Raw genomic sequence first — 144,179 nt, forward strand, 5'->3', positions numbered from 1 at the left:
GACTTCAGCCTGACAAATGTGTAGAAAATACCTCTTTTAACTTTCACGTATTTACAAAAAAGGAGACTTTGGAACTTCTTCTATTAATGGTGTATCACCTGAGTCAGTATTACCCTGTAATAGAACAAGCATGCATCTGTTCATAAAGTTACTGCTTCTTGACAGTAGTAACCACCAGTTTGGAGAACTTCCTTCTCCTTGCTTCTTAAGTTTCAAATAAGCTCTGGTCACTAAAACCTGTAAGAATTTCCTGCTAGCTGAAGGAAGTACTTGCTCTCTTCTCTTTTTTTAAGATTGTACTTTTAAAAACAATCAAAAAATACTTAAAGAAATCACACATATGTAGCATAACTTCTGTTAATTTCTAGCTCTGTGGCTGGTAAACTGGAAAGGAGAATAATGCAGTAGGTTCAACCTTACTTTGTTTCTCAGGGGATGAGTTTAGAGACTAATGAACAGCTACTGATCTCAATCTCCTATTGTCAGAGCAGAACTTCCTCTTTCATTGTGACTATATACTTTAAACAATTTCTAGGAAGTACTGAAGTTACATTTGCTACACCCAAGGCTTATTTTACAGTAATGAAACACAGCTGCTTACTTTTTGCATCAGGAAAGATTGCTGCTATAAAATTAAAATACTGTGAGAAATTTATCTTGTTAAGACAGAAGCTCTGTTTGCCCAATAATCTAGACCACGGGTGTCCAACCTTTCAGCTTGCCTGGGCTGCACTGACTGAAGAGAAATTGCCTCGGGGTGCATATAAAATATATAATAAATTTAATGTATACAGGAAACAATAATTATGAAATAATAATAAAAAAAATTGCATTAAAACATAAAAAGGAGAGCAACAAAGATGTAAAACTAGTGGGATATTTGACCTTGTTTTTGTGAAACTAATGCATCAGTCTGGTTTGATGGAAGCAATTGCAGTTCCTAGAGATTTGTCAAAGTGTTCATCACAGGTTTCTTATCTAATTTTACTCTTCCTTTCTTCTCAGAAAGAGTGGTGATGAATTAGGCTGTTCAGGAAAGTGGAGGAGTCACCATCCCTGGAGGTTTTCAATAAAAGGGCACTGAGGGATGTGGTTTAGTGGACATGGTGGTGACGGGTTGATGGCTGGAATAGATTACCTTCTTGGTCTTTTCCAACTTCAATAATTCTATGATTCATGATGTGCAGTGCACTTAGGTTACCCCAAAAGTAATGCCTCCTAGCTATTGCAATGGAAACTACAGGAGATACAAAGAGCACAATAGAACTATTTAATAGAGCGAAGTCCTAGCTACAAAACATGATTTTTCAATAGTTGCAAACACCACCTATGCATTTTCACCAGCCACAAACAAAAACCTGCATGTAGCACTTGAATAAAACTGCACCAGTAAAGGTGTCCATCACCACTCTCACTGTTGCCACAGCTATAAAGCACCACACGCTGCCTCACTGTGCTCACATCCACTGTTTGGACCCCAAAAACGTTAGGCAAATATCAATGAATGTCAGTGGTTACCACTTCTTCTGCATGGAGGAATTCAATGACACACCTTTGCTTTATATGCACTTCCATGTCAGATGCCAGTTTGTTAGACTGCTTCTCTGCTGCCATCTGTCATACAGCAACAACTGTAGTATTGGTGGGAAGGTTCAGTCTCTACTGCCATATCAATCAACCTGCACCTCTGGCACTGTAGACAAACATCACAGAATCACAGAATTGTAGGGGCTGGAAGGGACCTCAAGAGATCATGGAGTCTAAACCCTTGCTAAAGCAGGTAACATACAATAGGTTGCACAGGTAGGCATCCAAATGGGTCTTGAACATCTCCATGGAAAGGGACTATACAGCCTCTCTGGTCAACATATTCCAGTGCTCCATCACTCTTACTGTAAAGAATTTCTTCTGCATGTCTGTTTGGAACTTCCCATGTTCAAGTTTTAAACCTCTTCTCTTTGTCCTATTGCTATACACCACCAAGAGGAGCCTGGCCTTACCCATTTGCCTCCCACCTTCCTTTAGATATTTATGAACATTAATCAAATCCCCCCTGTCTTCTTTTCCCCAGGCTGAACAGACCCAGGTTACTCAGCCTTTCCTCATAAGGGAGATGCTCCATCTTTGTGGCCCTCTGCTGGACTCTTTCTAGGAGACCCCTTTATTTTTTGAACTGGGGAGCTCAGAACTGGACACAGTATCCTAAATGTGGCCTCACCAGGGCAAAGTAGAGGGGGAGGATTGCCCCTCTCGGCTCACTGGCCATACCCTTTTTAATGCATTCCAGGATACCGCTAGTCTTGGCCATAAGGGCACACTGCTGGCTCATGGCCAACATTTGTTCTACTTGAACACCTAGGTTCCTCTTCTTCTCTAATAAAATAGGAGGCATTACTTCCTTACAGTTTGTAGTTAAGACTAGATGATCTTTGAAGATCCCTGCCAGTTGAACATCTGTTTTATACTCTTATTCTAAACCTTTCTGGCCTGAAGAAGTCATAATCCTTAAGTACAATCATTAGTTTCAACAGAATCCTGAAGAAATCCTGGTATAAGCCTGCCAGTTTTGATGTAACTCTGGAGACTGGAGATGTGGTTTAAAAAATCTTTCTACCTGAAAAAGAACACCAAGTTATAACTCTAAATTTGAAAGTGGGTGTCTCATTAATTTCTAACAAAATAATGTATATTATCTTCTCTGTCAACAGCCCACTGTTTCTACATAATTCATGTTCATAAGGTTTCAGACACTGGCCTGAAGGTAGCTAGAGATGCCTATCTATCTATGTCATGCACTAAAATACATAGGTTTCAAAAATAAGTGAGATTTCAGACTTGCCCATGTGTTTGATATTGCCTTACTTCTGTAAAACCCAACAATGGACAGTAAAACTCAGTACAGTCCTCTTTATGAATGCCAGGACTATGCCTTACCAGAGTGACCCAACCATGAAGATAAAACCATCACAGGGTTTCAGACCACAAAAACAAATTATTCACATGAAAGTGCAAGTGGAGTGCTGTGATTTAGATTATGGGCCTCAGTAGTACTTTTGAAACAAAGAGTTACAGTTATCTACAGAAAACGGAATCCCTGCAGGCATCTGGTTTGCAACAACCATTAAAAAGCTAGCAATGTGTTGCTCGTTAGAGAGGATTGCTGAAAACTCATAATTTGTCTTAAAATCACACAGTTAAAAAATAAAAAAGCAGTAATTACAAGAGTTGAAGTTCCTGCACTACTGAAATATTTTTCTCATTGGTCGTTTGTTTGTTTTTTAACTCTGTGCAATAAAGCATACAATGGCATCATGACCAGGCTCACATTCCCATAAAAGCAAATTTCTTTTCCAGATCATGAAGATTAAATGAAAACCTGGACAGTGTTCTGTATTTAAATGTTGTTTTTGAACTAACTTAACAAAATAAAAGAAATGTAAGTGGAGTGTGTGTATGCATCATGAAAAGAGGGGAGAAACAAAAATTTATGGTAAAGTACATAATTTGTTACAGAGCTCAAAGATACGTTGTTGGCATAATAAGTAAGTAAATAAGCAAGCAGAAAATCAAAATCACATTGCAAGAGAAAACTCAGAATCAGGATTTAAATGTATTTTCTTTGTAGGAAGCTGAATCAAAGGAAGTTGAAGTAGCACAGGAAGTGATGGAAAAAGGAGAGGTTAATGGAAAATAAATAAATAAAGTGAAACATACCAGATAAATTTACTTTTTCTTGTTCTAAAATCTTCACATGTGCAAACTATTCGCATTTGAGATGCCTGTATTACTATGATGCAGCAGCTTTGATGAAGACAATCTCTACAAACTTAGGATGAATATTGGAAAAAAAAAATGCCCTGAGAAAATGCAGAAAAGAAAAGCAGTGTGACTGAGGATATCAGATACTTTAAATCTGCTAAGTAGGAAAAGAAGATTATTTTGATAAGAATATAGATCGCGTACTAATTTTGTTCGAGGATGTTGACAGATACTGCAAGATAAATTAAGAAAACGTAAAATGTTCTGGAGAGAAGAAATTTAGAACAGAACATAAAAGGCTTTTTCCACAATGTTTCCTACCAACATTAATTAAACTAGCACAAGCTGCAAAACAAAAATTTTATGAAGATCCTTTTGTACAGTAGAAAAGGATTCCTGGCACATTTGTTACCTTTAGTTAATACAGATGGAGCAGAAACATGGGCATTCTCCAAGAATATCAAGTATCTGCTAAAAGCTGAGCTGTAAAACATGAAAAGATTTATGCACAGAGTATTGCTGGAACGATACCAAATCCTACAACATCTTAGTTCTGGTACTTGAAAAAGGAGCCCTTGAATATATCAGACATAATAAAAACAAGACTATAGTCCCAGAAGTTTTGCCAAGTAAATTCTAACATGGTCGTAGAATCAGATTGGAAAAAATGGAGACTATGAAAATGAACAACAGAGTAATCAAGGTGAAAGACATCTTGGAAACTGTGAATAAGCAAGTGTAAGAAAAAAGTTTAAATGTAAATATCACTAATCCACAGTACAGTGTATACTATCACAGATGATAATAAGAGCTTTCAATGATAAATCTTCACTTATGAGTTATATGCACAAGCTCTGCACCATTTTCCAAGCAGTGCATAATATCCTGTAAAAACAACAGTGAACACTGCAGAAACACATTACATCTCTCTTACATTCACCGATTCTGTCATACTATTCCTTTAATGGAAGTTAAGCATACTTTTGGCTATATGAAGTCAAAAGTCATTGCTCTCTTGTGCTACAGATTACTGTCTTTCACCTAAAAATCAAAACAAAGGAAAATGGTGGAACAGTTTCAACAGAAAATCAATTCTGTGTATATTAGAGTTGCATCACTTAGAGAAGAGTCTACCACTAAAACCATTTCTAAAGCTTTGGTTCCCATTCCTTCATCTCTCACCTTTGGAACAGAAAGCATTTTTACTGTTTTTCACAGAAATGACACCCCTTAGAAGTATGTCTTCCTGACTTTTTTTCCCCCCCTGTTTTTTCATAGTCAAATTCTTCAAAGCCTTTAAATTAATCTTAATCTATTAATTAAATTAAATATTTCTGTCAAATTCAATGGAACTGCTACTGCACTCAGTTATGCATTAACATATTTATCAGTGACATAGGCAGCGTGACCAAGCGCACCTTCATCAGCTTTACAGACAACACCAACCTAAGTGGCGCAGCTGATTTAATAGAAGGAAGGGGTGATATCCACAGGGACCTGTACAGGCTCACATAATGAGATTCAGTAAAGCCAAGTGCAAGTTGGAGCCATCCCAGATGAGTGTACAGACTGGAAGAAGAACCTGAGAGCAGTACTGCCAGAGAAGGACTTGGCAGTCCAGGTGAATAAAGGTTGGATATGAGCCAGCAGTGTGCATTTGCAGCCTGGAAGGTCAACAGTATCCCAAGCTATATCAAGAGGGGTGGCTAGCAGGGCAAGGAAAGTGGTTGCCCCCTCTACTCTGTCCCTCTAAGGCCATATCTGGAGTATGGCGTCCAGGCCTGAGGTCCCCAGCACAAGATGGAAGTGGAGCTGTTGGAGTGGGTCCAAAGGACCACGGAGAGGCTAGAGAACCTCTTCTATGAAAACAGGTTGTGAAAAGCCTAGCTTGTTCAGTCTGGAGGAGAGTTCAGGGTAGACTTCATTACAGTCTCCCAGTACTTAAAGGAAGCTTATAATCAGGAAGGATACCAACATTGTGCAAGGTCTGACAAGGGGAAATGGTTTTAAACTAAAAGAGGGGAAAATCATATTGGATTTTACACAGAAAATTTTCACTCAAAAGTGTGGTGAGGCACTGGAACAGGCTGCCTAGAAGAGCAACCCTTTTATAAAACTTAGAACTCAGAGTATCTACAAAATGCACTCAACAAATGCACTCAAGTAAAAAAATATATAATCTGAACAGTGGCAGTAGCTATTTTACAAGCAATAAGAGTTTGTTTCATTCTGAATTAGTTGGTATTGAAAAATATAATGACCTATAATGAAATTTACTTTTCTGAATATGTTCCAGGTAGTAAGAAATTCTACCTCACTCCAACAGTTCATCTCTTCTATTGCCTTCCTTTTTGACATTGTCTAATGCAAGATGTATATGAGAAAATGAAATACAAAAACTGAAAAAGAATTTAGAAGGATTTACATGCATTCTAACATCAGGAATGTTTGCTTTTAATCTCAAGAAGTCTTACCCTCCACCATTCTTTATATATGTACATTCCCTACATATGTACCAACTGTCAATTACAGGTAGTTCAAACAGGATTGAACTGAATATTTTAATCCATGGTGCAAGCACTTAGGATCCCTGTTTGTCCACTGGAGTAGCTGACAGCATTGCTGGCAGAAATCCTTCACAGTAATTTGAAGCAAGCTCAACTTCTCCACATGCATTTAGTTGACGTATAGTGATACAGAGGGAATACAAATATTTGTTTTCAAAATTACAATGCAATATATTACTTCTTGAAACTAGTCTAAAACTAGAAGTAGTAATATAACTCAATTTTTTTAAAAAATTGAAATTACAGGTTTTTTTCCATTTTGTTTGAATTCCACTTTGGTTTCCTTTTGTTTTAGGCCTAAAAACTTCAACTAGAAAAACATGTTTACTTCCTTAAATTGAGGCCAACAGATATAACGTCTTCATTCAGCAAAAGTTACACAGGTGCTTAATTTCATTGACTCTGAGTAGTCCCACTGTGGAAACTAGATATATGATTTGTAAAGGCAAGCATATGCATAAATTGTTCCAGAACTGAGACCCTAGCTCTTAAATCCAGCTTTGAAACTGTGCAGTTTTTTCTAAAATCTGCATTTCCACAGACTACAAACAAAAGTGCACTCAGTGTGTTCTCATAAAACGTAAGACAGAAGTTGGAAGACATATTTAACTATTGTAATGATTATGAACAGCTGTAGTTTATGAGTCTCAGAGGAACTTAGAAAAATTCCGCAACCTTCCACTTATTCACCAAACTCTTTGTTCTCTGATATTTCTAGTAGCATCAAGCTCCCCAGGTCCTCAGAGTATTTTGACTTCTCTTTCACTTGATTGAGGGACCTTGGCTCCTCTTGTTCTATGAGCAATTAAGTCAATTTTGAGTAGGTCCAATGTAAGAACTCACACAGCGAATAAGGGATGTCAATTCAACTGAGCATAATTTGGTAAATATGAAAATAAAGTTCTACTAAATACCTACTAAAAGTTGTATTTTACTGAGTGATTATTGAACCCTGAAAACTCACAGGCTGAAACCTGGCTGATTATGATCTTTATAATTTTTTAGTGAAGTCATTCAAGTAGCAGAGAAGGGAGGAGAATTGGACACAGCACTCTAAGTGAGTTCCCACGAGAACAGAGGATATAGAAGGGCAGAATCACCTCCCTCAATCTGCTGATCATATTTCTCCTGATACAACCCAGGATATGGTTGGCCTTCTGAGCTACAAACACACACTGCTGGCTCATGTTTAGTCTTCCACCTGCCAACACTCCCAAATTCTTCTCCTCAGAGCTGCTCTCAAGCCACTCTCTGTCCAGCATGTATCTATGTTTGGCATTGCCCCAACTTAGGTGCAGGACCTTGCACTTGGCCTTGTTTCAACTTTATGAGGTTGATATGGGCCCACATCTCAAGCCTGTCCAGCTTAGCTTAGTGTCATCTATGAACTTGCTGAGGGTGCACTCAATTCCACATTCCATGTCACCTACAAAGATGACAAATAACACCACTTTAAACTCTGATCTTTGAGGTACACCACTTGTCACCAGTCTCCATTTGGACACTGAGCCACTGACCACAACTCTCTGAGTGTGACCATCCAGCCAATTCCTTATCCAGTGAGTGGTCCATTCATCAAATCCATTTTTCTCCAGTTTGGAGACAAGGATGTTATGTAGGGCAGTGTCAAATGTTTTGCATGAGCCCATGTAGAAAACATCACTTGCTGTTCCATTACCCACTGATGACGTAACTCCATCAAAAAGGGTCACCAGCTTTCTCAATCATGACTCGACCTTGGTGAAGCCATGCTGGATATCACCAATCATCTCATCTTTATTTTCCATGTACCTTAGCATGCCCTTCAGGAGGATCTGCTCCATGATCTCATCAGGCACAGAGATGAGGCTGACTGGCCTGTAGTTCCCTGGATTTTCTTTTTTTCTTCTTGAAAATGGGGGTTATGTTTCCTCTCTTCCAATCAGTTAGAACTTCACCAGACTGTCACGACTCTCCAAATGTGGATTGCGGCTTGGCAACTTCAGCTGCCAGTTTCCTCAGAACCTGTGGATGGACCTTTTTGGGTCCCATGGACTTGTGCACCTTCAGATTCTTTAAATGGTCTCAAACCTGATCTTTACATAGAGTGGGTAGATATTCCTTCTCCACATTCTTAACATTGCTTTCTGCAACTTGGGTGATGTGGCTAGAGCCTTTACTACTGAAGTCTGATGCAATGCAATGCCATTCAAAAGTCCAGTAGACAAGGGCAAAGGCAGCTGCCTGGTATTTCCCTGCTGCATAGTATAGAGAGGAATAAAGATTTGGGAAAACAGTCCTCTGAAGAGTTATTGCATATCCAGAGCTGTAGAGAATGGGGAGGGGGTGGTTGGCTTCCTCTTGTACTCAAAAAGCCAAACCTAAGGGGCATTTTTAAGGAGGGCTGTAAGAAAAATTAAACTTGACCAGCTGAACACAACCTGTACATCAATAGTGCTTTTCTTCTGCTGAGCAGGGGTAGAGAGGTGACAGTGAAGCATGCCCAGGTCTCTCCTGCCCTACTGAGAGTGGGTTGGCTATTGGGAGGCATTATTAATTAATTACAAGCTGGCAGATGCCCCTTTAAGGTCTGCTCTGCTCTCCAGCGGCTGTAGCTGGAGGCTTAGAAGGGATAGGGTTGGCTTTATTTGTACATCTTAGCGCTGGGTTAAGCGAAGGGGGGTGGTTTCCAACGCCCAGAGGTCTTTGGTGGCTTAGGTGGGAGGAAAGTTGTGCGTAGCGCTGGTGGGGGGAGAAGTAAAATTCCTCTTGATGTGAAGGAAAAAAAAAAAAACAAAAACGTAAAGACTGAATAACAAACAGGAAATGCCTAACTCGGCTGCGAGGCGGACGGGAGGCGCAGAGCGCTGAACTCCACTCGCAGCACAGCCACTGCCGGGCGTGCCGGTTGCAAGATCGCTCCCGTCGATCGCTCCTACCACGGCCCCGGGCTCCCGGCCCCAGGCTCGCAGGAGCCCAGGCATGGCTGCCTCCTACTGGATGCTGACAGGTGAGAAAAGCCCCTCTATTACTTTGAAAACCCTGGTCCGGACAGTAGTCCTCCTTTCTTCGGGAGGGGGAAGAAAATATGGGGTTTTGGCACTCCAGAGATCGAGCTCCCCCTGCTCCCCGTCCTTCGGTTTTTCCCTGCCTTCCTACCCCGGGAATGCTCTGCTTCATCCAGCCCTCCTGCAGGACTTCGTGAGGTACTACTTCGGGCTTTTTCTCTGGGAACTTTGATTCCTAAAACAATCATGCAGACATGTGGGGAAAAGTGCTGCTAGATGAAGATGAATGGGTGTGAAGAAATAGTGTAATTGGCACTGCCTTGGTAAAAGAAATGCACCCTGAAACTTGTTCTATTTTATTTTATTTTGTTATTTTTTTGAGTAGCTTTTCTGTTTTCCTCCGATTAAATTCAAAGATATCATGTGTGGTAAAGGGGAAGGAGAGGAAACAGTTAACTGTCCAGTTAACTTGAGGAAAAATGAGTTCATCCGGAACTGAAATATGTAATATCGCCTTTTAGGGTTTCATTTATTGTTAAGGATTTACTTTCTTTTTTAGTAAAACAAGTATGACAAGAAAGGATTCTTCCCCTCCTCCCCACCCCCCAGTAATTATGTCTGTAGTAATGCTTTGGAACTGAAATCAGGGAAATCAAAGGAGTGGGAAACAGTCTAAGGCAATACTGGGACTCATGTGCATACAAACTTTGACACAGAACTCCCCAGCAGCTCTTGAGCTAGCAACTAGAACACAGTGAACCTGAGTCAGTACAGAGGAAGAAATCCATTTCATAAGAATAATCAAAATGCAGGCAGCAGCAAGTGGGGAAAAGGCAAGACAAGGTTTTTTTCCTCTTTACTGTGCTTATTGTGCAAGAAATAACTGGTATGTGAACATGTGGGAAACTGAATGTCGTTCTGCACTGTGCGATATTTAGCTCTCGTTCATAGATGTCATTACTAGTACTACAAAACAATATTCACCAAAGTATGTTTGTCATTCTTTAAAGAGGTCTGCTTTATTCACTAGCAACAATTTAGTGTGCCACTTCTTTTTCAGATTTTCAAAGTTGCCTCTGGTAGTACCAATAGATAATTTACAAGTAAAGATTAAAAAAAAAAGAGGTGCATTGTCAGATGGGAGTTCAACTCAAGGATGGGTCCTGTCCAAAGCTGTTAGAAGCTGTTGTGAAAGGGAATACACTTATAAAAAAGGAGAAGGCATTACAGGTATGAGGAACAGGATTCAAAGTGTCTCAGGTAAATAAGAGAGAACATCATATATAAATGAAACAATGTCAGAGAAATGTGGACAAGGAGATTATAGTAGAATAATAAGAAATACAAATTAATTACATGTTATTTCTTAGAAGGGGAAAAATAAAGCAAATGATATCATAGAATCATTGAATGATCTGACTTGGAAGGAACATTTAAGATTACCTAGTACCAACTGCCTGCTATAGGCAGGGACACCTCCCACTACACCAGGTTGCTCAAAGCCCCATCCAGCCTGGCCTTGAATGCTTTCAGGGAGGGGGCATCCACAGCCTTGCCTGTTTCTGTGTCTCACCACCTTCACAATAAAGAATTTCTTCCTAATATCTACCCTCTTACAGTTTAAAGCCATTTTTCCGTCCTGTTACTACCTACCCTTTTAAATGGCCCTCCCCAGCTTTCCTGTGGGCCCTTTCCTGGTACTTGAAAGCCACTATAAGGTCTCCTTGGAGCCTTCTCTTTTCTAGGCTGAAGAGTCCAGCTCTCTAAGCCTGTCCTCACAGGGGAGGTGCGCCAGGCTGCTGATCATCATTCCTATGGTCTTCCTATGGACCTGTTCCAATAACTTGAGGTCTTGCTTGTGCTGGGGGCTCCAGAGCTGGACACAGCGCTCTAAGTGAGGTCCCACGAGAACAGAGGATATAGAAGGGCAGAATCACCTCCCTCAATCTGCTGATCATATTTCTCCTGATACAATCCAGGGTATGGTTGGCTTTCTGAGTTACAAGCACACACTGCTGGCTTATGTTTAGTCTTTCATCAGCCAACACCCCAAATCCTTCTCCTCAGAGCTGCTCTCAAGCCATTCTCTGTCCAACCTGTACCTGTGTTTGGGATTGCCCCAACTCAGGTGCAGGACCTTGCACTTGGCCTTGTTTCAGCTTCATGAGTTTGGTATGGGCCCACATCTAAAGCCTGTCGAGATCCCTCTGGATGGCACTCTTTCCCTCATGTGTGTGAACTGCACCACTCAGCTCGGTGTTGTCTACAAACTTGTTGAGGGTGCACCCAATTCCACTGTCCATGTCACGTACAAAGATGACAAATAACACAACTTTGAACTCTGATCCTTGAGGTACGTCACTTGTCACAGGTCTCCACTTGGGCACTAAGCCATTGACAACAATTCACTGAAAGCCAACATCCAAGCCAATTCCTTTTGCATCCACTAGTAGCCAAAACCATGCTAGAATAAAGGAAAAGTATAAAAGTGTATGTTTGTGTATTCATACTGACTTTGTTGTTAGTTAACTCAGTATTGCCCAGTGCTCTAAAAAACCAGAGGAAAAGGAAGTCAGAGAAATGAAAATAAACAGGCACAAGCCTGACCTGGATGAGAAGAAAGACAGAAACCTCAGCAAGTATGATGATGATGTGGAGCTAGGAGGAGTGGCTAACACACCAGAAGGTTATGTTGCCATTCAGCAAGAGCTGGACAGGCTAGAAAGTTGGGTGGAGATGAACTTTACAAGGTTCAACAAGGGGAAGTTCTCTACCTGGGGTGGCATACTGGTGCGTATCTGAACAAGTTTCAGGACAACCTGCTGGAAAGGAACTCTATAGAGAAGGACTTGGGAATCCTGGTAGACAACAGCTTGACCATGAGCTAGCAATGCGTCCTTGTGGCCAATAAGGCCAATGGCATCCCTAGGGTATTTAAAAGAGCATGGTCAGCATGGTGAGGTAGTTTTCCACCCCGTCCCACCTCCCCCTACTCTGCCCTTATGATGCTACATGTGGAATACTGTGTCTAGATCTGAGCTTCAAAAAAGACAAAAAACTTACAGAAAGAGTCAAATGAAGGGCCGCAAAAATGATCAGGGGCCTGGAGTAACTCCACCCTTACATGGATAGGATGTGAAACCTGGGACTGTTGAGAGTGGAAAAGACTGATGGGAAATGTGATTAATCCTTATAGAGTAGAGAGTGAGTGTCAAGCAGGTAGTGCCAGGCTCTTTCCAGTGGTGCTCAGTGGCAGGACCTGGGGCAGTGGGCACAAACTGGAACACAGGAAGTTCCATACAAACATGAGGAAAAACTTGTTTATTTTGGTCATTATACTTGGTCATTAAAACACTGGAACCGGCTGCCCAGAGAGACTGTGACATCTCTTTCTCTGAAGATATTCAAAACCCACCTGGGCTCTTTCCTACGTACAGAATCTGCTTTAGCATGGAACTGGAGTAAGTGATCACCAGAGGTCCCTTCCAGTCCCTATAGTTCTGTGATAAGAATTGAGGAAATGCAATCAATGAAGAAAGACTGAACAAATTAGGCTCATTTATGCAGGAGAGAGAAAAGGACAAGCTGCTGAGTGTTTCAAATCTATGTTTTTTGTAGAGTACTACTATATAAGAATATTTTTCCAAATGTCAGTGTTTCTTTTCTTTTGTGAGAGCAGTCACTCTATAAACCAACATATCCAATATATAAAAACTAATATAAAGCTTTTATGCAGTTGGTTTTCTATGTCCAACATACAACAAGGTAACCTATTGGGTTAAAAAACCAATTAATTAATTTATTAAAAAATAAATAAATAAGGGAACATTCAGAAGAATTTTAGCACTCATCAGGTATTGACAGAATTGCTAAAGTAGGCTACTTAAAAAACACCTCCATAATCTCCTTCACTGCAAGTACTGTTGAAGTTGGACTAACACTTGTCAGGGTTGATTAAGGTTTTTTTCACCGGGCTTCAGTGTATGTGGTTTCAGTAGGGAACTGCTGCAATTTCCATGAGCTCTGATCAAAAGAAGATGAAGGAAGAAGCCTAGCCAAAGGAGTTCCATTACTTTTGATACTTCTTCAGTTATGCTTATCTTGCTATCTGCTCACTGGTGATAATCATGTTGTTGGTATTAAGTAAGAGGACTATGCTTGCCTTTCTTATTCAAAAGACCAGTACACAACTGTAGAACTTCATTTCCACAGAAAAGGAAGGAGTCCTAAAACTGCATAAGCAGGACATTGTATGAGGGAAAAGAACGAAAACTGATTTTTACCAGTTTTACTCTCTACATTCATCTTCATTTGCTCTTACAGTAGCATCCATAAATCCCTCAGCAGAGTTTCCCCTGAACTGGATAACCTTTGTCACTTTTTCTTTTTGTCCTTTTGACTTTAATGTTTTTGCATGATTCTGCCTATAATGAAAAGTGGTGGGGGCAGGTGGTAAATTGGGCTGGGTGGCATAGGAACATTGTGTGTCATTGACTAAAATACTTCTTCATAAGGTAGATGATCAAAACTTGAAGATACAGGACTGTGTGTCTCAAATGTTTTCAGTGCCTTATAATACCTGTAAAAGTATTTGCTTGCCACCATTCTTGTTTCGCATTGCACTCAGAAAGGCAGTTAAAATGGATGACAAATTGCTGCAATTACTAGTATGCGTTATTGCTTTTTTAAAGTGATAAACAGAAAGAACTCGGACATGACATCAAGACTTAGCTTTTTACCAAGACTGGAAAAACACCATAAAATTTAAAACTTGACTCCAGGGAGGTTAACTTCATAGCTCTCTGTAATATGAACAAGATTAGTATGCACTTTAAAACCTAGTTATATGTTATTAAAATTTTGGAGATGTTGTTTTTCTTCTGCTGCTTTTTCTCTAGTACTCAAACAAATAACAGTATTCAGTAATTACTTTTCACCAGAGTAGGCAAAGCATATTCATTTAATAAATGTTTTCCTTTCTGAGTGACAATGGGCTTGCTCATTTTGGAGAGCACCATTTAAGTTTATAGTTGCTACTAAATACTTGTGGAACATTGTTTCCAACTGTATAAAATCACATCATTTGTTTGAGAAGGTAGTTCAGCTCATCTCAAAATGCCTCTACAGCAAAAAATCAATATGCTGAGAGGTAACTTTATTGTCTGTTTATTGGTTTGGTTGTTACTATTATGCAGGATTTGTGCTTGACAATAAGTCACCTGCTACCATGATCTGAACACTTACTTTTTATAGGTACTAAGTTCCAACTTACAAACTCTGAAATGTGTGGCATTTCTAAGGATGTAAGGATGCTAGAGAAAATTAAATGAGAACCAACAAGTGGAAAAAAGTTTGTAAAAACAAGGCGGCAAAGGAAGAAAAATAAATACCAATGTGGAATGCTAGTATACATTATAGATATTTTTACTGAAAGAATTGCATGAGGTCTACCCTTGCTTTTTCCTAACTACAAAGAATGTAAATAAAACTCACCATAAGTATAGCATTTACAGAGACAAATGAAATGAATTCCTGAGGAGAAGCTAAATGCAGTCTCCACCTAAGCCACAAAATGTTAATACAAATTATGTGTATGCACAAGCCCAAATTAAACAAATAGTTATGTGTGTGCTTATGTTTTATTCCCTTGGGTGGTCCAGTTTCCTTCTGTGAAAGTACTCATGCTAACAGTTCGGCATGTGTACTCATAGGAAGAGAGTCTGAGGTCTCATAAATAAATCCTGTTATGTAATATCTGATAAAGTTGTTTTTACATCAGCATCAAGATTAGAAACACTGAATACATGTCACCGGGCCAGATATGAGTTCAGTGTCCTGTTCTAATTAGTGACCAGTGCCAGACACTTTAGGGAAATTCATATTATTCACATGAATTTCACCACAATAGGAGATATCACTTGCTAACACAAATCTTGTATTTCATTAAATCCTTCAGTCAAATTATTTTCCTTGTTAGAAACATTTTCTTAAGAAACTACAGGAAACCATAAAGTTCTTCTTAACCAAGGGGAAGGCAGAAAGTTTAAAACTGTCAAGAGGATATTTCTTGCTTTTCAGTTATGGCTGAGGTATATCAAAACTCACTTTATTTGCTCCAGTTGCCCTGATAAACTTAGAAAGCAAAGTAACTTCTCTCTTTTATGAAGTATTTTCACTTTCCAATCTCTTTGTCATACAAACACATCCTTTTAGTCTCCATCCTTCTCAGTTTCCCCTCATTTTTAACAAATCTGCAACATTCCTTCTGAAAACAGCATTCAGCATCACGACACTGTTTCAAAATTGTCAGAATTCCAAAATTGTCAGAATTTGCACGACTGTATCACAGGTTTTTATATTATTTCTGGTTTGTTAAATTCATCCAAGATGCAAACTGAGTTGTCAACATCAGAACACGGAGCTTTTTATACTGCATGTCTGATGGTTCTCACAGCTGTCTCATTCTGACCACAAACAGGAGATTCAGGAAGGAGCTCAAGTTTTTGGGTGTGTTTGAGTACAACTGAAGGTAGGCTGTATTAAAAAAATATTAGTAACAGTTTAACCAAAACCTTTAAGCTGTTTTTAAGAGTAAAGTCAAACTAACAGTCACGGCTTCGTGTTACTTTGGACTCGTTTTCATTGTGGTCTGTAAATACCATCTCTCTAGTCACCTCTTTCATGCCCTAGCACGTTAGATATCATAGCCTGTTCGATGTGATTCTGAAGTATCACAGAATTCACTTATCTCAGCAAGGAAATCTGCTATTTAGCTGTACTTTTCTCATCTCCTTTATCTGTATCCATGACTTTCCATACCTACATGCGTGTGGAACTTAGTGCAACTACCCCCACTCTCGCTTCAGCTTTTCCACCACAGAACAGAGGCTCCGCCGTACGCATGCGCCAGCTCCTAATGGCTGAGTTGGCGGCGTGTGGAGGGCGTTGCGCATGCGTGCCGTGCGGAAGGGCTGCCGGCCGCTGCTGGCTCCCCGTCGGACGGGTTCGGTGCATGCGCCTGGGGAGGAGGCTGTGAGGCGGAGGGGCGGCTGAGCGGCCTACAGGAGCCTACAGGAGCCTACAGGAGTCGGGTTCCCGGAGCTCTGGTTTCGCGGCCGGGCCGCGTCTCGTCCGCGGTCGGGGATCGGCCCCTGGCTGATCGGCCGGCAGTACGTTCCGCTTGGCCCCGCCGCCACCAGGGCTCACGGGGTGAGTAGACAGGCTGGGCCGCTGCTGAAGAGAAGGTGGGGACGGCGCCGGCAGGATGAAGCTGGTCAGGAAGGACCTGGAGAAGGATAATGCGGGACAGGTGACGCTGATCCCCGAGGAGCCCGAGGACATGTGGCACACCTACAACCTGCTGCAGGTGGGTGACAGCCTGCGGGCCTCCACCATTCGCAAAGTGCAGACCGAGTCGTCCACGGGCAGCGTGGGCAGCAACCGCATCCGCACCACCCTTACCCTCTGCGTGGAGGCCATCGATTTCGACACGCAGGCCTGCCAGCTGCGGGTCAAAGGCACCAACATCCAGGAGAATGAGTACGTCAAGATGGGGGCCTACCACACCATCGAGCTGGAGCCCAACCGGCAGTTCACGCTGGCAAAGAAACAGTGGGACAGTGTGGTGCTGGAGCGCATCGAGCAAGCCTGTGACCCGGCATGGAGCGCTGATGTGGCAGCCGTGGTCATGCAGGAGGGGTTGGCTCATGTCTGCCTGGTTACCCCCAGCATGACACTCACTCGTGCCAAGGTGGAAGTGAATATCCCTCGCAAACGGAAAGGAAACTGCAGCCAGCATGACCGGGCCCTAGAGAGGTTTTATGAACAGGTGGTGCAGGCCATACAGCGGCACATCAACTTTGAGGTGGTGAAGTGTGTACTGGTGGCCAGCCCAGGCTTTGTTCGAGAGCAGTTCTGTGATTACATGTTCCAGCAGGCAGTTAAAACTGACAACAAGCTTTTACTGGAGAACAGATCCAAGTTTTTACAGGTAAGGGGATACATTGTTTTTTACAAAGTTTAAAAAGTGGATTAAGAGGTGCCTTCCATGTTAATAGAAAAGAAATACAAGGAGGATGGGGAAATAATACCATTACTGGAGAAATTAACTTTCTACTACAGCTTCATAGGGGATGCTGTAATAGAAAGGCATATTCTCATGCCTCTCAAGTTATAAAGTAGTTAGGCAACACTCGGGGATTTTTCTTTCCTTGGATAATTTGGCATGAAGTAGAGAAAATATTGGCTTTAAATAACTATTTAATGTACTATTAAAAGTGAAATATTAATTGAAAAGCAGTTCAATTGTAGTGTTAAACAGCCATGCTATATAATATGTACGTTTAGTAGCAGCTTTCTGAAGGTTTTAATAGAGGAAGGGAAGTGGTATAGTTTAGTTAATGTTGCTGCTAGTTATAGATTGTGTAGACCATAACAGTTCTTCTTATTCTTGATTCTAATAATTGGTTGGGGTTTTTTATTATGTTTGTCTGTTCATTTTTGCCTTCCATTGAAATAGGCAAAGACAAATTGAAAAGTAAGTTTTCCTTTTCATAAGGATGCTTTTGTCACTTTAGAATTGTTGCAGGCCTAATCTGTGCTTTCAGAATGGAGACGGTCCAATTCTTAGTGGTCATAAAATTTGGTAGTCTTAAATTACACTAAGAAGCCTGCTCTTGCATATACAGGAAAATGATAATGTGTGAAAGCAAGCATAGAAATATGCAGTTAGACTAGACTTAATGCTTTTGTGCTGTATGACTTCAATCATAAAGGGTCATATTCTTCTTGTATGTTGTAAAATAAAGAGGGTTAAGTTTTCTTAAGTTTTCTTAGTAGCTTGAGATGCTTCTGCCTTTGGTGCTGTTAATAACAGCTTGTTTTTTTAGGGTTGTTTCTAAAGAAAATAATTTTTTTAATAAGCTTAAAATATAGTTTGTAGATTTAGGTTGAGGTTTGTATTGTAGGAGAAGTTAAGGAGGAAGAGTTAAGAAAAGACTTGAAGGAAGAGATAAATTGATTATTATCAAGGTAAATATGTATTGTGGAAGCTATTTGTGATTGGCTAATCAAGACAATTGTACTTTGTATTAAAGAAGGAATCTCTGATTTTGTTTACTCCAGGTACATTCATCATCAGGACATAAGTACGCACTGAAGGAGGCACTTTGTGACCCAGCTGTAACTAGCCGTCTCTCTGACACTAAGGCTGCTGGTGAGGTCAAAGCCTTAGATGACTTCTACAAAATGTTGCAGCATGAGCCTGACCGAGCTTTTTATGGCCTAAAACATGTGGAAAAGGCCAATGAAGCCATGGCCATTGATACTTTGTTGATCAGTGATGAGCTTTTCCGGCACCAAGATGTGGCTACACGTGCCCGATACGTTAAATTGGTAGATAGTGTACGGGAGAACATGGGCACAGTGCGCATTTTCTCCAGCCTTCATGTATCTGGTGAGCAGCTTGGCCAGCTGACAGGGGTAGCAGCCATCCTGCGCTTCCCTGTTGCTGAGCTCTCCGACCAGGAGGATGAATCTAGCTCTGAAGAAGATTGACAACAGTGGCTTCATTTCACAGTATCCCTTCCAAGTGACATCAAAATGACATGAATGGAATGCTGAGATTTAGAGCTGACTGGTTTTGCAAGTTACACCCTGGACCTCCAGCAGTACCAGAAACAGTTCTCAGTCCCTGAAGCTGCTTATTCTTTATGCTTATTCTATATGCTAAGGCAGATTGTCAGCTTAATGTTCTGTAATGTGTACAAAAAGCTAATAAAATAAGCAGAAAACTATGTCAGACTCTTTATTTTTGCTCAAATGTTTGAAAACAGTATTACAGATAGAAAATCCTCCATGCAAGACAGCCAAACTATACTTGGTCTTCTTAGGTACTCATTTACTATGCCTTAAAAAGAAGGGTTGAGAAATGGGGTCATCTATTAGAGGCTTTCTGTGAAATGTTTGAAACAATCTTTCAGAAACTTGACTCCTTAGAGTAACAGTTTTCTCTCTAATGTGACAGTAGATGCCTGACAGATTGTGAAGCTTAGTGCGTCTGTTTCAGTTGTCTTTCCAAATGCTCTTTGGGAAATTGTGGATTTGGGGGGTGGGGGAAAGAAGATGGGATGGGTGACAAGGTATGTGTCTTGCCAATGACTGTTCTGATGAATTAGCATGGAAACTATTTCAGTTCTTAGGAGCCATATGAATATATGAGTAAGGTTTATAAAACAAAGTGCCTAGTTTTCATTTGAATTTTTTTGACAACAAACAATAGAAGTGATTCAATAATCTGGTGTCTGTTACCTGTTTAAGAACATGCATTACAATATGGAGATAAAAGTTACAGACATAAATAGAATTTTAAGACAGTGACCACAGTAAAAGTAAAACCACTTCTCCCATTATTTGATTTGTTCAATGAAAGCCACGTTTTTATTTTTTCACATGAACAATGGGATATTGGGCTATTTTTAGCTACTGCTATCCATGTTATTAACTTTCTAAAAGACTTAGTTGTCCAAAGTATGGAAGGGTGGGATTTCTTGTTTTATAAGCATTTTTATAGTAAAATAAATATACATGCACTCTGTAGACAACTGCATCCTGTTTCAGGAAACAGTCTAATGGCTTAGTTTTGAAAGTAGGCTATATTCAGTAGTGCAGATGCTTAACCTGGCACAGTTCCAGAGATGTTAGTATCTTTTAAAATTAAAAGTATTTTAAATAGCTGGAAGGTCTATATTGACAAAGATTTTTGTTTAACAAACACTTTAAGGTCTGCGTCTAGATAACACTTAGTAGATGCATGTTATCTGCAGATATTATTTTCCTGCTCTTTTAGCACTTACTCAAGTCTTTTCTTTTGAACTAAATATGCATGAAAACCAGCCCACAATGTGTAAATTATTGTTGTTTTTTAACACCGTAATTTATTAATTTCAGCACTATCCCAGGTTGATTTTATATTGTGTTGAGACATAAATTTTTGAGCTAGTAGCTTGCTTTATCTTCCAGTTTTTTGATTTTCAAAATAGGTGATTACACATTGCAGAACTTTTAATACTGTGTTTGCTGGTAAGAAGACTTTAAAGTATATCATGAAATTGTCTTGATAATGAACATATTTATTTACTTCATAGAGTATTTTTTAGAAACTAGCTGGGATCAGGCCCCAATTTATTAATTTTGTAACCTTTGGCATTTTTGTCCAGTTATATCAATTTTGGGCATTGCTTGTTGGATAAAGTCTGTTAGTCCTAGTTATTAAGTTAAATAAAAGATAAATGTTTTTAAAAATTACACCCCACTTAATAGTATTTGGCCCAGGGAGCTCTCATGCATTCACCACTGCACACTCTTTGAGCTGAGAACTGGATATACATGAGCTTGTGACTATTTTCTTATTGTCCTAATCATAACAGCCAGGTAGTGCTTCAGCTCAATATGTGATGTAACTTCATTAAAGCTTTAATGTACATGTAATAATCTGAGGTAACTTTCATCATTTTATATTATTTTTGCAAATATTAAGTACCCCCGAATGTAAAAAAACTTTCCCTTTCAAAATTTCTTAATTTATCTTCTCAGCTGCGGACACTTCTTTGCATTTATCTATGAAAGTGTATTATAGCCACTTTCTCTGACTTATGTATAAGTTAAGCTTCTTTAATTGATGTATGGGTGCTGTGTCATCCATCCAGAAAATGTGCTGTTTTATAAAGATAAGGTGGGATCGTGGTGGAATTTTGTGTGTTTGATTTTTTTTTATAGGGTTTTGGTTGTTTTTGTTTTGTCTTGGCAGATCACATTTCTTATTTTACAGAACAAAAGATGTTCCGAAGATGTTCACTGTTGTTCTATCTGAAGCCATATCTGTCCAATGTGTGGTCTATTTCTTCTACAGATCATCAAAGAAAGCAGTTTTAGTGACATGAAACAACAATTAGAGGGTCAGCAAATAGGAATCATTGTTATAACTCAGAATTTGATTTCCTTCATGTTGTATCATAAAGAAAGGAAGGAATTTCTTCAGAAATCTACTTTCTTTTTAAATACAGCAAAACTTCAGACTTGATATTTTTTCTTGATCTCTGATGTTTTTATGTTTCCCTTTTTCAAGATACAGTTAAAATTTTTATTTTGGAATGGCGGTATTAATGCTGAGCTAGGTGCTGTTGAGGTGGCTCGGATGGATGACTATTAACATTTCTTCTGCCATAAATTGTGCTAATGTGGAGAATGGCAGAGCTGTGGGTGTTCTGTTCCATCTCAGTTCCTGTAAAATGCCTGCAAGTTATTAAAAAGCTAAATGTTAGGATAAGTGCTTCAGTGCTGTTGGGATTTAGGATTTTTCTGTTTGCTTTAAGATGATAGGTATAAAAGAGAAATGAAGTTGTTGCAGTAGTTGATTATGCTGTGTCTTTGGTATTCTTTTAACAGCCACATTTAGAGGATTTAGAAACCACTGTGTTAAAGTTTATTCTAGGAGAATATTTTACAAGCTTATTATATTCCTAGTTTAGAGTTAAGAAAATGCCTACCCTTTTAGATCTTGTGGTTTTTGTTACAGTTCTTAATTCAGACTCTGACATGGGTCAAGCCTGGGCTTTTTCAGCAGAGGAAAGAGTAAACATTGGCTGTGTAGCTTCTTGTGACAGTTGCCCTAAGAATTGCTTAATAAGCATAATACTTAGTCTTACCGCATTTTTTATACTTGACTAATGCAGGGCATTGACTTTGATTTGTGAATAACTGCTGTGATCCAGAATACAAAGTTTAGAGTATATTCTCTGTAAGCTTATGAACTTGGAATTAGAAATGCAGAATAGTTTTTGTCAAAAGTTGTCATGTTTTAACCAAAAATGGAGCGTGAGGAAAAGTTCTCTGAAACGATACTTGATTGTTTTCTGAAAATAATCAGTGTCTTCTGGGAAATGCAACATGAAGCAGGACTTTTAAATGCTGCCAGCTTTTGTCAGGCTTTGCTGCAGCAGTCTCTAATTTATTGCCTTCTGTTTGTGAAATGCTGTATTCATAGCTAATGTAATTACTTTCATATTGCTTTATTAGTTACTCAGAGTCAAATTAGAGATGAACAGGAATTCTCTGGCAAAGTAGCTTTTCCATTAGAGAATATTAATTGTTTGAAGCCAGTCCTTTTTTTCAGGAATGAGCATACCAGACTTTATGGAAGCTTTTTTTCCCCTGGTCCTAAATGCAATTCCTAATCAAAGACAAGCCTAGAATAGTGAGGAAAGAGTCTAAGGGTTAAGGAGTAATACAGAACCGAAGGTATGAACTTAAGATTCTTTTCTGATAAGTTGTTGGTCTAGGCTAAAAGTGCTTCCTCTTTTGTAAACATCTCTGGGAAGCTCTGTTCCATATGTTGAAGCAGTGTTACACACTTACTCAGGTGCTGAATCTCTTGGCATGTAGGGGATGATAGGAAGGAAAACTGATTTAAAGCTGGGACTGTAGCTGCATAACATGCTACAACCAGAGTCTCTGTGATTCAGAAAATAGTCCTGAATAAAGTTTGGTTTTCCAATAAAAGAAAAAAAAATAAATAAAAATTTAGCTATCTCACGGCAGTCAAACAAATCTTGCTTTTGAAGACAATTCCTCATAAAGCTTTGTAACAAATCCTTAGTTTTCTAAGCACAAGTGATTGAAGTTGTCTTTTTACTTATAAGACTTCAAAAGAAGGATTGAAACACTGGCAGTGTATGAAGGCAGGTAGCTGTATGTGTGAAAATGTGGTATCCTCAAAGAATGTACTATCTTGATGATCTTTGAGGTCCCTTCCAACCCAAGCCATTCTGTGAGTCTATCTCCATGACAAAGATAATGTCTTAGCTTATAGTTGTGTTTTGTAGCTAATACTGACTTAACCACAAAGGCTTGAACCTTATCTTCAGATCTCAAAATTACAGTTACAGTTGCTAGGTAACAAGTGCTGCATTTAAGATGTCTGATGGTTGTTTATCAACTGCTCACAAACTTTTCCTTTACAATCTTCTGAAGTTCTGAAACTTGCAACAGGTTCTGCTGAAGATAATTACCTTTTTTGTTGACCTGAGCATTCAGCCTGGTGACTTCAAGTATTTAATGCTGGTATAAGTGTTCAGATTTGTGTGTATGAAAAATTGATTATTGTTTGTCATTTGTCTTACTCAAATAGCTGCTGTGAAACCACTTCTGTCCCTTCTGTAAAGATGAGTATTTTATCCATGTATAATTTTTTCCTCTCCTGAATCAAAATTGCTGTACTGCTATGGGGTAGGTAAGAGGCGAAGAGCTTATGCAGATATATATCTATTTACTGTTACTAGGAGAACAACTGCTATCTGACAGAAATGCCAGACCTGGGGGCAGCAGCAGCTGTCTTTGCTCTCAGCTGGTACTTCAGGGCAGTGGTAGTAAAAGGCAGAAAAGGAGCAGCTGCATGATGAGGGAGTATTCCCAAATACCAGCGCAGTGAGAAGAATGAAAAGTTACAGTATAACAGAAGTGTGAGATGCTGTGTTGGGTAAGGTTCTTCATCCTTGAGAACAGCAGCAGTGGATGTTAGAAACATCTGTATTTTCTTCCAACTGAATTATTCTATTCTAAGACTAAGTTAATATGGTCAATCTTGTATCCAAGGGAGAAGAGCCTTGAGCCTGGGACTAGGAATTGTGATACTGAGAGCTCAAGAGAACTTGTTCATCCTTTCATTATCTACTCAGTACAATTTCTGATGGGATGGCTGGAGAAATGTCACATATGGAGTGACAAGTACAAAAGCAGTATTTCTTGTTTTGTGAAAGACAAAGGCATTCAGCATGGTCTGTAGTCAAAAGTCAGAAAAGTTACTATATTGAAAGGTGTTTTTATTGAGTATTTCTACTTATGCTTCAATGGAAACATTGTGTTTTATTAACCAGACCATTACATTATGTCGACTAAATTGCAAGACTTTGTGCTTTTTCACTTATATCTCAGACATTAGTTATTACAAATATAATAATATGCAATCACTTATTTGCCTAGTCAAGTGTAAAAACCTCTCGATTAAGAGATTTATGGTTGCTTAAGCAATTGCAAGCTGTCTACATGTTTCATGCAAATCTATTTGCGTGATCCTGTATTATTTCTATTTTGACACAAAAATCCCATTAAGAGTTCAGAAATGACAAAATAAATGTTGATTAGTGTATACTGGCAACTATAAGTCCAACCTTTCCTAACTGTAAAGATATGCTGTAGACCAAATAGGTTGTAAAGAAAGCTCTCTCTTACTGCGATTTTTAGCTGCAGTTCGTTCTACTCCCGCTAGGGTCTAGCTTTAATGTTTTTTTGAAGGGACACAAACCTTCCTCTTAAAATCTCTGAATGGCTAATTCCAAATTTTCTTGATTTATTTCTTGACCAGTAAAAAAAGAACATTTGCAGTAAAAAGAGCTAGCATTAATTCTGTGACGCTTTCAGCTGGCTTGCTAATGAAATCCCTACACCAGTAACACAGCAAAATGTACTGCATTCTACAGACTGTATTAATCTTTAAAAATAGCAGAAATTATTTATGAGACACTTATTATGCATCAAGTATTCACAATGTTGATACTCAATTTTATAAATCCATGGCAGTTTTTGTGGCCATTTCTTCACTGGAAAGTAATTTATGATCATGGGTGGTTGGACTTAAGTACTACTGTGGGTCATTTGCTTGGATTTCTCAGTTAAAATTAAAAATCTATGGTAACATTGGTTTATATTCTTAAAACTACTCAGTGCAAGGGAAGATTTCTTACTTAGCTAGGATAAGTAAACATACTGGCTTTGGTTTATCTTCCCTTTCACCAATGAGCAGTAGTAAGGTTTGAACCAAAAAAATCTTGACTAGGATATTTAACTTAGTAAAAGTGTTTTCTTCATTGGGCTGTCATAGCATCAACCTGTGCAGGTTGAATGGAGTTTAGAGTTATAAAAATTGTCTTGTTTTTCATTTTGCTACTGCAACTCATAGTTAGCTGCCCTTGATACAGCAACATTGTCTGAAAAAAATGATGTGAAAGTCCTTTTGCTAAGGACTCTTAAGAGTTTTCAGTTCTCTGCTGAAGTAAATATTTTGAACAGGGTAAAATGGAATTATTATCTTTAAGCAGTCATAATATAGGAAACTGGAGCAACATAGTAGTTCCCTCTGCTAGAAAATGATGCAAGTGAAGAAAATGAGTGTGCTAGGTATTCCAGTGAAAATTATCACAGGTGGCTTATTATCAGAAATATAAGAAAGGTGTTCTCTACCACTTCACAGTAGTTTGCAAGTACTTTTCTTTTAATAGTACACATCTGAAATTTACTCTGAAGTATTTCCCCACCTGGATGGTGGATTCATAAGAAACTTATAAATACAGATAATTACATTTGTCATTTACATTTGAATACTAACAGTTAGTAATTTACTCCAACTTTATGTTGTTGACCAGTAAATCATACTCACTGCTTTGTCTTTCCTTGATCCTATAGTAAACTGTATATTAGTATGATGAATTATGAAAGATAATGAGCATGTTGCAGTTAAGTCATCACTCTATCAAAATGAACCATTTTTGGGTGGAGAATAGACATAATGCTAGCAGTTGAACACACATGAACATCTCTGCCTCAGAATTTCTGGTATGTATCTAAGGTCTTTCATGTGAGCTTCAGCTCTGATGTGTTGTAAAGCAATTCTCTGGTTCAAAAATGTATGCTGATAATTGACCATAACCATAACCATTTCTTGAAGCAGTTGTTGTACAGTCTGGCTATATCTTCAGATTGAGTCGTAAGTACAATGTTGTAAGCATAATCTGTTACTTGAAGTGATTTTTGTGATATCATAAGTTATAAAAGATATTGGAGCTCCTTGTTTGAGTTGAAAAATTGAGTTTGCTTCCTCCTGCCAAACATGTTATAAATGTTAATATTGTTAGAAATCTGGAAAGAATATTTAGAAATATTTAGAAAATATTTAGCATGATAATAGTAATAAGGCTCTGGGTACTCAAAAGCTCTATACTTGTATGAAAGAAAGTGAAATATTCTTACTGAATCTACTTGGGTTTTTAATTAGCATAACAGAAAAAAAGAAGTCTGGAAATAAGCCTATTAGAAGTTCAGTTAACAATATGAAGACAGGTGAAAAATCACTCAGGATTTTACTTTTGCTAAAGATTTTAGCATGTGTTTCCTGGATCAACAGCTGTACCTGACTTCTCGTGCTGGTCTCTGTAAGGCTACACAGCTTTCTTATACGAAGCAGGACATCAGCTGGCAAAACTAAGGTCTAGCATAAATAGATATATAGGAAAGTCAAAGAAAATCAATTGAAACATCACATTTGATCCTTCCTATCAATCTAGAGAAATTTTGCACTGAAGAAAATGTGCAGATTCTGAGTAGTTTTAGAGAGTGTTGTGCAGAACATGTTCTTGTGTTTTTTTGGTTGTTTTTTTTTTTTCTAGTATAAGAAATCCTTGTTTATTCAGTTATATTTTTTGCACAAAATTAATATTTTGCTTGTGTTTAAACTTCTGATTTTCATTCCAGAAAATAACATGCATGACCTTTTAACCGTGCTTTTGTCTGAAATTTGAACTGCTTGCAAATGACTATAAATAGCATTAATCTTAAAAGTTCAGTAGATAGGTAGTTGGAAGTTAAGAAGCAGATGTGGTGGGAAGAAATGGTCTTTGACAACAAAAAAGAATGTGGCTAGAGGCAGACACACGAACTTTAGTTTCTTGAACATTGTTAAGTATTATTGGAAGATGAATATCCAAAAGCCTGTATACTAGTAGCTGACCTCACATTTTTTTTGTAAGTGACTGCATATTTCTAAGACTTTTTCTCCCTTCTGTGAGAAACTGTAAAATGCTAAGAAATGTTCCAGTGAGAGGCATGATTTTAAAGGTTCCACGCTTTGGACAAAATGGTTTTATTCTGATGGCTGCTGAGCGGAGCAGATATTCTTGGTTTCTACTGTTGTATGCACTCAAGTTTTAACTGTTGCATTGAGTTACTCATCTGGGATCACGTTACAAAGCTTCGATTCATTACATTTTCAGGCTTGACACCACAATTTAAAGCTATTTTCCAGTACAAGTTATTCGGTATGAAAGCTGGCAGAGGAAGCTTTATTTAATGAGTTTGAAATTTGGCTTTGAAAAGCTCATGGCTACTGAACCTGGAACCATTTATGAACATGCATTTCTTTGTCTTTTCTTTTTTTTTTTATATTTATCTACATTTAATGATAAGTCCTTTTTTAATAATATGGGCTTACTCCAGAAAGTAAGTCCTTTGCTTTTCAAAGGTTAAAGATTAAAGAAAAGGCCGGAGGCAAAATTAAACAAAGGTTTCTTTGTAGCCTTGAAAAATAAAAAGCTCTATTTAAGCTCCACTGAAAAATTTCCAGAAGTTAAACTTTTCTCCATTCTATTCTTCTTAATCTACAGCTTTATTTGAAATACAATGATAGTTAGTCAGCCAGAACTGAATGCAGTACAGGCTTCTGCCACAGCCTCTGTAGCCTTCAGCATTAAGGCCAAAGCACTTTGGCCTTCCAGATCACAGATGATGATTGTACCACATAGACTTTTATTCCACTTGGGATGTCAGTGACTGAATCCCTATTTCATAAGTTGTATATAGTGCTGCAGTGACATTATTACACATAAAGTAAAATGTAAAATGTGAGGATTCTCCTCCAGTGCACCTGCATATAATCTGCTTTTGTATACTAGAGCCATCATATTGCAAACGTGTGTGTATATTTATTTATTTATTTATATTTGCTAACAAATGCATGTTTAATCCTCTCTTTCTAACAGTCAGGAGTAGTCTAATTGTGAAGAATTATATTATTTTCAATTGTTTTCATATTACGTTTTCATGGGAGGCCAAGGCAATTCCCAGTCCTGCTTCCCTGGCTAATTGGCATGCATCCCAGCAACTTCCATCTAGGCTGCTCTCTCCATATGCTTTATCAGAGTACTGTAGAGACAGGTAGACTTGTGAACTATTAGCATAAAATACTGTAATGGGGCAGTCAGTTGTTGCCTTATAAGTTTGGTCATCCTTCCTAATGTCACCTAGGTTTCATAACAGTTTTATCAAACATATTGCTCCACATTGCAGTCTTATATTGCTTGTAGATCTTTAAAATACCATTCTGATATCATTACAAGACACCAAAGCAGTATTTTCCTTTTTTCTGCTGTTGTTGTTGTTGTTGTATGTTTTTGTAAGAGAAGTCCATAAGATATTTCAGTGTTATTTTAATTTTCGTCTTAAACTTCTCATTTATTGAAGGGTGGATGCAGACTGCTCCTCTCTTACAGACTTTCCTTTTTTGGACTTTCCCACTATCTTCCAGTTGTGCATCTTTCCCATGATATTTCTACTTTTTCTTCCATGGCTGCATTCAGACTTGCTTTATTTAAAGCTCTCCTAGAAAATTACAGAGGAATGAACAAGGGCATTTGAAATGCTATAGCAGGAAATGCTTGACTACCTGAGTGACTCTGGCCACATTCTGATGTAGAGAAGTGGTGTGCAACCAACATGGTAAGCCCTGTTGACTGTAATGTACAAGCTTGTCCTTTCCAAGAAAAACCTCTGATTATAGATGGTGCAATTTTTATTAGCTGCAGACAATACAAAGTCAAAATGCCCAAACTGAAGCTGGTCTCTTCTCTTGGGTTGGTTAGTTTCCATGGCGTCATCTAGTGTGGATGATTTGTGGTAATGTGTTTTTTTTAGCAGTCAAGAGCCAGGTGTTAAGGTTTGCACTGCCATTCTGGTTATGTTTACTTTCATCTATTCTGAGAAAATATGGGTGCCTATTCTGCAGTCGTCTGCAGATGTTAGAGGTCCAGGCAGTAGACAAACAGACGAGTGCCGGGAAAATCTATTTTAAGCATTTTTGTCTAGTTTAACAGAACAACCAGGCAGACAGCATGAAAGTCTGGTTAAAACTTCTGTTAAGTAAAACAGAAGGAAGGAAAAAACTTATTAGTGGCTACTGGACAAGTATGAGCTACTACTCTAGGTTTGCAGTACTTTATTACAATAATATTTGGCTTGTTGTCTTGGTGACTGTGTGTTAACCTTTCGTGCATAGGTACAGACTGTACTCAACTATGAATACCATGTGCTCTAGCAAGTGTACGTACTCTGTTCAAATTAGCAGTGAGATGGTCCCTGTCTCGGTTCTTCTGCAGTGCCTCATTTGTTATAAAATGAGAACATAAAGCTTAAACTTCAGTTTTATCCTTTGATAAACATTTATGTTGCGCGTTTGTGGTCTGTACTTTGACCTGCCATTTAGTCATTCTATTAACACGTCACAGAATCGTTCAGAATCTTAATTTGCGTACACTGATTATGACTATGTATGTAGCCAAGTACGATATGTCTCAAAAACATGCAGGTTTGGTTTTGTTGTTTTGTTTGGTTTTTTTTTCTCCTTCCATGTAGCTTTCAAGATTCTCTCCAACTTCACTGTAGTTTTGTTTTTCCACTGCTTCTGCCAGTACTCTTTTCACTTTTACAACACCAATTTTCTTGAATCAGGTGAGAGTGCATAAAACCTAGAGGGAAATTACAAACCTGGAAGAATACACGCTAAATATTGTTATATGAGTATTTGCATTATGTAATACTTATAAAGCATCATTTTCACAGTCTCAATTTCAGTTTTGTAGAGCTGTGAATTGCCAGTTTCTTACAACATTATACTAAAAAATGAAACAAACCTTGAAAACCATTGAAATGAAGTTGTTCTTAGTTGGCAGTGTAACACCGATCACTTCAAACTCTACCCTTCAGTTTGCCATCTGTGCACTTTCACTATTATTCAATACACTCGTGATATATTATGATGAACATGAAAGCCACAGGAGGTTGCGTAGTGTGTTTGTATAGGAAGATAGCCCACACAATACATGCACAAAATCAAACTTCAGAACATCTGATTTCTAGCTAAACTGAAGTTGGAAGTTGAGGAAAATGGTAGCCTTACTGGGTCAAATCAGGTCTTTAGGGTAGCATTTTATCTTCAAGTGTAAATGCAAGTTGATACACAGAAAGAAAAGATAGCTGTTCCTCCTTTGTGTTCTTCCAGCCTTTTAATATTTCTACATTTTTTGAACCAGATGCTCTTCCTATATGGTTTGTGAATTATAGTTTGATCTTCCATTAACCTAGTTATCCACTGAATATATACCGTTTAGCATACAAAACACAGTTTGTCATTGAGGTCTACAGGCCGGTTCCCTACTCATTGGAGTTTTCTCCTTTTTATTTCTGACCAGTCTGACCCCTCCTAGCTACTTTTAATTTTTCTAACTCTACATCTTATATATTCTACATATTATTAGTATTTCTAGTTCTCAATTGACCTCTCTGAGAATTAGGAGACTTTGGGGAATGAGTAGCAAATAGTTGACGTTTTCTTCTTGTCTTCTACTTTGTTTAGCATTTCACATTTTCAGTCCTTGTTATATTGGAATATAGAAAAAGGAATATATGCTCTTTAAAATTAAAAATGTTGAGTGGACCACATCTCAGACTCAGAAAACTTCAGGGACCGTATGTATATCGAATACATTGCAAAAGTCACGGTAGTTTTCTGAGTTGTATAGTTGTGAAGAAACTCCTCTGTCAGCAGAATGAAGGGAAGGTATGTGAAGGGATAAAAAGTGATTCTATTTATTCTCAAAACGCTATTAAAAATATTTAATAATTCACTATTTTTTAAAGGGATATTTTATTGATTTAGTTACATTTTGATTACCAAGAGAGAGGGAGGAAAATTTCCCTTGCACATAAGGAGAAACAGCAGCATTTTTTTAACTATACTTTAATGGTTAGAGAAGACAGAAGATGTGTGAGTTACTTTTCTTGCAATTTTTTTTTCCCATTAGACTGTCAGCCATTAATTTTTTTCTTAATGCTTATAATTAATCTTTTCATAAGAATAAAAGTAAGATTTGTTTTAGTGTGTTCCCTGTTTTGTATTTCCTGGCTCTAAGTGAAGGAAATAAAACTGAAATAACACAGAATAAACTTTTCCTTTTTTTGCTGTCCAGTGAAACCGGAAATACCTACTAAGTGATAAATAGTCTTTTGTGATATTTTACTGCATTAAGCAGGAAATAAAATGCTGAGAGAGACAGATTAGTATTCACCATTTGGGAACTTAATTATAGTAACAAGCATTCTGTGAGAACATCATCATCTCAGTAATGAGTAACAGAAGTATTTCAGTAACTGGACATTATTAGGATGGTTTGACATGCAGAAAGCATTATGGAGTTTGATATTTTTAATTAACTACTAAATTTCAGCAGATGATTGTGACATGCCTATTTCAGATGAAATCTCTGTATAACTGTGTTCAACTAATCTTAATGCTCTATAAATCTAAGTTTTGATTCTTCTGTAATAAAGGCGTCACTGCAGATGAATTAATGATTTGAAATTGACTTCAGCATAACAAGGATGGAAGAAATCACTGCTAGAATTTAAGAATATAGAAAAGTGAAAAAGCCTTATTTTTATGTACATGTGGGAATGTTGACTAGTAATTCAGTAATTTTGACTTTCCAAAATAATATATAGGTTTTGGCTGCAGAAGTCTGTCTCTAAATATATATCTCTGTATGTATGTGTGAGAAAGTACATTCTAAGTCTCTTAGTAGCTATGGTAAACATGCTTAAAATGCCATTTTCAACCCTCAGTAACCAAACCCTGTTATCTTAAAGTCTTGGTTTTCATGCATATAGCTACTTTTATTTTATTTTATTTTATTTTTTTTTCCCTTAAGCTCTCTTTCACCTCATCAGCGCATCCAATGTTGATGTGAAAAATGCAATGACCTTCAGTGGGTCTCTTGAAGACATGTTTGGATACACTGTTCAACAGTATGAAAATGAGGAAGGAAAATGGTAAGCTGCTTTTCTTAAGTTTAAACCTCAAATTATCAGATATTGAGTGACTCAAGTTTTATAGTCTGGTTTCTCGTTAAGCCCAGTATTTAATCAGGATCTCTTTCTGTCAGTCTTAGATTTCTTAATGTGATGAACCATCATAAAGAAGCATTCAGAGTTTCTGATAGGACTGGAGAGAAAGTTTATCTGTCAAAATGTTTAGCTATACAATTCTTAGCTTCTCTTGGGATGCCTAATTGTGTCTCTCAGTTGGTAATATATTGTCATTTGGGACATCTTCACCTACCATTTCCTTATCATAACTCTCCCAAATTATAAATTTGATTTTGGTGTGCTTATTGTTATTATTACTTGTCAGTCTTTTGATAAGCAGCTTATGCTCTTCCCTCATAAGAACTAACATTACAAGAAAATCATGGGATTGGAGGACTGAAATAGCAATTGAATGGTGAAAGGTTTGGGAACCCTGAGGTCTGCATTGTTGTTAGCTGATATCTCTGTTTTTCCACAAGCTTTGCCAGCAATCTGACATTCTTGATAAACCCCAGGGACTCCTGCTGGCAGCTTGGGACGAAGGACATGTGGCTGTTTGACAGCCAGGCCACTCTGATCCACAGTGCCTCTGTGGTTCCTTTCTTCAGGCATCAGGCCTGCTTGGTTCTTAGAGTCTGCCCAGCATGGGAAGTGCTCACTAAAACGGAATCACAAAGCCTACTTTTGAAAGTGCTAGTTCTGCACTGTCTTTGTTGCAGAATGTTTAAATACCCATCTGTATTCAGAAAATGAAATATAAATAGCAACCTATTTTTGAGCTAATTTAGACCTTTAGGAAATGGTGTTCATTCTGGGAGCAGGTATTTTATGCAGTAAGTAATATTGCTATAGACTGTCCTGAAACCCTGTACATGCAAAAGCTATGTGAACCAGAAGTTACTACTATCCCCTTGGCTGAAGGAGGACCACAGTATAAGCCAGTGAGTGTCCGCACCTCTGAAAATTAAACTCCCAAGTTGTTGCTAAATTTTCAAGCTTTCAGCTTCCTGCTGTGTAACAACATGCTAAGCAAGAAAGCTGCAGGCTGGTATTTTAAATATACAAAGCTTTTGTGGTGCATTGTCAACTGCTGTAACACTACCTAGATACCACAGGTAGAATTTTTCAACAGAAACAGATGTTCTTAAAACCTGATTGCACTTGTTTCTCAAAGAAAAAGTAGAGTCCACTGGGCCAACAGATAAAGTGGCTTTTCAAACCACTTACCTCAGTTCACAGGGCTCCTCTTTGTTTTCTGAAAAAAACACTATGTGTGGGCATAGTTCTACTGAGATTGATCACCTCTTGTGCAATGTCAAGAACACTCAGCTTTTCTGCAGTTAAATGGAAGTCAAAGGTGCACAAGAGATTGTTGTGCATGCTTCTAAGTTTTGGCGTATGCTGTAATGTGCTTTTTACTGCTTTAAAGATCAGTCAGATATTGTATGTGCTCAGACCATTTAATTTGCTTTTCAATATTAAGAGATATTGCTGGATCACAATGAGATGTTTCAGTACATTTGGAAGCTGGATTGTGTACTGGGTTTAAATTCTCCTTTCAGCTTCTTTTTAAAATCCTTTGATGACATCTCACCTGTATTTGGAAATTGGTTCAGATATCTTCTGCCTGAAATCATTAATTTATGTTTAAGGGTAAAACTAGTTCTGACAGTAGTTATTCATAATCACCTAAGTGTCCAGGAACAAATCTTACGTAATTGTTACTCTTAATGTCATGGTTTCTGTTTCCATCATGTGCTATGAATTCCATTTTAACTTGACATCTTCCTTTTACTTAATGGAGTTAGACATTCACTGGGTAGTGTGGCTGATAAAGATGTGAGAATAAAAACAGTGTCCATCTATAAAAAGTATTTCCTGTTGAAAAAATGAAGTGAATGTTAACTTTTAGTGCCTACAAAATACTATGAAAGAGATTTTTGATCGTATAATCTTTTTTTTTTCAATTACATAAAAAGCCATCTGCGATATATTTTGAGCTGCTGACTCACATTCTGCTTGGTGCTTGTGAGCCTCTCTTTTTGAATTTGATCCCTGCTCAGTAATGAATTTTTACTCTAAAATACATTAACAATCAAGAATGAGACAAATAAAACATATCTTCCCTTCCAAACTGTTCACAAGGTGTTTTGTCCACCCACTGATACTATTTATTTATGCATTTGGTATATAAGAATATTTCCTTTCCATGTCCCTTTGTACAGAGGAGACAGAATAGTGTCTGAATGAGGAATATTAGTTACTTCTCTTATTTTCAATCCTGTACTCTTTGTGAAGAGCTTGCTGCAGGTGTGTTATGTACATACATTTTATTTAACAATTTTCTTGCTTTTAGTGGAAGATGAAATTTCATATAACATATTTCATTTGCAGGGTACTTATTGGTTCTCCATTAGTTGGCCAACCTGAGAAAAGAACAGGAGATGTCTACAAATGCCCTGTAGGAAGGGACAGCCAATCCCCCTGCATAAAGCTGAACTTACCAGGTATGAAAGCAAATGAAGCTGATATGTGGAGGTTCAAATCTTAAAAGATTTTTATTTAAGAAGTAAATGTAATTTTTATAGAGAAAATTTACTTTTGACTCCAGAAGTAAATGCAAAGGAAGTTCTGTTTGCAACATCAAAAACATTTTTATTTTAAAGCTTCTTGTTGGCCTTTGGAAAACATGCAGATACTTTTAAAATGGGAACCGGCTGTGTTATCCAAATATTGTTATGGCTGGCACTGATTGACTGTGGTTTCGCAGTTCTGGCAGAAAGACTGAGGAGCATTGATTCGTGGGCCACCCTTTCCAAAGCTCTCTGGAGCCAACGAGAGCCTTCCTATTGCCTAGTCAGTAGGATTTTGATAATCACGTAACTAGCAAGAGCCATACTGAAGTACATAAACAAGGTGAAGAAATATTCATCTGTTTCTTTGTCTTGTGTCATGAGATACTCATTGCAGATTGAAAGAGATTTCCCCTTGGTAAGAATTCTCCTAAATATGCCTGTCACCTTGGGTTTTTGTTTTTTGTTTTTTTTTTTAATTCTTTTCCATTGAAAATTTTGATGTCAGTAATAAAAAAAAATAATTAAAAAAAGAATTAAAACGTTGCAAACATAAAAGCTATAATTCATTTATAGCAAGACAACATTAAAAAAAAATGTTTGTGTTCTATTTGACAAAACTGTGTGAACAATAATATTTTGCTTTCATAGCGTTGTTATTTTTACTTTATTATTTTTGTAGTTAAAGAAAACTATTTGAGACAGTAACACAGACAAATTTTCTGGGATAAAGGCCAGTCTCAGAATTTTTTTCTTGTTCATTGCAACTGAAAAAGGAGGATGAAGGGGTGCTAAAATGTTTCATGGAATCAGTGTCAGTCTGTTTTATTTTAGAAGCTGGAAGCCCTATGGTAGCAGATATATACTTTAACATTTTGTTTTCACATTCTCAAATACTTAACATTTTAATCTATTTATAGACTCTACTTCAGTGCCTAACGTCATGGAAGTAAAAGAAAACATGACTCTTGGAACAACCTTAGTCACTAACCCGAAAGGAGGCTTTCTGGTAAGAAAGAACTTTTTGCCAATTTCAAAAGAAGTCTGTGTTTTTCTTAGGTACTGTACCAAATATTTCACTTTTTTTCATCTTTTAAAGGCATGTGGACCGCTCTATGCTTATAAATGTGGGCGTTTGCATTACACAACTGGAGTCTGCTCCAATGTCAGCTCCACTTTTGAAACTGTGAGAGCAATTGCTCCATCTGTACAAGGTATGCATGCCACAGGAATTCTCTTGTGTGTCTGAAAATACAAAGTGCCAAACAAGATGAATGTATACACACTGGCATACCAAAAAGTACAAACTCCTTTCCTTAGCTAGTAGCATTACCAAGTTAAGTAAATGTTTTCACTGTCAGTATATAACCTAAATTCTTGCTAATTTTGGAGTTTATCTTCGTATAAACAATTATTAAAGGGCTACGTAACATCCAAACACAATTACTAAAAATAGTTGCTTGTGTTTTTTACTTAAGGCCAAAAAACTCTTGTTAAACAATGACAGCATGTTGTTAAGACTTAATACAATCCCAGTTTAGTAATATAAAAATCTTAAAGGCCTGGTCCCTTGACATATCAGAAAGGAAATGGCATTTAATAAGGAAGGCTCACCAGTAAATATTCCAGTTATGTGATCTTCTGATCCCATTCCTAAACATCAGTTTGCAAGAAAGTGCTTTGCTATTCAAAGGAATACCAAACCACATGAACTACCATGGAAAAGTTGTTGAGTTACAGCTTGCATCAAGCATGTCAGACTGACTATAGAGGGATATATGTTTATTAGTATATCATAAAAATAATTATAGCTGCAATTACATATTTTCACCTTATTTAAGTCAATTGTTATGTGGCTATCTGTGTTGCAGAATGTAAAACCCAGTTGGACATAGTCATAGTCCTTGATGGGTCCAATAGCATTTATCCATGGGAGAGTGTCACAGCCTTCCTTAACAGTCTCCTGAGAAACATGGATATAGGACCTCAGCAAACACAGGTAAAATAATAGGCATTTTATTGTTATTTAACTTGCAGGACAAAGTAAAGAATTCACAGGAAATAAGAGCATCGTCTATGGAATCCTCTGTAATTATAACACCATATTCTAATGAAGTGCAAGAAGAAAGCAGCTGAAAAGAGCAACTAAGTCTGTCTCTGCTGCAAAGTAGTGATGTCAGGGAGGCTGTCTCTTCCTTCACTATTTTCAGGCTGCCTCAGTTTTCTAATTGAGTGACAAGAAGTTACATGTTTTAAGTGAGGCAGTTTGAGATTTGTCCTTTCCTACTTCCTTCCTTTTCACAGTCACTTCTTTATAGCACAAAGGACATTTCTGCTTCTCTAAGACAGGCCTTCTTAGTTCAGACCGTTGGTTGTAAGATTTCTGGAGCAGTGTTCAAAATTTTGTGCTATGGAGCACCAAGAGTATACGTTTGAAATCCACATAACAGATGGCTTTAAAGCTGCGTGTTATTAATGGCAGAAGTTTCATCACTTCCTAAACAGACCCTAATTCCCTGCTGCAGTAAATCAGAACATTTTCATCAGAATTCATGAAGCTAAAACCAATACCACAGTTGAGGACATGATGTGTTTCACAGTCTTTTCAACAGCGTATGCAAACAGCAGTTTGACCATACCACAAGGAAGGGGCAAACATATTTTAACACAGAAAGTTTGATTGACAAGAATCTCCTGTCACTTGACCCACTCCCTCCTCCCAGTGTGAAGGAGTTTTTAGTATCCTTTATGGTATTTGACATGCTGTAGAACAAAAATCAGACTTTTTACTACTTCTGATCAGCTCCTGCAGATGTCAAGGATACAACTGTCCATAGAGAGTATCTCTGTCATTTTCCAAGTTAACAGGATTAACATCCAGGTTCCCCGTTGGCTGGGCTGAATGCTAGCTGGTAAATTGTTGTGTATAAACTGTCACCTTTACATTTGTGTCCTGTTATCTTATATGTGCTATTTTCCCAGATAGTGTGAGGAAGAGGGAAAAACACTTTTAGATTTAACAGAAGGGGAAAAAAAATGTTCGTGGTCCTTAAAGTGGTGATTACTCAAGCACACATAGTGTCTTGGGAGAATACTTAAAGCTAGACTTCCCTTTGATGATCAAAAGCTGTATGGAAATCATTACTACCTTGTGTCCAAAGGGCTTCATGGGAAAAATACATAGGGCAATCAATGATACTGCACCCTCGCCCTGTTCCTCACCCTGAGATACTTAATTTTTTGCCACACCTATTCTACTTCATTTTTGATTCCTGCTTTGTCCTGCACAAAATTTCCCCTTGCTGATCTCCTGCTCATGTTCCAGCAGCCAGCTGTCTCCACCTGCAAAATCCATTCTTTCCAAGTTTTGGCATAGCTACCCTTTCTTCTCACACGTATGCTTATTCACTCAAGAATGTCAGCTTTGGCATCTGATTACTAAAGAGCTGAAACATTTGAGAGGCAGATAAGAAGAGGAAAAGGGAGAGAAAGATTGGAAGGGGGGGTAGGGGGGGGGGAAAGGAAATGGAAGGCAAATATTTAAGGAATTTTGGGAGAACCTGTTACATTTCCCCTCCCTTCCTCCTTATAATTTTATCCTAGGTAGCCCTGTTCTTTCCCCCCTGCTTCCTACCTAAGACCTCACTCATAACCACAGGCAGTAGGAGGCTTATTCTGCTTCTTCCACCCATGCTGTCTCTTTTCTCAGAAGCTGCATTTAAACTAGTGTTGACTAAGGAGGAGAAACAGCAGAGCGGGCTGGTTTGTTTTACTTCATCTAGGAACACAAAATAGAAATAAATGAGCAGTTGTTTACTTTCTGTTTTAACCATTTTTTCCCATGTTCATTTTCTCAGGATTTTTGAGCTCGTTGAAATCCGGTGTACTTTCACTGACTTCAGATTGTTTTCTTCTCATTCAGGAAAGGAATGAAGTGATTACAGAATAACTTCTTAGCTTGGGTGTGACTTGTTCAAAACTATGTTTTGATTACCAACTTAGAAGAATTATTTTCCACTCTCGTTTACCCCATGCATGAACAATAGCCATTAGGATTGTGGCAAGTCAGAACAGAAATTCCTCAGTATCCCATTTGGCATATTTGAAAGTGAAAGCTAAAAGATTCAGATAAAAAAGACTAAATTTACTATAATATTTTTCAGAAATACTTCTTTCCTCTTTCCCTTCTCTAAAAAATAATGCCTTACTGATATTTAAGCTACATATCCCAAGCTTAGGGATAGAGGCTGTAAAGAAAAAATGACAGCAGAGAAGAGGAAATGGAATATGGATTAAATGTGAAAAATAGCATGAAGACAGAAGTATTTCTCTCTGCCTTATACCATATCTTAATGCTACTGCAGAGAAATACTTTTTTCTCCTTTAAATTCTATGGAGACAACATTTATTTATTTTTTTAATATATATATGAGAATATGTGTTTTGGTTTTTTTTTCAATCCTTTTTATATGAGCAGCCTTCTCATAGAAGAAATTAAAAACAAAACAAAACAACTTTGATATGCTCAGTTTCAAATTCATAGCACTATTGTGATGGCTTTCAGAAATTTTAAAACATGTTTTTTCTCTCTATTAATACATGAGATAGACAACCATAGGTATTTGGCCTGAATCTTATTATATCCACAGGGGCTGTATCAGTGGACTAGTAAATCATGTTGTGTCATATCTTAACATCCACAAGAACAGAAGTGTTTTAAAGAAACATTAAAAAAAAAAAAAAAAGAATAATACTGTAGAAAGAAACCTTCAGTGGCTTAAAAAGTAATTTGTGTCTGACTCCTTATGAGTATTTTAGACCAAACAAATTGTAGCTGGATTTGGCTGCACTTCCCACATCCCGCTGATGTGAATCCCATCACATAATTTCTATGTACTACATGGTTTAATAATTGATTAGGAAAGCCAGAATATTCTCTCCAAAAGAGAGTCTGCATTCACTAACAGAGAGAACAACAGTAAGTTATTGTCATTTAGAACATTTTGTCCCAAAGTAGAAGAGTCTTTTACTTGCCTGTTCTCTCTTGCAGCACCTTTTTCATAGGAACTGGGGACAACTAAAGAATTATTCCCTTGTATAGCATAAAATTTGTAGTATGCTAGGGTAGAAAACTTAGGAATTAAAAAGATTTTCAGTAGATTATGGGCAATAATGCTGGGAAAAATGCAGGTTTTTCTGGAGTGGAGCAGAATTAATATTCATCAGCATAACACTATTGTATTTTCTGAAGTTGTACAGTTTAAAGATGTTTATTATCACATAACGATGGTGTTTCTTCAGTGGTTTTCTGTTAGATTCAAACCTTCATTACCATCTCATGAAATAAAATTCTAATTTTAAAAATTGAACTATAATTTAAGGTCCTGCAGGAGACCAGGTCATGCAGCCTAAAACTGTGTGTGGATTCTGAGAAGTCAGGTTACATTTTGTGAGGTGCGGCTCATTACTGGTGCTATGAAATGCGTAAAACTTGATGACTGGTTTTTTCAATGTTACCGCTAAGGAAGGGTCTCACAGAACAATTGTATCCCACAAGATAACCACATGCCCCTTTTCCTTCCTGATTTTCAAGCTACGCAACACAGTGCAGTTCTCCAGACTCAGATGTTCTTCCTATTCACTTCCTGAGAAGGAAATGCTCAAAATGTTTATTTGCTGTGATCATGGACAGTGCTTCCTCTCAAGTAGGAAATGAGACAAGCCAGTGTCTTTTTTTAGGAAAAAGACAACATTAGCATGGATCTTTAGAACAGTGAAAGATAGGCAGATCCTTATTACCCTGATCTTGGCAGAAGTCAGTGGTCAGTTTAACCCTTAATGTCAATAAAATCCTCAGTGCAGAAGTCTAAATCTACAGAAGCAGTCTCACTGGCAAACAGAAGTCTCTGGCTGCGTTTCTTGTGCATGGTCCTAAAATAACTGAGGCATTCCTCCTGATCCAAAAGGCCAAACATAATCAAAAGCTGTTGTTTTTCATCAGTCAATAGTAATCTTAAAATCGTAATTTTAAATGATCAGCAGCATCCCTTTGAGATTAGGTTATATGAAGGAGACAAATAACTTGCTAATAATCATTAGCAAAATAAAATAATTATTAGAAAGAGTTTATTGGCTGCTTACACATACACACACATGCACAAATAAATAAAAGGAGGAGAAGAAAGAAAACTCACTCATGAACGTAGTATTATCTACAGAACAGAAACAATTACAGCATTTTCTCATTGTCACTCTCACAGATAGATGCTGCAAAGCATCTTAGAGAGAAAAGCACCTTAGAGAAAAAAGGTTAAAATGTTTGTATTTAGCATCAGATATGTAAGATTCTGCATCTGGAGCCATAAGATTGCTTTTAGCTGTAATACATTGTATGCCCAACCAACTGTGGAAGCCCTCTGCAGAATTAATGCCCTGCTGCCCAGGAGAAGCTGCAGGGTAGATATGTAGATAATGTTTCATAATGTTTGTGATATCTATGTCTAGTACCAAATATTTGACAAAATCTCCTTTTTATTTAGATATGAGCAACGAATGCCAGCAATCAAACACAGTCAGAGAGGCTATGAAAGTACCTCAGAAAACACTTTCAAAGCAATTGCAAAGGACATACTAAGCCACCTCTAAAATAATGGTGCTTAGTATCTACATGCTAGAGTGCTTTTAAAAATAGATGAGTGAGACATAAATGTGCCATGTAATACTGCATTATCCTAAATAATACCTATAAATAGCCATATGTAACATAAAATTGAAATATGCTAATGGAACATTGTGTGGGTTCTTCCCAGTAAAAGCTGTCAAGTACCTGCCAAAACATTAAAAGTGACAGAAATGAATGAGGGAAATTAATTAGTATTTAAGGATATTGCTTATCTTTTCATTTTACATTTTGTTTTTGCAGCAGGTTCCCTCGAGCATTTGTGTTTGATTTCAGTGAAAGGTTGTTGGATTTATTTTATTTTTTTTTTGAGTCTTTGCATCATTCCACCATTTCAGGAGCCACCATTTTGTATTCTTTCCTCTGGCACTTGTCAAGGTTATTACTTTGGCTTACTTCCTCTTGTAATAATGCTTATGCACTTTTGTCTTCATAAAGATACAGGTACTTAGGTCTTCCTTTCTGCCCCAAAGGCCTAAATATCAGTAGAGTGTTGTTTCTAGGCTGCGTGAAGAGTAAATAGTCTATTGATTTATCATCGTCATCATAGTATCATAGTCTCATGCAGGTTGGAAGGGACCTTAGAGATCATCGAGTCCAACCCCCTGGGATTCGAGCCTCCTGTGTAGCAGAGCGGCACTTCTACCACTTACGTCACAGGGGGGATTCGAACCCAGGCCACCAGTGTTGCAACGTGGCATTCCTACCACTGCGCAACTGGGAGCTATTTATGGAGCTTTATGTTTTGATAGAATTAGGAGTTGTACATGAAATTCAGCCTCATATTCTTTAAGGAAATCTCTATGAAAACTTATGACTGCTTCCTAGGGCACTGGGTGCCTTGTCCTAGAAGTGAGCAGGTCTGCATCTCAGACGACTCTGTGTCAGGAAGAAAAAAGAGCTGAGCATGCATTTTACTTTGTTCATGTTTTTAATAAAGAAACAACTTAGAAACTTGAAAAAAAATAATAAAATTGACATTAACTGTTTTCCACTTTGTCTTGCTTAAATGCTTATAGCTGATTCATATTTGGGGTAAAGACATGGAGTTTAGGTTTTGTTTTGTTTTGTTTTGTTTTTCCTGACTTCAACTATGGATGAGCATTTACCTCACTGCAAGAGATGCAGCTACTTTCTTTAATGGTGGTTGATTTTTAGTATGAATGGTGTATTTCAGGTTGGAATTGTTCAGTATGGGCAAACTGTAGTCCATGAATTTTACCTGAATTCCTACTCAACAACAGAAGAAGTGATGGCTGCAGCCCTAAGAATACGTCAGAGGGGTGGCACACAAACTATGACAGCCCTTGGAATAGATACAGCAAGGTAAGTTCACAAAATATTTTCCTAGACATGACTGGAACAAGTTTAACAACTATCAAAAATAAGATGTGGCTGACTTAATTTTAGCTTTTTAAATGAGATTTAAGGAGAGGATGGATAAAAAGGCCTCAATGACAGTTACTTGTGGCAGTAACTATTTATTGAATGGAGGAAATGGGAAAGAGAAAATACATGGAATAAGTTTGTAGTCCTAAGCAAAGGCAACTGAAGAACTTGGATGTCCACATTAGGTTAGGTAGGAACTGTGTATGCAGAGGGATAGATGAAATCAAGTTTTTCAGGGGAAATGATGGAATTTTTAGTATTAATTTCTTTCTTCTGAGTTTAAGATTATTGTGGGATTAAAGTCCACATTTGTCAGCAAGTCTAGAAATTTTAGGTCAGAAGTCTTTATATGTTCTAGAGCACTGGGAAATTAAAAATTCAGTGAAGCTTAGAATGATTTGGGGTCTTTAAAGACTATCTAATTCCAACATCCTTGCCTTGGTCAGGGGTGCCTTTCTCTAGATCATGTTGTCCAAAGCTAAATTCAGCCTGGCCTTCAATACTTCTAGTGGTGAGGCATCAAAGCTTCTCTGGGCAGCCTGTTCCATCCAGCAGTTCACCACTCACAGTGAAGAATTACTTCCAAACATTTAATCAAAATTTGTCCTTTTTTGGTTTAAAACCGTTCTACCCTGTCCTACTACTATACTCTCTGATAAATAAAATAAAATAAAATAAAATAAAATAAAATAAAATAAAATAAAATAATATCCCTCTGGAGCCTTCTGCTCTCAAGACTGAAGAATTCCAACTGCTTCAGCCTGTCTTCTCAGGAGGGGTATTCCAGCCCACTGATCATCCTTGTGATCCTCCTCTGGTCCTGCTTTAATCCCCTAGGTGGGTCACCTGGTCATAGAAAGAGACTGAGTCGGCCAAGCAGGACCAACTTTGTATGATTCCATGCTGACTAGGCCTGACACCCTGGTTGTCCCGCACATGCCGTGTGATCAGACTCTGAGATGGCTCTTCTGATTTAAATCTGCAACATCTTCCTGATTAACTATTTATCTCATTGTTGATACTATGTCTTAAACTCAACAACATTGTTACTTTTTCAGGAGTAATATTAGAGAAATACTCAGTTGCAAGTACGGAATGAATGGAACCCAAGAAAGTTCATGCAGTATCAATTAGCAAATATTGAGAAACTGTGGTTTATAAAGTCCCTGTGTACCAGAAACAATTGCAGGCTTGTTTATACAGGAAGTATCAACAACTTTCCTCAGCTCTTACGGTCCCTCCTAACTTACATTTTTGGTTGTCATCCAAGATGAATCTTAGCCTTTATTCTTGTGGACAGTCTTTAAATTTGATGATATTTTCCTAAAAAGAGGAAGCCTTGCTTCCTTCCATCCTCTCTAGAAACCTCATCCACCCCTTACTTTTATGGTTACATGCAGAACCATGTCATGCCCAGCCTGCATGAACACCTCTTGAAACCTCAGTGTCCCTTTCCCCATCTGTGGTATTCATTGAGTCACCCATGCCTGCCATCACTCACTGGTAGCCTACTTCTGCAAAACATCTAAAAAAATCTACAACATCCTGTCTTGCTGTGGATGTATGCTGGCAACTGAAGAAATACTTCTGGCCACTCAAAGTGCGCTTGTAGTGTGGAAACAGATTTTTTCAGTTGTAGGTTTTGGGGGAAGAATGTTGATTGATGTTATGTTTTTTGTTGTTGTTGTTTGGTTGGTTTTTTGTGCTGCCAAAACTGCGTTAAGGTGACAGTTTAGTCAGTTAGGAAATTAATTATTCACCAACCAACACTGTGCTTTTCTTCTGGCACAGTTGAAAGAATCCTTGTGAAACTCTGACTGCAAACTGTCATCTAAATTCCAATTGGTCTTGTTTGTATTTATTCCTGGTTAATTTTTATTTCTTTTTTTTTTTTTCCACTGTTCTAGTTAATGTAAAGTATTTTATATCAGAGTTGACTAAACAAAAATGGTGCATGTGCTAAATGTTGATTTCACCTTTTTCCAAACCCTCTAGGGAAGAGGCATTTACTGAGGCTCACGGTGCACGAAGAGGAGTACAAAAAGTAATGGTTATTGTGACTGATGGGGAATCACATGACAACTATAGATTACAAGAAGTGATTGATAAGTGTGAAGATGAAAACATTCAGAGATTTGCAATTGCTGTAAGTGGGAAAAAAAAAAAGTAGGAGTCTGAAAAACGTTCAGACATTTCAAACATCTGTCTAAAAAGTTCATGTCACAGAATCTTGATGGAAATATTATTATTTCAGAGATTTAAAAAATAAAAATTAAAAAAAGAAAGAAAGAAGAAGCTAAAATAACATTTTACATTTGTTTTCTGATTTTAAAGCATGTAGGGAAAAAAAAAACAAAAACTATGTGACAGGGTTTGGTTTGGTTGTTTCTTTTTTTAATGTTGTTTTGGCTTGGGTTTTCTGTGAAGATAAAAGAGAGAGTTTGAGGGGCAGTATAAAATATAATCTTTCTTCTTAAAAGTGAACAGAGTGGATTAGTTCCAGTCTCAGAACAGTTTGTGTAGACACGCTATCCACTTAGAAACAAAAACCAAGAGCAAAGGTGTGTTATGGCTGCACTGTGTTCTGGGGTACTAAAGTTATCATTTTCACATTGAGCAATCTCAGTAGCTGGATGAGAGAATGAATATGATAGAAGCTACCTCATGAAGGGTGGTGCAGAAAAATTAATGATAAATTTGGTGTAACCTCTGCTATAGTGTGTATTCTATACTGGAATCATCTGTTTTTTCTTATTAACTTTTAAGATACTTTGAGTTGTCTCTGTCCCTGACTCTCATTTATTTTTATTTTCTTAGTAAGAACAACCTTTCTTATAATACTTTCTGGTTCTGAGTACTGACTAAATGATCTGAAATATTGAAAACTGATGAAGTGCAGATTTTTCATTTCTTCATATCTTAAAGAATGACCAGTAGATGCATTGGTACCGTATGACAAAAAGCATTTATAAAGCTAGAGAGCACTGAAGAAAAATGTCCTTGCTGATTATGCAGTAATTTTCAGCTAAAATCCCTGTCTAAAACCAAATTTGAATTTCTTCGATGTCCAGGAATGCTAGAACATTGAAATGTGTTTGGGGTTACCCTCTCAAAGCTAGAAAGTGTACAGATATATATATATGCATATATATATATTTCTCCCATGAAAAATAAGCACTGGTCAGGGAATTGGAAAAATGAGCCCTTTTTTTCTGAGGCATCCTAAGTTTTTACAGCAGCAGTACTGAAACTATTAGCCAAATCTGAAGTCTTGTACCATTATACTGAAAGCAACTAGTCATGACGTACTTACAGGACAAAGTTATATGTGACAAAAAAACCAACAACTATCCTGTGCCTAAATAAGTATCTCCTTAATTGCTTGTATATGTGTTGGGGCACAAACTGGTGGTACATATTTAGAAATCAGTTCAATTATATATTCTGCCTGAGACAGGGTGTTTGTTTGTTTGTTTTCTAAATCAAGGTCTAGTTTGACAAATTCTAATAATTTTGTGAAGAAAGTATGAAAGCAGCAGTTGAGGATAATAAATATTACAGCATACAGTTGCTTTGCTTACTATTATGATGCTTGCATATAAAAAGAAAAAAAGTGGGCTCTCATACAGTTCTGTTCAAAATAATGGCTTTTAATCAATGAAGGCTATAAATCTGAGGGAGGTTTTAATAGAACAATGAGGGTTAGATATGATTTTCCAATACTTTCTGACAACCTTCATCAAAGGTGCCTTTTAAAAATAGGATTTAAAACATAACCTTGACTCTTTTTTGTTATTGTTGTTGTTGTTTTAATTCTCTTTAGATTCTTGGCAGCTACAGCAGAGGGAATTTAAGTACTGAGAAATTTGTAGAGGAAATAAAATCAATTGCCAGTAAGCCTACTGAAAAGCATTTCTTCAATGTCTCAGATGAATTGGCTCTTGTAACTATTGTTGAAGCACTTGGAGAGAGAATATTTGCCCTTGAAGGTAGGACATTATTTAAAATTTTACTTTATGCCTGCATTTCTGCTGAAGCAAACATAAGACCACTTGCTTTTATCGTCCTTTGCAGTGTACTATGCTGCATAAAATACATTATGCAACTGTTTTTTTAGCTGATCATAAAGATATTTTACAGTACACATCAAAAACATAGATAATAGTTTGAATTATGTTCAGATGGATAAGAGCAGATGGAGACAGTAGCCTAAAAGGGTAAGAAGGGTCACTATAGTTACCATTACCATTTTACCCCTGGCTGAACTTGAACTTGCTTTCCCTTATGTAAAAGTGTTGCAAGAGCATGTCCTAGACTGCCCCAAGATCATGTGTTTGTCTGCCTTTGCCTTTAAATTCTCTTTATGGTTAGTTATTAACTACAGTGTATTAGTTTGCTGTACAAGTTAATGTGAATTTGGTGTATAAAGTTGGCAAGATATATTTTTTTCCTTTTGATATGTTTGTGATTGTCAGATTTTAGCAGAGAAAATTCACCTCCTAATGTCTCCTCACGTTCTCCATCCAAATTAGGCAACACCAGCCAACTATGTTTCAAGTACAGTTATTTATTAGTTATAAATTTATTTGATATAAACTACAGTGACCAACTCGGAAGGGCTTAGTGTCATGCAAAAACAACATCCATCTGTTTGGGCTTATTTTTTTCAACATTCCGGTTTTCAAGTAGCTAGAATTTGTGTAGTTTATAGCTGGAACAAAAGATAATATTGAGTTGAATGTCAAGAAAAAAATACAAATATGAGAGATTATTTTAAAGCTCTTTGAGCTAATGTTTCTTAGACATTTAAGTATTTTTTTAGTGTATTGTTTAGTGTGAGTTAAGCATTTCTTTCTTCAGTTGATTGCTACTAAATATTTTTTTTTCCATTTTGTATATTCCTATCTTTTCACTTTCTGAAGGATTTTATTTCCTCACTTATAAAACCCATTTACTTGAGGCAAATTTAATCTCTTTGAAGATGTAAGTTTAGCTTACTGAAATTTACTAAGTACTTTAAAGTTCAGGGAATAGGAGCTCTTTTGTTAAGTTTACGTTTGATAGGAAGAATACACTTTCAGTTACAAAACAGATTTTCAAAGGGAAGCTGAAAACTTCTCCATGAGTTTTTGAGACATGAGAAAAAACAATGTATCTAATTATTAGAATGAAATCTGTTAATCACCCCTATCATATATGATGAAGTTTTAATGAAAAATGTAATAAACTGCTTTTATTAGCCCATGGCAGGATGAAGGATATAAGATGCAAGAACACACGAAGTACTGGACATCAGTACATTTTGAGTACTAAGATTCAAGGATTCACAGTATAATACAACCCTCTGAACAACCAGATGTAACCAGAAGAGACAGTGTCATTTTGTTGTGCTCCACCTAGTCCTGTTCAGCAGTCAGTAGCCATTAGGTAGTGCCTGGCTACCACACAGAACCCCAGACAATGCAAAGAGCAGAATTAACTGTGCTGGCCTCAACTTTCTGCTGATGAGAGAAGGCTTTCTTTATCAGGCTCTAGCCCCTCCACTGGCATTAGTAATTAAATTAGTAATTCATTTATAATAATTATATTTAATAAATTGTAAAATATTTATATTTTTATATTAAAAAAAATTTTTAAAAATTATATTTTTATATGTTTATATGGTAAATAGATCTTCTTTGGTAACGTGACAATTTCAGCATATTACACCTCTTCTAGGTATCAGCAAGTTCTGCAGTACTCCTTGAATTCAGTTTTAATCTTCTGCAAAATATGCAGAGGCAAATATCTGTTTCTTGAATATTACAACATTGTATTCAGGATAAACTTACAAACTATTAGTATTCTTGTGTTTTGATATATTTTTACATTATTTTCAAATTTTGTTTCAGATGGACTTGGCTGTATCCAAAAAAAAAAAAAAAAAAAAGGTTGAAAAAATTATTTCTTATTTCTTTCAACCTGTAAGAGTTCTAGATAACTTCACCACACCCAAAGTACTCCTTGAATTCCAAATCTTCACTATAACTTCAGTCTGTTCCAAGATTTCCATATAAGGCCCCAGTGAAATGAAACTTCCTCTACCTGTGGAACATTCAAAAATTGCTTCCACTGTCTTCAAGGCAAATTAGGGTGAAAACTGAAATGAGATAATAGCTTTATACAAAAATGTGATGGAGAGTCAGTCATTAAGAGTTTCTATGAGTTAGTAAGACTAAGGCATGTTGATAGTTTAGGCATGGTTTCTCACTTTGTAGAGTATTGCAGGAACTATTCTGGATTTGCAAATCTGTCTATGGATTCATTGTGGTGGAAGGGAAGAAAAGCAGATTAATTCTTTCCCTCACAACAGATTAATTCTTTCCCTCACAGCTTCCTTGGGACAATGTAGTTCACTGGGTGTGTGCATTATGGAAATTGAATTAACCCTATACAGTGTAGCTGAATTTATTTTTGTACATAATGTGGAGGTTAGAGGAAACTTGATTCATGAAATTCTGTATCTGAAAGTGCTGAAAGTCTTAATCTAAACAGCCTTCAACTGATGTAGAAGTACATTTGATATTTTTCCTCTTGTAGATTTCTTATTTTCATTTTGTTTTCTTTGTCTTTAAAAATACTGCAGAGGAAAATTTGGAAAGAGTTGTGTAAGGAAATCCAACAAAAACTCACACTTGACAGCCAGTGGACTTTTACACATAATCTTTTTCATATGCCTCTGTGTCTCATGGCATGTACTTCTCATTTTAACAGCATTTTTATGTTTTATCCAATCTGTAGGCAGGCACAAATGTTTTTTCACAAAACATCCTTTATTAGATGCTTGGCAGTTTGAAACACAGTGGAAAGTTAGAGTGGGGGCCATTATCTAAGCAAAATTCAGAAGTGCACTTACTGACAGTACTGGTATTGTCTTCTGCCTGAAGCTATGAGTCCTGTCTTTCTCAGCCCATTAATGAGCATCCTTTGTTGCATGATTAGTGCTGTCACTTGAAAATTTTTTTTTATCAAAAAGAACCAAATTATTCTCAGACTTAGCAAAGCAGCTACATCTTGTGAAACATGCTGGCCCATGTTTGTATGCTGAACATTTTGTGTTTGAGATCACGTCTGCTTACTGTGGCTAGTCATAAATCCCAGCAATTAGCAAAGACATACACAAGTGAGCAGTCTTTGTGGTTTAGCTGCTGAGTAGCAGAAGTTCAGTATTATTTAGTAGTCCTGATGCCTGAAATTTGTGCAGCCATAGCTAGCTATGTCTCAGTCTCATTCACTCTGTTTGAGGTTTGCCTCAGTGCTCAGCTGGTAGCAAATTATCAGTTCTTCCTGGACAAGCCTCAAAACACAGATCATAGTTCCTTTCTGATGCCTGTAGCCATGTCATGCTCTCAAGGAGGAATCAATATGCAGAATATAGTTAACTTACTTGTGATGCTTATGTACCTGAGCATATAGCACCCTGCTGAAGGCCCACCAGTTTAGTGCGTAGCATGTGATTACCTGAAAAGATGTTGACAGTACTACTAAATCACGAGAGCTTTTTTACTCGGTCACTGAAGAGAAATAGAAACATTTTCATTTGAATTTCTGGGAAGGATTATTGTTCCCAAGCCTTTCCCTAACACTTATGAATCTTGGATGGTTGAGATTTTCCTATGTTGTTTTTAACAAAGGTTCATACAAACATCAAATGTTTTTCATTTAAAGTTCCACCAGCTGCCTACAATTTTTTAGTTGCTTGGATATGGAGCTGAGGTTACATGGATGTGTTTTATTGTTCACTTAGCTCAAGTGGAAAATGGCTTAAGCATATTAATCAAACATTCCAAACATATTTAACATCAACTTGAGGTCAAATCTCAGTTTTAGACCAGAAGTCTTAGTTGGACAAGATCTGAAACATGATCTTAAAATAGAAGTAGTTTCTTTCACTTAATGGTAGCATTTAATGCAAATCTTAATTTCTGTATTTATTGTAAAAATCTGTTGCAAACTATATTTACAAAATAGTCTTGTTAATTATGTTATCCTTTGCTATCATGCAAGCATCTGCATTACACGTCTTTTTTTTTTTGTTTGTTTGTTTGTTTAATAGCAACAACAGATCAGCAAGCAGCCTCATTTGAAATGGAAATGTCACAGGCTGGTTTCAGTGCTCATTACTCGCAGGTAAACAAGCTGTCTGGAAAGAGAAGTTAGTTTACAAAGTAGATTTTTGTTGGTAATGTCACAAATTTTGAATGAGCTTCCAGAATTCTTTCTGCAGCCCTGTTACTTGTTTGGTGTCAGATATTTCCACATTTCCTATAATCGAGTATTTTGTAAAATGTACATGAAGAAGGACTTTAAACAGTGGGGGAAAATAAGTGTCTTATTCACACTAATTCTAAATGTAATGCTCCCATAGTATTTTTTCTACCAGGGAAATATTCTATTATATGTTAAATGTAAAACTGTTCTCTATAAATATTAATATGCAAATTGTTATTGTATGGTACTGATGAAATTTAGACCGAAGATACATATGTAATGAATATTTCTGTAACTGACATGGTCTGAATAATTAATAACATAACACATCATTAGCTCACTAATATTTTGAATACCTCAATTCTCAAGGGGTAAATATTTATGAAATGGAATGTCAAAATCTGTGGGAATATTTATTAGTAGAAGAAATCACTTCCTTCATATGTTATTTATTTTTTAAAATCAGAAAATACCCATGCTTGATGTACACAAATTAAATGGAAGTTTAACATGAGATCAAAGGAACTGGAAAGAGTTGCACTTTAAAGATGTGAAAAAGTAGTGATAGTTGAAAAGTACACAAAATGAAAGAGATTTAACTGAGCAGATTTTGAGTGACCCAAGACAAACTGACCTACATAGGAAAACCTTCTATACAGCTCCGTTTACAACCCAGGTATCACTTGTAAAACAAAGAATATCAGACCTTCATCAGGATTTAACATAAATACTTCATTGCAGAAATACTCTGTGTTCATTTTCATTCTGTGTGCTATGTAATTGTACATTATCCTTCAAATGCTGTAGTTCACCTTACATGCAGGTATTATCCTTATAGAGAGCCTAGGGAAGATTTATAAGGTTGTCTATTTGGTAGACCGTATGATCGAAGTTACCATAAAACTGAACTGCTGTCATCAGAGCCTTACTTCAGTAATGGGTCCTCAGTTCTTGTTGTGTTGACAGACTCAGTGCATCTGATGTCTCTTTTATGAAGAAGATGGCATTCATACCTTCAGGCAAAGCATTTGTCCTTGACAAAAGGAGCTTTTTAAATGCAAGTTCAGCAGAGAACATTTCAACTTTCTGAAAGTTCATCTGTGGACTGCATTTAGCTGTACTTTCTGACTAGTCTTGCTAAATTTCTTTCATCTTTCTGTCTTGTGTATCATGACGGGCTAAACTTGTAGGAGCTATATTTCAATCTGTTACTTTTCTTGAATGATCAATGTGTTTTTAATTGCCTGTATTTTTATCAAGAAGTGTGAGATGTCCTCTAATTTGGAGGCCAGAGTATTTTAAGAAAAGCAGGGCTAAATCTGATGCACATACAGAAAGCATTTCTCAGCTAAGCACTGTGATGAATGATAGTCTATAAAAGATTCACATGGAGAATGGGCTTTTTGTTTTTCTCTACACAAGGACTGGGTTATGCTTGGAGCGGTTGGAGCATATGACTGGAATGGCACAGTGGTCATGGTGAAGGACAGTGATATTTCAATACCAAGTAATGACACTTTTCGTGACAGACATTCAGAAAAAATTGAACCTCTGGCGGCCTATCTAGGTAAGAAAATTAGCCCATATTGTAACATTTTTAATAAACACTCTCACAAGTCTCATTTACAAATATTCTCTATTATCTTACATTCTAAGAGTCTGTGAAATTGTATAATTTATAGACATGTCAATTCTATGATTTTTTTTGTTTGTTTTTGTTTTTTGTTTTTTGTTTTTTTTAAAGCAATCAACCAAAAAGTTAGTCTGAATCCTTGTAGCCCTAATTGTATCTGGACTTTTCTCTAATAGAGATCTCTAACATGTTCAGAGATCTCAAAGATTCCCTTTGCACTCTTCTCAAGCTTTTCTCTGCCTTCATAAAAAGCTTTGTATAATTTCCATCTGAATTTTTGCTTAAAATTAAGCTGTTTTCCTTCACATGGTGGACAATATCAAGAGCTTACCACCATCCTCCTTATAATAATGTATTGTATATTGACAAGCTATTGTTTTTCCTTCAGACATTTCTACCAAAAGGTATCTCCATTGCCTTGTTCACTCCTCTGGGTTCTTCTTTCTGCACCTCCTGTTTCTTCTTGCTCTCTTGCCTTCTTTCATTTCATCTAAAACTTCAGTAATGAAAAGTCACCAAAAGAATCATTTGATCTTTTCTCCTAAACATATTTTTTCCTTATTTGCAGATTTCCATTATTTTTTTATTATTATTTTTTTTTAATAATTCCAATTCAGGCCTATTCACCAGAATACTTGCAGTTTTACTACAATTTTTATTTATCCAAAAATTTTATTAGTCTTCACTCAAGTTGTTAAACTGTCATGAATACTAAACAGAGGTAGGTTCAAAATGGTTTCAAAATCAGACCAGGACACTATCATTTTGACAGCCAGTGATTACTGTTCTTTTCAACCAGCTATTGTGATCAGTGGTTTTATGCCTGGGTGGAGGCCTGTCACAAGTGGTGTCCCTCAGTGGTCAGTGTTCAACATCTTTATCAGTGACATTGACTATGGCATTGAATGCACTCTCAGCAAGTTTGGAGATGACACCAAGCAGAGTGGTGTAGTTTATACACTGGAGGGACAGGAAGCCATCCAGAGGGACCTGGACAGGCTGGGGAAGTGGGCCCATGAAAACCTAATGAGATTCAACAAGGCCAAATGCAAGGTGCTGCACTTGGGCTGGGGCAATCTCAGGTATTAATACAGACTGGGGGAAGATCTTCTTGAGAGCAGCCCTGCAGAAAAGGACTTGGGGGTCCTGGTGGATGAGAAGCTGGACATGAGCCAGCAGTGTGTGCTTGCAGCCCAGAAGGCTAACAGTATCCTGGGCTGCATTAAAAAAGGAGTGGCCAGCAGAAAAAGGGAGGTGATTGTCGACCTCTACTCAGCTGTTGTGAAGCCTCATCTTTTTTTGCTAGAAAGATGGACTAGATCCCCATCCAGGCCTGGGGTCCCTAGCACAAGAAGATACAGAGCTCTTGGAATGGGTCCAAAGAAGGGCCACTGAGATTATCAGAGTGCTGGAGCACCTCTGGTGCTGGGTAGATAGCTATAAGACAAGGGGGAATGGTTTTAAACTATGATCGATCTGGGAAATTTATGTTAGATATTTGGCGGAAGTTTTTCACACAGAGTGTGGTGACGCACTGGTACAGGCTGCCCAGGGAAGTTGTGGATGCCCCATCCCTGGACGCATTCGAGGCCAGGCTGGATGAGGCTCTGGGCAGCCTGGGCTGGTGGTCAGTGACCCTAAACATAGCAGGGGTGTTGAAACTAGATGTTCTCTGTGGTCCTTTTCAACACAGGCCATACTATGATTCTATTATAATAATTCAATTTGCAGGTTATTTCCCTTGTACCATCATCTTCTTATACTACCTGAGGATAGCAAACCACATTATAAAAATTCTGCGGAATTTAGACTACCAGCCTGTGAACAAGTTTGATGACACGCTGGTGCTCATGACTCTGAGCCTGTAGACAAATTCACCTTCAGCCCTTTGATTTGACTCTGGTGTTGTTCTTTAGTATAATTAAGAGGAAACATCTGCTTGTAGAGCTAGGTCTTTGAAAACCTCTGAATCACAGCAAGTATTTCTGATGCATTCTGTGTCTATTGCATCATGAATTCCTTTCTGCTTTGTAGGCTATACTGTAAATTCAGCATTGACACCTGGAGGTGTGCTGTACATAGCAGGGCAGCCACGATACAATCATACTGGTCAAGTCATCATTTATAAAATGGAAGGAAGAGAGGTGCAAGTACTTCAGAGGTTAAAAGGAGAACAAGTAAGTATGCATTCGTGATTAATATATGAGATGAAGATAGCAGGACAAAAGGGAATAATGATTTCAGATGAGAAAACTCGGTTGCAGAAGAACCAAATAGAACTGTAAGTTATAATCAGAAAGATTACAAGATCAGAAACAGAAGTTAGGTAAATGCTTCAATCTATTGTGTAGCAGACCCTTCAAAATCTACTGTATATGGGATAAACCTTTGCTGATGTAAAAGTAATTATAGCTATCTCTGGACTGCCGATTTTTTATCCACTTCCTGGAAAAGATGTTATTGTCAAGAAACAGATGTGATAAGCAATATTCTGTGAGGGAGATTCAGTTGGTATAGCACAGAATATATCATAGTTTATCATTATATTGAGTAGCAGCTCTTCCTCCAGGAAAAAAAATAACATGTAAGTATGTAATTAGAGAAGGTAGCATGCTTAAACAAGTTGAAAGACCTGCTGACTCTAGTCTCTCTAGGCTACAGTACAATTTTTGATCAGGACAAATCAGGTTATTTGATTTTCATCTTCTGCAGCTGGCATCTGCATCTCAGCTAATCAGTCTTGGAGACTTTTAAAGTCAATGAAGAACAGCAGGTATTTTTAAGGTTTGAGTGATATGGCCCATCTGAGGCCAATATCTACAGGGTGTCTAGCTTAGCTATAATGTTAGATTCATCCCACAACTTGTGCCTGGTCTTCATAGTTGGAAGTGACACATTCATACATATCACTTTGGAAATAGGTAGAAGGGAGGAGAATGGTTTTAAAGTAGAGAGGAGATTAAATTAGATATTGGGAGGAGCTTTTTGACTCAGAAGGTGATGAGGCACTGAAATAAGCTGCATTCAGGAGACAAAGACAATTTGGATGGTTTCCTCGGCAATCTGATCTCATGGGTGGCACTCCTGCTCACAGCTGGAGGTTGGAACTGTGTGATCTTTAAGGTCCTCTGCAATCCAAATCATTCTGTGATCCCACTTTTTTCCCTTGTCAAGCCTAAGACCATCAGTTTCCCTCTTTCTATTTACTACTGTTGTGACTAGCTTCCCCAGGACAGTTTTATTCAAACTCGCTCTCTGAAAGCTGCCAGTCTTCTTAGCAAATAAGAGGCTCCATCTGTCCATTTCAAGCCCAGCAGTTTGGGGTGAATAATAAAAAATCTAACAAGGAACATTAAAGCAGAAAACAAGCTTCTCAGGCAAACTGACCAAAAGGGTCTTCTAGATAGTAAAGAAAATGTCTTCATAATGGTGACGTATAGCTTTGTTGTAAACAGCTGTATAATAGGTTTTGGAATTGGAGTTGTTGCAGGATGCTGCTTACTGTAACTCTCATTTATAACTTTATGTTCCTGCAGATTGGCTCATACTTTGGTGGTGTTATTACCACAATTGATATTAACAGAGACTCATTTACAGACCTTCTCCTTGTTGGAGCTCCTACATATATGGGAACTGAAAAAGAGGAACAAGGGAAAGTGTATGTGTATGCTCTGAACAAGGTAAGGATTATATTTGTTGACCAGGAATAGACTGTGTTCCTTTCTGTTTTCATTTTCTAGCTAAAGAAATATGTTAACTTGAACTGGGAAGAACAGTGTGTTGAAAAACAGAGAAACACGCTGATAACAGAGAGTGTACTACTGTTTTTAAATACCTTCTTCTTAAACTTTTGTTTTTCACTTTTGCTCTAGTAGAGTATTTTGTATAGATAAACAGTATCCTCTAAACTGCAACAAGACATAGATAGAAATTTATGAGGTTAATTTTCCCTTCATATTTTCTTTCTTCTGTCACACATTAGGGAGAAGTAGAGCTTATCCATCCTAAAAGTGTCTGTACCGATGCTTTTGTGACTCCTCAACCTACATCTAATTCTCACACTTGCAAGAGATTCTTAACGCATCACAACTAGATTAAGGAGTACCTCAGATACACTTAATTTTATTCAATTGATTAATCCCTCCTTCCCAGTTTCTATGTATAACTGGGATGTTTAGTCCAACATTACTGCATATTGTTATAAAAGATACCACAATAGGTCCTAGAAATAATGATCTCCTAAAATGCCATGGCAGGAAAGGGGCCTGAATAGACTGGATCTATTTTAATGAATAGCTCTTCCAGTTTCTACGTGTACTGCCAACAAAACATTGATGGTGAATAACATTGGCTAGAAAACAAGAATTCAGTGTCCTCTGATTGTGAGTGTTAGAAATTTGTTTTTCCCATTGTTACTTTTATCCATCTTCAGACAAAGGAGGTGCAGCAACAGTTTGTTTTTAGTCATCATTAAGCTCTTAAAGCTAATCTCTTGAGAAGACTGGATACATATCATGCTGTATGTGTGGTTTTGGTCTAGGATTCATGCACACGGGGCCCCGTTGGCCAGAAATGTACATGTGTGAGGGCACAGAGTTTGTGTGTGCTGGGGACAGAATTCAATCTATGTTGGAGAAATGCATTATTTTGTTTTGGAATAATAGTATTGCCATCTGTGATTCCTCTGAAACTTGGCTTATTTCTCAAATTAAGAGACTGACTTGGAAAGAAATCTTTCTGCTATGTTGAGAATCAAGTTGAATACTTACAGTAACATCCAAACACTGCTATGAAGCTGTGTTTTCCTGAAAATCTGTAATTAAGGCATAAGCATAAGTTTAGTGGAAGCAGATGCAGAAATGAGGGAGTGCGATTTTCTTTCACATGCCCTGTTTAAAGACAAAGTTATAGTTACAGAATCAGTTTCTACATTGCACTTAATTATTATAAATGGTATATTAATGTTTCATTTAACTCACCAGTTTATCTTACGTACAGGAGCGGTCTAAAACCTGCATCACTAAAATGTTTGTGGAAATCCACTAACTCTAAATCTGTCCATTCACAGACAAAGTTTGAGTATCAGATGAGTCTTGAACCTATAAAACAAACATGCTGCTCACCATTAAAACATGACACCTGCAAAGTTCTTAAGAATGAACCTTGTGGAGCACGCTTTGGGACTGCAATTGCTGCAGTGAAGGACCTCAACCTTGATGGATATAATGACATTGTAATAGGATCTCCCTTAGAGGATGATCATCGGGGAGCTGTTTATATTTATCATGGCCGTGGCAACACAATCAGTAAAAAATATACACAGGTATGAGATAAAACTTCACCGGTTGGCACCTTCTGTAAGTCTGTGTAGGACAATTCTCATTTCTGCAAGACTTCCAACACAGAATCAAATTATGACTTCACCTGTCACAGTAATTTCTTTTTTAAAATGTTCGGTACTTTTAAACTTAGTCTGATTTAACCAAATTTGACTCTAATATTGTTAGAAGATATATTTGCATATTTTTATTTGAAAACTCCTGGTATATTCTATACAGCCAGAAAAGTAGATATTTGTAATTTTGAATATTTATAGCAGATTTGTCACCATGGTAACCTTTTTAGGAGTATTGTAAAGAAAATTTAATAGATTTAAAGGGTTTAAAAGCCATCTAACTGCCAACAAATGTGTGTTGCATGTTCCTAAGAAATCCATCAATCTGCACTATATAAATCTCTTAATGCTTTTCACAGCGTATTGCATCCGGTGGAGATGGGGAGAAAGTGAAATTTTTTGGTCAGTCTGTGCATGGAGAAATGGATTTAAATGATGACGGTCTGATTGATGTCACTATTGGAGGCCTTGGTGGGGCTGCCCTCTTCTGGTACGGATATTCACAGCAGCTTCTCAGGCTAGAAAATAGACATTTGTCTTGCAATACCTACATAACTTGGTTGCACTACAGTTTGTACTGTTTTGAGAATATTGATTTTGTACTGGTTTTATCTCATACTTTACACTGGATGTGACTCTTCATATTTTCATTTGTCTCTGGAAGTATTATAAAGCATTCTAGATAATAGTAATGGATATAAGAATGTTCTAGGGTCTTCACATTTGGTGATTGCTATCCTCATGGATCATATTCATAATAGAAACAGATTCCCCTTGTGGAAGAAAGTAAATAAGGGGGATGGGAGAAAGCATTTTCTTTTACACTGTATATTGTTTTATTAGCAATTTGAAGGATAGGTTCAGATGTAGGGGAATTGCTAAGATGGTGCAACTCGGTTGACCTCATACTAATTAAACTCCAGTTTGACTCCCTACAAACGAAACTTAAAATAAATAATAAAAAAAATTTAAAAAAAAAATTAAAAGAAAAGAAAACCTATCAGGTGAATAATGAACTTGTTTCTTTGATGAAAGATCACAATTCCAACAGAATAATGAGCAATGTATATTGAAGAAAGAAGATAAAATGCCAGTGATATAAATAAATGAGATAATATTTAAAGCTATTTTACAATTTTCTCTCTGGCAAGGGAATTCCTAGGCCAGCTCCCTGTCCTGTTGCCATTCTGATGTACCATCTGGTTTGTCAGATCTTGCTTACCATCCTCAAACTGCCAGATTTCCTCGCATTCATCTGCTGACTTGTCTTTATAAAAGCTCCATGTGTCACTAGGCTGCACCTTTGCTGGCTTTCTTGGCTATTTCTTCTAGCAAAACTGTGTTAAACATTGGAGTGTAACACAAATCACTTGAAAGCTATAGATTTTCTGAGAATTTATTTCATTTTGCAGCTTACAGAAGGCTCCCTCGCAAAGTCATTTTTCTGCTTCTGTTTTCCTGACTTCTAACTTTTGCAACCTAACACAGGAGAATATCACAGAAGCTTTTAATCCTCTTTAAACACATTCAGTTATACTATTCCTCCTCTGACTTTTTCCATGTTGTATTGTCTTCCCTCAGTGTTCTTCAAAGTTAATAGGACAACATTCAGTACAGAAAAGAGTGCATCAAAATCTTTGTAGTATCAGGATTCTATTACTAGTATTAATATAGCTTACGACTTTAGGAGTTATGATTTGCCTTACCCCACAAAGAACAAAATAAGAAGTTATACTTAATATCATAACATTTCATGATTAATATTTTCTGTTTTCAATTTTGGTGACATTTTCCAGCTTTTATCTAGGATAATGTCTGCTAAGTTCTTTGTTCTTATAAAAGCTGGAATCTTCCATAACCAGTGTTTTCTACAGTAGAACACAGAATACCCAGTATTCACATTATGACAGTAAAGATTTGTCCCAGGGAGAACTGCTATGTTCTGTAAGTTTGTCACCATTTTGTTGCAACACATAATCTAATCTATTTTAGGTCTTGATAGTATCAAAAGAATCTTTCTGTCTTCCAGTTCAGTCTTCAATGCTTACAGAAGCTTTTGTTTATTTATATTAGTGTAATTTATTGTTCTGTCAGCTCTGGATTGAATTCAGCAGTTTATGTGTGGGAGCATCAAAAGACTGTTTTCCAAAGGTTCCTTGAAATGTGTTTTTGATGAACAGGGATGCCACATAAATTCCACTTATTCTCTGTGAGTTGTATAGTCTAGGGTGATAAATGCTCCGTGGACAGGTCAGCAGTGCTAAGCCAGTTCTTATAATCATCATAAGTGTGAGTTAAACTAAAATTTTTCTTAAAACTCTTTCATGTAAATTTCAATTAATACTGTTGCTAGATATGAGAGTATGCATGGGAGGCTACTAGCATACTTCTTCATATGGAAGAGTTTGGCTTTCTCTTTGGGCTGGAGTAGCACTGGCTCAGCAGTCCCACTGCTCACGGCTCTCCTCCCAGATGTTTGTGCAGCCGTGCAGTGAACTAGCCCAGGATCTCATCCAACTGGAACAAAACTCACCCGGTCCCCTCTCACCCTTTATTTTCCTAGTTCATTTTTTAACTTTGACCTGCTTCTCAGTCTGGTCACCATGCAGCTGCATCAAAGCTTTTGTTGTTTTAAGTGACCCAGGGTGCATGCAGGATGGGGAAGAGGAAAGGCAGAGCTTGTCTAGCAAGGGAAGACCATGAGGAGGAAGTAAGAGCAAGAGCTGCCCACGCTGCTCTTCCCAGGACCTGCGACCTGCAGGCTGGTGGCCATACCTCCTACCCTTTTCCTTCCTGCCATCTAACCCTTTCGTATAACTCTTGTCATCCCTATATTTTCTGGGCATGGGGTTCACCTGCTTCTTCACTGTCATGTCAAATCACAAATCTGGGGAAGGAAAAAAAAAAAAGCTATTCTGCCATTTTCTCCTGATTTACTGTACCGGCGTATTCCATCTTGAGGCCAAGAATGAACAGATAAAGAGCAAAGGTAGAAGCATTGCAAGGGAGTGGGGCAAGAGGGTCTTAAAAGTGGGGGAAAAAAATGGTAGTAAACCCCAGCCTATTTATCTATTCACAAATTGAAAAATGACAAGGCTACCCTCTTGTTTTTGTATAATAATTTGTTTGCCTGAGTTTGCCCTTAAGAATCTGTTTGGGTCTTCAGTCTCTTTTGAAGTGCAGTCAGCTCTTTAGAGTTGCTTAAATGTTTGGGGTTTTTTTGAGATGTTTCTTTTCATCTGGTATCCAGTCTGAAACAAGTACAGGCAACACTATGGAGAAACCCTGTGACTATTTTTTCTTTAATATGTTGCTTATTGTCAATATGTAGTAAGAGAATAGTTACAAATCTCATATGTTCATTCTAAACAATTATAAAAAATAATGTTGCTGATATTATCTTCAAGGCGTTTCTCTAACATTTTTTTGTTGTTGTTTTATTTTTCTTAAGGTCTCGTGATGTGGCTGAAGTAAATGTTTCTATGCAGTTTATGCCCAAAAGTATCAATATCCAACAGCAAAACTGTCAGATAAACAAAAGAAAAACAATATGCATAAACGCCACCATTTGTTTCAAGACCAGACTAAAGTCAAAGGAAGATATATTTGAATCCAGTAAGTAGGAAAGCTCTGAGATATGTTACAAAAATGTTAAAAAACACATTAGTTCATTTCTGGAAAAAAAAAAAATTGAATGCAACTCTCTTTTTTTTTAAAAAAAGAGAGTGTAAAAAAAGGATGTCTGAAGGTCAAATCATAGAGAGTATTAATCTCTAATTCCTTTGCAGGTCTACAGTACTGGATTACTCTTGATGCCCAAAGACAAATATCTCGAAGCTTGTTCACAGAAACTCATGAGAGGAAAATGCAAAAAAATATAACTATCAAAGGGTCAGAATGTATTAAACATAACTTCTACATGTTGGCAAGTAAATCATTTAAAGTGGCTATGTTTTTCTCTAGTTGATACTGTAGTAAACCTGATGTATTACATTAGTTGTAAACTGGACCAAAATTAACCCTAAAACTGTGCAAGAAGTGCATTTACTGTTTAGATATCTGTATATGCACGTAGATGCAAACTATTTACTTTTTAAATGCTCTGTTTGCATTTGTCTCTGCTGTGGCTCTGTCTTAGAAAAGAGCATGACACATTTAAGTTGAAACAGGCAACTGTTGTAGTTTTGGCACATTCAAAACTGTAGGAGCACGTGGGCTGCAAGTTTAATTTGATTACTGGTGCAATTTCTTCTAATAAAACTGTAATCAAAAACTCCCAAATTAGGTTTGGGAATAGAGAATACTAATTGACTGTAAAAGCCAAAATGTAATTAGCGACTATGAGAATGAAATTGACCAGATTATATCTAATGTGCAGAGTGAACTGAGTGTTTATTGCAAGCTCCCCACATTTTAAATGTTTAGCAACTTCACAGCTGTAGCATAATTCAAAACTAATGATAAATAGCTGCTAATATTTGCTTGAGTATGCAGTATATTTCTTAACAGCAACCTCACTTTGACTTCAGCGAAGATGATACCAGTGTTGTTTGTCTCACCAATCCTTTACACAACTGAAATGGAAAGTCTACCAGCTTATGTTTCTGAGATATCCTTTTCCTTTTAGGACAATGACATACACAGAAGTATTAGTTGTTATTTAGAAGGATTGACTAGCATATTAAATGCATTATTGTCAATTGCAAGCATTCAAATATTTCTCTAGCAAGGATGGTGACAGTGTAACTGAAAAATATTACCTCAGCCTTCTTTTTTTACTTTTATTTCTTCTTAACTAGCTCAGGTGTCAAAGTGAGTGTCTGTCATGGTTTCATGATTTTTGGTTACTGGTATTACACATCATAACATCATGTAGTGCACTGAGAGTTAAAGTGTTAATGCTCCGTAAACGGTTGACAATGTCCATAACAGCAGTTTAATTTTCTTTATCTTGTAGGACAAGCCTGATTTTCAGGACTCTGTAAAGGTTTTGCTGGAGTTCAATTTCTCTGATCCAGAGAGTGGGCCTGTTCTTGACAGTAACCTGCCAAATTCAATATCTGAATATGTAAGTCAGCAAGATTCTGTATTAATAAGCAAAATATTTGAGGTAAAACTCATATCCCACAGAAGACATGAAAGAGAAATTGTTTAAGCCCATCCAGTAGTTGTGTCCTTTAAATAAGTTTAAATGTGGAGAACTCAGTTCAGTGTGTTTGGGAACCAATCTAGGAATCCCTAGCTTTAAAGCTGTTGAGAGGTAAATGAAGATAGAGAATAATTGTAATGTCTTTTTTGTTTTGTTTTCTTTTGTTTTTTCTTTGGCAGGGAAATACTAGTTTTATATCTTAGTGGTTCTTGGCATCATTTGTGCTTTTCCTTTTGCTTATTTTTCTAACTTAGATGAATCACCTAGATTTCCTCATCATGCCCTTATATGTTTCACCCAACACTTCAAAGACTCATCACAGATTCAAAGAATGGCTTGGGTTGGAGGAAATCTTTAAGATCATCTAGATCCAATCCCCCTGCTCAAAGCAGAGCTGCCCCCACCAACTAAGGCCGCCTAGGGCCCCATCCAGCCTGGCCTTGAGCACCACCAGGGATGGGGCACCCACAGCTTCTCTCAGCAGCCTGTTCCAGTGCTTCACCTGCTCACAGTGAAGAATTTCTTCCTAACATATAAAATAGATTTACTTCTTTTAGTTTAAAGCCATTTCCCCTGGTCTTATCACTATCAGATCACCTTAAAAGTTGATTCCCTTCCTGTTTATTAGCTCCCTTCATGTACTGGAATGCTGCAATGAAGTCTCCCCAGAGCCTTCTCTTCTCCAAGCATGTTAAACTGTTCAATATTAGGGAATACTTTTTTGAATGTCTGACAGGAGATCTTATATAAAATTAGATGAAGATTTAAAATGCAAGTATTTGATTTTAATAATCATTATAATAAAATTGAGAATAAAAATACTATTGTTGCAGATTCCTTTCACAAAAGATTGTGGAGCCAAAAATAAATGCATTTCAGATCTTGTTCTGAATGTAAAAGCAAGCATAGCTGGAGACAGGTAACTACACTGGGTTTATTGTATTATTTGATAACTGTACAAAATTTGAATGTATAATATAAAATCTTTAGTATGATAAGTTAATGCTGTGCCATGATTTCCGGAACAGAAACAATATATAGTAAAAAATATTTATTTTTATTCTTTAGAATATTCAAAAGTTAAGATGTCCAACAATCATACTTTATTTTACAGCTCTTCTCCATTCATTGTCAAGTCACGCAATGACAGGTTCACCATCCAACTCTCTATCAAGAACAAAAAAGACAGTGCCTATAATACCAGAGCTTTGGTTCAGTATTCTCCAAATATTATTTTTGCTGGCATTGAGGTAGGAATTTTTCACGTTTATCTTATTTATCATAACTTATATTGCTACAGAGATCTAAAGAAGCCTTTGTATTAAGACTTAATTTCACTGCTCTAACATCATCTTGATTGATTGGAAAAGATTCACTGGAAATACTACCCTTGCTTATACTTCTGTAGGGATGTATTTATTTTGGTTTTAACTGGCTTTGCTTTACCATCTGCAATTGGCTGACAGGTTTCACAGTACCAATTTGATAGTAAGCAGACACATCCCAGATAAATGCCAGAACCATCAATCACCACATCATATCTATCTGAATACGTAGGTAATATATGTATAATATATACCTATCTATGCAGAAATGCCTCATTATTTGTCAGAATGTCTCCTGTCACTCCAGTATACTCCTTTGGCTTAGAAGCACTCTCTTTGTAGTTTAGCATATTAGTGCCTTCCTTAATACAGCCTCAGATAGCATCTCCAAAGCAGATGTGTTTCTGCATGCCCCTCTGCTGCCATTTGTCACACAGCAACAAAATGCAATGGAATATTGGCAGGAAAGTTCAAACTCTACTTCCATCCCACCCACACACTATGGGCCAACATAATAAAATAAGAACCTTTAATTTTGGAGCAGCCCTTGAAAACATATGCTTAGTCAGAATTTAAAGAGTTTGTGCATGATAATGATTTCACTTTCTCCTTTATTTAGGATATACAGAAAGATAGTTGTGAGTCTAATCACAACATCACCTGTAAAGTGGGATACCCATTTTTAAAACCTGAAGAAGAGGTAAATATACTGATAGAAAGTACACTGATAAGATGTCATAGAATCATCATAGAATGGTTTGGGTTGGAAGGGATTTTTCAGATCATCTAGTTCCAATCCCCCCGCTCTAAGCAGAGCTGCCCCCCACCAGTTCAGGCTGCCTTGGGCCCCATCCAGCCTGGCCTCAAGCACCTCCAGGGATGGGACACCCGCAGCTTCTCTTGGCAACCTGCTCCATTGCCTCACCAACTCATTGTGAAGAATTTCTTCCTAGTATACAACCTAGTTTTACCTATTTTACTTTAAAGCAATTCCTCCTGGTCCTATCACTATCAGATGATGTAAAAGTAGGTCCCCCTCCTATATATAGGCACATTTCAAGTACTGGAAGGCCACACTGAGGTCTCCCCAGAGCTTTCTCCTTTCCAAGTTAAACAATCCCAGCTCCCCCAACCTTTCTTCATTGGTGAGATGCTCCATCCCTCTGGTCATCTTCGTGGCCCTCCACTGGACCTGCTCCAACAGCTCTACATCCTTATTGTGCTTGTGGTGCCAGACCTAGGCACCATACTCCAGACGAGTCCTTACAAGGACAGAATAGAGGGAAACAGTCACCTCCCTCTCCCTACTGGCCACCTCTCTTCTGATGCAGCCCAGGATACTGTTGGCATTCCAGTCTGCAAGCACGCTCTGCTGGCTTACATCCAGCTTTTTGTCCACCACAGCCCCCAAGTCTTTCTCTGCAGGGGTGCTCTCAATGAGTTACTCTCCCAGTCTGTACTCATACCTGGGATGACCCCTACTCAAGTCCAGCACCTTACCCTTGGCCTTGTTGGACATTATTCTGTTCACATACACCCACTTTTCAAGACTGTCCAGGTCTCTTACTCTGAGAAAGGTTTCCTTAAAGAACTGCCAGCTCTGTTCTGTTCCTTGGTCCCTAAGGACACTTTCACAGAGGATATCATCCAGTAATTCCCTAGGAAGACAGAAGTTCACTATTCTGAAGTTTCTATGTTTTTCTAATACACTAAGGGATAAGATGGACTGAGGCTTCTTGGCTCTGAAAATTTTGAGGCTATTGTTTATTAAGTGATAACTTTTAGATTTCTCTCTGTTTTGGAGGAAAATTTAAAAAAAAAATAAATTAAATCCTTCTTAGAAAAAGGTTAAGGTATGAATAAAGATCCCATTTCTAAAAGCAACATAATTTTACTCATTTTTCTTCAGCCCAAACATTATTAGTGTGCTCTTCTTTCCTTTCCTTTTCTTTTTTTTTTTTTTTTTCTTTAAATATGCACACTGTATTTCTCCAAACAGATCTCCTTCAAAATATCATTCCAATTCAATGCATCATATCTCCTGGAAAATGCCACTGTTGACGTATATGCTACAAGGTTAGTTGCAATCTTTGCTTGTTTACAGTGTGATTTTTTTCAGAATGCTCTACAACTGTTTTCATGGAAAAACTACTTGTGAGCCACACAAGTAGTTTTACTTTCAGAAAAGGTTTATTCTCTTACAAACTTACCATATGTGTTATCATAAATTGCAGTTAATAAAAGATGTCTTGTCCTCAAGGAGCAAGGAAACTGAGGATGCCCTCAGTGTTTGCTCTCCCTGCAAAATACAGAGATGATGTGAAAATAATGGTCCTTGCTTGTTCAATTTCCATCCAGTCAACAATTTGTAATTTCAACATAGATGCATCTCTGAGCTGTGTCTAGTTCGGGATTTAACTTTATTTACTCGAAATAGTCTTCTGAACTTTATTTAGAAGACAGTAATTGACTAGAAATGGTTGGTAGGTTTTTGTAACAAGAACTGTGTGTATTTCAGTTTCTTGGTACTCCTTGCCCCATAGTAGCCCTCTTACATGTGCAGGCGATATCAGATTCTGACATGAGTGACATATGTTTTATTTTAGTGACAGCGAAGAACCACCTGAGACCTTGAGAGACAACAGAGGACAAGTTACAATTCCCGTAAAATATGAAGTAGGATTAATATTTGTGAGGTATTCATGCTTCATTATGCTTCTGTTTATTAGTATAGTAAATAACAGGTGTTCACACAGAATATAACATTGTTTTGTTTTTGAGCTGTGCTCTGTATCTTCAAATGGCAACTACCAGAAAATGAAGCACAGGCTTCACTGAAAGGAGCAGTCATGTGAAGTGATAAGTGACAGTAACTACTACATGTTGCTGTATCTTCTCAATTTAAATTTGATTTGCAGTTTGCAAGTACAGCTGCAGCTTTTGGTGATTCTTGTTCTTGCCCTATTCGTTCAAAGGCATTTCAGATACAAAAGAAAGGAAACAAGGACAGACACATATCATATCACTGTAATATTGTGAGGTGCAGTGTTTGATTTCCAGCTTCAAAAATTAGCTTTAATTTTATATTTACAGGGATTTGTTTTTCTCACTTCTAAGATAATCTTTAATGCAGATTTTATACTGTACTTTTACAAACAGATGTAATTCAATTAAATTCCATCCCTGAAAAACATCATCAGTATTTTCAGTAGAATACAGGGCCTGGTGAACTTGTGAAAACAATTAAATTATTCATTTGTTGTGCATTTCAAGTGTTCAAATCCATCCTTCTATAGACAAATTTAAACAATGTTTTGTTATCTCATTTTTAAATAAATGCTGCCTGTTTCACGTGGCAGTACTCCTTCACAATAAGGAATTGTACAGCTAATATTTGTTCACTTCATTGCTTTTACTGAGCATAACATTTGGTATGTATATGGCAACAAAAGAGCACTACTCAGAAAAGGAAGAGTTGTTTTCTGTGGAGGCAGCATTACTCTCTTATTTGCAAGACTAGCCCTGTAGGATTCACAAATTAATGACAATACCTACATGATTATCTCACTTAGAGTTTTTATGAAGTTTTTGTTATTCCTGTTTGTCTGTTTTTGCTTTCTAATCTGCAGTGTTTTCAAAGAGCACCATGTTATAATTGCTGCAAATGAAACTATTCCTACTGCTATTAACACAACAGAGCAGATCGGGGATGAAGTTACTTTGCATTATAGGGTAAGAAAAATGAAACTGTAAATTTTTTGTTTTTCATTTAATTTGTGTCATTTAAAGTGATAGCTTTAAGTTATGTGGTATGTGAAACTTTTGACAATGTTTAAAACTTGTTTTCTTGCCTGCTTTGGAATAAGTTGAATCAGAAGTTTTCAGAATGGTCCATTTTCTGTGGAGTAATTCAAGTGCATTCTACTTGCATGTGCAAGTAAATGAGCACTTGGCTTTTGGCCATTACAGTTCAGAACAGATATTTCCAAAATCCAACCAACTTTGAGAAAAGACAAATGCTGTGATCTAAGAACATTGTCTTCTTAATGGAATGCATACTGCAAATCAAAATCACTCAGAAAAAAATATATATAGGAGTAGAAACCCTGCCACAAGTTGCAGTAGTGCTGAATTTAGATATCATGGGAGCATACTTGTTTCCCAGAATCAAATACATAGCTGGAAAAGGATTCTGCGCATAGTCATGATAAAAGTCTCTGAATCAACTTTATCTATAAAAACAAGTGATGGCAGCAGTTGCAAACGTTTTATGTTTTTTAAACCACCTACAATTACTTCTCTTATTCTTCACATTTAAATCCAGTAACCCTGTGCTTTTGTGGATGCTTTTTTAGACATCATTCATCTCATATCAAAATCCTTGCTTTTGAAATGTAAAAGAGCTGATGGGCTGCAGAGCATACCATTTGTTGTCTCATAAACATAAATCATCTCTGCAAGCAGCTTATTACCAAATGGAGAAAAAGTTAAAAATAATAATAATAATAATAAATTAAAAATTCAATAAAATACCAATAAAATAAGAAGGTACTAATCAAAATATTTTTTTTCATTTTTATAGATTGAAAAAGGTGAACATTTTCCAATGCCAAACCTCACACTGCAAATCCTGTACCCTGATGTAACAACAGCCAAAAACACCCTTCTCTACCTTACAGCATTGTCACATTCCCAAGTAAGAAAGCAGTTTTTATTTTTCCTATTAGTTTTACATTTAAGTTTGAAACTTTTTTTCATGTAAGGAAGTGGCAAACATTTGGGGTTATGTTTTGCTTCATGGCATATATTGCTTTAGTCTAAATGATAAGATGCTGTTGTTTTAATAATATGTGAAGATGTTCATAGGAAGACAGAAAAGAATTATTAGAAGGAAATGAATAAGTTTAAAATGGCTTTGAACAATAATTGTAATGTAAAATGTTGATTTGATATATTGCCAACTGCTGAGAAGTTCAGATTGAGACACGGGGGACAGAACTTTCTTAGTTCTGGCAACTGAGCCTGATTATCTCCATTATTAATAGTGCTTCTTGTGAATACTATAGCCCTGCATTTAAATTTAGAGCTTGATATCCTCTTCAATACTCTTCATTCTGAAACTAGCATTCCTGCATGTCTGTTCTCTGGCACTGGCAATCCTCTGGATTCTTCCTTGTCTGGGGCACTGTGACTTTCTGAAGGAGTAATAGGTCATGTCTTCACTTCAGTCCTCATTTAAGGATGATCAGTTTTTCCATTTCACTCCTCCAGAGTTGCTGGATGAGATCACAATTCCAGCAAGTCCCATGACTCAAGATTTGCAAATATTAAACTAGGTCTACTTTACTAATTGAATAGCTCAACAAATATCACCAAGTGGTGACATGAACCTTTTTTTTCATTCATCTTTTCTACAGAAACTCACCAATTCCCACATAGTTCAATTAGTTGGAATGTGATGCACCATTGAAAAACTGAATAAATGGTTGAAATGCAATTTCAAGGTTCATTTTAAAACAAACAGTATATCAGAAAGTTTCATGTTTAGTGCACAAAAAATTATGACTGTTCTTTAATTCCTTCTCCTATTATTGTAATTCCTAACCAATGACCACATTTGATCCACCTAGGCTTACACATACATTCACAAATCTGAATGCAGCACAGGAAATTTGCAATGTATCTTCGCTATGATAAGCTTAAAGTGAATATCTTTGATCTAAAGAAAAAGCAAAATAAATAAAGAAATAATATTTAAAAGAAGGGGAAAAAAAAAGGGGGGGGGGGGGAGGGGGAGGAAAAAGCCCTCCACTCTTCCTCTAAAATAAAGATATCAAAGGTGGCCTTGAAGGAATCACAAAGGTTCAGCAGTGATCCAGCACCCTTTCATCCTCCCTGGGCTCCTGAATTCTTCAGTTCACCTACTAGTCTTTTGCTAAGGCAGAAAGCTGTGCAATCCCATTTAAAAGCTATTTAGCTCTCTCTTAGTAGTCAGTTTTGCTGATTCGTGTGGCAGTATTCTTCAAGGAAGATCTTGTTTGCTTCTACAGATGCTTAAGTAACTGGATAAAATTCAAGTCAAATTATCTCACAAAAAACTTGTTTGTTTACATAGTGATATTTAAATGTTCGTGCTATCTGAATTTGCTTTTCTGCACTCTTGCAATATCTGTTTTTATTATTGCATTTAGTTGCTTACTACTAATACAATTAGCAAGTATTTATGTTATTAAATATAAAATATTATTAATTTTGTCTTGTTCCCAAGACCTTCTAATGGTAACAGGTTGGGTATTCAAGCAATAAGTATATTTTTTTGTATTTCTTCTAACAGAATGCTATCTGCAAATCTAGTTACCCTGTAGATCACCTAAGGATTGGTTCTGGAAAATCATTTGTACTACCAAAAATAAAAGAACCTACAAAGGATACAATTATGGTAAGCCTCCCTATGGTGTATACTTTCAACCTAGATTTACATTTGTTTACATTTTCGTGAGCATTTCTGAAGTGTATATATAAAAACTTTTGTCAAACTACATCCTCTGAAAAATCACTTTGTATAATAGCCTTAAAAGGTATCCTTATGTAGGACTAGCTGTACATTTTTATTATTTCTGGACACAAAACTGTATGTAGAACTGAAATTGAGGCTTGTTTATTTGTTGATGACTTTTGTTTGTTTTGGTCTTTGGTTTTTAATTCAACAAATGTGTAAATAATGGCAGCACTTTGGACAAATAAAACTCACCTTCTACTTCCCCACCATATTTGTCAAATAATATTGACAGCTCACCTTTCCCTTGCAACTTTTAAATTTGCAATTAAAAATATTTTCAGATACAACTGGTGGAAATGTAGTTGCTGGAGCAATTTGGGAAGGTTTAGCCTCACATTTAGACAGAAGAGCTGCTGAGTATAATTTTGCTAACGCAGTTATGTTGTCATATTAAGTGGAAAGATGTCATACTACCTACTCAGCAGAGAGATGCAAGAGGTACAAGCTCAGTTTCTGGTATGAATGAAACTGTGTCAGGAGATGAGTGTTTTGCTATGGTTAACATATATCCTTCATAGAGGTGGTAACAATCCGAGTTAGCACGTTTCCAGATTATCAGACATGTCTGCTGTACTCCCAGCAGGTAAGTAAAGACACATGAATTCTCCTACCTCAATTCAGATATCCCATGGTTTTCAACATTTAAGCCATAGCTGTGCTGGCAGAAAACTATATCTTGCAATTGCAGGCTATGCCTCTGTCAGAGAATGCTGCTGCACAGCTACAGTAACTGAGGTTCCTGCAGGCTAAGGGTTTGCGTAAGGGGCTGTTCCACCACATAATGAGTATCTCAACTCATTTTACATACTGTGGTGTAATTTTTACATTTAAAAAACACATTAATATCCTTTTAGAATTGATATCACAAGACAGTGATCTATAGGTATAGTATGTTTACATGATTTTATTCTAATAATGTGAAAAACCTACTGCTGTTAGTTTATGTTGCTGCCTTTTAAACAGGAATGTGATACATTCAGCTGTGCATCTATTAATTGTGCCCTGGCCCCATCTGACATATCTCAAGTGAATGTTTCTTTAAGAGTATGGAAACCTACCATCATAAAAGTAAGTAAATCCCATCTTCAGGTTTGGAAAAAATAAGCCAGTATTTGTAATGTTTCTTGAAATTATATCTTTAATTTTCTTGTCTGCATATTCATCAAGTTTTGAAAAATGTTTCCATATGTTTTATTAACCTGTGAGTATTCAGAACTGAACATGTTAGAAGGACAACTGCTACTTTTTTCTGTACTTATGTTTTGTTTTTTTTAAACTAGTTGGTTACCCATCCACAAATTCTAATTCAGCATATGTATGGAGGGACATATTGAAGCATATTATTTTTAAGTAAATTTTAATCTGGAAAGACTTTTTGGATCTATAAGGGATTTTTTTTTCAATTTTCAGTTTTCATTATATCTCCCAGAACTTGAGCATTAAGTTTTGCTTCCAAACTTCTCGTTTCTGCAAAGCTTTCTGTTTCAAAATACCTACTATAAAGCATTGGCATTTCTTACCTTTTCCAGGCAAGTATTCACAGCTTAACCCTTGTTGTGAAAGCATTACTTCGGAGTGAAAATTCATCACTGATTTTAAGAAATGACCATCAAAAACTAGAGGTAATATGATAGTTCATGGCTTTACTCTTCATAGGATATCTTCTGCTGAATCATTTATTGTCATTCATTGCTAGCAAGTTGATTGCTATCTGTCATAATAACCTACTCTAAGTACAAGTAAAGGAATTCATGTTTCAGCCAAGTGTCAGAATTAACCAACCCATGTGCCTGGGATGTGTCTGAAGTATTTCTGAGTGGGACATGTCTGAAGTATTTCTGCCTGTTGCAGTGTAAATGCTTACTGTAACTGTGTTAATTAAAAGCATAATTAAAATGATATTTTTAATTGGTAGTATTTTCAAAGCCATCCTGAGTTACTTAAAAGTGACACTGTATTTTCTTTACAATTCCTACTATTAATTCTTTTTACTCCGTTACCCAAGAAATAAGTCTGAAATTGAATCTTTTCTTTTACAGAAGTATTTTGATCATTTTCTTATACACTACATTAGAAACAACATTTTCATAATGAGGTCCTATTAAAAACTAGAGTTGTTTATTCATGAGCTGTTAAGAGGAACTTGTATCTGACTTCCTAGCAGATAAATCAGGTATAATGAGGAATGTGTTTTATTTTGTTAGTTACATTGTTTTCACTGTCATAGGTTTTATTCCAAGAGGTTTATAGTGGCTAATGCATTGCTTTTCTGTGAAAACTTATATATACAGGAGCTTATTTACTACAGTGTATTTTTTTAAGCACAAGACTTATTATGAGTTATTGCTCTTAATGCCCCCAAATTCTGAGCCTTTCAATGTGCAAAATATTTTTGGAATGCAAATCTCACAAGTCAGATATTAACTGATCCAGTATTGAGGCAAGTCTTCTAAGCAATAGGTTGAAATTCAATCCAGGAGTGAAAACACAGGTGACGTCCTTGTAGATAAAGACAGCTGCTTTTACAATGCATACAATTTCAAGAATAGTGGTTTAAATATGTAATTTCAAGCTGAAAGGTTGAGTTCAGTTATTTGATATCTTTTGAAGTATAAAACTGTCTCTTTAATAAATTCTTAAGCTAAAATAATTCAAACTATGTCATCAGTTTCACTCAAACATGACTGTTCCTTATCTGTTTGGTTTACACTGGAGAAGTTTAGTGTAAAAGTAAGTTAATACTCATATGGCTTTTTACTCTAAGTCTGCTAGTCACTGCCATCTTTCAGAGAGGAAAGGAGTGATTGATAACACACTGAAGAAACTCCCTAGCATATGCTTCAACTACCCACATTCTTTATTCTGAGTGCTTTATACAAACAGTTGTTAACTGATAGCAGGTCCGTTCCTCATGGAACAAACATGCTTGCAAGGTACAAGGTATTATGTAAATATAAGGTGTTTGAGGGTTTTTGTTGTAATTTTTTAATTCCTTCTTGCAAATTCTTGTACTCAGAATGAAATAGTACTTTGGAAATCAGGGTGTATTGATACCAGTCATGCTGCTCTGATGATATTTTAAAGGAACAGTTTATTTATTGCTTACATTCTGAATACTTTGCAGACCATGATTAAGATTTCCAAAGAACTCCCTCCGGGTTCAGTCCCCTTATGGGTTATCCTCCTGAGTATCTTCGCTGGACTCTTGATTCTTGCACTGCTCATATTTGCTTTGTGGAAGGTAAGCTGCACACCCTTGTCTTCATGAAAATAAATTAGATAGATAGATAGGTAGATAGATAGATAGGTAGGTAGATAGATAGATAGATAGATAGATAGATAGATAGATAGATAGATAGATAGATAGATAGATAAATAGATAGATAAATAGATAGATAAATAGATAGATAAATAGATAGATAAATAGATAGATAAATAAATAGATAGAAAGGTATGCTTAATTTATGTATCCTGTCCTTCTCATAATTAGAACCTGGACACGAAAATTATCCAGTAGGTAAATTGGAATGGGTCTTGAAGAAATGACAAAATAATTAGTAGCAGTACATTTTTCTGAGGTAAAACATGCAATGCTTAATGATTGAAGCTCATACTGATATATACACAACAGTACATTATGGAAAAAAAAATAAAAATAAAAAGAGATTTTAGCACTGTAGGGTTATTTTGTTCTGTCTATGTATGGTGAAGTTTTCTTTGTGCAAGAAATGCTAAGCCTGTGGTAATTATTGCCCACAAGTGGGCACTCTTCTCCAAGCTAAATATTCAGTTTATATTAAAGTTTAAAGGCTGTGGTGTTCTTTTAATTACAACCTGCATAATCTCTTGAAAAAATCCTCAAAAACACTAAGAATGCTTTGTTTATTTGACTGCCAGCTATTACTAAGCATTTTAATCACTGACACCATGTGCACATAAAAATGATTCAGCAATCATTTTTTGTCTGCTTCTGTGACACGTCTCTCTAGTTTTTTCCATTCCAAGAAAAGCAGACTTGTACTTCACTGATAAAAAATTAAATGACTATTTACTATTCTGCAAGTACGAAAGTAGTTGTAAGAACTTAGTATGTAAGTGCAATATGGACTGTTAGCTTTAAGTAGTTCTTTATTCAGTTCATTTCTCTTCTGCAGGCTGGATTTTTCAAGAGGCCGCTTAAGAAGAAAATGGAGAAATGAAGAATTAAAAAAACACAAAACCAAAAAAAAAAAAAAAAGATTTTTTTCCTCAGGTCTGCCTCAAAAATGTGACTGTACAATTAAAAACTTAGATATACATGCAACGCTCACAATATTTTATAAACTCCAGTGCCTTAAAAAAAAATATAGAAAAAGAGAAGAAAAAAAAGAGCAGAACATCGAGCAAACAAACGCGCATCTGAATGAATCGAAGGAAGAACAAATAGCCTTATGTCACTTTGTGATACTCAAGGACATACTTTCAAGTATTACTCATTTTTGGAGAGTAACTGAGTTCGAAGATCCTAACATTTTTTAGTGTGAAAAATGCCAAATCATATTATTTTATGCCTATATATATGTGGAACCTCTTTTAATCCCGAATTATGCAACAACTCGTCTGTGTGTTGCAATCCCAGTTTTTTTATCACTCTATGATTGTCAAGGAGAAAATATTGTATTCAAAATTTTCTCCTTTTGATGGACTGTCAGCTACAGAAAATTCAAACTTTGAAGATGAACCAAATTTTACATGGCAACTGAGGTAATGGCAATTCAAAAGACTGAAACACCTGCAGAACTTTGCATGAAAATCACTGAAATTCATTGAACTTCTCTTTCAACTTATTTTACTGGGTCCAGCTGATACGCCAAGAAATGTTTATTGTCAAGTGGATCACTGGGGATATATCCATTAATTCATGTAACTGTTTGAACTTGAAGGGGATTTTTGGCAGACCTGGAAATGTATGCACAAAATATTCAAGCCCAACTAATTGCACGCTTTACTCAAATAAGCAGAGGAACAGTTGTGTCTGCAGATTGATATATTTGTATTTATGCAGAAAATGTTTAGAGGTACCCTGAAAGTTTGACTTGCTGTATATCTTGGAGTAGCCAAGGGGGTGCTTCGTAAACTTTCACTGTAAATTTGTTGTGTAGCTATTTAATCCAATGAGTTTAAAGTGTACAAATTGATAATTAACAAAAGAGCACAGAAATTTAGCACTGGCAAGCTTCTTCTAGTAGTTTCTCACCTCATCTTTCTTACTTAGGACTTTAAAGTGATAAATTTGCATACTAAATAAGCACTTAACAAATTACATTTATTTTGTGTCAAAGATTAAAAGTTTTTAAGTTTATATAAGAATACACTGAAATGTAGATAGCAAAGGATTTCTCTTGAGCTATTTAGAGTGTTCGGCTTAGCACGAAATGTCTTTCTCCCTTTTTCTTTCACATACTTGTTTTCCTTCCACAACAATCCCTCCTTGTGGCTCTTGGCTATCTATATGTTGACCTTCAAAGCTTCCTACATTACTTGCAGTCACAAAAAGTTAACAAGGAAATGGAGGCCTGCAGGCTAACTGTAATGTTGCATCAGCATGGTAAAATTTAGTATTGATTCCCAGTAGATCAGAAAATGATGAGGAGTGCTTCTGTAAGATGTACTCATTTGCAGAAATACCTTTGCCTTGTCAAGGAAATCAGGCAAATTCTTCAGCTTGATACAAATTTCACTGAAACAAGCAAACAAAATCATTACAACTTTCAAAAGCTTTGTCTTATGAGACAGGTTCCACTGACTTTATAAAAAGCAATAGGATATTTTATAAAGACATTTTTCTTCATGAAGAGACCGCAGATTGAGTTGAATATGCCAGCAACTACAACTCCAGCAGTGCACTGAAAGGTGCTTTGCTATTTAAAAGATGCTGTCTCTCCTCAGTGCCTTCTATATAGTTTCTTAACTAGAGAGTAGTTCGTGGGAAAAGCTGAGGTTTGTGTCAATGCAGCAAGTAGGATTAAGTTTGAAAGAGTTTGTGCCTGCCTGTGGGAAAGTTGGTGATTTCATAACAATGCTCTGCTGATGGTAGCATGACTCAGAGGAGAGGGCAAAGCCCTCTGCAGGAGCACCGTGGGCTGCAGTGCACTGTGTGGGAGATCCACAGCGACGGTGGGCTTGCTCACCAGGCTCATCTGCATGTCTGAAAGTGTGCCTGACCCCAGGGGCTGGGTACAGGATGTGCTGCCCTGGTCCTAAGTGCCGAGTGAAAACTAGAGTGGAAGCTGTAAGCAAGGCAGAAGAGTTGTGGGTAGGATTCCTACTTCATTCATCACGCAAGCTAAACAGTCCTCAAAGGAAGGCAAAAATCTAAACTAACATTTGCAAAGATGTTTTAATGACAGCCTGAGTTGAAAGTTTGGTTTTTAACAAAACAAAATTTTTCCAGTTTGTTTGAAAGAGTTGTATGGCACTTGTCACCACAGCATCTGAATGCCTCAGAATCACCACTTTTTCTTCCTTGAAATAACTCTGTAAAGGCACAACAGTGTTATATCCCAATATGGTCTTGTGAAGGAAAAACTATGAAGAAGTTGTGACTCGTCTTTGCACATATATAAAGTCTATGATAATAAAGGAAATACTTGTGTTTATTATTATTCACCCAGTTTGTTAACCATTAGCTCATTTTTCCTAGCTACATAAAATTAATCACTCCAAGTTATGCAATTCACACGTCATTTTTATGCAACACACTTTTTGTTTCACTCTTTAGATATGGTAATCTTTTAACAAAAACATTTACTTTTTCTGATGACTTTACATGTCAAATTTTAGAGCATCAGCCTGATTTAAAATAGCCAATAGGACAGTCTGTTTCCCTGAAGTATGCACAAAAATACATATTTTATCAATGCAAAGTATGTTTGAGATCAATGTTCCATTCTTTTTAGCCTCACTTTGCTCTGAAGAGCAGTAGGAAACTTCATGGAACCACACTGCTATTCTATTTATTCTAATACTTTCTCTGTTTTCACATTTGTCCTGTTATCAAATGTTCAACTATAGCATCTATTTAAAATTCAAGTATGTAAAGGGAATACCACTGTACCACATTTCACTTGCATGGGCTAGATTATAGTTAAATCAGTATTTTTATTCACAGAATCTTTCCACGCAGCACTGCGAAAGCAGTATTTTTACTGCTTTTCAGAATATACAGCAAAAAAACCTACTGAAATCAATACTGTAAATGTCAGAAACATCTCACTGGAATTTGGCAGGTCAAGAAAAATCAGTAAAACATGTAATCTGTTCTATCCCTATAAAAAGACACATTAGTCTTGTATTATGATTCCAACTTCTAGCACCGTTTTTTAATTCAACTAACAGCCCATGAAAAACTGTAATAAATTAGATGTATGACCAGAGTTTAAGTTATCAAAGGAATCTGGCCCATGTCAATTCCTAACATCAGCACTGAACTATCTAATGTTGGAAAGAATGGACAAGCTATGTGTTTATAGCATTGCACTTTGCTGGAAAAAGGAGAGAGAGCATTAAGCAATCGCTCCTGCTTCAATCTGAGGCTGTTGCATAAGTTGTCAGTCTATTATATGAAGAGATGTCAAACAGCATCTATATTAGAGTAGTCCCCTTGCCTTCTGCTTATGTTCCTGTCACTCTCAGACACAACCCACCTATCCTGAGCCCTTACCTGAGCCCTACAGTGCAGCTCCTCTGCTGAACTGTTTTGAGCACAATATCCTCCTTCTGCAGAGCCTGAGTCAAGGGAGCAGGCCTTCAACAGCAGCAAGTAGGGTTTGCATATTTCTTGTAGTAAAGATAGGCTGGAGTTAGGGTCACACTCATCTAATGACTTTCACACTGTGCCTTTGCTTTAATACATTGGATTAACTGTTGTATAGATGCAATACAATTCCAGAAGGAAAAAGAAAGCAAAGTAAGAGATTCATAATGTACCCTCATTAATTATACCACTAAGCATGACTAAGATGGATATTTTTAAGAAAGAAATCACAGCATTCTGCACAGCATTCTGTTTTTCCTGTAAAATTATTCCATATGTTTTATTGATTAAAAATTTTTAAATCTAATACATGTCTTTTGTAGTTTGTTTGCTTGTCAGTGATATAAGATGCATATGAAGGAATCCCAGTTCCTAAATCCAATCTGTCTACCTCTTAATAGGTATTAGAATTAAGCCCAGCATAGCAATGAAGAAATCTTGGATGCTATGATGATTTCAGAAAGATGTTGCCATTAAGTGTATGGATTCTGTGCTTGTAGTCAAATTTGAAAGCTTCAAAGGAAAAGAATTCCTAAAGTAGATTTTTTTTTCCATGACATAATACACATAAATCTGAAGGTTGTTTCTTCATCCAATGGTTCTTCCCATCCAATAAGTTTTCTATGCAACTTAACTACATACAGTCTACAGCCTACCATTTGTATCCAAGCTTTCTAGATGATAAATATCACACTTAACTTCTTATATCACAGTTAACCCAAAAAAAAAGCTGTAATGACTTTACTGTTATCAGAGATTACTTTTGTGGTGAATCACAATCCTGTAACACCAACATCCTGTCCAGTCACAGAGGCGTGTTTACCAAATGTAAGATCTATGTATGATCTATGCATGATCTACAGTTTGCTGGAAATAGAAGTCTTTTGTTGACCACTTTTTTTTACTTTTTTTTTTTTTTTTAAGATTAATTTTCAATGCAATTAAAAAAAAAAAAAAAGAAGAAGAAGAAGAAGAAGAAGGCTAAAATCTATTTTGATGGCAAGGAGTATAGCAGTATTACATTGTTTGCACAAAACTAGATTGTAATTAGTAGCATTTAGCAGAAGCAGCCATGATGCTTCAGATTTTGAAAGCAATAGTAGTTCATCGAGCATGTGTGGTTTGAGCACTGGTAAAAGATGTGTTATAAGAGTCTGATAAGAGGCACGAACAGATTTTTCAGTTGAAATATGATTGCAACTCTATATTCCATTTGAAATTTGCAGGCCATGTGTTTATGTCAACCAAAAATGAAGTCACAAACATGTATAAAGTTGATTATTTTTCTCAGCAATCTTGAAACCTGTTCTCAAATTCCTTTGTCAAAACAAAAAGCAAGGCTGAATGTTTTTTACTGTTCACAGGACTGTGTTTAGCCAACGTATAAAATTGCATAACACTATTTGGCATAACAAGCATTGGCACTGCACTGTGCCCTGCCCATGCCCTGGTTTCAGCCCAGACAGTGTCAATCGCACACCAGTTTTTGGCTGTTACTGAGTAAAGAGTGTGCACCTAAGGCCAGGCTGGGCTGCTTGACAGAGAAGGGCTACTGCCATGACACATAGAGGCAAGGGGCAGTTGTAGGACAGGCTTTGCCTCGCCATGGGTTGGACTTGCCTGATGTGGTCCAACCATCCACCCATCATCAGCATTCCCACTATAGCATGTCACTCGGTACCATATCTTTTCTTGAATGACTTAGGGACAGTGACTCCAGCCCTTCTCTCTGCAGACTGTTCCAGTACCTCAGCATGTTGTGAAAATAAGTTTTTGCTAGTATTCAACATGATCTCCCCTGATGGAACATAGAGCTCATGTTCAGCCAGCCATCATCCTACTCCCCAAGATCCTTTTCCTCTGTACACTCTTACTGCCACTCTGCCCTAAGCCTGTAACATTACCGGGGGGTTGCTTTGACCAAAGTGCAGGACCCAGCACTTGGTCTTGTTGAACTTCATACAACTGGCATCAGCCCTTCAAACCAGCCTATACTGGTTTCTCTGTAGGGCCATCCTGTCCTCAGGCTGCTTGACATCTCCCAGATTGGTAGCATTTGAAAATTAATAAATTGTGCACTCAGTCCTACTTCACTTATCTGGCTTAGTATTATTAGAAGATTTTTTTGTCATCCCAAAACACTTCATGCAGTGCTCCATGTTAAATTGGTTTTGATGGTAAATTTCTGGAATAATTTACTGTCTGTGAATGAATTAGGTAGCTAACAATTTATTATAAAAGATCCAGTGTCATTCACTGTATTTGTCTATGAGACTGTATATGGGAATGTGTCTCTTTATTTAATTAACAATATTGACCCAGCAGTTTCAGCATGTAAAGCTCTAGCTTTTTTATAGAACACAGTAGGAATTTTTCCTTGAAAAGGTGGTGGCAAAATAACCTTTTTTCTGCTTGTCAATTACAGCAACTTCATTTTTGCAACACAAGTGTTTTGTACTGGTTTATGAATTTTACAATGATGTGTGAGTTGTGGTGTTGAAACTTGACACGGTTTTGAATGGCTGAACACTGCACTGAGTGGTGTACACCACAAGAAACAGAGCTTCAGGCAGACAGTCACCAAACAGCCTGCCAAGATTTTGATAAAGATGCTGAATCCTGAATGCCAGGTCCTACACTTTAGCCAGAACCACCTCAGGCAATGCTACAGACTTGAGGCAGTGTCTGGAAGACTGTATGGAAGAAATCAAGTTGGGGGTGTTAGTCAGTTAGCTCAGCTAAACATGAGTCAGAGGGTCAGTGACACCCTGGCTTGTATCAGAAATAGTACTGCCAGCAGGAGCAGGAAGGTGATCCTCAGGAGACTGCCATGGCTGAACTGTGACCTGCTAGTCAAACTGAGGAACTAGAAGAAAGTGCACAAACTGTGGAAACAGGGGCAGGTACCATGGAAAAAGTGTAAGGACACTGCTAGGCTGTGCAGGGATGGGATTAGGAAAGCCAAGGCCCAGACTGAACTAAACTTGCCAAGGGGTGTAAAGGTGAACAAGAAAGGCTTCTACAGGTACCTCAGTCAGAAAAGGAAACTCCTAGAGAGTGTACTCAGACTAATGAGTGACACAGAAATCTGGTAACAATAGACAAGGAGAAAACTGAGGTACTCAGCAATTTTTTGCCTCCATCTTCTCTGATAACTGCTCATCACACAGCCCTCAAATTATTGGTTCAGAAGGAGAGGACTGGGGGAGCAATGCCTCTCCCACTGGGGAAGACCTTAGCATAGATCAGGTTCATGACTCCCTGAGGAACTTGAACATCCACAAGCCCCAGGTCCTGATGAAATATATCCCAGAGTCCTGAGGCTGAGCACAGTCAAGAAAACACTCTCAATGATATTTGAAAAGTCATGGCAGTCAGGTGAAGTCCCTGGTGACTGGAAAAAAGGCAACATGAAGAGAAAACTGGAAGACCCAGGGAACTACCAGACCATCAGTGTCAGCCTTGTGCAAGGAAAGATCATGGAGCTTTTCCTCCTGGAAAATATGCTTAGGCACATGGAAGGCAAGGAACTTGTGCAGGTGAACAAGCATAGCTTCATCAAGAGAGAATCCTGCTTGAGCAACCTAGTGGCCTTCTATGATGGTGTAACTGCATCAGTGGACAAGGCAAAAGCCATTGATGCCATCTATCTATCTGAACTTCAGTAGACCTTTTACATGGTACCCCATATATCATATCCTTCTCTCCAAATTGGAAAGACATAGATTTGATGGGTGGACTGTTCAATGGACAAAGAACTGGCTGCAGGATCAAATTTAGAGAGTGGTGGTCAGTGGCTGAATATCTAGATGGAGATCAGTGACAAATGGTGACCCCAGGGGTCAGTGCTGTGATCAATTCTCTTTAATGTCTTCATCAGTTACACTGACAGTGGAGTTGAGTGCACTCCCAGAAAGTCTGTAGTGCTGTGGAGAGTGGCTGACATGCCCAAGAGGGGAGATGCCACGCAGAGGGATCTAGATAGGCTTGAGCAGCATGCCCAGGTGAAACTCGTGAGGTTTAACAAATCCAAGTGCAAGGTCTTATACATGGGTCAATGCAGCCCCCACTATCAATAAGGTTGGCGGATAAAAGGATTGAGTACAGCCCTGTCAAAAAGGACTTTGGGGTAGTGGTGGATGATGAGCGGGTTATGAGTTAGCAGTATACCCTCAGTGCCCAGAAAACTGACTGCATACTGGGCTACATCAGAAGAAGCAGGGCCAATACAGCAAGAGAAGTGATCCTGCCCCTCTACTCTGCACTGGTGAGGTCTCACTTGGAGTACTGCGTCCAGATATAGAATCCTCAGTACTGGAGATATAGACCTACTGGAGTCTGTCCAGAGGAAGGCCACAAAAATGACCCAGGGGATGGAATACTTCCCTTTGAGGGCAGACTGAAAGAGCTGGAGCTGTTCTGGTTGGAGAAGAGAATGTTCTGAGCATCCTTTCAGTATCTAAAGGGGAGTTACGGGAAAGAAGGGACCAGACATTTCCATTGTAAAAGGACAAGGAGAAATCTTTTCAAACTTCAAGAGGTTAGCTTTAGGTTGGGTGTAAGGAAAAAGTTTTTTACAGTGAGGGTGGTGAGGCACCAGAACAGGTTGCCCAGAGGTGTGGTGCATGCCCAGTCCCTGGAGACTCTCAAGGCCAGGCTGAACCAGGTTCTGAGTGACCTGTTCTAGCTGAGAATGTTGCACTTCGTTGCAGAGGAGCTGGACTAGATAACCTTTAAAAATCCGTTCCAATTCTAAGGATTCTATGATTCGAAGATCACCTCCTGTACTCAGCGCTAGTGGCACCAAACCTCATGCACTGTGTTCAGTTTTGGGCCCCTCACTACAAAAAAGACATCAAGTCACTGGAACATGTCCAGAAAAGGACAACAAAGCTGGTGAGAGGACTAGAGCACAAGTCTTATGAGGAGCATCTGAGGGAACTGGGTTTGTTTTATCTGGAGAGGACACAGAAGGGAGACCTTATAGCTCTCTATAACCACCTGAAAGGAGGCTATGGCAAGGTGGATGTCAGCCCCTTCTCCCACATATTTAGCAATAGGACTAGAGATAATGGCTTTAAGTTTCAACAGGAGAGGCCCTGGAATGGGCTGCCCAGGGGTATGATTGGCTCACCATCCCTGGAGGTAGGTATTCAGTAACCATTTAGATGTTGTACTAAGGGACGTGGCTTATTGGGGAAATACTAGTGGTAGATGGACAGTTAGTCTGGATGATCTTGGTGGTCCTTTCAAATCTTGATGATTCTATGATTCCATGATCATAGAAGAGAAATCTCTTCCAGAAACACAATAAAAGACAGTAGCTTCTCAACTGTTCATTTTTTTTAGTGTCTTATAACGTAAGAGTACAAAAGTCTTGTATCACATTCTTGTCGCTAAACAGAAGAGATATTGATTTGAAAGGTGAACAGTTTAATGGATAAGGAATCGCAGAATCATGAGTTGGAATGGACGTCAAGAGATCACTGAGTCCAACTCCCCTGCTAAAGCAGGTACCCTACAACAGGTCACACAGGTAGGTGCCTAGATGGGTGTTAAATGTCTCCATAAGAAGTATACTCTGTATGGGAAATGTTCCAAGCCTTTAATCATCTTTGTGGCTCTCCACTGGACTCCTTATAGATATCCCCAACTTTTTTTTAACTGAGGGGTCCAGAAAAGGTAGGAAAATCATGGTTAGCAAGTTGTGGTAAATGGTTCTATATCCAGGTGGAGGCTGGTGATAAGCGGTGTCCCCCAGCACCCATCATGGGGCATATGCTCTTCAACATCTTTATTAATGACATAGATTATGAGATTGAGGATTATACCCTCAGCAAATTTGCAGATTACATAAAACTGAGTGATGCAGTCAACATAATGGAAGGGTCAGTCAATTTGCCCTAAAAATTCAAGTAAAAGTTTGCATCTGTGAGAGCCAACATTATCAGTGAGATACAATTCATATGGGGGAATTATATACAGGAACATTTCTTGTTGATTGTTCTCAATCTTGGACCCATATTTATGGCCACTGATGTGCAGACTGCTGTTTCCCTGCTCATAAAACACCAGTGTCGAGAGATTAACAATCTTATTACATTTTACACTATGCCACAACAGATGCCTGTATACATCAAAATCCTCAGGTTCAGCTTAAAATTTCTCACAGCCCCATTTGTCAGAAAAAAAGAAAAAGCTCTGATTACGCTAGTGTTATGGTATGGGGACTCTCAGGAACATCAGATACTAAGGAGTTGGGTTCTTGCTGTTTATCTGAGGGATATGTTTTTTGAGGATCTTAGGTTAGAAAATTCATTCAGATCCTCTGGCCTTCTTTGCAACATAGTTTTTGAATACTGAAAACATGCCTATAGATATCAACACACAAGTACCAACAAATGTAATTAGAAAGCAATGCTAGTATTCTGAGACACTGCTGCAACGCAGTTTTTCATACCCAGTACCTTGAGGTTTCAATCATCATTGGCTTGCCAGCTTGTCATCTAGAATTTTTTCTTGTTTTTCTTTTGCAATCTGATCAGGAATGCTTTGTGCATCTGATCAACTAGATGACACTTAATCCCTCTACCAGGTTTATTCCTCACAGCCTAGTCTGATAATTCCTCTTTAACTAAAGGTTCAGCAGCAAATGGAAAATAATTGAGCAAAAGTACTGTTGACAGTAGCTCCAATTTAGCAGTTATGAATGTAATGAAAACTATTTTCTTGGAGAATAGGCATTATTTTTTTTTACAATCTGCAAACAATACAAGAAAAAAAGCAAACCAAAACTATGTATTAAGACTGAAATCCATCTCACCTCATCCATTTACAATTCATATGGGATTAAGCAGGATTTCTTAAGGGAGCCAGGTCTGAGTAAGAAAAGTCTAGTGAATTACTGAGTAATACTTTGTGACAGAAAAATAAAAAGCAAGAACCAGTGAGTTTTAATTCCTCAAACCAGATAACAATTACTACACTTTTTGGCAAAATTCTCAAGATTTCGAGTTAAGGGCATATTTTTTAGCAGACAGAGTTTCTCATCTTCTTGTCACATGCCTGTAACTCCTGTCTGATAAATACCTGGGAGAAGGGACCTACTGCTGTTAGGAGTGGTTATTGGAGTTGTATCAATATTCATGCTCCAGGAAATGGGCTGGAGCTCACTGGCTGTTTAGAAGGCATAAAATTTTGTAAATTAACAGTCTTTCATATCAGACATCTATTTAGAGGATCATGGATGAGTGGCAACATGTCTTCCCCATCTACCTTATACCCCATGAGCAAAATTTCCAGAGAGCAGGCACAAATTTTTCTCATCTGGACAGAGAATCACTTAAAGTACTTATGTACTCTATGCTAATTAGAACATAGCTCAGTCTCAACAGTAGGTAATATGTATATGCTAAGATATATCGACAGGAGCAGGACTGAAGAGTGCTAAAGCTTCTGCTGAAGACACAATGCACTCTACCTTTTGAAAGTTTTCCTTTGATCTCTGACTTGATTTCATATATATATATTTATTTATTTTCAAAAGACAGTCTGGTTTTAAAGGATGTGAATATTGTTCCTGCAGATCTGCTCTTCACATAAAAAATCTATACTTCTCTCTGCCAGCTCCTGTGTTTTTCCTTTGAAATCCTTCACTTTTCAGTCCCTTTCAGTTCCTCTGAGGTTCATATTACACAGCTAAGAAAGCAAGTGTATACTGACCTAGTTGGACTTTCAAACATTTTGCCAATATCTATTGTGAGACTTTGTTATCCCTATTAGTCCTTTTCTGTTCGTCACTAACAAGTTTAGCGGAAAACAGATCACTGGGTTTAAAATGTTTACCCTTTGTTGGACTGTATAACAAGATCTGTTATACAGATCTGACCATGTAAGAAAATCCCCTTCCCAAAGTGGATTTGGATGATTCTCAGAGGATCCGAGATGGATGGGGAGATGAAGAAGGCAACTCCACATGTTTTAAACTGATATGTAATTTGCTAGGATTAACCCATCTGTCAGGATTAACCATGGCAATCATGTAAATGTTAGTTCACAACTTTCTAACAGAGAACAGTAAAGTCAGGAACAGGCTCTAAATGTAATATTCATTTTGCTTTCTTGTGGGTGTGATGTGTGTGTGTGCCAGGGGAGAAGGGCTCACTTTACTACTTTCTCTGGGTAAAGAACTGGCTGGATAGCCAGGCCCAGACAGTGGTGGTGAATGGAGTCACATACAGATGGTAATCAGTCACAAATGGTGTTTGCCAGGGGTTGGCATTGGGGCCTGTCTAGTTCAATATCTTTCTTGATGACACCAAGTTGGTAGGAAGAGCTGATCTCCCTGAGGGTAGAAAGGTCCTGCAGAGCAATCTGGATAGGCTGGATAGATGGGCAGAGACAAGTGGGATGAAGTTCAACAAAACCAAATGCTGGGTCCCGCACTTTGGCCACAACAACCTCAGGCAACACAACAGGCAGAGTGGCTGGAAGACTGTGTAGAGGAAAGGAACCTGGGGGCACTGATTGATGCTTGGCTTAACGTGAGCCAGCAGTGTGCCCAGGTGGCCAAGAAGGCCAAGGGAATCTTGGCTTGGATCAGAAACAGTGTTGCCAGCAGAAGCAAGGTAGGGATCATCCCTCTGTACTCAGCTCTGGTGTTCAGTTCTGGGCCCCTCACTACGAGAAAGACACTAAAGCCCTGGAGTGTGTTCAGAGGAGAGTAAATGAAGCTGGTGAGGGGACTGGAGCACAAGTCTTATGAGGAGTGGCTGAGGAAGCCGTGATTGATTGGAGAAGAGGAGGCTCGGGGGAGGTCTTATTGCTCTCTACAACTACCTGAAAGGTTGTTGTGGTTCTTCTGTGAAATTAGAAATAGGACTAGAGGGAATGACCTCAAGCTGTACCAGGGGGGATTCAGATTGGGCATTAGGAATACTTGTTCTCTGAAAGAGAGGTCAGGACCTGGGACAGGCTGCCCAGGGAGGTGGTGGAATCACTGACCCTGGAGGTGTTCAATAAATGTTTAGCTGTTGTTCTGAATGACATGGTTTAGTGGGAAATATCGGTGGTATATGGACCATTGGACTGGATGATCTTAAAAGGTCTATTCTAACCTTAGGGATTCTGTGATTATATAATTCTAGGATTCTCTTCATACGCTACTTTACATGCTACTTCACTGCTTTACGTGTCTGACACAACTGTCCTACTGAATTAAATAACTGCTTTTTCCTCTAACTCAACAGTGTAGGCATCACTGAGATCAGCTGACTACTCTTTATACGATAAACCTTTCAAAGGTGATCGAGACCATAGGGTACTTCCATCTGTGACTAATCTTACCCCTTCTGTACAGATTTCCAAAAGGGATAGACAATATCTCTTCCTGAAAGTGCTTACATCATTAATAAAGAAATATTAAGAGCACAAAAATATTAAATGCAGAAATATTAAAATCAAAACAGCTATAATAATCTCAACGATGGCATAAAATTAAATCATAAAATGAGCTACACACTAAAAATAATCAGTTCTGTTTGGTAAACCAAAAACCATAGGGTAGTCCAATAGCAAATGCACATGAAAGGGCTAATATGGGCTCATAATAAACATCCACGTAGTGTCAAGTCATGTTCTTTGATGATAAAAGTAAATACCCATGGAAAAAAAAAAAAAAGACCAAGTCAAGACTGTGTTCCCACAAAAACTCTTGGCTCCATGCTTTTTGCAGTGCAAGGTCTACACAGGCTGGGGAGATTTCAATATGTTTAGTAATCCTTGGCATATTTTTCTTCCACAGTCACGAATGGGAACTCAGGTTAGCTTTAAACTTCTAGTAATTCTTGGCACTGAGGTCTGTGCCTGAGTGCACACAGACTGAAAATCCATCCTCTTTTGCCTGTGCCCATCCTGATATGTGATAGCTTCACCAGACCACCCTAATTCACCAATTGTAGAAGACAACTTTTGATTGACTCCATCACTCTCATTCATGCCTTTTCTAATACTATACATATACTATTTCCTTTTAAGACTATACTATCTCCTTTTCTGGAGATAAATGTCTTTGTTGTTGTTCAGCCCAGCAGCAGCTCAGCACCACACACCCATTCACTGTCTTCCCCCACTAGGATGGGAGAGAGAAGCAGGGAGAAAACAAAAACAAAAACAAAACAACAACAACAGGAAACAAAGCAGAACCTGTGAGTTGAAATAAAATCTATTACTAATACAGAAGAGGGGGAGAAAAAAAAATATTAATAGTAATGATAATTGTATAATATATCTGTATGTATATGTATATATATGTAGATGTATGTACATAAATATATCCGCCCATGAACAGATGCCCAGCCAGCCCCATGCAGTGAATATCTCCCTGCCCAACTCCTTACAGTTTTCAAGTTATTTCACTTGATGTCTTAGGGTTTGGAATACCCTTTTGGCCAGTTTAGATCATCTGTCCTGGTTCTGTCCCCTCCCAGCTTTTTGTGTCCCCTAGCCTCTTGCTAGAAGGAAAGTGGAAGAAGCTGAAACGTCCTTGGTACTGTGCAGCACTACTCAGAAACAGCTAAAACGTCATTGTAATATCTACAGAGTTTTTCTCCCAAAGACAAAATATAGCATCATATCAGACACTGAGTGAAATAATAACTCAGTCCCCACTAAAACTAAGTCACCTAACTTGCTTAGTTAGCCTTTGTCTTCTAGCTCTACTGTGTCACTTTGAGATCAATGAAACAACATTTCTCAGCATTAAAACTATGTGTTTTGGGCAGGAATATGGTGAATTGCTGGTTTATGCTCTACTAATTGCTTAAGCAATTGCTAACCTTTCAGCTGGGAGGGCAGTAATCGACCTTTTCCAACTTATCACAAAAACTGAATTATAACTAATGTTTAAACTATATCCTGATAGCTATTTTTAACATTTCTTTTTGTTTTGTTTTGTTTTGATTTGATTTGATTTTATCTTTTTAAGTTTTTGCTCCAAGCATGTGTCTGCCAAAAATAAGAACTGCTTGGTGGCCCTTTCCTCTGACATCTTCAGAAACATCAAAGGAGTGACCTGGAGCCATACACCTTGGCCTCACTGCTGCAAATTACATCACCTTGGTGAGAGCCCCTCCCAGAATTACATTATCAGATAACTCCAGTGTTAAGCACTGCACAGAAACTCTCAGTCTGTGGGCACCCCTCACAGATGACAAAGAATGGAAATACCCGAATGTTTGTCTGAAAAGGTTGGCATTATTTCTTCTATGTCATCACATTGAAATTACTATATACTAGTTGTAAAATCCCACAATAAAACTTACTATTATGCAGTCAACAGATATCTTTTAAAATCAAATATTTGCATGGTTTCTTTCCTCTTGAGTTCTTCATTCCTCTTGAAAATACAAAAATTACAGTGATCTTTTTCTGTAGTGGAACTGACCAAGCCACTTGCTTCCCTTACAACCCCCACCCCTCCAAAAAATAAATAAAATAAAATAATGGTCAGCTAAGGATCACATGGCATTTCCAAATGAAATAGATTCTTCCCATGTGCAACAAGTCTTTATTTATGCACAACCAGGCCTGAAACTCCACAAACATGCTCAGGCAGATAGAGCATTTTTGGCAAGTGTCCCTGTGACAGCAGACAAAACAGGGTGCTACAAAGCACACGAGTAAACAGCCGAGTCATGGAGAGCACAGGGTGCTTATCAGTCCCCCCCTTTACATACAAGAACAAAACAAAACAGAACAAAGCAAACAACAACAACAAACACAAGCACAAACTGAGCCATTCTGCAGATAAATTTTTTGTTATTGTAGACATAATAAACTAAAGAATAATTGCCTTGTTTTTCCTTCATTCCTTCTTTCCTTAATTTCATGTGGTGCATGTATAATATGTATAAAATAGATGGGAAAAGTCAGAAAGGTGAAACACTGCACAATTCAGAAAGCCCAGCTTTCTGTAATACACAATAGGTAGTTCAGGATTATATAGCAGGGTAACTAACAAATGCTTTTTGATCTATTTGAAACATAACCATTCAACTAAAGGTTAAAGGATGCAGTAATTCACACAGTATGTATTCTCCTTTGACCTATTATTTGCAGATACAGACAAATGTCAGTCTGGGAACAGCCCTAGACTATGTGAAACTATTTTTCAACATTGTGTCTGGATGAGGAAGAAAGTTTCGTATCCTGAGGGTGTGTTCATAATAAGGATGATGTAACTGAATCAAAGGCACTGTTTCTTAGGAAATCGACATGTTGATCTTCAAAGGTTATTTATAGGTGGGATAGAGGGTGATTCCAGGTGTATGTATTTATTAAGAAATACTTATTTTTTCCCTGTGTTGTGAATTTTGTCCATTATTTTCCTTTCATCGGCATCTATTAGTTGGTGATTCTTTTTTCTGCCTTGTGGATGTATAGATTTCCCTCCTTCTCCCAGTGCTGCAAGCCTACTGATACACACAGCCCAGGGAGAGAAAGCCCAGAGCTGCTCCAACACCTGCTGCTGTTCCTGCTGTAGGTAGCTGCCCCTTAAAGCTCATTCTTGCAGGACTGTTAAGACACAAAGAAGAAACTGCACGTGAGTCATTCTAGGTAAATCATTGACTTGAAGGGAATGGTCGGAAATAAGGATGTCCTGTGAAGTCAGTCACTGTGCAAGCACATGGGTTAGGCTGAGCAGCATGACTTCATGAAAGAGTAAATACGTGGAAGGGACCAGTGTGAATTGTTTAGTGCTGAATGTCTGTTATACTTCCATCAGGGATCTGAATGTTCTGACAGTTTCCAAAGAGCCACTGTCTGAACCAAAAAATACCTGCTGGACAATCCGACTTGTCAACAGCCTCTGCTTTAACTTAAAATTCACATTCGAAGTGTTTGAGAGGAATACAGTAGTGAGACAACACATGTATTCTTACAGTGCTCCTGAAATAAAAGCTGAGTTCTGTGTCACACCACAAGGACATGACACAGATGATGAGCAGGGGGAGGAAGGAAGCATTTCTATTTCAAGTTTCCAGACTAACTGCCTTTTTCACTCCACTGTATTCATGCCAGGATGGTCCAATTTGTTCACCAAAACCATTGTTGCAAAATAGAGTGTCATCCAGTATTCAGTAGGTCTCAATATACACCAGAGTGCTGGGAGAGAGAAAAGGAAGGTATTTCAAATACCTGGAATATGAAAGATTCAAACAGTGTTAATAGGGCTACTCAGGCTGAAAACTACACAGAACAGAGATAATCCTGCACTTCACGCTGCTTTCTAACTTCTTTGCAAGTAGAACCCCTTACTGTCATATCGTTTGTGGTTTTCACTCACGTTCTGCCTCTGGTTGTTGGCTGGTCACCTAGGGCAATATTTTGTATGAGCAATATATTGTTGCTGTCATGGCCAGCGCTGGGTCGGTGGAGTGGCAAGGCTCCCACATCCTGTTGCACTTCTCACAGCTGAGGGCATAGTCTGCAGGAGTTTCACTTAAAGGAGAAGATGCGGGTTTAAGGCAATAGAGAAGAAAATATCGTTATACTCGAGGAAGACAGCCATTCCGTGCTTCTGGAGAAACACAGAAATTAACCATGATTTTCAGCAGTTTCAGCTGACTCCAGAACTCGGAATTCAGAAGCCGGACGTCAGCACGTCCTATCGGCAGCGGGCACTCACCGGCGGGTTTTCACCCATCTGCCCCTCCCGAAAGCAAAACGGGGGAGGGACGGAGCTCCCGGCACGCTGCGGGGACCCCACGGAACGCTGTGGGCGGGCAGGAGGAGGAGGAAGAGAAGGAGGAGGGGTATTTCGTGGCGGCGAGGAGCAGGTGGCGCTCAGTGCCTCGCTGCCGGCTCAGGAGCGGCACCGCACCGCGCTCCCTGCTCCGCACCGCTCCGCACCATGGCCTCTGCGAGTGCGGCGCTGCTGCTGGCGCTGGGTAAGGCTCCGCGCCGGGCAAGGCTCCGCGCCGGGCGTAGCGGGGCGATGCCGCCGAGCATCGGCGGGGACGGGGCAAAGAGAGGAGCGGGGCGGGGGTCTGGGCCGGCGCGAGCGGAGAGCGTGTGTTGCTACGGCAGGTTCGAGCCCTGGGCTGGCATCACGTTGGGAATTTAGAAAAATGGTGGTGGTGGTGGTGGTGGTTCTGGAGGCCAGGGGTGCGGATGCCCTTTGTTGCTCATTTGCGGTTCTGTGGGGATCGTGACGGCCGAAAAGGTGATGCTCTTTGCTGGGAATGCTGCTCCTGATTTCAGGAATCCTTTAGGTCCTATCCCACCCTGTTCAGCAGATGTCTCTGCTTGGAAAAGGACAGGGAAACTTGAACCATCTCCTCCTTCTCTTGGCTTACTTAATTACCATTACATATATTTTCCTGGGAAATGTATGCCATCATATTCACTTGCCATAAGCAAATTCCCAAGAACTTTCAGAGTGGTAATAATACTGTATGCTCACTTAAAACCTTAATTAGTAAGTCACTGAAGAAGAGGCATAAGAATGAGTTTTCCCCTGTGAGCTGTTCTGACTTGTTCTTTCAGTAGCTGTAGCAAACACTACAGTGGAATGTGCGGCTGCAGGGTATGAAGCAGAATGTGAAAATATTAACCTGTGATGAGATATATGGTATACTAACTGTCTGATGTTGTTTTTTTGTTTTTTTTTTTTTAAGAAATGAGAATTCTTAAAAGCATCATTGGGCAAAACATCCACTCTGCACTTTTGTTTAATCCATCCCTTATGCTCCTGTTACGGTTTGCTGTGCACCAGGAACTCTATAAGTCCCAGGGTAGAAGTCCTAAGACTTGAGGAAATTTGTCAAGCAGTGCAGAAACCAGAAGATAAGGACTGGTTAAGAGAGCAGGATTCTCCTGGCAGTGAGATGGGCAGAAGTGGGATAGGCCTGCTTTGTTCAGGCACTATCCATGATTCATCTTCATTTATACAGCTGAAAGAAGACATGCTTCTGATTTTAAATGTGTCATGAAATTTGATGTTAGTAGGTGTAATTGCTGAGTTAATACTTTAAAGCCTTTTTTGATCTTGTAGAACTAGAAGGAAGGCAGTTTTCTCTAAGCGATTTAGAGTCCCACTGTGGTGACAGAATTCTGATGAGCTCTTCAACCTTCAAAGGCTTATTGAGTGTAATAAGCCTTTGATACTACAATAACTGATACTTACAATAACTACAATAGCTGAGTTAGGCAGTCTGGCAAGAAAATATCCCAAGTACAAAATAAATTTGATCTTATATAAATATGTTCATTTCCAAATGATCAGCTATATTAGGTAGACCCCATAAGGTCATTGTCATGTATCTGGACTCAACTAAAAGTAATGAAACAGTTAGTAAAGATGTGTATTATTTACTTTTATTGTGTATTTTTATGTTTGGAAATCCATTCACACTTCACTATTGCTGAAGAAATAAAAATATAATAGAACTAAAATTTTGATATTACAACCTTGCTAGCATAGAAGTCTTGTTACTTATTGGCCAAAAAAGTATAGTACTACAGAAGTAGACTATGTTGTGGGGATAACAGTAATTGGAGGACTTGATAGTGCAACCTGTACAACAAAGCATGATGCTTTCTCTTGCAACACGTTGACTGTTTTGAGCAGTTCTCAGGTACTTGTAATTCTTCAGATCTTTAAATCGTTCAGTTCTTTATATTAGAGGTTAATTTCATTCTTTAAATCTGCATTTGTGACATCCTGATTCTTTCTTAGCCTGTTCTTAGAGGGAAAAAAAATAATAAAATGTCAGAGCCAAATACCCTTGCTCTTCCCGAGAGTGAAGCCAGTGGAAAATACAGTGCCTTTCCTGGGCTCAATTGGTAACATTTTCTTTGGAATGCTCCTGTGCCCTCATGCTTCAGAGCAGATATTTGAAATTTGGCAGGAAGATGTTATTTGCATCGTCTTGAAAATCTACCCAATTTGGCCAAGTAAAAAAAACCTTGGAAATTTTCATTCCTCTGGAAAGAAATTTATTTTTATCTGCTTGATTTTAACATAAATCCTGTCTATCTTTGGTAAGGAGCTCAGATAGACTTTGTTATTACAGTGGCAGTGGGCTGCACATTTCTGTAAGAGGTCTACATCTGCAAATCTGTCTCCCTTGTGTTCTTGTGCTATTTCTTAAAATCCCCACTATGTCAAGCACATGTCCCTTACACCATTCTGCTCTGAACTGAAATATCCTGCCTAAACAAGGGTTAAGTTTTTCAGGACACAGGTGTACCACTTCAAGACACCAACCATTCAACCCTCTCAATCCAGCCAGACTGGAGGAGGAATCAGTCTTATACAAAACTAGGAAAGGGGGTATTTTCTCTTAAACTTCACGTGGGCTCTAGATTTTCCAAGCGTAATCCTTTTTCTGTTGTTCAGTTCATATCTCACCCTTGCTGACGCAAAGCATCACATCGTCCCAGGAAGCAGCAGAGTCCTACAGCCTTGTTGGCAATGGGCTGGAGAGCTGTGCAGCAGTACAGGGGAAAACACCACTAACGTTAATCTTTTTCTTCTGATTAGTTATGTTTATGTCCCAGTGAATATGAACAGTGATTAAACAACAACTGAGTCAAACATGAAACAGTTAGGAGGTGCCTAAGTTAGCAGCCTTCAAGAACAGGTTGGATGGGGCCCTTGGCAGCCTGATCCAACTCCATGGCAGGGGAGGAAACCAGATGATCCCTAAGGTCCCTCATAAACAAAGCCATTCTGTGATTCTGAATTTTTCCCCATTATAGCCTGTGCATCATACAACGTTTTGAACTCAGGTCTGCAGCTTTGCAGTGGCTGCTTGCAGACAGGTAGATGTAGTGTGATTAGAAAAGGGGTTGGGAATTCTACCTCCTCTACTGATGAAATTAGAAGATGCCCTAGGACTGGTGAAGAAGGGTAGGATGGAGAGAAATGATACTTTATGTTCTTTGCAGAATAGGGCTCTTTCACTGCCTTTTTATTTATTTATTTATTTATTTAGTCACAAAAGCCCAGTGCAATTTCAGGCGAGTCATTTAAATTAAATCTTTGACACGTGGTTGGAGCCTTTGTGTTCCTCTCTTTCTCTTTGCTCAGCCAGGGGTTCTCAAAACTGTTGCTGCATTTTCACAATCTGGTTAAGCTGACCTGAATGTGGGCTGCTGCTGCAAGGACGTTTCATCCACTCCTGACTGCGTATTCCCACCACTGTTCTGTGGTGCCAGTGGGGCTTAGTTTGGGGAACAGTAATATTTTCCCTTCTGGGGGTGGGGAGGTGGGGGGGAAGGGGAGCAGGTTAGTTTTGGAGATCAGCTAACCTGATCCTTCCTGTTCACTTGAGCAGTAAATATTTAAGTGTCAGTGCTGGCTCAAGGGACGGTCAGAACTTATGGCCAGAGGTGGGAGGGAAGTTGGAAGAGTTTATTTCACTGGTAGCCAGCACTTCCACTGGCTTGAGCTAGTTGTGAAAGTGCATCTTGACATGCAAGGCTGCTGTGTATTCACAGCTGTGAATGAAGTCAATGGAAATTTTATTTTGAATGTGCAATGCCTTCTGAAAAAATAAGTTTTTAGCTGAATCATTAGATATCCAAAAGTGGTGGTGCTTTTGACCTCAATCTCTTTTTTTTTTTTTTTTCCTTTTCTTTTCCTTTCCTTTTTTTTCTTCTTTTTTTTTCTTTTTTTTTTTTTTTTTTTTTTAATGAGACTGAGGATCTCTCATTTCTGGAACTACTTTCAGAGAGCTTGTCAGGTAGCAGGATCATTATTATATATTATTCTTGGAACTTTGCCTTTCATTCATGCTGTGTTACAGGACTTGTATTTTGTACAAATGATGTTTATCTTAGACAGCATACAGGGTATTACCATCACACTCCTAAACACATTAACAGCTAATGTTTATTTGTGCATAATTTGCACAAAGTAAACATGAGATCTTACCAAGAAGTTATAGCTATGTGCTCTCTGACGCTGGGACAATTTTTTAATTGAACTTTATTTTTTAATTTATTTTTTTTAATTCAGTTGCACAGAATTTTCACTTAAGAGATCAAAGAAACAAGTAAAAGGACTGACAATTCTTGGTTTCATTGTGCTTTTTAGTTACCACACAGATGTTATTCATTGTGGTCTTTCTTCACTGTTGTTAATTTTGAATGAACGAAAGTAGTTTTTTCATGTACTTTGTGTAATGTATTTTCATGAGAGCTAATAACTGGAACTACCAATCTAATGGATTAATGTACAAACAGCTAAATGGGAATAAAATTCTTTCCCTTAGGGTTAGTGCAGGTAAAAGGGAGTTTATCCATCTTCAGAGCAGTCATTTTTCCCCCTCAAAAATCTTGGCTGGTCTCTCACCACTGTTGCTATTTTCATTTCAAGGTTTCCTTTGTTAGGCTCTGTGCAGGCTGGTTCCCATTTCCATGGTTACCATGCTGAAACGCAGACAGGACACAGGCTGGCTTCTCCTCGGCATAGCCATGCACTTGCATACCAACACATGTTATCTGCTTGTTTTAGGACATTTCCATTAGAAATGTTTGTGTTTAGGACTTCTTCACAAAGTGAACCCTGGCCTAGTGATGCAGAGCTTAGGATTTCAGACCCTGTAAAGTGAGAGGAAGAGAATCAATAAGCTTTTCTTTTTGCATGTATTTAAATAAACTTGTACTATTCTTTCTCAGACTAGTCAAGGATATCAGAGAACAGTCTCGGCCTAAGTTTTCATTTCTGTTAAAAAGGATAACAAAGCAAGTTTAAGTTTAAAAAGAAAACAAAACAAAAACAAACAAAAGAAAAACATTTAAATAAAAGACTAACATGAGCTTGTGCTAAATAGTTGTATGAACACACTCCTTTTTTGTGGCACTCATAAAAGGGCGATAAAAATAAATGGATATGAATACACTGGATGTGTTATCCCTTCTGTCTATATTAACTGAGTGTGAGTGTGTAAGCCTATAAAGCAATAGCAGATAATGTGCTTCCTGCTCATGCTGTACTTCTTTTTTGGAGGTGGGGGATACTAAAAGCATCTAGAGGAGCTGATATAAGCTGTTTGAGCATTTGCATCAATTCCACATCAGGATGATATCTCCCATTTAGCAAGTAAATTCAATATTCTGAATGTCAGCAACTGTTACTTTGAATTAATCCTTTGAGGATACTGAAATGCTATTTAAGGACTAAGTTAGTTTTATTTTCTCCCGGAGATGCATATTATTCAGAAATCTATAAGACTTGCATGCTACTCAGGACCTAAAAGAGGAACTGTACAGGCAAAGAAGTGAGGTAAACACCAACGCTTTGAATACCATATGAGCAAAGACATTTTCTGAATAACTGAATGGCATCTGCATGGCTGAATGTCACACGTGATAAATGTCACAGATTCTTTTGTCCCTGTCAAATCACTGACAGACAAGGATGAAGGACTTGCAAGTTATACATAGTGCTGATGGAAATCTCCTGGCTTATTCCTGATTTATTTTACCCTTTTAATCCTGCACCCAAGTCTGTCATTCTTCCTTTACTTCATTAAGGATATTTTTATGAATAACATAAAACTCCTTGTCTGATATGGTTGTTTGTTTCTGAGAAATAGGAAAATTACTGTTCACAAGAAACATCTGGGAGGGAGCATATTTGCACAGTGAAGGGACCATTTGTAAATGAGGAGACCTACTTACAGAAGTAGTGGAATTTAATGATAAGTCTGTGGTGGAGAAAGGTTGAATTAAGTTTTTACTTTTTGTCTATGTACATCACATTTGTGACCCTTCAACAAGAAGTCTGATAACAGTTGATGTTACAAATAAGTTAAGGCTGTAACACAAAACTGCATGGAATCAGAAGAGGCAAGACCACAGGTGCCTGGGTAATTGTCTCTCTGGATTAGCTGGTTAGGAATGATCTCAGCCACCTGCAAGATGATTTCTTATTTGATTGAGGAATAACCAGCGTGTACTTGGTTTATGAGAACTTACTACTGGAATGGGTTCCGCTTCTCAGAGTATTGTGCTGTGCTCTATGTTGGCTACAGTTAAGTCAGGTGGAGTTGCTAATGAGGTGTCTACCTTTTCCAAATATGCAGGAGTCACCTCTAACTTCTCAGTGTTGCGACTGTTGTGGTAGCCGAAAAGTAGTGCGGTTCTCCTTTCAACTATGAAAGTGTACTAAGAAATTCAACTGAATTGCATAATTGCCTGAAATACATGGAAGTCAAACTTAGAACTGTAGAGATGACTTGACAATGAAATAACTCCCTTATTAAGATGGGGAAAAACAATAAATAGAAAGAAAGAGAAAAATAAAATAAAATAAAAAATCAGTAGCACTGCTTGAATAGTAGTCCATTAGTAATTCTGGTAATTATAGTGATTTACCTGACTAGCCAAATCCCCTTTGATATCACCATGTCTGTTCAATCCCTTTCTTGTTATTTTGGTTTGTTTTGGTTTCTTTTCCAAACTGCCCAGAGACGATTCATCATATTGAAATAATACTCTGTGAGTCTCTGGATTTCTCTTTTGTAGTTGATTACAACTTTGGCAATAGACTTTCCTTCTCTGAAAACAACCATTCTGCTTTAGTGGAAGTGAGTGTTATCTCTAGAAAACTCTTCCTAAATGTGCATAGATGCCACTCTCTGTCCACACAATGGAGCATGTCTGTGCTTCATGAATAAAGAACTTCCTGAACTCATATCAAAGATAGCATCACCCACCTGACCACAATCATCTAGATTTCCCAGTCTCCGGTGTATGAGGTGAAGGCTGGGGCAGTGCATGTTACTGCCTCACAGCACCCAAAATCCACCTACCCCACCCCTGCTGCTGTGGATCAGAGTGGCAGAGTTAATGGAAACTTTTAGGCACTTTTAACTGGAAAGAAAATATTTGAATGCAGAGTAGGAGGGTTCCTCCAAGTCAAGCAGTGGGCTGAGAAGAAGTGGTTGGACTCCACTCTTCTCAGAAACCTGCATTAGGTGTCTCCTTCCTCTTTGGAGCAGGAATTGAGTTGATGAGCTCTTTCGCAGGAAGGTGTAGGTATCTGATAAATGATGATAATACTTGGCTCTTACTTAATTCTTGCTTAGCTCTCCCTTGAGACTTAGTAGAATGTGGACTCTCTCATCTTTCTAGAAGCATCTTTTCTACCAGGCAGCAAAGCAGTTAGAGAAGCCCTCTGAACCTCTGCTTTTGAAACCTGGTTCCCAGCATGCATATTTTTGTTTGCAGGCAGACAAGCAAGGACTCATCTTGCCTTTGGCCTAGTGGCTGGAGCACTGAGCTGTGAGGGGTTCTGGGCTGGCCCTTTTGAGCTGTTCATGCAATTTGGTAAATAGGTAGTTCCTTAAAATAAATTACTTGCCTTAGCTTTTATTAAATTATATAATTTATTATTATTATTATTATTATTATTTATTAAATTATTAAATTCAATTATTTAGGGCAGAAGTTGCTAATCTGGGAATCTGCCATCTGGCCATGACAGCAGAGTGGATTTCAGGTGGAGAACCTTGCTGTTAGTTGTGTTTCTGCATCTGTATCATATTCTGAAATTGTATGTGACTTCGTACTACAAAAACTAGGTGACAGATAATTTTTAGTTCAGTCTGGGTTAGGCAGCTGCTGAGGTCTGGGATTCTTGGACTGTTTTCCTGACATTATTAAGACCACATTCTGCCTGGTGCCAAAACTGGTGTTTTCAATGTGCATTATGGTGAATTTCAAGTCCATGGCTGGGACCACCTACCATTCACTTTGCTGGGCTGTGAGCTCCCATTCCAACCAGTGAAGACAAATAGTCATTATGTCTACTATAGGAAAACAAAAGATCTGATAATTATAGCTCTTCCAACTATTGTATTATATATCCTGTGGTGCTTTGGGGTTTTTCTTGTTGCAGGAAGCTAGTGTACCAAATAGCTGATTCAGTTCTTGTGTGTAGCCAAGAAAGCTGAGCTCCTGACTAGCTCCTGAGAAGCTGAGATGGAGAAATAGGGTCCTAAATGTGTCAACAGAATAGCTCTCAAGACACTGCAGTCCTCACTCTGCAGGCTGTGACGCTAGAATTGTTGTGTGGCAAGTTCCTCAGGCTTTTTGTAATTCAGCATTTTCAGGTGCCATTTAATAGTGACATAGCATAAAATAATGTGGTATTCTTACATTATATCATACACTGAAATTTTCAGGTAGCCTATGGTCTGTTGTGCACAGGAGAATACAGGTCTCCTTGGTGTCTGTGTACAAATATTCATCATATTCATGTTCATCAGTGTATTAGTATATCTCTATAGCAGCTGAAAAGAGTGAATAGGGCGCAGAGATAACAGTCTTGGTTTCTGTGTAATGACACGTATTTCCTGTCTTACAGTCCTTAAGCAGCTCTTGCTGCTCTGGCTGTATTTGGAAATAGGAAATATTGATGGCTTGAACAAAACTGATAATGTGAGTGTGAGGAAAAAGCATATGCTGAAGAGTTGTTTTTTTTTTTATCGTGGAGAAGCACATTAAGTATTTTTTCATAATCGGTGCTCTTGAAGCAAGTGGCATAAATCCATATATAGCATCTGTGTGTGTACAACTTGTTAGCCATGTATCCTTTTAATCTCTTTGTGGTATTACTAAGAACAAATTTTGACAGTGTAATCCTGCCTGTTGTACCAAGATCAAGGAAGAAAAGAAAAAAAACTGCAAGTCATTTTGGAAAGATGCAATTCCTGTGAGTTCTCTGCAGTAGAAAGTTATTCCCACTGGATTTAAGGATGGAAGTAAGGCAGGATAATAATTCTGTGTCCAAGTACTTGCTGTCTTTATTAGAAGCACATAGGAAGTTGTCAGTCCAGCAGGAGCTTCTACTGAACATGACTTTGGAATCAGTCCTTCTGTGTACAGGAGGTTGTTGAGGTTTCCTAGCTCCAAATGAGGAGGAGTGCATTGATCTATTCTGGGAATGGAGAGCAATGTGTAGTCAAGAAACAGGAAACTGTCAAGACAGACTTTCCAACAGTAATTAATGCAGTCGTGGGTAGATTTAGGTAGATCTCGTGCAACTCTGTAGTAGTGCCAAGGCAGTTAAAGACACAGCAGATAGCAGCATTGTCCCAGGCTCTTCTGCCTTTCATTCATAACGTGAATTATATCCTGCCTGTGTTAGGTACTATAATAGCAGGTTACTGGTAACCCTTTGGTGCAGTTTCTTTATAAACAGTTGTGATTCGAAGGCAGTGAATCATACTTTCACACACTCGGAAGCTTTCAGGCTCAGAGCTGACCTACTTCCGGGATGACACAGTTGGACGATGAAGCCAAGGAAACTTTTCAGAGGGAGGAAGAGGAGGGGGAAGAATAGGCATGGGAGGGAGGATTTGTAGCGAAATGAATCATTGTTTAACCTTTTTTCTTTTAGTTGTGGCTTCTAATTTATTTCTACTCTAGCCTGTCTCAGTTAATTATTAAATTGTTTTAGATATTGTAGCTAATGAGAAGAGTAATTAAGGCTCAAGATAAAAATAAATAATCAAATAGAAGAAATGCTAAAGTAATCAAGTTTTACCTTTTAAGACTTAAACATGATGAAATATCAACAAAGTAATTAAAGTGAGGATTGGCTTTTAATACAAAAAATACAGTGTCTTGCCAGTTGCATTCTTTTCTCATTTCGATTTCCTCTCTAAGGTTTGTGCATTTGTTTTTTTTAAGGTGATTTTTCTCAATGAGAGATATGCCCAATTTAAAATAAAACTGAACAACTGTGATGATAAAAGCGGTGTTTCAGTGCATGAATTGAACATTTCTAAATGTTGCTTTAAATGAGGTTGTGCACACTGGAGAAAATACAAATACAAGTACAAATAATAGCAGCAAAACTCTAATGAGAAATTATTTTTCAGTTATCCTGACCTTTGCAGGTAAACATCAGTAAAACTTCTGTCTGAGTACGGTAAAAATATACAAAAAATGTGTTTCATATTTACATTCAGAAGTGCCAAATCCACTACAGGATGACTTGTTTCACATGAAAATAACTTGGTTTGATGACATTACATGTGCATATATACAGTGCACGTAGCAACGCAGTAATGCAGACCAAGCTGACAGCTAATTCGTTATCAGAAGTGGGGGAAAACAAACAAAAAAGTGGTTCATTTTTGGCCAGATTTGCTCCCTGCAGAAGCTTATTGCAGAGATAATTAATTGGTGGCTTCCGGAAGGCACAGTGAAGAATATCTGTGATACAGTTCAACAGAATCAAGTAATTTTATGATGTTTCTCTAAGTTCTGTTCTCTAAGGGTTCACAGTCTTGTCAGTAAAACCTTAAAAAACATAATGTAAGAGCTGTTCAAATGATGGCTTCTTTCTGCAACAGAAGTTGACTTTCAGTTGGATTACTGCTGTGACAGCACGAGTTCTGAATAGTAAGGGAATAACTTTATTTTCATACCAAAATGCTTTTTAAGAAAAAGTAATAAAATAACACTGAATGTATTTAATGAAGCAAATACTTCCTGACTGCACTCTTTCATAACTTAATTACCTTCTCTTCCTGCCTTCATTCCACCTTTCTGTTCAGTATTTCAAGTACAGGAGGTGATTATAGTGTGAGGAGTATCTATAGGTGCCTGTACTCCCTTGCTAATTTTGGAAGCCAAATTCAGCTAATCTTTGCAGAGGAATGAAAACAATAACCAGCTGGCATTGGGATGAGGCAAAAATGCCTTTACCAGTTTTCTAACAAGTAAAGAGATCCAATATAAGCTTGCACAATACAAAATGCCAGACTGTGAACCCCCAAAAGAGCCCCTAGCTTCAGACATACAGAAAGATTGCAGTATAGAAAATTCACTAAAATGTGTAGTTCAGGAAAGGTAAAACCAGAAGAAACAGGAGTTACCACATTCTCTCCTGCTTCACACCTCTTTCTTTTTCTCTGCCCCCGTTGGGAACCAGCAAGTTTCAGGGCACTGCTGGTGAGAATTCTTAGGAAGGAGAAATCCTTGAGAACAAAGGGAAAAAAATTCTTGGTAGAATTTTCTTCAGTGTGGAGATTCTCCTGGAGAAGATCAATGTGAAAGGGCTATCAAACTTGTCTTCTGGAAAAACGAGCCACTTTAAAAAGTGCTAGACTAAGCAATTGAGGCAATGTAGGTTATCCACATATTACTGGCTGCCAATCTATGAAACTGCTGCAGGAAGCAGATTATCACCCAGAGGGACTTTTTTAAATATTATTTTCCAAAGCAGTTCATGGACTTAAAAGATCATACAGGAATGTGTGTGATACTATCATGCTTTTACTATAATGCTATACTGCGACCTTTATCTTCTTGAATGACTACGAGCATAGTCGTTCCCTTCCTGAACTCTTAATGCCTTTTTTATTTATTTTATTACTAGTTTATTTATTTATTTATTTTTGCTTGTGTGTGCATGTTTTCCTAAATGCAGTAATACTATTTTGTATCCATTATGCTAGACAGAGCTAACCAAGTTAACCCTTGTTCCAGTTTTTGGGGTTTTTTTTGTTTGTTTTTTCAATTCATCATCATTACAGTTTGGTGACAGACCTGGCAGAGGTCTGCTGTTGACATTGCATATGTGTTTGCCAGGTTCTGCTGCCCTGAACTGAGAGGGCTTCTGAAGCTGTGATGCTGCACAAGGCAGAGGGGGACTTTGCATAGGAGCCAACTCTGTTTGCTCTCCTGACACTATTCATGGAATGAAGGCTCATGTACAAAGGCTACCCATAGCTTTAGCTGGATTATGCAATTAACTTTTTCAGTTGTGGGTTTATGTGTTTTGGCTTTTTGTTGTTTCAGTTTTTTGAACAAATTACCATGTAATTGAGGAAAAAAGATTATGAAATTCCCTTCACTTGAGTATTTTCTGCTGGCAAGGCTAATACTGGATAAATTTAATACTAAGCATGAAGTGGATCTTTATAGATTCAATAATCAAGTTCCCCAAAGTCTTCTCTTTTCTTTATACTGTGAGTGCAAGACTTATTTAATATAAGCTAAACAATAGCAAATGCTTTTAATGTACTATATATCTGAGCTGAGACTTAATTAAAATTATACTATGTGATTATGGAATCCTATCGTGTATTATCACTATTTCAAACAGGAGCATCACCTTTTCAGTGTAGTACTGATGATCGAAAAGTCAGTTTCAGTATTTAGACTTAAAAGAAAATGACATGTTTATTATGACATTATGAAACAAAATGCAGACCAGTAAAGTTCTTACTATATTTTAAAAAACTATTACAAATTTAATTGGCAAATCAAGTTATCAAGTTATTGTACACACAGTGTCATGCTTCTTTTTTTTTTATTTAATTTATTCTTTTTTTATTTTTTGTTTCATTATTTAAACTTTATTTTTGTTTTGCTGCTTAATCAAAAGAAGGAGTTACAGCCATTATTGTTAAAATCACAATTTAAAACACTGAGTAATCAATCATTTAATACTTGCTCACTTTAATCTCTGTATTTTGCTTACAAAAGCAAAACAGTTACAAACTGAGGGTATCTTATATAAGCTATTGCTTCAAGAAACTTGCTTCAGCTTGTACTTCAACAGTAGCAAAGACGTTATAGCCATTATTAGATATGTACTTTATAGTTACAGAAGAATTCCCACATGTTCGGGCTTAAAGGTGCTCAGTCAGGACTTGTATTATTTTTCATCCTACTAGAAGCAAGAAAACAGAGGTACGGATGTATAAAAGCAGCAGCACTCCTATATATCATCTCTTGTTGTATGCAGTGGAATATAGTCATTGAAACATGGGAATTCCAAGAAGAAATACAATGCAGACTGGTTCTAGAGTTTTGTTAGATATCTTGCAGTCTCTTTTATTCCATTAAGTATTATTTTCTAACTGCTGTTTTCTCTAAAATGTTGTTGGGAGCCACACTGCCTGATGAAGAAGTTCCCTATCTAGCCTTCAAAGAGGAAAAAAAAACCCGAAAAACAGAAAAACACACATTGAAGTTTTCAGAGGCCCCTTAAGAAACTTTGGGCTTGTATCTGTCTTCGTTTGTTCCATGCAGTCTGTTTATTTGACTGTAATTATGTTGTCATTTACAGGCAGAAGTTGTGAACAGCATTTTTCCTCGCCCAACTAATTTCTCATCGCAGTTGTTAGGTCACAAAGTAATATTCTGTCACCAAGGGCTATTGAAACCCAGATAGTGAATTAGTTTTCTTTATTCTGAGATCCCCAGATTATCAAAGTTCATTGCCTGAAGGCAGAAACAGATACTGAATCTTTCCAGTCTAGTATATACAGTACTTTGAACTCAGATTCTTCCCATTAATGCATAAGAGACCCTCTTATTCTGGAACAGTCTTAAAATAGGTTTGCAGCAAACATAGCGCTTTCCTTTTTTTTTTTTTTTTTTTTTCTTTTTTCCTTTTTTTTGCTACAGATGCTTGAATTTCTCATTCTAAATACTGTATATAGATAGATGTACAAGATGGATGAAATATGTCTTTATACTGTAGGCACAATTACAAACTGGAAAAAAAGCAGGAAAATGCCTTCTGTATTATTCTTCTCTGGACACTGCCACAGCTATAAGATACTTGTGGCTTTTCACTCCAAAGCCAAGGTTTATTTCCATGTACACTATGTGACGTGTGTGACATAGATTTTAAAGAAAAAAATCTACTGAAAATTATCAAAATATGAAGCTTAAAATAGCTGTTGCTGAGATATGTTTATACTATAGTTCCCTTGATAATGTCAGGAGTGAACCAGATGTATTTGCCCACTTTTTTACTTTGATTTTGCAAGTAGTCATGTAGTAAGTAGTAGTAAGAAGAAAAACTGATACACAAGAACATTTCAGATGACACGGCCTCCCCAGACCGTTTCTGGTTTCTTTTATAACACCATTTTATTTTTTTTAAATGTGGTTGGACTGAAGAGAATTGCAGTGCTCACAGGAAGGCAAGGGGTGAGATGGACCGGCAATGTGCAACTCAGCCAGCATTTTCTTAGACCCTATCTAATTTTACACCATGCCCTATATGAAATTCAGTCAACATGGGAGTTTCTCTTCAGGTTGTTAGTTGTGGCGTCTGGTGGTTGCAGTTTTATGAGGTTCTGGCAATTTTTGCCCTCACTCTTGCATTTAGTAAAACCGTAGTCTTGGACACACAAGGAGGGTTCTCCAATGCATTTGCACCTAAGTTGGCCAATGCACTTCAAATATATTTAGCCAAGTAACAGTTCAGATAGCAGGCTAGATATAGCATATATCTTTGAAACACAGGAGCATTAAAGTGTGATGGCACTCCCTTTTACCCAGTGACAACTGGGCAGCGGCAGCAGTATTAAGATGTATTCACTCAAGTCATACAAATGGAAGGGTTTTTTTTGGTACCACATTCCTAGGCAGCAAGTACCGTCTGGGATGGCTACAGTCTTGGTAGGTGACAACAAGAAGATCTTTCTTTTAAGATAAAATCCTGTTATTTTCTGTTAGATGAGTAGGGCTCTCGCTTGTTCTCCATGCCCAACTCCATCAAGGTAAGGCATAGCCACATGTTGCGTTGCTTCCTAACAGTGCATGTACAGCAACTGAGGATGGCAGTAACTCAGTGCAAGGATGCAGAGGTGAGCGCACAGGCTTGGAAAGCCATACGGCATGTTTCTAAGCAACATATGGAGCTAGAAAGCAATATTAAATTTTAGGTTTACAATTGGCATGTGATTTGCTATTAACTGTGAACCGGAGTCCACACAGTCAGGTATTTCTCTAGATGCATTTGGGGTCAGATTTTGAACATTTTCCATTGTAGGATAATTTTGTCTCTTCATTCCAAATCCAAGCTTTATTTACATGTATATCACCTGAGCTGTAGAGTTATTCTTTCCCTGAATTTGCATGCAGGAAGATAAAATATTCAAAGGCATTATGGTAGAGCCAGTCATGGCCTCTGAGAATGAGTCACTGCTAAATGATACTTGATTTGGACCAGAAGACTCCCAGAGCTCCCTTCCCACCTCAACCCTTCTGTGATTTCTCACCAAATATAATATAACTTAAAAACAATAGACTGCAAAATAAACCTAGGATGGGACACAAGCAAAATATTTTGATAAAATGCAAATGTGTTTGATCACCAAAGAATTAGTAGCAAAGTTTCCACAGTAATCTTAATTTACTTATAGACAAAATGTCTCTCTCTCCTTTTCTGTAATCCCCTAAACTTGGATTTGAGCTGCAACTTTGAGCAGTTACAATTACTATCAAAAGTATTGCAAAACACAGAGTGGCGTGTTTGTACACACTCTTTTCCAGTCTTAAAGAACATGGCTGAGAAAATATTTCTCTCTAACAGTGTTTCTCAAGGAACCGTATTTCTAGCGAAATGCAATTGTTTGGTTTCCAAAGGCCAGCTGTAGATAGTTCTTGTTTGAAATAACTAATGTATGATTTCCTGTTTTGAGTTTGTGGTCAAAAAGTAGTAAGTGTGTGAGCTGCTTTTAGTCTTTTGCATAACCTCTGTGCTTTCTATTCCATGGCTATGATATGAAAGTCATTGAAATTTTTTACATGTAGTGAACTTTGCTTGCAAACATGCAGTTATGATTTTGATGTTATCGCTATGATGTTATTGTTGTTACTCTTACAGCTAAGCTGCCGTGGTGGGTTGTTGTATGCTAATTTAATTTTGGTGGAACCCTCTACTGAAGCTGTTTCTTTGATCTGGAAGAGTGTAAAACCAACAATTAGCAGTCCACACATCAAAGCTAGAGAAATACAATTTAAGACCAGATTTTTAAGATGTAAAAGATCAGTATGTATCTCCTTAAAAAATCTGTTATAACTACTCTGCTACTGAATGACTCGTGCTGAAAAACTGTGATGAGACATATTTTGTGTGTAGAGTAGATAAAACACTTCCTGTCTGGATAGACAGGAAGGGAGGGAAAACATGAGGGATGTTGTTTAACCGGTGTGCAACTCTGTGAGTGAATCTCACCTGGGAACCTCAGCAGTGCAAACAGAGGTCACCATTTCTTCCTTTGCTGTCATTGTCAAAGGCTTTTCTGGGCCACTAAGGTGTCCCTGAATTGGGCTGTAGTTTCTTGGGATCCCATCATCGTCTCCATTATTCTGCCTGGAGGGGGGAATAATCTTCTCATTGCAGTTAGTGGTTTCTAATAACATATAGTGTACAATAATAAGCAAAATTCCTGCAACTTCTGTAGTAGACATTCTTCTTAACATCCACTTACAAGCCTTCATCAGAAAGAACTCAGATCCGTTATGAATGAGGAGTGGATCCCTGCACTTCCCAACACAAAGTAATTAATATCACAGTCACAGCAAAGTGATGTTTCAATATTAATTTCCATTAGTTTATTAATGCTGTGATAACTTCCATGTTTTTATTTTTAAGTTTTCTGTCTGGATAACAGTTCTGACTGTTTGGACATAAAACAAACATGCTGTGGTAATAAAATGACTCAAAACCATAGGTTACCTGAAACAGTAGCTAATTTGATTTTGTTCCAGCAGTTCAAATATTAAGTTGCAGAGAGACATTTGAATACAAACAGTATCAATTATGTCTGTGAACTTTTGTTTCAGTATACCTCAGCAGGTTGCTGATGTGTTTGGGTGTGCCATATGCTTATGTCTTAATGCAAAGAACCTCTGAATCATATTTCCTGATTCGCTTCAGCTAAAACGCTCTCATTAGTAATGCCACAAGATTTGCCGAGCAAAACAGTGAATGAATCATTAATCTACAATATTATAACACCTGTGCAGCATACTAGATAGGCAGTACACATGGTGGGGCAGATGGGTGCCATAGGCTGGCTTTTATTGCATGTGTCGAAGGCTATGTTTTTTTTCCTTCTGTTGTGGCAGCTGGCACGGATGAAAAAGCATTTCCAACAGTATCTAAATTCTTCTTTAATTACTTCTGTGGTAATAATAATCTTTTTGTTAACAGGTTTTCTTCATAACTACTGTGAAGCCTACAATGTTGGACTCCTTAAAGCAAAAATATTTTCTGGTCCATCAAGAGAGCAGTTTGGATACACAGTTCAACAGTTTATAAATGAACAAGGCAAATGGTAAGTGGTTTGAATGCCTTGAAAATGTCCATGTAAACGAGTAACAAAAAATACTGTGACTTATTTTTGTTTTATGATTCTAGATTTCATTTGAATGACTCCCAATTAGTTCTTTCTTATATTAATCTTTTTATTAGTAAATACTGACTTTATTAAAACAAAAGCAAAAATGTTCTGAAGATGCATTCATGAGAATGCTAGGATTTTTTTTTCCTTTACACAATGTAATCTGAAATCCTTATCTCTTTTAATCTTTTACTTTACCTTCCAATACATGACTTTCCTCAGGCTCACAATTACTTGTAGCATTTTAAATCTGATCTCAGTTACTCTTGTAGCCATAATATACCTATTACACACTATATACGTTAAGGATATTTTCTACTTTAATGTTAGCAAAGTTAACACTAATCAAAAGAGCTAAAGAGTTCTAGTTATTAAAATAAACAGAACTTAAATTTTGTACATCTTCATCTGATATAATATTAATTGTTTGCTTCTTAAGGGCAACATATTTGGATGTGTACCATAACATAATCCTAGAAAAGGATGTCTGGTGCATTTCCTCAAGCATAAAATTTCATGTGAAGTTTGCTGTTGCCACAACATTCAGCTTAATGAGTAATTAGTAAAATATTTTTTCTGGTAATGTTCCAAAAAGAACTTTAAAATATTAAACCATTTACATTTGAACGCATTGTACTTTTTCCTTCTGCAGTCTCAGCAACCACAAAGCTTAAGACATCTTTTATGGCAGGGACCAATGGAAAGTTATACAAGCTATACATATTATCATAAGCTGAGATAATATTTTAGATGCGTCATTCTCCATAGATTGAAGTGATATCAGAACCAAAGAAGCAACAAACTGGTATGTTTAATTGCTGATGGACAGATAGTAAGTAAAATTTTTTTCAGTGGAAAGAAAGATGTCAAAGTCTGAAATCTATGGAAACGTATACAAAGATCTCAACATTTGGAAAAGCCCAGATTAAACTGTAAAGGAAGTAGAGATACTTCACTGTGCAGAGTCACAGTGCAAGGCCCAGTTTGTTGTACGTGGAAAAATGTAAAATTCCCTTGGACCCACTGCTTCTCTGGCATTACCTTGTTTACCACTGATGACCAGGAGACAAAGTAAGAGACCACAGCTGTATCCCGAGTAGAAGCGCACTGTTTCCTCTCACTCCTTTGGGCATGAACTTACCCTGCTCCTTGCCGCCCTGCAGCAGTGGTTTCTTGCTGTGTTTCTGCCTGCCTTAATTATCTGTTTAGTCACCCATAGTTCTGAGCACTCTTTCTTCTGTGTGAAACTATTGAAGGAGAACAAGAATGTTTGTCCAAAGTGAATTAAGTACTTCGGTATTTTCTGAAAAAATTGTTATGTATTTTATCCTTTTAATTTCTCTATAAGCTTACAATACAAACACCAGGTGCAGGACTCAACTAACGCTTTTTTTTTCTTCTTCTATTGCCTGTTTTATAATTAGTTCCAATATAATAACTAACTCCTTCACTACAAATTTATTGGCCGGTATGCTGAAGTTTGGGAAAGAAAGTAAATTTGGACTTACTTTCCCTATCTTTTCTCCCATCTACATGAGTATTAGGAATTTGGGGCCATATTCTGCAAATAGGCACTTCTTCATCATTTATTTGTTCACTGCACAATGTTTGACCGTGATTCCAAAACTTAGAAGAATATTATTAGCAGTTTTTTTAGTAACCATGGCTTGTTAGAGACTCATAGTGAAGAAAAGCTCTTTTCAGTCTTCCTCTCAAGTAATCTTTAGACATGCAGGGAAAAACAAACAAACAAACAAACAAAAAACCATCACTCACAGTTTACTGTCCTGTTCTCTTCTTATCTAGGCTATTTTCTGTTTTACTGGGGCAATAGCACTTTTGCTTGTGCATGTTATTTAAAAGCATTCAAGCTGTTCTTTAGGGTTGATTTTTTCCAATAGGTGATGTGCTGACTGCAGACCATTTGCAGAGCATTGCCTGACATGACTGAGCTAGGAGGGAGGTAGACAAATTGAGATGGTGGGATACTCCCCTTGAAAGGAACATTAATCACTCTATGCTTTTACAACAAGACCGTCATTGTGCAGCAAGTGCATGATGCACTTGTAAAATCTGTTTGGGCGCAGTGGAGTTTCTCTCCACGTCAAACACCACAGGTGGCAGCTTTCTCCAATGGAGAGATTATCCAGAATCTGAGATTCACAAGGATTTCATCACTTGCTAGACCTTGCTTTTGAGTATGGTGTGGGATACTGCATGTAGGGAAGCTGTGACACAAACCAGCCAGGGAGCCCTTTTTGTATCGAGTCAGAAGATCCAGGATAATTGGACACTGATCTGCTGTGAATTGATGGCATGTGATGCTTGTAAATAAGGACAGATTGCAAGCCATGCAAAGCTCGAGCTTTTCATAATGCCCGGTGGGAATTTTCGGACAGGAACTCTTTAATGAGGTCAAGTAAAATTGTGAACACTGAAGAAACTTGCCAAATAGAAAAAATAGAGGCAGATCACCATGCAAGTAATAAGTGATGACAGAAACATCAATGAGTTTATAATGTGGTTCTTGTCATGAGATTATTCACACTTAAGCCTTAAATTGAGAATAAATCCTCTGTTATTTCATTAACATTTTGTGAGATACATTCACAATATTGCTAATGGACTAAAATCTTAGTGAGATTTTTGATATCAAGTTGCAGCCACTCTACTCCATTCTACTGGGATATGGGATTTTTTAATTCTGTTTTGCATCTTACAGTATGGATTTTGCATTTTTAAAATATTTTTGTTACATTTAATATCATGTCAGTTATGAAATAACTTGACATGTACAACCATTTCTGGAGTATTGCTTAATCCTGAACAGTGATAAAAAATGATTGCAAAGTACTGATTACTGATCGAAATACAACAGCCTCTCTCCTGGGAAGGTCTGTTGAACTGTTGACTTGTTCAACCAAAAAGACATTTTGACAAAACCACACATTTTCGGGTGCTGGCACCTTTGGTTGAAATTGATACATTTACAATAAGGGAATTAATTTTGTCCAATTTTATTTTATTTTTAACAAAATGCTGCCATTATTACAGCTGTTGCTTTTAAGTGTCAGCAGGAACTGCTAACATTGGATTCATAGCCTTTAGCTTTATCAACCGTGTGACCTAGTTTGCCTTTTCCCAACTTAGAGAAGCAGCTCCAGCTTCTGTCTTCATGGCCTTCTAAGTCTATCAGTCGGAATTCTTGCTGTAACTCACAGTTTTTGAGATTTTGGGTATTCTGTTCAAAGAGCAGGAAATTTTAATGGTAATCAGGGCTTTAGGACGTGTAGAGAAGCAGCTAGGAGAGTGAAGATATTTCTGGTCTTCATATCTATTCATCACTTCCCGCCATTGAAGAGAAAAGAACCAGATGATTTAAGAGGTCCTTTTTACATTTATACTGCAATTTGTTGCTAGCCTCCTCTGTTTAGAAATTGCACTAAAGAGCAAATGCATTAAAAAAGTCAACAAAGCAACGTTAAATAAAAAACCCGCTTTGACAACAGCTGGGAATGTAGCCTTTCACCCTGAATTCTGATTTTTTTTTTTTTTTTTTTTTTGCAACATCACACTTTGCCAGTTACTCACTTTGCCATGGTGTAATTTCACGGAAATAATTCCCATTACACTTTGATCTGCCTCTCCTTCAGCCTGTGTGGTATGGCATTCCTGCTGAACTTTATTTGACTCCATGTAGTTCTCTTGCTTTGTGTATAGTGTTGGAGACTGATTAAAAAGCTGACTAATAAAATCTGTGCCAATACTACACAGTGATCACTATGGTATTATGTAAAGCTACTAAACAAGGATACAAAATGAAGTTTTGTTAAAATAAATATTTAACCCATGCCTAAGAAAGGCTCGTAATGAATATACTGTACATGATACAATTTATTTTAAAACAAGTATTTTCAAGTATTTTAGTATCATTTTTTGCATTCTTTCCTGATACATTCTGTTTCGATCTGTTTCATCTACATCCTGTTTAATCAGAGTAAATAAATGTTTTTGTCACTAGCAGGATGCTAGTCAGATACTCTCTCCCTTTCATAATTTCTGTTTTTTTTTTGAAAGATACACATTTTCCCAGAACATTGTTGTGTAACTCCGTACTGTAATTGTTGCTTTTACCTCTGCTTTTCAAATACAATGAGGTTTGACTGATATAAAATGAAAACCAGTATTAAAGTCACATTAAGACTCAGGATACAAAAGAAGTCATAAGTAATTTATCTCCTAGGGCCTTTATTTAGACATCCCTCCCTCCTCCCCTCCCCCCCAAAAAAAGTTGTTGTAGGCTAGGAATGGCAGAAATTGTTTAATAATTTTTTCTCAATAAAATACTGATGAAAATTTAGTTAAGTTGAATAAGAAAAGATGTTTAATAATTAATTTCTGAAAACCAGAGTGTCAGTAATAACGAGTTCTAAGTGTTAAATTCTGTGTATAGATGCATTTTTTTGCTCATGGCATAATTGTGCATTGAGAGTTGTGGGTCTTACAGATCTGTATTGAAGACTAATTACAGCAAAAGGGAAGGTACTAAAATAACATCCAGAACACTACCAGGAATGTAAACTAAATAAAAGCTATAGTTACATTTGCTTTAGACACAATTGGCATAGATACTGTTTTGAGCACAGAATTAGAGGAGCTTACTTTGTTAGCTTAGTTTTTCTTTGTTTGATCCTCACAACAAAATGATTGCTGTCCTTCTGCAAGATAATTGAGAAGTGGACCGGTACTTCTAAAATATCCCTACACAATTACAACTGAGCCAATAAAAGAGAAGAATGTCATTTGTGCAACTAAGCTTACATTTGGCTGATGTTAAATAAACTAAGAAATACAGATAGCAGTCTTTGCTTTAAGAAATCTGAATTATGGAATCATAGAATTTCCTGAATTAGAAGGGACCTATAAGGATCATCCATTCCAACCCCTGGCTTCAGAGACCACCATACTGGACCACCCAAAAATCAGATTGTATGTCTGAGAGTCTTATGGAGATTCGAAGGACCCAAACTTTAGTTCCTGTATATAAAACCATGTGTTTTCATCAAGGCCATATTACTCAAACTAGTTATAAAATTGGAGCAATAAAATCAAGTATTCCTCCAAAAGTTGGTAACATATCATTCAAGGAAACGGCTTTGAAGCATAGTTATTTCATAAAATAATTTATTTTAGAATGCACAGTATTTGCATCACCTACCCATGAAATTTTAGGGAATGGCAGTTTACACACTAGCAACATATTGGTGAACTGAAAAATGATAGTTTCTTATTAAACTTTGTATTCTGTACTGTTTGTCCTTTATTGCTACTCTCTAATCATCTATCTGTTGCTGGTTTCTGTGTGTGTGTTTGTAGAGATCATGTTCCTATGGCTGTATTTTGCCTTGCCCTCATTGTGTGGCACATTAAACTATGTAAATAATTGTCTTCCCCCAGAGTTCCACTACCCTGTGCTACCTGCTGGTCTCACTCTCTCAGAGAGTAGTGCTGGAAGGCAGGTATTCTTTAGCAGCATTTCCACAGGTTGAATTTGTTTGTTTTGTGAAGGCTTTCAGACAAAATGTGAGAGGTGTTTCGAGGAATAGGCCCTGGAGAGGGAATGTTAACAGCAAATGAAGAAGTGAGTTGGCAAGAATGAATCATTTCATGCTACTTCCATGAGTTACCAAAGTCCTAAGTTTCCTGTTCACAATTAAATACTTCACACAGCAGTCTGTTATCACCTGCAGTATTATCTTTCTTACTCAGTGTTGTCAAGGTGTGGTAGCTTTCAAGTTCAGACATTAGAATTGTACTGTTGTCGAACTGATCCTGTAGGAAGTGCTTCTTATCAGTTGAAAGAATAACTTCAAAGGAAGCAGTTAACTGTTACCTGACGGGAGAATAAAATTCTTTGTCTCTTCTACCACAATGCATTTATTTCTAAATTTGTGTGCACTGGTGTATATTAACATCTGTGCTTTACTTCTTCTGACGTGGTGGCACAGTGTCACAAGTGCAGCAAAACAAGTTGCAGGTCCAACCTTGGTCCCATGGGCTCCATGTGGCCCACCAAAGCTCCTAGGGAAGCTGCCTGACCTGGGCTCAAAATTGTTATTTAGCACCATTGTAACATCATTGCTCTATTAGCCCTTTCGGTGCTGAAATCAGGAAAGGGGACACAGCGCAGCGCCAGCTCAAGCTGCCATAGAAGAAGACTGATGTAGTAGTTTCACAAAAACCGGGTCAAATAGGCCACCAATTTTATGATTTTGCTGTTTTCAAATTTGGTTGCTGTTGTTGTTGTTACTTATAGGCATTGATTATAATATATATTTTATGAGGCCTGCCCTGAAAGCCTCCTATTTTAGGATGTTATCCCACAACATCAGAGGTGGGTGTTGGTGTTATACCATTAGAAATTAAACCTTCCCACCACTGTCCATTACATTGTGTTGCTGTGTGACAGATAGCAGCAGAGGGGCAGTCTGACAAAATTGTGTCTGATACGGAAGTGAGTATGAAGTAAGGATGTGTAATGGAATTTCTTCATATGAAAAAAACAGCTCCCACTGACATTCTTTAACACTTGATGAATACTGATGGAGCCTAAAACGTGAATGTGAACAGTGAGGCAGTGTTAGGTGCTATACCTGGTGGAAGTCTCCTTAGCTCATCCCCTCAACTGGCCCTTTTGGTATGGTAAAAATATAATGACATTCCTGTTGTTTCAGGTTATTGGTCGGCTCACCCTGGAGTGGCTATCCCGCAAACAGAACTGGAGATATCTATGCATGTCCTGTTGGTACACCTAAAACCACATGTAAAAAACTGAATTTGCAAGGTAAGTTATAGTGAATAGTGCCTCATTACAATTATTCAGGCTTTCCTCATTTTTGTACCTGGCCAATCTATCTAATGAAATAACAGTTGGAAGCTAGCAAGGCCAGCTGCAAAAGCACGTAACAGCAATGTAAGCATGAATGTTGTTTATGAGGAATTCAGAGGAATTTCATTTTCAATGACAAGAACAGCATTCACTGGTCTCAGACTCCTTGAAGAATAAAAATATTTTTCTCTTGTCTTTTTCTCTTAACTGTTTCAGACTTCTAAAATTAACTATTGGTGAATGTGTACACATATTTTTTACAACTCACCTTATGATACTGACATGAGCTTTATTTTTACACTTCTGTCATTTATTTCAAGTATTCTTAATTAGTAATCATAGAGTCAAAGAATGGCCTGGGTTGAAAAGGACTGTAATTAAATGATCATAAAGTTTCAACCCCCCCATGGTCTGTGCAGGGTCACCAACCACCCAACCAGGCTGCCCAGAGCCACATCCAGCCTGGCCTGGAATGCCTCCAGGGATGGGGCATCCACAACCTCCCTGGGCAACCTGTTTCAGTGCATCACCACTCTCTGCGTGAAAAACTTCCTCCTAATATCTAATCTAAACCTCACCTGTCTCAGTTTACAACCATTCACCCTTGTCCTATCACTATCCACCCTTGTAAACAGTTTATATCCTGTTTATATGCTTCTTAATAAAATAACAATAACAATAATGAAAAAAGATAGTAATATGGCTACTATTATTATTAGTGTTTTCTATATCCTTTCTGGAACACTTTTTGTTCTGCCTTTAAAAACACTTATATTCTTAGTCATTTGTAGCAGCCTTATTAACAGTGTCAGCAGTATTAATATTTATAAGACATTTACTTAACACTTGCGGATTCTTGTTACATTCTCATTTCTCATTTGATCTATATATATATATGTATATCTATATCTATATATTATATGAAGCCTTTTCTGTTTTGTGTATTTATAAACTAAGTATAATAAGAGATTCCCTTTTGGATACGGTGAAAATAAAGCACAATTGAATAGCTTAAATGTGTACTTCATATTTAATTGTGGTGACGTATCTATTTTCCGCTGTTCCTTTCACATTTTGTCTGAAGTGTGATACTGGATAAGGGCAGCCCTAGTACCCTGAGGAATGTAACAGGAGCTGTTCAGCTGCATCTACAAAGCCAGCCAAAAATGCTTAATTGGAAGGAAGACAATTTGTTCCTCTCTTGTGCCTTCAGCTCTCTTGGGAGCAGGTGGTTTAAATGGCCCTACTTAATTAAAGTCTATTACTAGCTAGCAAATTTATGGTAATGATTGGTTTTCATTTCTTTTGTCTTAAAGTATTATGCAGGTGTTTGGAAGAAGCATGTTAGGTTCTGAGACAGAAAGGAATTCTAACACTCAATTGCTTCTGTTCCTCAGCTAATATTTTGCCACTTCTTTTTTTTTTTTTTTTTTCTTTTTATTTCAGCTTTAATAAATATTCCAAATGTAACTGAGATAAAGGAAGGCATGAACCTTGGCTTGACGCTGATCCAGAACTCAAAAACAGGAGGATTTTTGGTATGTATTGAGGATGACTGTACCATGCTCAGGACTTCCCACTTGAGCACATGCTTTATCCTCCCATGGCTGCTTCTCTCCCAGGCTCCAGACTCTTGTGTCCATGTCTGCTCCCTCTTGAGAGCTCTTTCCAGGCTCTTCAGCTCCTGGCATGTCTGTGTTGCAGCTTCAGGGCTCTGTGTGTTCAGCTTTTTGATGTCACGTGATTTGCACAAGCTTGTGACATAAGAATGCCTAGTCCTGCTGGAACAGTGTTTAAGAGTGTCACTCCTCTGACGGCTAACAAATTTTTATTTATTTTAACTTTCTGTCAGTGTTCCTAGCATTTTGTTCTTGGGACGCTGCTGTTCTCTAATTTGAAGGAGCTGCCACCCACCCCTGGGATATAAAATCCTGCTTCTATATTTAACACAGCATTCTCTTTCATCATTTTCTTTGCTAGACAAACAGATTTTTGGCCAAAATGAGATTTTTAAAATACACCTGTCCTGAATATTACATACAAGATGTATGCTGAACTCCACATGAATATTTCCAGGACCTAGCGCTGTGTATTTAGAACTTACCTGTCTCAGCTGCAAGTGCTTCTTGTAACACACCATCAGACCATGTGTACCACATTTGCCTTGAATGCATACTTAGTGTCACCTTGTAATCAGCCAATCCATCTACTTAGAATCAGTTCTGAGGGCAAACCTGTGCCTCTTTCTGACATTCTGCTTTTCAAGTTCTTAGTTCATATTACCTTATCTACCACTTTTCCCCTGCACTAATGGTGCATCTTGCTTTTTTGACTGTAACTATGCTAGAACGCTTGAACTTATCTATAGATACAGTTAATTTCTTTTGTCTAGAAATGCTACCATCTTATGAAATGTATTAGAAAATTTTGATGCCATCTACCTCTGGTAATCCTGTTTGACATTTATGTCATTTTTTGTTAATTTCTGCCTTTAATTACTTTTCTTTCTTTTCAGTATTCTTGTCAAAAGCATAGTGCTGCTTTTGCTCTCCCTTCTCTTCTGACATGGAGATGGTGCATTTTCTGTTTTCCAGACTTTTGTGACTTTGACAGAATTGATAGGTGAACCAGAACTTTAGGGGTTGGAAGGGACCCCCAGAGATCATTGAGTCCAATCTCCCTGCAAAGCAGGCTTCCTACAGCAGGCTGCACAGGTAGGCATCCAGGCAGGTCTTGAATATCTCTGGTGAAGGAGACTCCACAGCCTCCCTGGGCAGCCTGTTTAAGTGCTCCGTCACCCTCAGAAGTTCTTAGGCACATCTGTGTGGAACTTCCTTTGCTTCAGTTTGTGGCCATTTCCCCTTGTCCTATTGCCATGCGCTACTGAAAAGTCTGGCTTTGTCCCTTTTCCTGCTGTACCTTAGGTTTTTATAGATACTGATCACATCCCCACTGAGACTGCTTTTCTCAAGGCTGAACAGACACAGGTCACTCAGCCTTTCCTCACAGGAAAGATGCTCCAGGCCCTTTATCATCTTTGTGACTGCTGGACTGTCTCCAGGAGATCCCCTTCTTTTTTGTAGTGGGGAGCCCAGAACTGGACACAGTTTCTTTCAGAACTGCTGGACAGAGATCATACGTTCTCTCCCTGTATTCCTAATATAATTTTCTTTCTATAAGAACCTCCCAAATATCCTGATGATGAAATTCTGTCTCTGTATTTGTCTTTTCATCTAGTTACTTTTGTAAAAGTCCTTCTAAGATCAGAGTTCTCACTTTTATGCAGTCAGCTGAAAAAAAAAAATAAAATTATTATGTAGGGAACATTTTAGGCAAAGCAAGCTTACTTTTGAGGAAGACAGGGGTCAAACTCATCTTTTTATCAGTAGCCTCCAGCTAAGTCAGACTGTATACACTGCTGAGATCATGAAGGAGTTCAACTCTCAAAGTTCATTTCCCTTGGGAACAAGTCTCCTCAAATTAATAAATCCATGTGCAGATGCAGCAATCACAAGGCTTGTCAGTTCTGTCACTGTGTGTGCTAATAGAGCTTGCTGTCTTGAGCTATGAAGATGCTCATGGATATAATGCCACCTCCTGGTTTAATAGATGAACTTCTCCACATGGATAAAAGCAACATGCAAAATCCACTGTAATTTTAAGCCAATAGTTTATAAAGCAGGTGGACTTAATCAGCACAGGTTCCTGACTTGTTATGTCACACTCCTAGTTTTATAGTTGTGAATGCTCTGTAGGAAGGAACTTGCATTAAAATGGCCACAAGTAGAGAGTCCTTTTTATGAGAATGTGCATGAAGAGAGTTGTCTGATATTGTTGTGGTGACAGCATGAGACTTGCCTGGTAATTCATGGGGGCTCATCTTATCCCATCTACCTTTCATCCAGCTTATTGTGCATTTGGTATGTGGATACAGTGAGACCAGTACTTGTTATTTTATAATTTCTTTTTGTTATTGCTTCTAAAGACTTGTGGTCCCTTGTGGGCACAGCAGTGTGGAAGCCAACACTATGCAACAGGAGTCTGTTCTGAAATCAGCCCAAGTTTCCAGATTCTAAGAAGCTTTTCTCCTGCTGTTCAAAGTAAGACAACATTTGTAAAACAGATTCAGTATAAAAACTGGACCAAGCAAAATTAAGATATATTGTGTTGGGGACACTTTGAGTTTTTTAAAAACATGTGTATGGAACCTTAAAAAGAGCCCTTCTGACACAAGTGAAGATTGATGGATACTGATCTAATTCTGGTAAAATCTGGATTCAGTCCTCTGAATTCAGAGAAACTGCATTGGAGCAGTGCAAATTGATAACGGGCTCAAAATTTGCATGTGATATTATTGAGTCTTCATTCAGACTCTTCATTCAGACTTCATTCAAGGAAACCTTTCTTATCTAAAGTCCTGCCTGTGTGAGGCCTAGATATGCTTCTCTCAATTTCACCAAAGACTTGTAAGTAAATTGAAAGTGATTTCCTTTTTTTTTTTTCTTTCTTTTTTTAGAGTGTTCTTCTGTCATAGATATTGTGGTGGTTTGTGATGAGTCAAACAGCATTTATCCCTGGGATGCTGTGCGGGCATTTCTGAAGAAATTTGTCCAAGGATTAGATATAGGCATCAACAAAACCCAGGTAAGTAAAATGCAACATTGGAAGAAAGGTCATGGGAAGGAAGCAGTGGATTTTATTAGCAAATTCTAGCAGTTTTAAAGGAAACTTTAAACTTTAAGTTTTTAATCACTTGTCATTTGAGTCAAAATGCTGACCAACTTAAATAGAAGTCTAACAGACACAGATCTGTTTTAAATATATAAGATAATGTGGTAGAAAAAAATAATTAAAATGCAGTTTTTGGAAATGTGGTATAAGCAAAAACAGATTTGTCTGGGTGTATTTGTTGGATTTTTGGTTGTTGTTGTTTAGTGGGAGGTTTTCATATGGCTTTTACTTTCCAACTACTGTATCTTTAAAATAGGAGTTTTTCCCCACTTGATTACTGTCTGATCTTTGAGTTCTTTTCTCATTTAAATTTGATGATGATAAGGAAAATTTTGTTTCCTGTTTTTCAAACATTTTCTGTCTTTGCAGCTGTCCATTTTCCATAAACAATTCTGGGAACAAAGTCTGGGCACTGGAAATCTCTCTCCCAAAGGCTGCCTTCTTCATTGGGCTACTTTGGAAGCGAGGTGCTTAAAAGTCAGGCTTCCTGCTCAGCGTCATGAGTCCTTTCTGAACCTTACTTTTACCATCTTTCCTTCTTTATTTCTTTAATGCTACATGTACATCTTAACATATTTCCATAGTATTCGCCTGTACTGAAAGTAAGTAAGGTTTGCAGTGCTGTCGGGGAACTAACACTTAGGACTTCCCTAAGAAGATCAAAATGAGGTGCTGTCAGCTGATAGAATTCTTGCTGTTATCTGATTTTTCCCATAGCTCACTGTGTTACTGCTGTCCCTAAGCACTTCTAGAAATAACCCTACAAACATTTAAATGCCTACTATTTCAGGTTCTGTACATTAACATATTGTAGTCCATAATAAATAAGATTCATGAGTATTTAGACTTTTTTGCTTTCCAAATTAGCTATTATTAATTGATTTTATATGATCAAAGAAAACGGTATGCATCTGCAGATCTTCTGCTCCTGCTTGACAAATAGATATACATCATGATACCATGTAAGTGATTGTAATACACAATAATTTAATGTATTTTTTTCATTTTATAGGTGGGTTTAATTCAGTACGCTAATAATCCCCGTGTAGTATTCAAGCTGAATGAGTACCAAACAAAGGATGATGTTGTTAATGCAACAGAGAAGACATTTCAACAGGGAGGAGATCTGACTAATACTTTCAAAGCCATTGACTATGCAAGGTAAAATATGTTGATGATTACTGTAGTATGATTTCTACCATAACTTACCTCACAATGCAAGGAGCACGTCCTGAATTTTGGTCCTTCTGAGAGCATAAGTCCTTAGAGTCTTCAAGGAGGTTCATTTATATATGGGTACATGCAAATAAATGTACATCAGGTACACATGTAACATCTCCTGCAGTGCACGGCAGGGACATGTAAATTCAACTTGCTGAAATCAAGTCCTTAATCTTTGTGTTAAACTCTACACAAAATTAGCAGATGGCATCAAGCTGAGGGCAGATGACACCAAGAGGCTGTGGATGCCTCCACCCTGGGCCAGGCTGGATGGAGCTGCAAGAAACCTGGGAGGTATCCTAGGTATCCTAGTTGGAGGTGTCCCTGCCTATAGCAGGGGGTTGAAACTAGGTGATGTTAAACATCCAATCCAATCCATACCATTCTATGACTTTGTGATTCTAAGTATTAGTGGTACCCAACAGATACATCTCACATCAAACACCACTGAAAAAGTTCTGGGAGAGATATAAAATCACTGCAAGTAGTAAAAAAATTTCAGAGATTTAGTGGAATTGGTAATGTGAATTTTAAGGTCATGTTTGTTAAATATAGAGAAAAAGAAGTCTCTTCTCTGGTGTCAGTTTGTCACTTCATCACTAGTAGCATGAAAAAAATGAAAAATATTTAAATGATATCCCATGAATTCTGGACACACATAGAACCTAGGTGCATTTCTCAATAGGCAGGTGCTATTTAGTGATTGGATCAAGGACAGGACTATAGGCCTAAGTGGCTGGAAATCTAAATGGTCTTGAAAACCTTATTTAGAGAAAGAATCAACCTTCACTGGATTTCAAATTTGCATACTCTTAATATTCATCCCTTTTTATTTGAAATTAGTGGAAGCAGTTCCTAGCTATTCTGGTAGTGCAAAATATTGATGCTTCTTTTTTTCTAAGTCAGCAATAGATGTGTTCACTGAAGAATATATATATGTATATATATAGAATGGTGAATTTCAATCTGGTAAACCCACTGTTTTATAACAGACAGCATGCCTTCTCCGCTGAGTCAGGGGGCCGGCCTACAGCCACCAAAGTAATGGTTGTTGTGACAGATGGTGAATCGCATGATGGCTCCAACTTGAAAACTGTGATAGGTAGATGCAATGAAGATAATATAACAAGATTTGGCATTGCTGTAAGTAATCCTATAATTACTTATATTGTGACAGATTTGGAAAGATCATATTATAGTGTGTGCATGGAAGTGCATGTTTGATGTATAATAAATATATAATAATTGTATAATATAATGACACAGTAACCTAAATTTGGTTAAATGTGTCTTCAAGAGTCAGTGAAACATAGGTCCTCTTTAACTGGCTAAAAAAGCAAACCTATTTTAATTCAATCAATAGTTTTCTCCTTTGTCTTGGTTTATGTATTTTTCCAGTCTGAGTAGTCCATTGTAAAGGTATAGTAATATTAGGAATTCTTTAATATAAATGAAATTAGTTTTATTTTTCCTGTTATGTATGGAATGCTTACTCAAGTGGTACACAAGGAGATGGAGTAAAAACATGATACCCCTTTCTTTTCTATTTTGTTTTTTTCCCCCAAGGTTTTGGGATACTTAATCAGGAATGAACTTGATACTAAAAACTTAATTAAAGAAATCAAAGGAATTGCTAGTCATCCAACAGACAAATATTTCTTTAATGTGTCATCTGAGGCTGCACTGCTGGAAGAAGCGGGAACACTTGGAGAGCGCATTTTTAGCATAGAAGGTAAAATACTCAGTGTCTCTGGAATATTGGATGAGATTCTCCCAGCTAAGGAGTGAGAGTTTTGTTTATCTTCACCTTGGTGTCAAAAGGAGGAGCAGCTGGAGCTGCAGGCTGCTTGCTGCTCCCCAGGAGGGCTGTGGTTTGCACAAGCTACTAAAGCCCTAATAAGCCTGAGCTTCACTTTTCTGCAGATGAGTGGGAATTGTTCCTCAGTTTCTAAAAATTTTGTTTGAGTCTTCAGTTTCAGGAATCAGCCAAAGGTTTGTCCATGTGCATCCAAATCTTTTTTACATTTACTATCACTGGACAAGTTAAGGTATCTCGCTGCTTGTGTTTCTCTGTTAGTGCTAAGCAAGCATAGAGATAAAAAGCAAGTCAGAAGATTGAGTTACTTTTTTCAAAGCTGAAAAGCTACAGTAATGCAATCTGCGTGATTTCTGCTGGGCCCCGTTCCTGGCACCAACCATGTCTTTGTGTTTTGGATGAGGGTATGCCAGTGGTGGCCCAGAGGCACTTCAGCCCCCTGATACCCTGCTTTTTAAAGTCAAATTTACACCTTACTCAGGAGACTTGTGACCTGGACTCAGCTCAACCTACAGAACTTTTTGTAGCTTTAGTATTACTATATTCAAGTGAATAAATGAATCTAGAAAGTGATCATGTTTGACAGCTGTCAAACATTTAATTGGAAAGTTGTGAATACCCACTTACTAAAGCTGTTAAATGCAGGGTACTTCTAGTGCTTCCTGTAGAACATAAAAACTTATTAGCTACAAGGTCAGTACCATGCAGGCTGATCAAGGCCTTCCTTATCATCTGCCTGTTTGGAGAAGTCTTATAACATAGCTATGTGCAAGAGTGTTAGCCATCTGATAGTAAAATATGAAAATAATGTTTATCTGATTTCATTTGTTTGCAAATGTTTTAACAGAAATGGTGGATTGGAGAAAAGATGGAATTACGTAGGGTCTCTGTAAAGTTACCCTTACAGGCAGCAGGATTGGATCTCTCTTTGTGCTTCTGTAGGGTTAACTGTATGTGAATATTTATTTCACTAGGTACAGATCAGGGTGATACATTCCAAATGGAAATGTCCCAGGTGGGCTTCAGTGCGCATTTCTCGCAAAAAAAGGTATATGGATTTAATTATTCAATGATATAAGTAGGTATAATGTCATAGGCATAAATGCATAGAAACACAACAGTGTAAAATTTTAAGTTGATTTTTTTTTAAGATTATTATAAGCAGAAGAATGTAAAATTATCCTCTGTTGTTTTTGTTGGGGATTTTTTTTTGTTTATTTGGTTTTTACCAGAAAAATTTAAAAAAATAAAAAATAAAAAAAAATTGACTTCTAATATATGGTGTGTTCTCCAAAAAAGACGAAATATGTTCATAAGTGAAGCTAAGTGACAGCCACATGTATTCATACCACTTCAATGCAGTGATTCTGAGAAAGTTAATCTAACGTTTCCATCATTTTTTGAGTTCAATGATCATGAGAAATTCAGTCATTGAAGTTGACATTCTGCAGCTGAATAACTCAGAAGAATTGGAACAATACTGTAATGACAGTGTACTTCTGGGCACTGACCTCTTGACCAAGATGACTGGGTCATCTTGACCTCTGTATAAATAAAGTCAGAAAATAATTTATAAAGGCAGTGAGACTTAAATAATATTTCATTTAGAAATTAGTATGATAAATCAGATCTATTCTACATGCTAAACAATTTTAAGATTATCTTGATTAAATCAATTTTGACTTCTTCCTCTTCTAAGGATCATGATTTTGTAAAAGTGTACACTTAGCAAGACCAGCTCTAGAGAAGCCAGGCATAGGAAACTTGGGCTGCAGTGTCCAGGAACTAAAGCTGTCACTTATCCTCTTGCAATAGAAGAGTGGAAATCCTTTTTAATAGGGTAGTAAGGTGCAGCATGCAAATGAAAACTAAGCAACTCACATCAACTGCCTGCAGTCATTAGACTACACGTCACTACCTCAAAACACAGTAATGTTTTATGTAATTACATATGGTAACTTCAGCTTTCTGATGCTGTTTGTTTTTGTTGTTGTTTTGTTTACAGTTTTTCTGAAATAAGTAGTTCTAAAGTGTTGATGTTTACTTTTTAAAGGATGTTCTGCTGCTGGGTGCTGTTGGGGCTTATGACTGGAGTGGAACAGTAATTCAGGAGTCTTCAAAGAGGGTCACTAATTTTCCCAGCAATGTGTTCGAGAAAATTCTACAGGACAGAAATCATAGTTCATATCTAGGTAAGGGACTAACAGGCAAATCTGGAAATGCATCAAGCTTCTGTTGAATAACTTGGAAAATCTGTCTCTCATTCCTATTAAGAAGTGATCTGCAAAGAAAATAATTTTGCATCCAAAAATATTTCATTTACTGGAACACTGAATGAAGTCTTTTATCATGTTTTTAAAATTCTATTCTCTTTTAATATTAATATGTACTTTCTGAGTTGTGCATGGCAGATGATTGGCTTGCTGTAGTTTCATCTGTGCTTGCTCATTTCTTGGCCTTTTCCACTCCATTTTATAGTTTTAGTCATAATACAACAGTTTAACAGAGATCTTATTTAGAATTCCCATTTATGCTCTGACACGAGCATCTGTGGCCCAGTAAAGCTACGCAGTTTGTCTTCTCAATTCATTGAAATGTTTTCTATAAAGCTACAATATGCAAGCTAGTAATTTCTTCCTGAATAACAGCACTGTGTTTATCATTGATGGCTTTCTAATGAGTGAAGTTATTAAAGAAGTTCTATTTTTCCCACTGATATTTACACTTATCCTTATGGGTTAACAGTACTTATATCCAACACAATGAACTCATTGAAAGTAGTTTAAAAAGCAGTAGCTTTTTTATGTCTGATAGCTTCAGATTTTCTCTTTTTTTAGAACAATTCTCAAAAGTTTAGGTCATTTCTGTGCAGCACTTCTCCACTAGATGTTGTATAGAGCATTGTCCTTACTCTTTTTGGAGCAAACAATGTAGCAATCTTTTCTTTCTTCTCTTCTGGCACTACTGCTGTACTCTCCCTTCCTTTCCCTCTTTCTGACCCCACTGAAAGCCCAGTACCAGTGAGTAGCCCATGCTGAAGGGTTTGCTAGCTCACTACTAGCTTGGCCCCCACTCTGCATTGCACCCTCTCAGTTCAAGTGGCTGTGTGCTGTTTGAATTAGGAACTTGTGGCCTTAGGCTGTGGAATAAAATCTTGTTTTGAAATTTTAGCCTCCAATGATGTTCTCTTCCTGGAAAAGCAGTCACATATTAACTGCACACAAACCTGAACAAGACTGATATATGCAGTGACCAAGGCATAATCCTTTTGGATTGTGCTCCTTGCTTTGTACTACAGCTTGCTAAAGACCTGCATGTTCTGCCCAATCACTGGGATTTTGTTACTCTGTTTAGCTACAGACTTTAGAAAGAGTGATTTTGTTTTCTTGTGTTAAAATAAATCTGGCGTAGTTAAATCAGAGAAATGTAAAATGTGTAGTGATACTACCTTCACAGTGCTAATACATGTGTAAGATATTTGTGGGCATTAAAAGATGTTTCCTGAAAGCAAATAAATATTAGAATAATGTGAATGGGGATTAAAATGTTGAAAGAAGTTCAGCCAACTAAGCCCTTCAGCTGACAAGCTATTATAATCTGCTATGTTCAGCCAAAGCACTGGGCTGTGGTTTTGTGAGCAGTGAGAAAATGCATTGAGGGTTTTGCCAAAGCTAGGTGTTTCTCCCTGTTTGGAGCACTGGCTCAAATGTTTATCTGAAGTTTCTGTTAATTTCTTCATTCCCAGGGTACTCTTTGTGCAATTTTTCCTATCTCTTTCATAAAACTGACATTTTAATGGTCTGTGTTTAGGCAAGGCTATTGTCCATTCTAGTTTGCAAACATGCTTTGACTTGATCTCTGTGCCTCAGTTTTTCTCCAGAAGAGGTTTGATGCACATGGGACAGCTTCAGTTCCCATCTGCAGGCATCATCCTTTGCCACTAATGCACCAGACTGAGTCATCTGTGCCATTATGGATAACCAGCAGACAACATGTGGTTCACAGTCTCTCATGTGTTGTATGCTGTCTTCTTCCCACAGGATATGCAGTTGCTGTTCTCTCAACTCAGAGTTCCATTTATTTTGTTGCTGGTGCACCAAGATCTAACTACACTGGCAGAGTTGTTGTTTATGATGTTGACAGCCAAGGTAATATCTCAATTGTGCAGTCCCAGAGAGGCGAACAGGCAAGTATATTTTGTTTAGGACTGCATATTTTGAAGGCATCTATTCTTATTGATAGAAGAGTAGATTGCAGTACTTGAAAAATTCCTTTCTCCAGTGCACTTAGAATCCCACTTGCATGTCTCTCTACTACTGGACTGTTTCAGTGAAGTTAACTGTAACTCCTAAAGCATATTTTATGAGGTCATTCTACTAGTGGTACAAGATAATATACAAAGGTACATAATGTGTAATTCTGTCAGTGCTTCTAACTGGGAGAGACTTGGTGAGCTTCACTCTGCCTGAGAAGCTGTGGTGTAGATGACATCACAGGAGAAATTTGGAAGTTCATTCTTTTTCTCAATTAGAGATAGAATGGAAAGCTTAGATAGCTTCAGTTTGTTTTGTTTTACTTTGTAAGACAAAGATAGAGGTGTATAATGAGCACAGTTTAATATAAAAAGCACACCTTCCCTTGCTTGTTCTCCGATTTCATTATTGTTGTTTAGTGGTAAAGCCATGGTAGCAACTGCTAGGCAGACACAGTGAATTCTTAGTAAGTTTCTGATTCACAGAATGCTATTGTCTGCTCTATAATAGCTTCAAGCCAATGTGCAGTATCATTAGTAACCTTTTCAGTTACTATCTTTTTCAGATTTTAGAGTTTTCTGGTTCAAATGTTAAAGCATTATGCCTTGCAAAATCCACATACAAACTCAAGTTTCTTACTGGTTTTCAGATTGGCTCCTACTTTGGCAGTGTGGTGTGTTCAGTGGATGTTAACAAGGACTCTGTGACAGACGTGCTGCTTGTAGGTGCACCAATGTTTATGAATGACCTGAAGAAAGAGGAAGGGAGAGTATATATGTTTTCCATCACAAAGGTAAGAATGGACATGTAGCAAACCCAGAACTGGCTTCTTGCATATCCTTCCATAAGTGCTGGCATTTTCATTTTCAGCTGGAATTTACTTTTTTTCCCTGGATTAGAGTTTTATCAGGGCAGTCCAATCAGAAGTACTTGGTGACAACATCTGTTCAGTTAAATCAGAGAGTGATCAGAGGAGTGATCCCTGGCCCCGGGGCTAGTGTTGCTTAGCACTACCTTCTTGCAGAGTCTGGACACAGATATGCAAAAAATCCCTTGGCCTCAAACTTTTTCTGGGCCCTTAAGTTTATTTTGTTTATCTACCTTTTTCAGACCATTAGAAATGCTGAGAGTGGTGTTTTTATTAAGAGATGCATGTGCATTGCCTGAGGTGTAGTGTAAGGGCAGGGGTAAGTGATATCTGGTCAGAGGATGCAGAGGGAGCCCTTCCCAGGGCAGTCTTTCCTGTACTGCTTTTAAGAAGCAGCTGCAAACTCTCCCCAGAACCAATCGTGGACGTAATCTGGTAACAAGCCAGCTGGAGCAGTCTGAAAGAGAGCCACGAGGCAAGTTAATAGCTAAGCAGTATTAGTGAATAAAGGCTGGCTGCTGCACATTGCTCCTCCCTGAGCCTGCTTTTAGGGACTGTGCTGGGCACAGTGTATGAATGCGGTGCAAGGTTGACTGTTTCTCTGTAAAGTTTAGCTTGTGTCTTCTGTTAATTTTCTGTGATTTAATTTTAGAAAATCTGTTCAACACCTAACAGAATTCCTAAAACAGTTCTCGTAAATACAGTTCTGCCAATGTGTTGTTTCATAGACCTTACAGTAGGTGGTTGCTATTACTAATGTTGTCTCCTTTGTCAGGATAGCGATGCTATTTGTGTGATGGTTAACCGAGTGCTTCTTATTCAGAACTGTGGCAGGTGTTTTCAGAATGTCTGTATTAACCCTCCTGAAAACTCTGGTAGTTCTGATCAGTCTCACAAACAATCATGGATACCTCAATATGCAAAGTAAATTTTTCCTGTTAATGGCAGCTAGTAGAGAGCATGTCACTGTACCACGTAAATTACAGTCAGATAAACAGAGATGAAGTACCATCCTCCTCAGAACTACTCAAAGTCCAGTCACCCTAGAGCAAGATGAATCTGTACCCTGGGGCAATTTTAAGGTCGATGAAGTACTGGAAGCGGTACTGTTGGCAGCTGACATTAGTCAATGTGACTGAAATGACACGAAAAATATAGAAGAAAAGGATGTTTTTTTTGTTTTGTTTTTTTTTTTTTTTGTTGTTTTGTTGTTTTGTTTGTTTGTGGTTTTTTGTTTGTTTGTTTGTTTGTTTTGTTTTTTTCAGCTTTAGAAAATGAATATGTTGAAAGACTATCCTTACAAATTTTGATCTTTGGCAGATATTGGATTTAAAATTATTTAAAAGTTAAATGTAGTGAAAGAGTGTTTTAAGAACAAAAAACAAAACCTGAATTTGTGAAATTGTGTTTATGTTGCATAAGTTACACATATTTAGTCATTTTGAACAAATAACTTGGCTGGTATTTATAAAATTTGAGTGCAGTGTGATAAGTTAGGTTAGAGATGAGAATTATACTTGCCAAAGATCTAGATTTACGGTAATATAAATATGATTATTTAACTCTAAAGATCTCCAGCCTTTCTTTCCTCATTGGCACTGGAGAGGTCAGGAGTTTACCATTTGGACACATGTTTTTTGCATTAGTATAGTTAGGAAATTCCATTTCTATTTCAAAGAATTATGTCCAGTTACATAATTTCCATTCCCTCTGCATAAAAACTGGTAATCCAAAACTGGAAACTGTATTTTTCAATGTATTGTGAAACTTTCAGAACAGTCAGATGAGGACAGTGAGAGCACTTAAGCTTTATACATATGGTTATATTTGCTGTTAGTACTCTGCATAGCATGCTTTAATTTTGCTGTGTAATGCTTGCCAAGACTCTGAGACATAATGCAAACTGAATGGGCAATACAATGGGGAAGGAATTTGGGGTTGAGCAGTCCAAGGGGGAATGTACTGTTGGGGGGGGGAGGGGGGAAGCAAAAAACAATGCACATAGATAATTCTACGTCTAATCTGGTGTCATGATAGTTATGTTTTGGCTTTTCCATCTTTTTCCTTTTATAAAGGGAATTTTGGATCAACAAGAGCTCTTGGAAGGCCCACAAGGTTCAGAAAATGCTCGCTTTGGATCAGCAATTGCAGCACTTACAGACATTGATTTGGATGGTTTTAATGATGTTGTAATAGGTGCACCACTAGAAAATCAAAACTCTGGAGCAATTTATATTTACAATGGCTTTCAAAGGACTATACGTACCAAATATTCTCAGGTAAATAACTGTGCTGTGCAATGTTCTACTCAGATGTGCTGGATTTTCAGTCCTTTTATTGCCCATGGTTTCATCCTCATTGTATTGTTATTTTTATGGTTTATTTCAAGTTTTGTCCCCCCTCCTTACTTCAGCTGTCAGCACGACCTGAATGATATTGTTATGGTGCTTACAGTTGAAGCATGCAGAGGAAAAGTGCTTGCAGGATGCTCTGTTTGAGACTCTCATAATTTTTGGTGCATGCATTAATGAAATCAACACACTTCCTTTATCTTTTTTCACACTTGCAATTCCAGTTTTTAAAGTTATTGTGCAGCACCAAAGATTAGATAAATCTCCACTCTGTAAATTTGAAATAAAGAAATTAAAAATATGCATTTAACGAAAAGTAATTCAGAGAAATCCACGTACTCCATATGCTCATATAATAGTAATAATTCTAATGTCACTTTCCATGCAGGCCTTCTGGTTGCAGAAATTATTTGTTAGAAGTCCTGTTAAGCTTCCTATTCTTTGAGTTAGAAGTCCTGTTATGCTTCCTATTCTTTGAGTTAGAAGTCCTGTTATGCTTCCTATTCTTTGAGTTGCTCAATGTAAGATGGAAAAAGTTTCCAGTAAGTGCTGGCTGGCATAAAGCAGTCAGATAGTCGATTTACTACCAAGACAGAAGATTCTAGTCCATTGTCCGCTCCAACAGGGGAGGAAAAAGTACTTAACATCATTTGAAAACATTCATACAAGTTTTTTGTTTAAACAATATGTTACATATACTGAGAGTATCTGCAAAAAATCCATTGTTTGGGCTGGTATATGCTTAAAGCACTGCTGTGGCATCTTACTAACCAAACTTTCTTTCCCAGAAAATATTAGGATCGGATTCTGCTTTTGGAAAACGGCTCAAATTCTTTGGAAGATCAGTAGATGGCCATAGAGACTTAGATGACAATGACATTACTGATGTATCAGTTGGTGCTGATGGAAACGTGGTTTTGCTTTGGTCAGTAACCTCTTTTGGAAAAGCAGTACTTAATGAATCAGATGCAAGTTGAGCATTTAGTTAATTAAACTACAAAAAATAAATAAATAAATAAATAAATAAATAATTGTAAAGCTCTTTCATTCTATGTGTTCAGAGAGCTAACACACTTAATACTTCATCACTAATATGCACCTCTGTTACTGAGAGAGACAAAGCTACTTCCTTCACAACCTGCAGGACCACTGTGAGCTGACAGGCTTATATGATGGAAGAGTGATCCTGCTGGCTGTGGACTGAAAGCAGTGCCATTGAGTTGGCATCTACTTCTGACCAGAAACCCATAGGCTCTAGCATGTAGCCCTTACTGGCACAATCTAAGTACTTGTACAAAATAAAGAAGAAAGGCTTCAAGAGCCCAAATCTAGTACCTTCGTAAATACTGTGTATTTTTCACTGCTTCTATGAGGAGCAAAGTTGAAATGTAGCTTGCTGTCCAATCTGTCACCCTTCCTCTTGCCTGAGGGCCCCCATTGTAACAAGAAAAACATCACTGAATTGCTATTTATTTCATAATAAAGCAAGATTTTACAAAATGAATGGTCAGTTTGGACCCTTGACCTACAATAGAACTCCAGCTGGTGCTGATGGGGATTGCGTTCAAGAAAATTATACTTCTTGGAGTACCAGCATTTATTTCTATGTGATTAATGAAGATGTTCATTTTTCTTTCACTCTGGAATTTGGCCTGATTAATGAATTTCACTTTTGATTAAAGTGTTTGCTTTTACAAGCGGGGCTCCTTTGAAACTGTTCTTCAAAATCTTGACTAATTACATGGAAGATGTTTTTCTGAAAAATAAAGACATAATTAAAGAGAAGAATTACCTTTCTTTACCTTCGCAGAGCAGCTCAATGAGTTCCCAAAAGGAGCAGAAGAAGGTTTCATGCTGGGAGAACAGGGCAAGGGCTTCATTTTCTGTTATCTTAAGGGACTGATTAGTGCATTAGGACGAAGACATTGATTATCAGTTAATTTGACATGAGATGTTATTTATTTATTTATATTTCTCAAAGCTACTGTATTAATAGACTCGGTTATATGCAAGTAAAAATAATTTTGCCAGTGCTATTAATATTGTTTCCATTGAGAACCCAAAATGTCTATGTTACATTTACAAATAGTTGCAGAGAACAGAGTCTGAGTTACCCAGTGCTGTTGAAAATCACGTATAACTCTTTAAAAATGTTTTTCAGGTCACAGAGCATTGCAAATGTGTCCATAATTGCCTCGTTTATACCTGAGAAAATCAGTCTGCTGAATAAGAACACTGAAATAACTGTCAAAATATGTTTTCAGGCTACATTTAGACCTGCTAAGAGAGATAATCAAGTGGGTAAGAGTATTTCAATGGCTTGTTTTATATTAATTTCTTCAGAAATCCATTATTCAAATGTGTAGTGGGAATTTTAAAGAAATATTGCATTAGATGTCAAGAAAGGTGAAATCACTATCAAATTTAAGTGCTCAAGGAAGTGTTTTTAAAACCTACTGTCACCACTGGCTCCATAATCTTGTAAAAGTGCAGAATTAACAATATAAAGAAAATTGATATGACAAAACCCAGAAAATGTTCTTACTGAGAAGCTTTTCATTTTGCTTTATGTTTTAAGCCTTTGCTCACCCATTCTATATTTTTTTCCTTTAGCTGATGTCACTCACATAAGGCAACACACTTTAATAAGGGTGAATGGGTAACTGTGGAGGATGCGTGTTTGGGGACAGAGGCTTTGTGAGCTGCTATTTTCAGACCTGCAGACTCTTCTCTCTTCAGCACAAAAATAATTTCCATAAGTTCAGTGTAAAAGTCCATGGTGAGAACCCTTTCTTTTCAGAGAAAACAGGAGAGAGCAGAATATTTCTGAGATCAGCAGTGGTCCCTCATAAAGCCACTTAGTCCAACACCAGTTGGACTATGTCAGTCCTACACACAGTGCCTTTTAGAACTTGTGATTGTTAACTATAAAATAAAGGTGAACTTTCAAGGTGTATTAGTCATCCTATGGAGAGAAGAAGATAGAAATTATGATGTGATTGAAGAGAAGATGCAGATTTTTTGTAGTCATCTCCAAATTTGGGGATATGATTGCATTGCCTCTTTATCTGCTGTAATCCTGGCCCTGCTGACTGGCTTCTTGCCTGAGACGCAGGCTCAGCCATCTGAAGTGGAGACTGGATTGATTGCCATTTAATGTGCTCTCTGTGGATGAGAACTTACTTCAGGATTTAAAACTGTTTGACTGCTTTGAAAAGCACAGGAGAAAAATCTATCATTTTGAGAATGCTCTGTGATTACTATGAAAAAAGTAAAATATTTATTGTGGTTTGGAAAGTCTGGTCATTCTGCAGTGTTGAGCATAGTAATGAGATCACAGGCAGTATGGCTCAGTAAAAATTAAAAATAAAAAAAAATTTACGGTTATTTTTCTTGTAGCTATAAAGTGCAATGCAACACTGGATGCAGATCTCCAGTCCTCCCGAGTGATTTCTAGAGGGCTGTTCAAAGAAAATAATGAAAGGTACATACAGAAGGATGTTGTGGTGACTCATTCTGTGAACTGTGTTCAGGACATCTTCAACGTACAGGTAAGTACAATTGTAAGGAGCCTTGTGACAAAAATGATCCTAACAAGATGTTGATGAATTTTATGACTGTAAGCTTCCATCACAGAATTGCAGGGGCTGTAAAGGGCCTCTGGAGATCATTGAGTCTAACCCCTCTGCCAAAGCAGGTTCCCTATAGTAGGTTGCACAGGAAAGTGTCCATGTGGGGCTCAAATACCTCCAGAGAAAGAGACTCCACAACCTCATTGGGCAGCTTGTCCCAGTATTCTATCACACTCACAGTGACAAATTTTTTCTTTGTGTTTGTACAGAACTTCCTATGTTCCTACTTGAGTACATTGCCTCATGTAGGATTTAAATTTCTTAAATCCTGCAATATCAAAAAACATAAGATGCCAGTTCCAAAGAAACTAATAACAACTGTCTTATTTATGAAAGCTTTTTAAGGCAGAAGAGTCCATTGTTAACCATGTATTTTATCTCTGGAAAAAAAAACAAAAAACAAAAACAAAACAAAACAAAACAAAAAAAAACAAATAAAAAATAAAACAGAATCCACAGTCCATAGTTTCCGTGGATGTCAGTTTCCCCTTGGTTTCAATAGATTTTAAATTCTTGATCAGTAGTAGTACATACAAATGTCTTATTTCAGAGTAACACTTTAGGTGGACTTCTCTACCTCATGCATGCTAACCCTAAGTATATATGAGCTATATTTGGGATGAAGTGTCCATCTTTCTCTAGAATCAAGACCAGACACAGTACTTAAAACCAGCAGGCTTAGATCTGAATAGTAAGTAGGAATGTTTTCATATCCCTCCTTCTGATTCTTCCTTCTTTTATTTGTTGTACAACCAAATTCAGTGAGGGAAAATATTTTTGACTTGTCAATCACATTTATTGTCATTGTGGAGTCATGAGCTAGAAGGGGATCCACCCAGAACAAAGAAACTGAAGACATACAAGGCCTATAGTGTTTTATTGCTGCCCAAGCAGAGTGCAACGGGAATTTGATTTCTGCAGCAGTTTGAGAAGGAAAGTCAACTGCTGTTGGCTTTTGATAGTTAGCTTCTGCAGATGCAAAGTTGACATGTGTACATGATGAATAGAGTCTTTTGGAATATTGGAAAAGAAGTTTTATCACAGAAAATATCATTTTACTATGCATTATAGATTTACAACAGAATTACCATTTTTATGTTATTTGCTGTGCTGACAGCTATCATCTATGTTTTACAGGAACCTTCTGATGCAGTTAATTCCCTTAATGTGCGCGTTGACATTGGCCTAGCAAATCCTGGCACCAGCCCTGTACTTGATACATCTTCTCCTGCATCTGTGGCCTACAGTGTAAGTACACAGCCTGACTGTTGGACATTGCATTGCTATACTCCTGTGTATAACATGACCTACAGAATCACTTAGGAGTTACAAACAGGTAAAAACTCATATTCTAGTTAAGTCATTGGACTAAAAGCAGGCACCTGCACATATTCTCCCTGTTGCTTTATACCCTGATAACGCAATCTTTGCTTACCCACAAGCACACAGAAGACATCATGACATAACTAGCATCTTGGTTGAGCCAAGTCACTGTTCATGTGAATTTCTATTGCATTGCAGCATGAAGTAATTCAAGTCAGTTTAGCCTACAGTAAAGGCGTAACTAGGAAATGCGGATTCCTTCAGAGTACATCAGATTTGCTGTAGGCTAGCAATACCCTGCCTGCACCGTTCCTACAGATCAGCTGATGTGTAGGAACATGTTTCTCAGCGCTAGCTTTTCCATGTGTTAGAATTCTTAATATCCTTTGAAAGGATGTTCTTTCCCTTTAAGGTATTTAAGACTCTACTGTCCCTAGACAATTTTAAAGTAAATCACTGTCATTCAGGTTTTATTTCTTTGTTTGTTTGTTTTGGTAGATTCCTTTTATTAAAGATTGTGGTGAAGATGAGCTTTGTATCTCTGATCTTGTTCTGAATGTCCAGCAGAAGGGAGATGATGGGTAAGTCTTCAGTAAGTGGAATTTGGTGGGGACTGGTATTTTGCTAGTTTTCATGGACTGGCTTATCTGTAGGCTCTGAGTGGTATTCTGAGATGCCACTATTTAGATCTATTTAGAAATAGGAGAGGGGGAAAAAAAAAAGAAGAAAAAAAAAATAGAAGAAGAAGAAAAGAATAGCATTTCTGTCTAAAGGAAAAAGGGGTGTGATATTCTTTGCAGAGATACAGAAGCAGGATTCCTACCAGTGTAAACAAAACAAATTTTTTGGTACCATATGAATGAGTAAACAGTGAAAACTCAGAGCAGCAGTGTCTGTTTGGCTGTGTCAGAAGTGCTGTAGGAGAACAGCTGCAGCAGCAGTTTCAGACCCTCCTACAAGGAACAGAGAGGTTCCTGCATCAGGCTATGCCACTGGGGAGCAGAGATCAGCGTATGAGCACGTACTCTAAATCCATATGCAGACACACACGTACACTTACAGTATGCAGACAGACAAAACTGCCTTCTCCTGAAGCTGCCGTCTGACTCAGCTGCCCATTTTCTGCTCACCTTTCCCACCATGGTGGAAACTTCGAAAGTTCAGCAAAGTGACTTTGACTGTACATGATCAGAGTTCAGCATTTAACAATGATGTTAATTCCAATTGGTTCTGAAAAGCATCATCACAGAGTTTCTCATGTCACAGGATTTAGAAAGCGGAAGATTTATGTGAATAGAAAATAGGAAATATCTTGCTGTGATTGTTATTCTTTCTTGGCTAGAGGCAACACAGTACGATACAGTTTCATGATCCACAGCTGTTCTATTACCTCTGTTTACAACATTGAACTTCATTTTCCAACAGAAAACAGCAGTTCATTGTCAGCAGCAAAAACAAAAGACTAACATTCAACGTGAAATTGAGAAATAAAAAAGAAAATGCATATAACACCAGAATCCAGGCTACGTTTTCAGACAACTTGTTTTTTGCTTCTTCCTCCTTACCGGTATGTGGTACCCATCTTCTCTGTTTCTGTTACTGCTGCTGATTTTCCAGCTACTCAAAAAGAGCATATTTTTCTATCTATTAATGTCTGTCCCAAGAAAGGAGAATGTGTGCGCAAACCTTTCTCAGTTTATTTTCTTGGCTACCAGAATTATTCCCTTCAGCATATCAGTTTTATATAGGTCAAGGAAAGACACTGCCAACTCAGCATAAAAGTTGGCAACTTGTTGAGTTTGACCTCACATCAGTATTTCAAGTCATCTTTTCCTCACTTCAGGCTTTGGCAGTCATATCTCATGCTTGACTCCCAACAACATGCCTGAATGCAGTTGCTGGGAATTCATATTTGATAAAGCATTCAGCACAGATGCAACTTTAAAGCAGTCTTTGGATCCAGAAGTGGTTTCACTGCCAACACCACGTATTCCAGCTATAGACAGTTAATCAGAATGAAATGATTGCTATAACAGAAGCTCTTCTAACAGATTTTGTTTTAGATGGGAAAATAAAGGAATTTACAGACTATTTTAGGGAATACAGTAGATATTTAATCTGAGCTGTTTCTCTGAAACAATTCATGTAGGATGAAATCCAGACTTCAGTGCTTGGCCTATGCTGTTAGCCTGCTACTGGGTAGATGCGTGATAATAGAAGGGGTGAAGTCCAGAGCAGTAATGAAGGGATAGGAGCATTCATCACTGTCAAAGAGCCGCATTTTCTGGAACAATGAACTGGCATAAGGACTCCATGCTGTGCTGAGGGTGCCCCTCTACCTCCCCATCCTGTTACACAGCAAAATTACTCACTCCATTCACACCAAAGGACCACACTGGAGCTAGGCTTTTCTTCCACTTTAAAAGCCCATTTGCTTAGAAGTATTCCAGCCTGCAAGTGAAGTTTTTTCCCTCAAAAAAACATGCCTCTTTCAAAGCTGAAATATTATAAGCTATTTATTCAAAGCTTATATTCTTTTCAGAATATAAATCATGAATGTTAAGTATCTGGTAGGGATGTGTTTTACAAAAAAAAAACCAAAAAAAACAACAGTACATTTTAATGAATTATTTTCAGCATGATGATAACTGGCTACAGTCTATGAATTTGTCTTTCATGCTAATTTTTCCGCAGAGTAATAAATAAACTCTTGTGTACTGTAGACTTTTCTACAAAAAGTATGATTTCTCTTCCACACACCAACTTCTACAGTGAGAGTACTTAACCATCTCTCAGGCCATGCAGATATTACTGTAGAAGTTCTCCAGTAATGTTCTAAAAAGCACCGCATGTGTTAATGAAGTAGGTGGCCTATACTCTATGGTCATTATTCTTTCTTTCAAGCCCAGCATGAAGCTTTTGTAAGATCATTGGAGCCCAGAGAAATTACATAGGATCAATTTTTATTCCACCATTCTCCTGCCTCACTCCTAGCCCTACCTATATTTCCCATTCATCTCATCTCTAGGAATTATTGCGATAACACCGACTTGTACTGCTTCTTACTGTAAAATAGCTCATGTTGAAGAGGCAGGCTGGGAATTCCCTGTCTTTGATGAGAAACTGGTATTAAGATAACTTTTCTATTTCCTTTTGCAGAGTGATGGGACTGAAGTCTCATGTCAGACAGGAACATCTCAAACCACAGTAATCTGCCAGATAAGCTATCCTGTTTTCCGAACAGGACAAAAGGTACAGCTAGCACATTTGAATAACCTCAAGTGACTTACCAAAGCATTTTTGTTGTTTTCCCCTAAATCTGCAAATACTGTTGTTGGAAGATTTTAGGTCTAGCAAAAGGTAACTTACCTTTGGGTTTCAGAGGCACTGAAAGAAGCAACTCAGAGCCTGACATGTTATGAACAGTGTACAAGATTAAAGGAACAAAAATGCTCTGAAGCACACTTCTCTCTGCCTCTACAACCCAGATGCTTCTTTAGCTTTGTAACCCTTGAAGAACAAGGGCTGGGGAGAGGACCAGAGCTGAGCAACCAGGTGCCACTCGCAGCCTGCTGCGGGCTCTGTGCAGTATGTCAAACCCTCACTGCTAAGCAAACTGGGGCAGCTGGTCCATCTCAGCTCTGCAAGGAAGTGGTGATGAGGAGAGGGAGAGGGGAGAGAGAGAGGAGAGAAGTGCCTAAGGGTAGATCGTGTATCCTTTTTCTCATTTATGCCATAAATCTCAGGATATCCCTGGTATTATGGAACTTAATCTCTTATTCCTCTGAGGCAGAACAGAAACAGGCTTCCAGCCTTTAGCATAGTCAGTTGGAGAAATAAGAGACTTTCCAGAGGTAATATAAACATGACATCCTACGAAGCCAAATAAGTCTTATTAGATATATAAAATTAGGGATTTTTAATTGTTAATTGCATTGGTCAAAGCAATGTTGGAATGACTGGAAGTGAAACTGAAAAGGCTGTGTCAGTGCTGGTGTTTAAACATGTAGAAACATGCAATTGAAGCAATCTAAAGATCTGTTGTTGCAGCCTAAAGCAAGTTACACATCTTTTAAAAATACAGATAGCTAACCTTTACATAACAATGTTGACTTGTGCACGAAAGAGAGGAAAATGCAATTCTGAAGTATTAAGAGATTGCCAAAATATTACACAGAAACAGGAGAAATCAGTACAGAGGGTGATGTTTGCACATATGAATAATTATTTTGCAACCTTAAAGTTCTATTGGTTCTGTATCATCAAAACATTTACTCTGTATTCCTTGTTTCTCCCATAGGTGTCTTTTGATATTAGTTTTGATTTTAACTTGAAGAATCTTCAGAATATGGCAGTTCTAAGTTTTCATGCATTGAGGTAAAGTATTTTATAAAGCAAATTATGCATTAGCAGAACAATTGTGCAAAATAATATGAAAAGACCTGATCAAAATATGTTTTGATGAACAGTGAAAGTAAAGAAGAGCATGAACTGGACAACCAGATCAGCTTCTCAATTCCTTTGCGATACGATGCAGAAATTCACTTCACAAGGTATGCTAAATAATGGAAGGAGTCGTTGTCATTTTTTCAAAGGCATTAAAACATAGAAACAGTCTTGAAAGACCACTCAAAGTATACTGAAATTTTGTTCTGTTCTCATTTTGGAAGTCATGAGAAATTCCCATGGCTTTCCTTTCCACTCCCACCCTACCTACTGTGGCAGCAGAAGCAGCACACCCTGCTCTCCCACACGCCCAGGGCTGGGATCATCAGCTTGTTCCTCCCCTTGGGAGAAAGCTGAGGCTGCTGCGTGTGGGATGCTGTATCCTGAGAAAGGCAGTTTGTGAGTAGAGCCAGTTAGCCAGGGGGAGAGAGATAGAGAAAAGTCTCCATCAGGCTCATCCTGACTTCAAGCCTTTGAAACCTCTATTTCCAGCCCTGGGAACATTCTGTGATTTGGGATGCACTGAAATAGTAGTTAGTCTGAAAGCATTGCATACAATAATAATTCCAGTTAGAGGTTAACTGAAATTAAAAATGAAATGAAAATACACTAGTTCAATTCTCAGTTTAAGATACGCTATTTTACTTCCCATCAAAGGGAGGTTATCTTTGCCAGTTGCTGAATTTTCAGATAAAATTTTCAGATAAAATTTATGGAGATATACTTGATGCACACAGTCACCAACGATTGGTGGAGAAAAAAAGAAAAAAAAAAAAAAAAAAAGCTTTTGCATCCCAAAGCATTCCAAAATCAATAAACATAAAGTGGTATAAAACAAATGGCAGTTATTCAAACAGTGACAGAAATGTGAAAATGAGAAAGCTGTTTAAAAATGCACAGCAATGGTGAATTTAGGAAATGAATATTTCAAGGCCACTGTGGCCCATAACACAAGAAATTCATGCAGTGACCTGACCTGGAATCGGGATCATAGCACGGAAGCTTATTTTAATAACCTGCATTGCAATTGCAGTTTCAGCATTCTGATGCCCCGGGCTCACCACACTTGGGTCCACCAGTTCTAGAGTCTGGCAGCATTTTTCTAGTTTTTGTAGTTTCTGAAAAGCATGCATTTAGGCCAGCAATGCACCTTCTTTCAACTCCCTGGGAAAGTCACAGGAGACTTCAGTAGAAGAAGAATGCTTGTTATTCAAGTTGGCAGGAGCACAAAGACTACAGAAAGATTTGAGTAGGTGGCAATCACACCAAATTAAGGAGTAGCTCAGTAGGAATTTCAGATGGTGCAAAGTTGATTCAGCAAATTTATTTTAGCTGGCAAATAAGTACAGAAAAACAAAAAACAAACAAACAAAAAACAACAGACAGAGAGCTTATAGAAAAGTTGCTTCAAGGAAAAATAGAGTTTCAAATTCACCTGCATCCCCTGTAGTATCAGAAAATGTAATTTCCTATGCAAGTTAAGGCATGAAGGAATCTCTACAGTCAGAAAAGTTTTTTTGTTATTCTTGGAGATGAACCAGCTTAAAAGAACTGAAGGAAGTACACATTAAGGCAATGCTTCTCTTGGATTTAGTAACTCTTAGCAAATATCAGTATGGAAATAGTTCCCTCCTCTGACAGGTATTTTAGTGAGTAACACTTTTAAAGCAAGAACAGAGAGAAAAAAGTCATCTCACTGAAGGGAGGCCTTTCTAGCAAAAAAAAATCTGCTGATTTGGGTTTTCAGAGGTGGGAATCAGTTTTATCAGTTACAACAGCAAGGACAGGAAGCTTTGCAAACTAGAAGAACTGGAGATTCAAGCAATAAGAAAGAGAAAGAGCCCTGCGGGGAAAGGCCTCATGGGAAAAAGCATGGAGGATCACAGAGGGTACTTGGCACAGTTGGAAGAGCACCTCAGGAAGTGCCTCAGGAAGCACCTCTGTGAGACTGCAAATTAATTTGGCATTGTATTCACAGATGTTACCCAGATTAAATAGATAGAGCAGCACTGCTAAACAGAAGGGATCTGTAGTCTGTGCAAGACAGAGCTGCTAGAAGGAGTCATGATAGCCTCTGCTCCTTGATAACTCACTTCCCATATTCTACTTTTTTAACTTCTTGAGTAACCCCTCTCTAGGATGAAGACTATAAAATTCTGAGATGTTTCAGCAGAGATGTTGCTCACAAGGAGCACACAGAAGCAATTATTTACAGAGGGATGCTTTGTTTTTTTGTCTTTGAATGTGGTCCCACCTGGTTGAACACCTGAAACACACACAGGCCCTCCCACCATGTTGTTCTGTCACATACCTCACTGTGCTGCTGGCTCCACATGCTTGCTTGGGTTTGGGCTTCAGTATAGTTCTTCTTTTCTTAACCAAATTTGTA

General features: G+C 37.7%; 3 protein-coding genes across 3 annotated transcripts in view; all 3 read left to right on the forward strand.

The window, feature by feature from the left end:
• Positions 1-8,990: 8,990 nt before the first annotated feature.
• ITGA1 (integrin subunit alpha 1) lies at positions 8,991-79,386 on the forward strand. Its single transcript, XM_015848696.2, has 30 exons — positions 8,991-9,315; positions 32,176-32,296; positions 34,727-34,839; positions 35,826-35,914; positions 36,005-36,119; positions 36,777-36,904; positions 42,762-42,910; positions 44,969-45,119; positions 46,797-46,962; positions 51,069-51,142; positions 52,646-52,790; positions 54,891-55,033; positions 56,393-56,536; positions 57,925-58,179; positions 58,611-58,741; positions 61,703-61,866; positions 62,040-62,176; positions 63,209-63,319; positions 64,234-64,319; positions 64,515-64,650; positions 65,345-65,425; positions 66,725-66,801; positions 67,332-67,421; positions 68,355-68,457; positions 69,308-69,421; positions 71,060-71,164; positions 72,248-72,352; positions 72,814-72,906; positions 74,409-74,525; positions 75,439-79,386. Exons 1-30 carry the CDS (start codon positions 9,288-9,290, stop codon positions 75,481-75,483), a joined length of 3,516 nt encoding a protein of 1,171 aa, XP_015704182.1. The 5' UTR covers positions 8,991-9,287; the 3' UTR covers positions 75,484-79,386.
• On the forward strand, positions 16,266-21,061 carry PELO (pelota mRNA surveillance and ribosome rescue factor). Its single transcript, XM_015848697.2, has 2 exons — positions 16,266-17,303; positions 18,437-21,061. Exons 1-2 carry the CDS (start codon positions 16,578-16,580, stop codon positions 18,866-18,868), a joined length of 1,158 nt encoding a protein of 385 aa, XP_015704183.1. The 5' UTR covers positions 16,266-16,577; the 3' UTR covers positions 18,869-21,061.
• A 13,466-nt stretch (positions 79,387-92,852) lies between the features above and the next one.
• ITGA2 (integrin subunit alpha 2) overlaps positions 92,853-144,179 on the forward strand; it is a 61,482-nt gene continuing 10,155 nt past the window's right edge. Inside the window, exons 1-23 of the mRNA XM_015848698.2 lie at positions 92,853-93,028; positions 110,071-110,194; positions 116,995-117,104; positions 118,596-118,687; positions 121,135-121,249; positions 121,666-121,793; positions 122,893-123,041; positions 124,094-124,244; positions 124,668-124,833; positions 125,892-125,965; positions 126,971-127,109; positions 128,958-129,103; positions 129,820-129,963; positions 132,114-132,317; positions 133,178-133,314; positions 134,551-134,690; positions 135,789-135,940; positions 137,159-137,269; positions 137,843-137,925; positions 138,770-138,911; positions 140,504-140,596; positions 141,645-141,721; positions 141,814-141,897. Coding sequence (XP_015704184.1) covers positions 92,992-93,028; positions 110,071-110,194; positions 116,995-117,104; positions 118,596-118,687; positions 121,135-121,249; positions 121,666-121,793; positions 122,893-123,041; positions 124,094-124,244; positions 124,668-124,833; positions 125,892-125,965; positions 126,971-127,109; positions 128,958-129,103; positions 129,820-129,963; positions 132,114-132,317; positions 133,178-133,314; positions 134,551-134,690; positions 135,789-135,940; positions 137,159-137,269; positions 137,843-137,925; positions 138,770-138,911; positions 140,504-140,596; positions 141,645-141,721; positions 141,814-141,897 — 2,798 coding nt within the window. The 5' untranslated portion in view covers positions 92,853-92,991. The remainder of the gene's footprint in view (positions 93,029-110,070; positions 110,195-116,994; positions 117,105-118,595; positions 118,688-121,134; positions 121,250-121,665; positions 121,794-122,892; positions 123,042-124,093; positions 124,245-124,667; positions 124,834-125,891; positions 125,966-126,970; positions 127,110-128,957; positions 129,104-129,819; positions 129,964-132,113; positions 132,318-133,177; positions 133,315-134,550; positions 134,691-135,788; positions 135,941-137,158; positions 137,270-137,842; positions 137,926-138,769; positions 138,912-140,503; positions 140,597-141,644; positions 141,722-141,813; positions 141,898-144,179) is intronic.

The sequence above is a fragment of the Coturnix japonica genome, chromosome Z (assembly GCF_001577835.2).
Source record: "Coturnix japonica isolate 7356 chromosome Z, Coturnix japonica 2.1, whole genome shotgun sequence".
In the NCBI taxonomy this organism is placed as follows: Eukaryota; Metazoa; Chordata; class Aves; order Galliformes; family Phasianidae; genus Coturnix; species Coturnix japonica.

What these genes read in the sequence shown, in the direction of transcription:
- ITGA1 (XM_015848696.2), top strand. Translation starts at nt 9,288, where the DNA reads ATGGCTGCCTCCTACTGGATGCTGACAG. An exon ending in ACCCGAAAGGAGGCTTTCTG is followed by an intron (nt 35,915 to 36,004) that starts GTAAGAAAGAAC and finishes CATCTTTTAAAG; the next exon opens with GCATGTGGACCGCTCTATGC. An exon ending in ACCTCTGGCGGCCTATCTAG is followed by an intron (nt 52,791 to 54,890) that starts GTAAGAAAATTA and finishes TCTGCTTTGTAG; the next exon opens with GCTATACTGTAAATTCAGCA.
- PELO (XM_015848697.2), top strand. Translation starts at nt 16,578, where the DNA reads ATGAAGCTGGTCAGGAAGGACCTGGAGAAGGATAATGCGGGACAGGTG. An exon ending in ACAGATCCAAGTTTTTACAG is followed by an intron (nt 17,304 to 18,436) that starts GTAAGGGGATAC and finishes TGTTTACTCCAG; the next exon opens with GTACATTCATCATCAGGACA.